Source organism: Eumetopias jubatus, unplaced genomic scaffold (genome assembly GCF_037043125.1).
Source record: "Eumetopias jubatus isolate StellerSeaLion01/CBP00866 unplaced genomic scaffold, mEumJub1_p1.0 scaffold_3, whole genome shotgun sequence".
Classification (NCBI taxonomy): domain Eukaryota; kingdom Metazoa; phylum Chordata; class Mammalia; order Carnivora; family Otariidae; genus Eumetopias; species Eumetopias jubatus.
In genome coordinates, this window is record NW_028274809.1 from 137,689,634 (window position 1) to 137,815,988 (window position 126,355).

At 39.4% G+C, this 126,355-nt stretch overlaps 1 protein-coding gene across 2 annotated transcripts; it reads left to right on the forward strand.

The window, feature by feature from the left end:
• Positions 1–46,859: 46,859 nt before the first annotated feature.
• HTR2A (5-hydroxytryptamine receptor 2A) lies at positions 46,860–102,277 on the forward strand. 2 transcript variants are annotated; one of them, XM_028107735.2, is made up of 4 exons: positions 46,860–47,258; positions 47,689–48,415; positions 51,254–51,454; positions 98,625–102,277. In XM_028107735.2, exons 2-4 carry the CDS (start codon positions 48,004–48,006, stop codon positions 99,422–99,424), a joined length of 1,413 nt encoding a protein of 470 aa, XP_027963536.1. In that variant the 5' UTR covers positions 46,860–47,258; positions 47,689–48,003; the 3' UTR covers positions 99,425–102,277. The 2 variants fall into 2 exon arrangements, with proteins under 2 accessions (XP_027963536.1, XP_087877967.1); XM_088021841.1 differs by lacking the exon at positions 47,689–48,415.
• The last annotated feature ends 24,078 nt before the right edge of the window (positions 102,278–126,355 follow it).

Below are 126,355 nucleotides of genomic sequence, written 5' to 3' on the forward strand. Positions count from 1 at the left end.
ATTTTTGCTGTATGGTGGTAGGATATAGATCTCTCCTCTAATTTACGAAGTAAAGGTACAAAGAAAGCACCTTCAGAAAAACTACCCAAGCATAGAGTACTATAGTTGTTTTGGGGAGAAGAGAGTAGTAGGAAAAAGTGCTAAGTCTCGCTGTAAGGTAGGAAAGCAGTGGAGATGGAACACATGGAGCCAGCTTCACCCAAGCTGTGTGAGGTCCTCCTATGGGTCGATAATCAAGTATCGGGCAGGTCAAAGACAGAGGAAGAACTCACAGGGCATGCCCCCATAAGATCAGACATGTGCTCAGAGCTGGCAGGGGCCACTGGCAGAGGTAGCTACGGAAAATCTGAGACCCTTTGGTTGTCAATGCAAACAAAGGAATGAACACATCCTGAGGAAAGTCAGAAGCCATTCCATCTATCTAACGATTGCTGCATAATGAACTATTCCCAAAACTCGGTGGCTTAAAACAACCCTTTTGTTCTCTCACAATTTTAGGAGTCAGGAATTTGAACAAGGCATCAGCTGGGCAATTCTGTACCAGGATAGTATCATCTTGGAGCACTCAGCTGTAATTAGCTGGTAACGGTCTGAATAAAAGGTCCAAAATGTACACACTCATGTGCCTGGGCCCTTCAGATGAAGGTGGCTGGAAGGCTGGGCTTGGCAGGGTCCCTGGACTTCTCCATGTAGTCTCAGAGCTACTCCAGAGTCCCTCCATCATGATAATGTACCACTGGTAAAGCCATGGCAGGCCAGCCCAAATTCAAGGAAAGTAGACCCACCTCCTAAAGAGCTTTTAAATCTGTTAAAGGAACAAGTTTAGTCCGCAGATAATTGTGTTTTCCAAGAAGTATGACTGAATATATATAACATATGCTACTCAGTCCATACTACCACCTAGCCACATGCACCTGTTTTTATAGAGGGGAGCTGCAGTGCAGAGAAGACATAAAAGAACTTCATCAGAGTGTTGTAGAAAACTGTGAAGACTGCTTAACCTGAATTGGGGTAGATTGCCTTGTCAATATTCAGATGTGGAAGAGGCCAGGAGCCACAAAGGCCCTGAGCCTGCCTTCTGTATCACAGCCTCAGAGAGGCTTCCACCACAGCCTGGGGAGAGGGCAAGGGAGGGTCAACTCACATGGCTGCCACATTCCCTCACACACGTAATGGGCTTGCCAACCCCAGGGCCTCAAAGAGAAGGGGCTGGAGTCCCAAAGTTTTGTGGGTGGAAAATGAGATAATACACTTCTATTCCTACTTTTGTGAGTCCCTTTTCCTCCCGGAGAACAGGGTGCCATTGATTCATCCCACTTACTTGTGATCTCTTGCTGAGAAGGCAGAAGGAAGGCTGGCCTTTACAGGGACTTGTACATACTGCATGAACAGGAATAAGCCATTTCTAGTGAATAATGACTTCCATATTTTGTCATTATTGCCAGTCCTTCCATTCAAGCTGCAGTAAAATGCAGAAATAGAGTTTCTTGTTCCAGTCAGATTTTTTTTATTTTCATGTCAATGTACCACAGTGGACTCCCAAGAAGAACGTGGGTATACTCACTAAGCAGACATAGCCTGCTTCCCTAATCCCACAGACTCAATTACTTTACGTACAACTCAGCGGCATGACCAAGATTGGGGCACTGTATGTCATGGCTACCAGCATGACAACCTAATTTATTCATTAGCAGTGGGTGTAAATAAAGATGCTCAACAATAAGATGTAGCCAACGTATTTCTCCATTCATTTCCTTTCTTAGAATATCCACCCCCATTCCATGCAGCAATGAAAATCCTATGTGACAACCAAAATATTTCTTTGATTAGCATGCTTTTTCAATAACCTCAGTACTCCTTAACATATGTAGTTCTGTTAACTGTGCCATATAGCATTAGGTAATGTTAGGACTTTTTCAGGTGCAACTTATAGAAGCTAATCAAACTGCCTTAAAGCAAAACAAGGAAATTGATTTAGGCGACTGGAAATTTCAAGGGAGGATACACTTCAAGCACAGATAGATCTAGAGGCTTGAAAGTTGTCATTCACACTATCCATCATTCCACAGAACTCTAATTCAGTCTCCTTGGATGCCATGTTCACTCCTAGACATAGCACAGTGATGAAGGAGATAGGCTCCCAAATAAGGCTAGTTAAGTCCTATGCTCACCGTAAAGGTCAGCAGGCCATAAAAATAGGCCTATCAGAACCCCAGGTTTGAGAGAACAGTTGCCTCACTGAAAGAGGGATGCTAGGCAGATGAAAGCAATACATGTCCATCTTACATGATCAATCTTGTGTTTGGTTAAACTTGAAATCAAGACTGGGGCGGGGGAACCTTGTAAAACTAATGGAACAGTTTAAAATATGAACATTCTATGCTATTCTGATCTACTCTTAGTTATGTTTTTATTATATTTTAATTCCACCTTATTCCCCTTTACATTTAATGCATAGTTCTCTCTTCCCTTAGCATTTCCAGGTCCCTTGCTATAGAATGAAACATGGCCCCCTTAAGCCCCATATTTTTCTCCAGCTCCCACACTATTTCTCTGCTCCTCTTTATGACAAAACTCAAGACCTATTACCTAGCTCTTCTTTTTACCTCTCACTTTATTCTCAATCTACCTCAATCAGACTTTCATTCCACTCACTTCCTCAAACCTTTAGTCAACAAAGTCATGAAATATTACCTCTTTAAGTCTTACAACCATTTATCAATCTTCTTTGTTCATTGCTCAGCAACATTCGACCGTCTGGGGATCTAGGAAGACTTCCGTCTTAGATTTCATGATATTTCTCTTTCCTTATTGTCCCCTTACTTCAGTGGATGCTCCCTCCGTTTCTTTTGCCAGCTATCCCTCTTCTTGACTTCTGCACGTTTACCTCACAGTTCAGCCCTTAGTCATCTTTTGTTCGTCTCTGTTTACTGTTAGGCAAGTTTTCCAATCCCATAGCTTCAAAGACTATGTAAAAGTTGCAGACATTCAAATTTATATTCCAGTCCTAATCCCAATTCCAGGCTCATATATCCAACTACTCATTTAGTATTTCAATTTGTGTGTCTATGGGACACTACAAATTTAACATTTGCTCTCCACCCCAAAATAGGTTTCTCCCATCTTTCACCTCTCAGTAAATGGTCACTCCATTGTATTGCTTAGGTAAAAAACCACCAGTTGTCCTTGACTCTTTTCTTTCTCTCCCACTCCACATTCAATCCATCAGCAAGTTCTGTTGGGTCTACCTTCATAATATATCCCCAACCCAATGGATATCTCATCACATTTACCAAAATCAGGTAGTCCAAACCTAGATTATTTTAACCACCTCCATCTGGACTTCCTTCTACATCTCCTGCTTCCTACAATTGTCTACCCAACTGCAAAACACACTTGAGTTCTAAAGTCTCAAGCTGCTTAACCATGATTTGCGCAGCCCTACATAATCTGAGAGTTGCCCATTTCTCCAATCTCCTTACCCATGTGCCTCTCACTTTCTCCACTGTTAGCGAAACTGGATGTTATGCTGTTCCTCAAATATCCCAAATCCATCTGAAAGGATGGATTCACATTTACTTTTCCATCTGCCTGGGGAGCCCTTATACCAATTCTCAGAGATGGATTCCCCCTGTTATTCAGATCTTAGCTATAATATAACCTCCTAAGATCTTAACAACCCTATCTAAAGTACTCCCCACCCCACCTCCCCATCTTCTTATACCGTGTCATTATCCTTGGCACTCGCCATTGCCTGGCCAAATATTATATATTAATTTGTATACACCGATCTATCTTCCCAAGTAGAATGGAATCTCTGTAAGGGAGAAATTAATTCCACTCTATTCACATCTATATACTCAGCATCTAAAGTACTGCCTGGAAAAGTGGTAGGCTAATAATAAATAATGAGGGAGGCAAATGCCAGAGGCTGTTTGAAAATGGGGGAAATGGTAACTGTCAGGGGAACTGGAACTGGAACGAGATTACAGAAAACATCTTTCTCTTCAATTAGAGAGTTTTTATTAGAGACAGAACATCACTAACCCAATTATGTTTGCAGGAATCTAAGTGATTTTTAAATACTGTTAAAAAGGTAACAACACTAAGAATGTCAAACTTCTGACAGGAAAATGACAGCTGAAATTTGTTAGGAATATGAAATGAACATCTTCTGAGTAGGTTATGATTAATAAATTGCATCTTAGAACTAATATGTTTAAGTAATGCATATGAAATTTGATAGTTTCCAGTTACCTTTGTAAATTCATGTTGTGCGGTATTTCTTCATTTAATATTAAAGGCTATTAATATCTATGCTTTATAATTTAAACTTTGTCTCAATCTAAAATATTCAGTCCATTTTCTTATAACCATTCACATTTAATTTGTTCACCTATACACAGTTTTCAGACTGCTTAAGTGTTGCTAAACTGGCCTCTTTTCTCACAAATATAACACAATTAAGGAAGAAAGTAATGGTTTCTAAAAATCTTAAGATTCTATACAATAACCATCTCCCAGAACATAAGCCTATTCATATTCCCTTTTCATAGGCTCTGCTTCCATCAACCTAACTGAGTAGGTATTAAGTCCATGGCAATGCTGCTCTCCCTTATAGATAAAGAGAGCAGAAGTGGGTAACTGGGCCATTCAGATGGTCTTTAATTCTGAGATGGTCTTCAAAATCCTCCAGCAAAAACTTCTGCTTCCAGGAATAAAGTAGAGACATATTTTCCCTATTCTTTCCACTGAGTAGAACTAAAAGTCCTAGATGTTTGTATGTAAAATGAACATAAAACAATTCTGAATGGTGGAAAGGAGGCAGAAAAGCTAGGGTCATATGAACCCAAGGAACACCACAATGGTGAATTCCTTGGGTTTACTTTTGGCCTCCTATATTCCAGACTAATTTCTAGAGAGGACAGAAACCTAGAAACACCAATAGAATTAGGCAAGAAAAACCTTAAAATCCCCTCTATATCTAAAGGATCAGGAAAGGGGCACCCTTGAAAGATCAATGATTTTTTAGTAATAGCCACTCTATTACAACCAAACATCAAAAAAAATTCAACTACAGTTACATCCAACAAAAGCAGAATGGAAAGCCTAGACTTCCACTCTTGCCAGACTGTACTGAGGCACCTAAAGGATCTACCCAAGCTGTTACTATTGAAGGCTGAGTAGGTTGACAAGACACTTATCTCTCCTGAACGATAAGCAGCCCTAACTCAATGTGAGTGGCAACTGCATGGAAAACTTAGACTTCTAATGCCCACATGGCAGTAACAAAGGCACTCCCCCTCCACTTCCTTATAAAAGCAGGTATCAAAGGAAGTCAGCTAAAACAGAAGATATAAATAAGATCCAGAGTCTCTTAAAATATCCAAAGTCAGATTTCAGTTGAAAAAAAAATTATACAAAGCAACAAGATCTAAAATTGAAAATAGATATCAACACCCAGATAATAGGTGTTTTAGAGATTTCTGACAATTATTTTCAAGTAACCATCATAAAAATACTCCAAGAAATAAACACAGTTGCAACAAATGAAACATAGCAAGTGTCAGCAAAGATATAAAGAACCCCATGAAAAAATTTTGTGAGTGAAAACTAAAATAATTTTAAAATCTGAATGGGTTCAATAGCAGAGTGGAGAGAATATGGGGGAAAAACAGAACAATAAAAATTAGCCAAACTGAACACAGAAATCTCTAACATTAAAGTCACAGGTTGGAAATGAGGAAAAGTCTCAAGTCAATAATCAAAACTCCAGGATGGAGGCAAGATGGCGGAGGAGTAGGAGACCTAGATTTCGTCTGGTCTCAGGAATTCAGCTGAATGGGGATCAAACCATTCTGAACACCTATGAACTCAACAGGAGATCGAAGAGGAGAGTAGCAACAACTCTCTGAACAGAGAAGCGACCACTTACTGGAAGGTAGGACGTGCGGAGAAGTGAATCCGAGGCGATATTCAGGAGGATAGACGGCGGGGGAGGGGGCCTCTGTCGGCCGCTTCTGGCAAGTGCTAGAGCCGCGGAGCACAAAATCGGACCTTTTAGAAGTTGGCTCCGCTGAGGGACGTCGCTGCAGTGGCTAAGCGGGGGGTGGAATCCTCCCGGGACAGTGTGGTCTCAGGACCCTTGGGGTCACAGAAAGACCGGGGGTGCCTGAGGGCGGCAGAGCTCCCAGGTATCGGAGCGGGGAAGCCAGCTGCAGAGACGGAGCCGAGGCGCGGGCTCTCAGCTCGGGGTTGCCATAAACTGTGATCCGCGGCCCAGTCGGGCCACTGCTCCTCCAGCAGGGACCCAACAAGCGGCAGAGCTGGGGAGACTCCCCTTCCTTCCCGGGGAGGAGCGGCGCAGGAGCGCACTGCAGGGATCTGCTGGATTTGGAGATTCCACACGGGGTCGGGTGCCAGAGATAGCAACACTCAGTTACAGGCCGGGTGAGCACGGAGTGCGGCCGGAGACCGGGGAGACGGGAGTGTCTGCTTTTCTCTGGGGGCGCACTGAGGAGCGGGGCTCCGAGTTCTCAGCTCCTCTGGGTGGAGATTGGGAGGCCACCATTTTCACCCTGGTCCTCCAAAGCTGTACCAAGAGCTTGCAGGGAACAAAAGCTCCTGAGAGCAAACCCGAGCAGCTTCCTTAGCCCGGACCGACAAGGGCAGGGCAATTCCGCCTCCGGCAAAGACATTTGGAAACCACGGCAACATGCCCCTCCCCCAGAAGATCAGCACGAACAGCCAGCAAGCCAAGACCAAGTTTACCGATCAAGGAGAACGGGAGAACTCCAGCGCTAGGGGAATACTGCACATAGAATTCATGGCTTTTTTTTTTACCATGATTCATTAGTTCATCAAAGTTAATTTTTGTTCACTGCTTTTTTATTTTTCTTTTTCCCTTTTTGAACCAACATCAATCCCTTTTTTTAAAAAAAACTTTTATTTTTCATTTTTAGAGTCATATTTTATCCCTTCATAGTATTTACCCTTATTTTTGGCATATATATATATATAAGTTGTTCTCTCTTTAAAATTTTGAGATACAGTTAATTCTAACAGATCAAAATATACCCTAAATCACTAGTGTATGGCTTTGTTCTAGTCTCCTGCCTGATCACATTCTCTCCCTTTTTCCTTTTTTCTTTCTTAAATCTTTCTTTTTTCAAACAACTTCTTATCTTATCAAGTCCTTTTATAAAACCTTTTATAATTTTCATCTTTGCAGTCATCTTCCATGCCTTCATTGTATCAACCCTTATTTTGTACATATATGTCTTTCTTCCTTTAAAATTTTAGGAGGCACTTTTTTCTAACAGACCAAAATACGCCCAAAATCTAGTGTGTGGCACTGATCTATGCACTAGCCTGATCATATTTGATCATATTCTGCTTTTTTTGTATTGTTCTGTTTTTGTTTTTATCTTTTTTTTTTTTCTTTCTTCTTTCTTTCTTTCCCTTTCTTTTCCCCTGGTTTCAGGTCTTTTCTGTATGTATACAGTATATTTGCTGGGGCGTTGTAAACCTGTTAGCATTTTGTTCTCTCATTCATCTATTCTCCTCTGGACAAAATGACAAGACGAAAAAAATCACCTCAGCAAAAAGAACAAGAGGTAGTACCGTCAGCCAGGGACCTACTCAATATGGACATTAGTACGATGTTGGACCTAGAGTTCAGAATCATGACTTTAAAGATACTAGCTGGGCTTGAAAAAAGCGTGGAAGTTATTAGAGAAACCCTTTCTGGAGAAATAAAAGAACTAAAATCTAACCAAGTCAAAATCAAAAAGGCTATTGATGAGGTACAATCAAAAATGGAGGCACTAAATGCTAGGATAAAGGAGGTAGAAGAGAGAATCAGTGATACAGAAGACCAAATGATGGAAAATAAAGAGGCTGAGAAAAAGAGAGAGAAACAACTACAGGATCACGAGGGCAGAATTCGAGAGATAAGTGATATGATAAGACAAAACAACATTAGAATAATTGGGATCCCAGAAGAAGGGGGCGGGGGCAGAAGATATATTGGAGCAAAAAATAGCAGAGAACTTCCCTAATGTGAGGAAGGAAACAGGCATCAAAATCCAGGAGGCACAGAGAACCCCTCTCAAAATCAATAATAGGTCAACACCCCAACATCTAATAGTAAAACTTACGAGTCTCAGAGACAAAGAGAAAATCCTGAAAGCAGCTCGGGAGAAGAGATATGTAACCTACAATGGTAGAAACATTAGATTGGCAACAGACCTATCCACAGAGACCTGGCAGGCCAGAAAGAACTGGCAAGATATCTTCAGAGCACTAAAGGAGAAACATATGCAGCCAAGAATACTATATCCAGCTAGGCTGTCATTGAAAATAGAAGGAGAGATAAAAAGCTTCCAGAACAAACAAAAACTAAAGGAATTTGCAAACACGAAACCAGCCCTCCAAGAAATATTGAAAGGGGTCCTCTAAGCAAAGAGAGAGCCAGAAGCAGCAAAGATCAGAAAGGAACACAGACAATATACAGTTAGCAGTCACCTTACAGGCAATACAATGGCACTAAATTCATACCTTTCAATAGTTACCCTGAATGTAAATGGGCTAAATGCCCCAATCAAAAGACACAGGCTATCAGATTGGATTAAAAAACAAGACCCATCCATATGCTGTCTGCAAGAGACTCATTTTAGATGCAAAGACACCCCCAGATTGAAAGTGAGGGGGTGGAAAACCATTTACCATGCTAATGGACACCAAAAGAAAGCTGGGGTGGCAATCCTTATATAAGACAAACTAGATTTTAAAACAAAGACTGTAATAAGAGATGAGGAAGGACACTATATCCTACTTAAAGGGTCTATCCAACAAGAAGATCTAACAATTGTAAATATCTATGCCCCGAACATGGGAGCAGCCAGTTATATAAGGCAATTAATAACAAAAGCAAAGAAACACATTGACAACAATACAATAATAGTGGGGGACTTTAACACCCCCCTGACTGAAATGGACAGATCATCTAAGCAAAAGATCAACAAGGAAATAAAGACTTTAAATGACACACTGGACCAAATGGACTTCACAGACATATTCAGAACATTCCATCCCAAAGCAACGGAATACACATTCTTCTCTAGTGCCCATGGAACATTCTCCAGAATTGATCACATCCTAGGTCACAAATCAGGTCTCAACCGGTACCAAAAGACTGGGATTATTCCCTGCTTATTTTCAGACCACAATGCTTTGAAACTAGAACTCAATCACAAGAGGAAAGTCAGAAAGAACTCAAATACATGGAGGCTAAAGAGCATCCTACTAAAGAATGAATGGGTCGACCAGGAAATTAAAGAAGAATTAAAAAAATTCATGGAAACCAATGAAAATGAAAACACAACTGTTCAAAATCTTTGGGATACAGCAAAGGCAGTCCTGAGAGGAAAGTATATAGCAATACAAGCCTTTCTCAAGAAACAAGAAAGGTCTCAAATACACAACCTAACCCTACACCTAAAGGAGCTGGAGAAAGAACAGCAAATAAAGCCTAAACCCAGCAGGAGAAGAGAAATCATAAAGATCAGAGCAGAAATCAATGAACTAGAAACCAAAAGAACAGTAGAACAGATCAACGAAAGTAGGAGCTGGTTCTTTGAAAGAATTAACAAGATTGATAAACCCCTGGGCAGACTGATCAAAAAGAAAAGAGAAATGACCCAAATCAACAAAATCATGAATGAAAGAGGAGAGATCACAACCAACACCAAAGAAATACAAACAATTATAAGAACATATTATGAGCAACTCTATGCCAGCAAATTAGATAACCTGGGAGAAATGGGTGCATTCCTAGAGATGTATCAACTACCAAAATTGAACCAGGAAGAAATAGAAAACCTGAACAGACCTATAACCACTAAGGAAATTGAAGCAGTCATCAAAAATCTCCCAAGAAACAAAAGCCCAGGGCCAGATGGCTTCCCAGGGGAATTCTATCAGACATTTCAAGAAGAATTAATACCTAGTCTCCTGAAACTGTCCCAAAAAATAGAAATGGAAGGGAAACTTCCAAACTCATTTTATGAGGCCAGCATTACCTTGATCCCAAAACCAGACAAAGACCCCATCAAAAAGGAGAATTACAGACCAATATCCTTGATGAACATGGATGCAAAAATTCTCACCAAAATACTAGCCAATAGGATCCAACAGTACATTAAAAGGATTATTCACCACGACCAAGTGGGATTTATCCCTGGGCTGCAAGGCTGGTTCAACATCCGCAAATCAACGTGATACAATACATTAACAAAAGAAAGAACAAGAATCATATGATCCTCTCAATAGATGCAGAAAAAGCATTTGACAAAGTACAGCATCCTTTCTTGATCAAAATTCTTCAGAGTATAGGGATAGAGGGTACATACCTCAATATCATAAAAGCCATCTATGAAAAACCTACAGCAAATATCATTCTCAATGGGGAAAAGCTGAGAGCTTTTCCCCTAAGGTCAGGAACGCAGCAGGGATGTCCACTCTCACCACTGCTATTCAACATAGTATTAGAAGTCCTAGCCACAGCAATCAGAAAACAAAAAGAAATCAAAGGCATCCAAATCGGCAAAGAGGAAGTCAAACTCTCACTCTTTGCAGATGATATGATACTGTATGTGGAAAACCCAAAAGACTCCACCCCAAAACTGCTAGAACTCATACAGGAATTCAGTAAAGTAGCAGGATATAAAATCAATGCACAGAAATCAGTGGCATTCCTATACACCAACAACAAGACAGAAGAGAGACAAATCAAGGAGTCGATCCCATTTACAATTGCACCCAAAACCATTAGATATCTAGGAATAAATTTAACCAAGGAGGCAAAGGATCTGTACTCAGAAAACTATAAAATACTCATGAAAGAAATTGAAGAAGACACAAAAAATGGAAAAACGTTCCATGCTCATGGACTGGGAGAACCAACATTGTGAAGATGTCAATGCTACCTAGAGCAATCTACACATTCAATGCAATCCCCATCAAAATACCATCCACTTTTTTCAAAGAAATGGAACAAATAATCCTAAAATTTGTATGGAACCAGAAGAGACCCCGAATAGCCAGAGGAATATTGAAAAAGAAAAGCAAAGCTGGAGACATCACAATTCCGGACTTCCAGCTCTATTACAAAGCTGTCGTCATCAAGACAGTATGGTACTGGCACAAAAACAGACACATAGATCAATGGAACAGAATGGAGAGCCCAGAAATGGACCCTCAACTCTATGGTCAACTCATCTTTGACAAAGGAGGAAAGAATGTCCAATGGAAAAAAGACAGTCTCTTCAACAAGTGGTGTTGGGAAAATTGGACAGCCACATGCAGAAGAATGAAACTGGACCATTTCCTTACACCACACACAAAAAATAGACTCCAAATGGTTGAAAGACCTAAACGTGAGACAGGAGTCCATCAAAATCCTAAAGGAGAACACAGGTAGCAACCTCTTCGACCTCAGCCGCAGCAACTTCTTCCTAGAAACATCGCCAAAGGCACGGGAAGCCAGGGCAAAAATGAACTATTGGGATTTCATCAAGATAAAAAGCTTTTGCACAGCAAAAGAAACAGTCCACAAAACCAAAAGACAACCGACAGAATGGGAGAAAATATTTGGAAATGACATATCAGATAAAGGGCTAGTATCCAAAATCTATAAAGAACTTACCAAAGTCAACACCCAAAGAACAAATAATCCAATCAAGAAATGGGCAGAAGACATGAACAGACATTTTTCCAAAGAAGACATCCAAATGGCCAACAGGCACATGAAAAAGTGCTCAACATCACTCGGCATCAGGGAAATCCAAATCAAAACCTCAATGAGATACCACCTCACACTAGTCAGAATGGCTAAAATTAACAAGTCAGGGAATGACAGATGTCGGCGGGGATGTGGAGAAAGGGGAACCCTCCTACACTTTTAGTGGGAATGCAAGCTGGTGCAACCCCTCTGGAAAACAGTATGGAGGTTCCTCAAACAGTTGAAATTAGAGCTACCATTCGATCCAGCAATTGCACTACTGGGTTTTTACCACAAAGATACAAATGTAGGGACCCGAAGGGGTACGTGCACCCCAATGTTTATAGCAGCAATGTCCACAATAGCCAAACTGTGGAAAGAGCCAAGATATCCATCAACAGATGAATGGATAAAGAAGAGGTGGTATATATACACAATGGAATATTATGCAGCCATCAAAAGGAATGAGATCTTGCCATTTGCAACGATGTGGATGGAACTGGAGGGTGTTATGCTTAGTGAAATAAGTCAATCAGAGAAAGACATGTATCATATGACCTCACTGATATGAGGAATTCTTAATCTCAGGAAACAAACTGAGTGTTACTGGAGTGGTTGGGGGTGGGAGGGATGGGGTGGCTGGGTGATAGACATTGGGGAGGGTATGTGCTACGGTGAGCGCTGTGAATTGTGCAAGACTGTTGAATCACAGATCTGTACTTCTGAAACAAATAACGCAACATATTTTAAGAAAAAAGAAAAAGAAGATAACAGGAGAGGAAGAATGAAGGGGAGTAAGTCAGAGGGGGAGAAGAACCATGAGAGATGATGGACTCTGAAAAACAAACTGAGGGTTCTAGAGGGGAGGAGGGTAGGGGGATGGGTTAGCCTGGTGATGGATATTGAGGAGGGCACGTTCTGCATGGAGCACTGGGTGTTATGAACAAACAATGAATCATGGAACACTGCATCAAAAACTAATGATGTAATATATGGTGATTAACATAATAAAAAATTAAAAAAAATAATCAAAACTCCCACCTTAAGGATCCAGAAAAAGAGCAAAAATAAACCACAAGGAACGAAGTAATGAAATATAGGGAATAATAAAAAAAAAATTGAACAGAAAAAAAATTAAGTAAAATCAATTAAAGAACTGATTCTTTGAAAAGAAAAAATTTCACAATCCTCCATTGAGATTGAAAAAAGAAAAAAGACACAAAATTACCAATATCAAGAAAAAAAAATCCAGGATATCATTAAAACCTTGCAAACATCAAAACAAATGTTCACTGTGAACAAGCTACACATGTAAATTTGACAATTTAGATGAAATGGACCAGTTAATTGAAAAATACAAACTATCATAACTCACCCAAAACAAAGTAGATAATAGTTAATAGGGCTTTAAAAATTAAGTCGGGGTTGCTGGCTCAGTCCATTAAGGGTTAGACTTTTTTTTAATTTAAGTTCAATTTAACCAACATAGTTACTACATTAGTTTCAGATGTTGAGTTCAGTTATTCAACAGTTGCATATAAGACCAAGTATTCATCATATCACATGCTCACCTTAGTACCCATCACCTAGTTACCCCATCCTCCCACCCACTTCCCCTCCAGCAACCCTCAGTTTGTTTCCTATAGTTAAGAGTCTCTCATGGTTTCTCTCCCAGTGAGACAAACTTGCCATTCAGGTTTCCCTCTCTTCCCCTATGATCCTCTGTGCTGTTTCTTATATTCCACATATGAGTGAAACCATATAATTGTCTTTGTTTGACTTATTTCGCTCAGCATAATACCCTCCAGTTCCATCCATATCAATGTAAATGGTAAGAATTCATCCTTTTTGATGGCTAAGTTTCCATTGTATATATATATACATCTTACTTTTTTATTAGCATATAATGTATATTTCAGGGGTACAGGTCTGTGATTCATCAATCTTACACAATTCACAGCACTCACCACAGCACATACCCTCCCAAATGTCCATGACCAAGCCACCCCATCCCTCCTACCCTGCTCCACTCCAGCAACCCTCAGTTTGTTTCCTGAGATTAAGAGTCTCTTATGGTTTGTCGCCCTCTCTGGTTTCATCTTGTTTCACCTTTCCCTCCCTTCCCCTCTGATCCTCTGTCTTGTTTCTTAAATTCCTCGTATCAGTGATATCATATGATACTTGTCTTTCTCCGATTCACTTATTTCGCTTAGCATAATACCCTCTAGTTCCATCCGTGTCATTGCAAATGGCAAGATTTCATTTTTGATGGCTATATGATATTCCTGTGTGCATGCACGTGCGCGCGCGCACACACACACAATCTTCTTTATCCGTTCATCTGTCAGTGGACATCTGGGCTCTTTCCATAGTTAGGCTCTTGTGGACATTGCTGCTATAAACTTTGGGGTGCAGGTACCCTTTTGGATCACTACATTTGTATCTTTGGGGTAAATACCCAGTAGTGCAATTGCTGGGCCCTAGGGTAGCTCTATTTTTAACTTCCTGAGGAACCTCCATACTGTTTTCCAGAGTGACTGCATCAGCTTCCATTCCCACCAACAGAGAGGTTCCCCTCTTTCTGCATCCTCACCAACATTTTTTTGTTGTCTCTTGACTTGTTAATTTTAGCCATTCTGACTACTGTGACATGGTATCTCATTGTGGTTTTGATTTGTATTTTCCTGATGCCGAGTGGTGTGGAGCATTTTTTCATATGTCTGTTGGCCATTTGTAGGTCTTCTTTGGAGAAATGTCTGTTCATGTCTTCTGCCCATTTCTTAACTGCGTTATTTGGGTTTTGGGTGTTGAGTTTGGGAAGTTCTTTATAGATCTTGCATACTAGCCCTTTATCTGCTATGTCATATTTCCTAGTATCTTCTCCCATTCCGTAGGTTGCCTTTTAAATTTTGATGACTGCTTTCTTTGCTGTGCAGCAGCTTATCTTGATGAAGTCCCAAAAGTTCATTTTTTATCTTGTTTCCCTTGCCTATAGAGATGTGTCTAGCAAGAAGTTGCTGTGGCCGAGATCACAGAGGTTGCTGCCTGTGTTCTCCTCTAGGATTTTGATGGATTCCTGTCTCACAGTGAGGTCTTTCATCCATTGAGTTTACCTTTGTGTGTGGTATAAGGAAATGGTCCAGTTTTCCCAACAACCATTTGTTGAAGAGACTTTTTTCCGTTGGACATTCTTTCCTGCTTTGTCAAAGAGTGGTTGACCATAGAGTTGAGGGTCAATTTCTGGGTTCTCTATTCTGTTCCATTGACCTGTGTGTCTGTTTTTGTGCAAGACAGTACCATGCTGTCTTGATCACTACAGTTTTGTCATATAACTTGAAGTCTGGAATTGTGATGCCACTAGCTTTGGTTTTCTTTTTCAACATTCCTCAGGCTATTTGGGGTCTTTTCTGGTTCCATACAAATTTTAGGATTATTTGTTCCAGCTCTGTGAAAAACGTCGATGGTATTTTGATAGGGATTGCATTGAATGTGTAGAATGATCTGGGTAGCATAGACATTTTAACAGTATTTGTTCTTCCAATCCATGAGCATGGAATGTTTTTCCCTTTCTTTGCATCTTCCTCAATTTCTTTCATGAGTGTTCTGTAGTTTTTAGAGTACAGATCCTTTACCTCTTTGGTTAGGTTTATTCTTAGGTATCTTATGGTTTGGGTACAATTGTAAACGGGATCAAGTCCTTAATTTCTCTTTCTTTTGTCTCATTATTAATGTATAGAAATGCAACTGATGCACAATTGCACTACTGGGTATTTACCCCAAAGATACAGATGTAGTGAAAAGAAGGAGCACATACACCCCAATGTTCATAGCATCAATGTCCACAATAGCCAAACTGTGGAAGGAACTGAAATGCCCTTAAACAAATGGATAAAGTTGTGGTTCATATATACAATGGAATATTACTCAGCCATCAGAAAGGATGAATACCTAACTTTTGCACTGACATGGATGGAACTAGAGGGGATTATGCTAAGTGAAATAAGTCAAGCAGAGAAAGACAAATATCATATGGTTTCACTCTTATGTGGAACATAAGGAACAATGTGGAGGACATTAGGAAAAGGAAGGGAAAAATGAAGGGGGGGGAAATCAGAGGGGGAGACGAACCATGAGGGACCATGGATGCTAGGAAACAAACAGGGTTTTAGAGGGGAGGGGGTAGGGATGGATGGGTTAGCCTGGTGATGGGTATTAAGGAGGGCACCTATTGCAATGAGCATTGAGTGTTATATGCAAATAATGAATCATGGAACACTACATCAATAACTAAGTACTACATGGTGACTAAGATAATAAAAAAATTAAAAAACAGAATGAAAACAAAAAGAAAGGCAACTGATTTCTGTGCATTGATTTTATATACTGTCACATTGCTGAATTCCTGTATAAGTTCTAGCAATTTTGGGGTGGTCTCTTCTGGGTTTTCCACATAAAGTATGTCATCTGCAAAGAGTAAGAGTTTGACTTCTTTGCCAATTTGAATGCCTTTTATTTCTTTTTGTTGTCTGATTGCTGAGACTAGGACTTCTAGTCCTATGTTGAACAATAATGGTGAGAGTGAACATCCTAGTCATGTTCATGACCTTCAGGGAAAAGCTCTTTTTTCCCCACTGAGAATGATATTCACTGTGGGCTTCTCATAGGCGGCTTTTATGATATTGAGGTAAGTTCCTTCTATCCCTACACTGTGAAGAGTTTTAATCAAGAAAGGATGCTGTATTTTGTCAAATGCTTTTTCTGCATCAATTGAGAGGACCATATGGTTCTTTTCCTTTCTTTTATTAATGATTAATGTGGTGTATCACATTGATTGATTTGTGGATGTTGAACCACCTTTGTAGCCCAAGAATAAATCCCACTTGGTCATGGTGAATAATCCTTTAAATGTACTGTTGCATCCTATTAGCTGGTATCTTAGTGAGAATTCTGGCATCCACATTCATCAGGAATATTGGTCTGTCATTTTCCTTTTTGGTGTGGTCTTTGTTTGGTGTAGGGATCAAGATAATGATGGCCTCATAAAAACAGTTTGGAAGTTTTCTTTCCATTCCTATTTTTTAAAACAGCTTAAGATTAGGTATTAATTCTTCTTTAAGTGTTTGGTAGAATTCCCCTGAGAAGCCATCTGGCCCTGGGCTCTTATTTGTTGGGAGATTTTTGATTACTGCTTAAATTTGCTTGCTGGCTATGGGTCTGTTTAGATTTTCCAGTTCTTCCTGTTTCAGTTTTGGTAGTTTAAACATCTCTAGGAATGCATCCATTTCTTCCAGATTGCCCAATTTGTTGCCATATAGTTGCTCATAGTATGTTCTTATAATTGTATTTCCTTAGTGTTGGTCATGATCTCTCCTTTTCATTCATGATTTTATTTGGGTCCTTTCTCTTTTCTTTTTGATAAGTCTGGCTAGAGGTTTGTCAATCCTATTAATTCTTTCAAAGAACCACCTCCTAGTTTCGCTGTTCTATTCTACTTTTCATTTGGTTTCTATTTCGTTGACATCTGATCTTTACTTCTCTTCTCCTGCTAGGCTTAGGCTTTATTTGCTGTTCTTCCTCCAGCATCTTTAGGTGTAGAGTTAGGTTGTGTAATTGAGACTTTTCCCCTTTCTTGAGAAAGGCTTGTATTGCTATGTACTTCCCTCTTAGGATGGCCTTTTCTGCATCCCAAATGTTTTGAACAGTTGTCTTTTCATTTGTTTCCATGAATTTTATTTAATTTTCTTTAATTTCTTTTAATTCTTCTTTAATTTCCTGGTTGATCCATTCATTCTTTAGTAGGATGTTCTTTAACATCCAAGTATTTGAGTTCCTTCCAAATTTCCTCTTGTGATTGAGTTCGTTTCAAATCATTGTGGTCTGAAATTATGTACAGAATAATCCCAATCTTTTGGTATACATTGAGACCTGACTTGTGACCAGTATGTGATGTATTCTGGTGAATGTTCCATGTGCACTTGAGAAGACTGTGTATTCTATTGCTTTGGGAAGGAATGCTCGGAATACACTGTGAAGTCCATCTGGTGCAGTGTGTCATTCAAAGCCCTTGTTTCCCTGTTGATCTTCTGCTTAGATGATCTGTCCATTGCTGTGAGTGGGGTGTTAAAGTCCCTTATTGTTGTATTAATGTTTAATTTTGTTATTAATTGGTTTATATAATTGGCTGCTACCAAGTTAGAATATTTACAACTGTTGATATTCTTGTTGGATAGACCCAGTAAGTATGATACAGTGTCCCTCTTCATCTCTTATTACAGTCTTTGGTTTAAAATTTGTCTGATGAAAGGATTGCTACCCTGGCTTTCTTTTGCTGTCCAATAGCATGATAAATTGCTCTCTACCCCCTCACTTTCAGTCTGCAGGTGTCTTTGGGTCTAAAATGAGTCTCTTGTAGACAGCATATGGATGGGTCCTGTTTTTTTTATTCAATCTGATACCCTGTATCTTTTGTTTGGAGCATTTAGCCCATTTACATTCAGAGTAACTACTGAAAGATATGAATTTAGTGCCATTGTATTACCTGTAAAGTCACTGTTTCTGTATATTTGTTCCTTTCAGGCCTATGTTACTTTTGGGCTCTCTCTTTGCTTAAAGGATCCCCTTTAATATTTCTTGCAGGGCTGGTTTAGTATCACAAATTCTATTAGTTTCTGTTTGTCCTGAAAGCTCTTTATATCTCTCCTTCTATTCTGAAGGACAACCTTGCTGGGTAAAGAATTCTTGGCCGCATATTTTTCTCATTTAGCATAAGGGTTTTAGACTCTTGATTTTGGCTGAGGTCATGAACTCAGGGTTGGGGGGACAGAGCTCCGTGTTGGGCTCTGCACCCAGTGGGAAGTCTGTTGGAGATTCTCTCTCTCCCTCTGCCCCTCCCCACTGGTGTGCACACGAGCACTCACTCGCACTCTCTCTCTCGTGCGCGCATGCTCACTCACACTCTAAATCTTATAAAGAACTAAGTTGAATTCTTAATTCTAAAGCTCCTCAAAAAGAAATCTCTAGCCCCAATTGGTTTCATTATGGAACTCTACCAAACACTGATTATATAATCTCTTTCAGACAAAATAGGATGAAAACACATCCCAATGTGTTTTATGCAACTATTACCCTGATACCAAAACAAACAGAAAAAATGAGAACTACAGACCAATATCCCTCATTTATTGAAAAATCCTTAACCGAACAATAAAATATATTTCAGCAGTAAAATAAGAATCCTATACCATGACCAAGTAGGGATTATTCCAGGAACGCAAAGCTGGTTTAAAATCTGAAGGAAAAAATCCTCTTCGTCCTCCTTATTATCAGGCTAGAGAAAGAAAATGAGAGCATGTCAACTGACACCAAGCCATTTAACAAAACTCAAAAAAAAAAAAAAAAGGTAATTGTGTGTGGGGGTGTGTGTGTTGGGGGTGGGACTTCAACTTGATAAAGACCATTTATTAAATACCTACTGCTAACATACTCCATGGTAAGAGACAGGAATAAAGCAAAGATGTCAACTTCCATCATACTAAATCAGTGTAGTGCTAGAAGTTCTACCTCGTGCAAAAAAAATGAAAATAAAAGACCTACAGATTGGGAAGGAAAAACGTTTGCCATTTGCAAAACATGATATCTATGCATGAACTCCTAGTATGTCTCCAAGAAACAGTCCTAGATGTAAGAATCAACTCTAGCAAGGTCAGAAGACATCAAGATGTAAAAATGGTTTTTCTATAAACTAGCAATAAAACACCAGAACTTAAAATGCAATGTTATTACAGTAACTTTTAAAAACCCAAAATATTTAGTTATGAAAACAAGCACAGGACTTGTATGTTGAAAACTACAAGAATCAAAGATCTAAACTGGAGAGACATACTATGATCATGGATTGGAAAATTCAACATATTAAAGATGTCAATTCTCTCTGAATTTACAAATTCAATTGTTTAACACAATTCCCATCAATTTCAGTAAGAATTTTAAAAATGTAAGTGAAGTTGTTAGAACAGTTAAATGGAAAGGCAAAAAATCTAGACGAGCTATAAATTTTTTGAGGAAGAATAAAGTGGGGAAAAAAATCAGTTTGCTCAATTTCAAGAATTACCTATCCACAGTAACTATTAACTGTGTGGTATTGGTAGAGAAACAGGCATATTGATAAAAGAATAAAGACCTCAGAAGTACTCCCACACAATTAAGCCCAAATTATTTTCAACAAATATACAAATACAATGCAATGGAGAAAAGGCACCCTTTTCAGTAGTACTAGAGCAACTGGTCATCTATAGACAGAAAAATGAATCTCCACTGAAAATCCCACGCCTTACACAAAAAGGAATCACAAATATGAAACTATAAAACTTTTAGGGAAAAAACCCTATCATCTTTGGGGTCTAAGGCTAGGTAAAGAGTTTTTTAGCTTGACACCAAAATAGCACCCCATGGAAGGAAAACTGTATAAATTGGATTTCATCAAAATTAAAAATTTTTTGTTTGTGAAAGATTTAAGAGGATGAAGAAACAGTATGGAATGGGAGAAAATGTTTTGCAAGGCACGTATGTGACAAAGGACCAGTTTGTAGAATACATAAAGAATCCTCAGAACTCAACGGTAAAATTAAAAAATTACAATTAAAATTTAAAAGCCCCACAACATTCAACTGGAAATAGGCAAAAGATATCTGCAGACATTTCACTGAGGATATACGGATGGCAAATAATCATTGGAAAATATATCCATTATCATGAAAAATTTGGAAGCTAAAAATTAAAACAATGAAATCACTACACACCTGTCAGGACTAAAAGAGTAGTGACAGCACCAAATGCTGTCAAGGATACTCAGAAACCCACCTACTCACACCTTTCTAGTGTCAATGTGAAATTTTATAGCTACTGTAAACATTAGTGTGGCACTTTAAGAATCTAAAAATGCAACCACCTTACAACCCAACAGTAGTGTTACCAGACATTTATCCCTTGGAAAATTATGCTTACCCTAATACTTGTATATCAATGTTTATAACTGATTTGAAATAGCAAAAAAGTGGAAACCACAGGTTCTTAAATAGGTAAATGAGTCAACTGTGGTACATCTATACCACAGAACACTATTCCACAATAAAATAGAACTACCGATATACATAAAATCCTGATATCTACAGAGAATTACCTGAGTTAGAAAAGCCATTTTTGGTACATTACATTCTGCATTTCATTTATACACCATTTCTGAAATAACTAAATTATAATGAGGAACAGATTAGTCGTCGTCAGGGGATAAGGAGAGTGGAGAGAGGAGAAATTGGGTGTAGCTCTAAAAGGGTAACACAAGGAATCCTTAGGGTGATGGAAGTGTTCTGTATCTTGACTGTGTCATTGTCAATATCCTGGTAATATTGTACTATTGTCTTGTAAAACATAACCGTTGGGGGGAAATGAGTAAGGTGTATATAGGATCTATTATTTCTAACAACCACATGTAAATCTACAATTTTCTCAAAATTAAGAATTAAAAAAAACAGCATGTCTATTGGGAGGTTGAGTTGAGAGAGGATTTAAATGGAGGCTGGGAGGCAATGTTGGACCAGGTAAAGTGGGAAAAGAAGTCTGCAGTAAGTGATTGGAGAATAAAGCAAACATGGCAGGTAAGAATGAGCAACTAGGAGAAAGGAGCCATCTAAATAGCTGCCTTGATTCCTCCTGACAGTTGAGTTCCTGGTTCCACTTTACTGGAAGGCATAGCAGCACTTCCCACCTTTGAGATGTGTAAGACAGGTAACCTTGTGTCTTTCCAGTTAAAGTTCCTTTGGGCTTAAGCTAGCGTGGATGGGTTCTATTACTTGCTGCCAAACAATTGCTAACAAGCCCTGTTCAAATTACCTCAATTCTCAAACAGAAATGTTAAATAAAAATAAGGATACATGGCAGATTTCCTTTTGTTTTGGTTGCACCAGGGCACTAAATTTTTAAGGCTAATATAGTGTGAAGTAGTGAGTGCCTGGAAATATTGATGTTACAAATACTGATAATTGTAAACATGCACCTGCCAAGATTAACTTATACTTAACTATACAACATCCTTTATGTCCCATTTTAGTGAGAAAGTTTCAAACTGTTTTTCCAGTAGTAAAACCAAGCTGTTCTAATCCTACCTCTTTCTCCTTAAATTAGCTCATGTTCAGCTTTTAAAACAAAGGAATGTTTAAGAGAAACAGCTGTAGGACATTTTCCAAGCTGGATAGTTTAAGTGGTAATCAACTTATACTACTGGGTTGTATGCACCATTAGTGAAACATAATTATGTTTATGTTCATTTTTATGCTTTTAATGCCCCCCCAATTAAGTGCAACAGGTGATTTAGATCCCTTCTTAGAAAGAATGATTCAATTAAGTAATCTTCTGAGAAGCATTTGTCTCAGATTTCTTTAAAATAGCAATTAACACTTTCATCTCCGAAAATTAACAGAATTAGGACAGTTAGCTGTAACTGTTTCAGAACATATTTATTATAATGATCACTCACCCAGCCATTTACCTATTTGACACAATTATGGTTCTCAGTACTACACAATGAGCTAGATCTACAGAACAAGGAGAGTTCCAAAGACCCTCACAGACCATGGGGAGACATGTGTAGTAAATCTGAATGGCAGGATATCTCACCATTTTAAGTAACCATATCCTGGTATGTGCAAAAAAAAAAAAAAAAATCAACAGTAATTAGTCCATCCAAAGTAAAACTAGGGAGTTCGTACTTTTGATTTTGTGTTTAAATCTCATCACATTATGAAATTGAACATAGAGCCTCAGAGGACCTATCTCATACGTTGTTGTGTGGCAAGGTGGAGCCTTTACAAAGTTATCAGAAACTTGTTTCTAAGAAGAATGAAAACCTCAAACCAAAAATCAACATTGTATTTTAGAAATTAGGTAATTTTGACCCTAAAAACCACTTCTGATAGGGACATACGAAGTAAAATGTGTTATGCCCACACAAGCTATGAATGTAAGGATGAAACTTCATTTTATCTCTGATAGTAAAAGAGGTCTTAGACTCCAGAAAATATACCTTCAGGCAGCTTGCCATATTTTTGACTCAGTAAATTACAAAAACATTATCCTTGTCATTTTCTGTGAATGAGACAAGCTTTTAGCTTGCTTTTTATGGGGAAATAGGATTACAATAAGGTGAATCATGGTGCCTGATTGTAAAATCTGAAGCACTTTCCTTACTTTAATCCCTTTTCGGAGCAAAACACTTATTAACAACTATCATAATTATAATCCTAATTGTTCGATTTATTGAGTGTCTGTTACATGCCAGGTACCATACTTAGTATTCTCCAGATGTTGCATTTAATCCTCACAACAATCTAAGGCATAACGACCTCATTTTAGAGTGGAAGAAATTGAGGCTCATAGTCATTTTGGCTAGCCTAAGGCTACAAACCAGACTACCATATTGCCCACAAAATCCAACACACTTCATGTATGCTTAGAAAAATGAAGACGATGGTTGCTTCTGGGATAGTTGATTCTCTGAACCCAAACAATGGTGGCTGAAAAGAATTTTTTTTATTTTATGTATCTACTGCTTTTTTTAAAAAACAAGGAGAATGGATTACTTTTATAATAAAAGCTATTGAATTCCTTGATCTGAAAACACCTGCTGTATGAAAACTTCAAATCCCTGGAGAGCTGAACACACAGCAGGCACTGAGTAAACACTAGATAGAATTGAAGTGGGTTAGATTATTCTTTTAAAAATGAAAGACACAGAAATTAAAGTATAAATGTATTTCTATCATTAACAAATTAACAGACTATATATGAATATAAACCCTTATTCTTTAGGTACCTTAACTATATTTTATACATTTAACATTGTTCTATCATAAATATGAATGATTCTCAACTTCTACTGCACAAGTGTATTTCCATGGCATTTGTTTTAATGAAGAAAATTTGGCTCTACTCCAGAGGACCTGAATCTAAATCTAAGGTAGAATTCAGGCATATGCATTATGAAAAATCTCCGGGTATTTGTTGAATGGACCTATGAGTGTGACTCCCCACTAAAATTCTTCTTCAAAACAGTAACTCAGCAATTCCTCCTCCTAGGCATATGCCCAACACAATACTGTTTACCAAAACACATGTAAGTAGGTAACAGCACAATTCATAACGGTCCCAAATTAGAAGGTAACCAAAAGCCTAGCGACAATAAAAAAGAGCTGTGGTCTATTCACACAATAGAATGCTATAAAGCAGTCAACAGCTACATGAAATAAGGATGGATGTCACAAAATGTTAATAGCCAGACACAAGAAATTACACACTGTGTATTCCACTAATATAAAATGCAAAACCTGATGAAACTCATTTTTGCTGTCAGAAGTCTAGAGAGCAGTTACTTTGGGGGGTGGGGAGAGACAGGGGAGAGTGACTGAAAGGGAGAATAAAGAGGATTTCTTCTATGCTGCTACTGTTCTGTTTCTCCATCTGGTCATATGGGTACATTCTGTTTAGGAAAATTAATCATTTGGTACACTATGATATGTGCACTTTGATATATTATACAGCATTATAATAAATCAAAAAGGTCCATAAAACAGCGTTTATTTGGTAGTTTGAAATTTAAGAACCAAGATATAATTTAAAATATACAAAGAAAATGTGATATCAGAGTAAATAATAGATAGGGGTTGAGCTCTCAAAAGAAACTGACCTAGGAGATTTAAATTCAGTCTCATCCCTGAACTTCCCAAGACCATCTGTGTGGCATATTATTTCACCTCTTGGAAAGTTGTTGCCAGGATTACATAACACTAACTAAAGCTTAATAGTTGGCACACAGTTCACAGTAAGCAATCACTTCTCTCCCTTTCCTGGATTTTAGAACAAAATTCATGTTTCACAACAAAGCAGGGGCACCTGGGTGGCTCAGTCGGTTAAGCACCTGCCTTTGGCCCAGGTCATGATCCCAGGGTCCCACGATCGAGGCCCGCTTCAGGCTGCCTACTTGGTGGGGAGTCTGCTTCTCCCTCTCCCTCTGCCTGCCGCTCCCCCTGCTTGTGCTTGCTCTCTGTCAAATAAAATCTTTAAAAAAAAAAAAAGTTATTATTCTTAAATGTAGTATCAATTCAGGAAAGAATACCAAGAAATGTTTAAACCTGTTCAGAAGTAGGTAATTCCAGAGCATTTTTAGATAATTCTAACTTTCCCCGACTGTCTGCGGTGGGAAAGGAAATGGTAGGTGACTAAGCTACCAGACAGACATCTCCAGCAACCATATTCATGTGGTGTGTAATGTGGTATCTGAAAAAACACTGGCTACGACAGTTTTCAACAACCAGGAGCTGTGATTCTAACTCAGTAGGATATCACTAAAATGCGTCATTGAAGGAGAAAATGATCAAATTCCAGCAGCCAAATTCAAACGCAGCAGAAAAAAAAAATGTATCTGGGTATTGAAGGATTTCTAGCTGAATGGCAGTCAGCACCAGCATGTTTCCATTTAAAAGGCAAATCATCAGATGCAGCAAAAAATTGGCTTATGGTTAGTCATAGCACATTGACCGAACATGTGCCGTGTATGGAGCCTCTGGCCTCACCATCCAGTTCTCATCCGGGCTACAGAGGAGTTTTGAAGAGGATTAAGAAGGGCAAAGGTTGATAACTAGGACAAATAAGCACAACTTAAAATTGACCAACAATATTTACACAAAGAAAAGAAAGGAGCAATTCAGCAATCTATGTTTGAATCGAAGGATCGAGGATTAAAGAGGAAAATTAGAAGTACATTGTCCACAAAATCAAACCCATTCATCATTTAACCCTACTGCATGTTTTTAGCACCTTATTGGTCCCTTTCTGCTTCCCCAGGCAAAAATGATGCCTCCCTCCCTGGCTTTACTTTGTTTTTAGAATAGTACAGTCAGGATATAATCACTGCAACTTCTGATTACAATAATGAAACCATGCTTAGAAATGGAGGAAGTAGAACGGAAGGCAAAGGAGTAGCTGGGTGAATAAAGTGGTTTTATATTCCACTATCATTCTTTCTATTACTTGGTCACTAGGGCCAACTGCAAATGGCTCTACAAGTCCTGAATCATGACCATCCCCAAAATAGATACTAACAAAATTGAGGGAGTTATGGCATGTTATACTACCATGAACTATTGATTTATTATATGACAGATTCCTGAATATCATAAAGGATGACTGAAGACAACAAATATAACTTTGCTCCTTACATTTAAATCTTTAAAAATCTAATTTTCTGCCCTCTCCCAAAAAGTGAATTGATGGCTCAAAAAAATGGGATCAGTCTTACGGCTAAGAAATACTTTAAAAGATCTGTTTACATGCCAAACTTTCACATGCTGTCTACTCAGATAGGAGATGAAAAATTTAAGTTTGATTTATTCTTAGAGTGACTGTAATGGAAAAAATAGAATTTGAGAATTATAAGGTGATAGAGAATTAGTTCTAAAGTAGAGGTCAGCAGTGTTATTTTTCTGTAAAAAGCCAGAAAAACACTTTAGAGTATGTAAGCCAAATGGTTTTTCACAACTACTCAACTGCATGAAAGAAGTCATAGCCTATGTATAAGAGAATGAGCATGGTCATTTTCTAATAAACCTTGATTAAAACAGGCAGGGGGCAGTATTTAGCCTGAGCGCCAGTGACAACCCCAGCTCTTAAGAATATTAAGATGTGGTTTCCACAGAGCAGGTGGGTAAGCACTAGGTGATGTATGGAAGTGCTGAATCCCTATACTGTACACCTGAAACTGATGTAACACTGCATGTCAACTAATGAGAATTAAAAAAAACTTAAAAAAGATATGGTAGAATAAGCAAACCACCCTTTTACTCAACCTGGCCATGGGTAGATAACATGACTGGCCAAAAGCTTGAGCATGCGTACTTTGGAAGATATTAAGTTCTTCAAGTCTCCTTACACAGAGAAAAATCAGAAGAACTTCTCGATGTCTAAACACACATTTCACCTGTTTTCATTAGCTTTGGAATTAAAGTATCAAAACAAAATAAATGAAATATAAGGCTTTGACACAATAGAATTGGTAGGAAAAGAAAATCTAGTCTGTGGCTGACTCAAACAGAATTCACCTAATGCAACAAAAAGATAATTCTAAAATACGTACTTAATAGAATTTTACCCCTTTGTCTTTTCAATGGCACTATTAAAAACTACAAGAATTATTTTTAAAAAAAATAGAAGCTCTCTACAGCCTATTGCAACCTTGAACTACTGTATGTGAAAATAGGCTGCCAATTTCAGGAGAAAAGTGGTGTGGGAAATGCCCAAAGAGGATGCCTGTGGCTACAGATCTCAAAGTTGGAAGCATCCACTTTCCCAGGAGATAGCCAACTATGACCAAGAAGCCCCTTTTTGTAATAAACAGGATAGAATAAGCATGTTGGTAACAGGCGCTTTCCTAAATCCATTTGGGATAGAGAAGGTAGGGCTGAATTAAAAAATCACTAAGTAGCAGCCTGTCAGTGAGGCACGGTGTCTACAGCAAATATTTACATCACTGTCCTACAGTATCCATCTCTAATGGCTGGAGAGAGGTAAAGCTGTAAATCTCATGCACAATGTATGATTAGGAGCTTGAGTGAACAAGATGGAAATTGCACTAGACCTATGAAGAAATTCCCTAAGAAAAGGGAAAGAATATAACGTGGGCAGGGGTAGAGGGGACAACTAGCAGACCAAGACTATTTGCTCCTCTCAAAAAATTTCCCTAGAGAAGATTAAAATATTGACTAAACATAGGTGACGGATGTCTAGATCTTAATAAAGCAAACATACATAAACAACAGCTTGATGCGGTGATTCTGAGATCTTGAGCAATCTCAGGTAAGTTAATAAGGACACCAGGAAGTACAGCAGGAGCTGACTCAGAGCAACACAAAATACAAAGTAGTTAAAGAAACATAGACCATATTGAAAATAGCAAAAACAGACACTGCTAAAACACCATAAAAAGACACAGAAGAGGTTAAGTGAATAAAATGAAATATTTTAAGATGTAATTCAAGAAAATTTCAAAGGATTCTTTGCCTCTTTGGTTAGATTTATTCCTAGGTATCTTATGGTTTTGGGTGCAATTGTAAATGGGATCGACTCCTTAATTTCTCTTTCTTCAGTCTTGTTGTTGGTGTATAGGAATGCCACTGATTTCTGTGCTTTGTTATATCCTGACACTTTGAGTTCTAGCAATTTTGGGGTGGAGTCTTTTGCTTTTTCCACAGAAAGTATATCATCTGCAAAGAGTGAGAGTTTGACTTCTTTGCCAGTTCGGATGCCTTTTATTTCCTTTTGGTGTCTGACTGTTGTGGCTAGGACTTCTAACACTATGTTGAACAGCAGTGGTGAGAGTGGACATCCCTGCCACGTTCCTGACCTTAGGGGGAAAGCTCTCAGGTTTTCCCCACTGAGAATGATATTCACTGTGGATTTTTCATAGATGGCTTTTATGATATTGAGGTATGTACCCTCTATCCCTATTCTCTGAAGAGTTTTAATCAAGAAAGGATGCTGTATTTTGTCAAACGCCTTTTCTGCATCTATTGAGAGGATCATATGGTTCTTCTATTAATGTGTTCTATCACATTGATTTGCAGATGTTGAACCAACCTTGCAGCCCAAGGATAAATCCCACTTGTGAGGGTTGCTGGAGTGGTAGGGGGTGGGAGGGATGGGGAGCTGGGTGATAGACATTGGGGAGGGTATGTCCTATGGTGAGCACTGTGAATTGTGTGAGAATGTTGAATCGCAGACCTGTACCTCTGAAACCAATAGTCATTATGTTAAAAAAAAAAAAAAAAGCAGAAAGGGAAAAATGAGGGGGGGTGGGAAGTGGAGCGGGGAGATGAACCATGAGAGACTATGGACTCCAAGAAACAAACTGAGGGTTCTAGAGGGGAGGGGGTGGGGAAATGGGTTAGCCTGGTGATGGGTATTAAAGAGGGCACGTACTGAATGGAGCACTGGGTGTTATATGAAAACAATGAATCATGGAACACATCAAAAACTAATGATGTAATGTATGGTGATTAACATAATAAAATAAATTTCAAAGGAATTCAAGAGGAATTTAATCTACACGTTAAAAAGGCACACTATGTTATACTATATGTTGGCTAATTTAAGTTAAAAAACTAAGGAAAAAGAAAGAACACACTATGTTCCAGGAAAAACTGACAAGAACCATCAATAGGAGTACCTTTCCAGGTAAGCTTACTGGACATCAAAAGCTTTAAAAAAAAAAAAAAAAGGAAAAAAAAAAAAAAGGCACCTGGGTAGCTCAATTGCTTAAGCGTCTGCCTTAGGCTCAGATCATGATCCTAGGGTCCTGAGGTCAAGTCCCGCATCAGGCTCTCTGTTCAGCAGGGAGTGTGCTTCTCCCTTTCCCTCTGCCCTCCCCCCCACTCATGCTCACACACCTGCACTCTCTCATAAAAATTTAAAAAGCTTAAAGAAAGGAACCAGAAGTCCTTTGAGCATTCGAACAGAAGGAATAAGACACTTAAAATGGTTAAAAAAAAAAAAAAGTTCACTGAACTCCTACTTCTACACATCTTCCACCAAAGATGGTAAGAACATACATGGTGTCCTCTTATTGGCAGTAGCCAAGACATGGAATAAGCCTCATTGTCCACTGATGGATAAATGGATTAAGAAAATGTGATATACACACAATGGAATACTATTCTGTCTTTAAGGAAATCCTGCCTTTTGGGATAGGTGGACCTGGAGGGCATGGTACTAAATAAAATCAGTCAGATATAAGACAAATTCTAGATGGTATTACTTATGTGAGGAATCTAAAATATTCAAATACAGAAGCAGAAAGTAGAATGATGGATGCCAGGAGCTGGGGGACCATAAGGGGAGGAAAAAAGGGAGGTGTTAACGGGTACAAACTTTCAGTTATGCAGAATAAGTCCTAGAGATCCACGATATGGCATAATGTCTATAGTTAATAGTATATTGCATACTTTAACATTTGCTGAGAGGGTAGATCTTATGTTAAGTACTCTTATTACAAAAAAAGAGGGCAGGAGGAAACTTGAATGTAATAGATATGTTTATGACATAAATTGTGTTTATAGCTTCATAGATGTGTACTTATCTCCAAAGTCATCAAGTTGTATATAATATGTACACTTTTATATGTCATTCATATCTGAATAAAGTGGTTAAAGAATTTATGTACAATATTCAAGAAAATGACAAGAATCTTTGACAAAATGTTACAGTATAAATACAGACATGTTTTTGAACTTTTAACACTCAGGGAATATAGTTCCATGAGTCCTTTTTGAAGAAACCACTAGAGAACAATTTTCAATCCACAAAGAGATAACCATACAACTATGGCAAAATAGATGTTGGTAAGCATTCACCCTGGACAGATGTGGGGATTATGGTCACAAAATATGATTTAACATTATAAGCCTCAGAAATTCTTAGAAATGATACTAACAAAACCAGAAGGAAAAGCAGAAAAAAAGCAAAAAAAAAAAGTTCAAAGTAATAAAAGCATGCTTATTTTATCTTCCTTTATAGGTTATTATTTAAAGCTCTTTAGTAAAGGTCTACACATATACTTAGAAGTCACAAGAGATGTAAAAAACCTTGATCACAGGCACAGATCTGCACATTCTGAGTGCTAAATTTTCACAATGCATTTAATAAGTATTTTCTAACAGACTTTGACTTTTATGGCAAATGATCTAGAGAAAGACATTTGATTTTTGTTGAGAAGTTATCTGGAACCAAATCACTAAAACAGTTAAAATTAACACTGATGGAAATGGTGAAAGCAGAGAAACTCAAACTAAGGAATAAAGATATTCCAAGTGAACACTGGGGTTTTTAGCAGTTACAAAGATTGTGGGTTCCAAAAATTGCTACATTTTTTAAGCCTTTAAAGTTTATATACCTAAATAAAAACAATTTCAAAACTACAATATTTCATAAATATTTATAAATTTCACTTAAATTTTTATTTAACAGTGAGGCACAAGTTTAACAACTAGTGGTTCATAAGATGTAAAAATATTAGAGCTAATTTAAAGAACCCTGTTTTGTTCAATTTTATCCTACATTTAGAAAGTTAATACCTATCCTCAAACTATTGCAAGGAAAGAAAAAGGAATGCTTCCAAGTTTATTCTACAGAGCATGACCCTGATACCAAAACCAAAGACACCATAAAAAAGAAAATTACAGATCAATCGTTCTGATCAGAGATGCAAAAACCTCATTAAAATATTAGCAAATCAAACTCAATCCATTAAAAAATCATTCAGCACAATCAAGTGTGATTTCCGAAATGCAAGCATAGTTTGATATCCACTAATCAAAAAGATAGATTAACAAAATGTAGGATAAAAATCGTATGATTTTAATAGATGCAGAAAAAGTATCTGACAAAGTTCAACATCTGTTCCTGATTTAAAGTCTCAAAGTGGTTTTAAAGAGAACCTATCTCAATATAACAAAAGCTATCTATGAGAAACAGCCAACATCTTAACAATGGTGAAAAACAGATCTTCTAAGACTGGCAACAAAACAAGGATGTCCACTCTTGCCACTTTTATTTAATACTGGAAGTCCTAACAAAAGCAGTCAGATGAGACAAAAGGCATCCAAATTATTAAGTAAAATTGCCCGTATTTGCAGATAATATGCTATATATCAAAAACTCTGAAGACTTCAGCGAATTAGAATAAATGCATTCAGTAAAGAGGCAGGATACGAAAATCAGTATACAAAAATCTGTGGTATTTCTATACATTAATAAACTGGCAGAGACCGAAATTAACGTCCCATTTTTAGCTGCATCAAGAAGAATACCTAGGAATAAATGTAACCAGTAGGCAAAAGAACTATATTCTGAAAACTAAGGCATGGATGCAAGAAATTGAAGATGAACACAAGTAAATGGGACTATAGGTCATGCTAATGAATTGGAACAATGTTAAAATATCCAGTTTAACTACCCAAAACAATCTACAGGTTCAATATAATCACTATCAAATGCCAATAGTATTTTTCACAGAACTGGAAAAATCCGACAGTTTGTATGGAACCACAGGACCTAAGGAGCCAAACCTATCTTGCAAAAAAAAAAAAAAAAAAAAGAACCAAGCTGAAGTTACCACACTCCCACATTTAAACTATACCACAAAGCAAGAGTAACCAAAACAGTACAGTACTGGCACACACTATGAAATGGACATATTCCTAGAAACCTACTATCCTCCAAAACATAATCAGGCAGAAACAGAAAATCTGAACAGCATAATTACTGGTAACAAAATTAAATCTGTAAATAAAAAACTACTAAAAAATAAATGTCCATGAATTCAAAGGTGATTTCTACAAAAAAATTTAAAGAAAAGTTACCTAGGGGCATGGGGCACCTGGCTGGCTCAGTCAGAAGAGGATATGACTCTTGATCTCAGAATCAGGAGTTTGAGCCCCATGTTGGGTATAGAGGTAAAGAAAACTTAAAAAAATAAAGAAGAGTTACCTATTCTCCTCAAACTATTCCAAAGCATATTCCTGATACCAAAACCAGACAAAGACACTACAAAACTACAGGCCAATATCCCTGATGAACATAGATGTAAAAAAAATCCTCAAAATATTAGCAAATCACATTCAACAATATATTAAAGGATCACTCACCGTGATCAAGTGGGATTTATTCCATGGATTCAAGCATGAATCCATATTCACAAATCAATGTCATACACCACATAAACAAAGGATAAAAATCATGATCTTAATAGATGCAGAAAAAGCATTTGATAAAATTCAACATTCATTTTTTTTTTTAGTAAGTTCTCAAGAAAGTGAGTTTAGAGTAAACCTACTTCAACATAATAAAGGTCATGCATGAAAAACCCCCAGCTATCAACATCCTCAGTGGGGAAAGGCAGCTTTTCCTCTTAGATCAGGAACAAGACAAGGATGTCCACTCTCACTTTTATTTAAGTTAGTACAGGCGTCCTAGCCACAGCATTCAGACAAGAAAATTAAGAGGCATCCAAACTGGTAAAGAAGTAAAACTTTTACTACTTGCAAACAATACTTTGTGTAGAAAAATCCCATGGATTCCACCAAAAAACTACTAGAATAAATAAACACATTAAAGTTGCAGGATACAAAATGAATACCCAGAAATTGGTCTCATTTCTTTACACTAATAACAAAATAGAAGAAAAATTAAAAGAACTGTGTTTATAATTGCACCAAGAATAGTATCTAGGAATAAACTCAACCAGGTGAAAGACCCTTACTATAAAAACCCTGAACCATTAAAAAATTGAGGATTACTCAAATAAAAACATATTCCATACTCATGGATTGGCAGAAGAATGTTGTTACAATGTCCATACTACCCAAAGCAATCTATCGATTCAAAGCAATACCTATCAAAATACCAATAGATTTTTTTTTTTACAAAACTGGGAAAGATTATACTAAAATTTGTATGGAACAAAATAGACTAAATAACCAAAATGATCTTAGGAACAAAGCTAGAGTTACTACAATCCCAGACAGACAATAGTAATAAAAACAGTACGGTATTGGCACAAAAACAGACATAGATCAGTGATACAGAATAGTCCATTTTGAAATAAATAAACCCACACTTACATTTTCAACTAATCTGTGACAAAGGCAGCATGAATATACATACCATGGGGAAAAGACAATCTGTTCAGTAAATGGTGTTCAGAAAACAGGACAGCTACATGTGAAAGAATGAAACTGAAGCACTTTAACGCCATAACAAAAATAAACTCAAAATGGATTAAAGACCTAAACATGACACCCGAAATCATGAAACTTCCAAAAACATAGGTAGTAAGTTTTCTGGTGTTGGCCATAGAAACATTTTCCTTAATAGGTCTCCTAAGGCAATAGAAACAAGAGCCAAAATCAACTACTGGGACCATATCAAAATCTAATGCTTTTGCACAGCAAAAGAAACCATCAACAAAAAGGCTACATATTGAAGTGAGATGATATTTGCAAATGATATAACCAATAAGGGACTAATATCCACAATATAAAGAACTTCCATAATTCAACACCAAAACAAAAATGTGATTAAAAACCGGGCAGAGGACATGAACAGGCATTTTACCAAAGAGGACATACAGATGGCCAACAGATACATGCAAAGCTCAACATTACTCATCAGCAGGGAAATGCAAATCATAACCACAATGAGGTATCATCTCACACCAGTCAGAATCGCTAGTATCTAAAAGACTTAGAAATAAATGTTGTTGAGGATGTGGGGAAAAAAAGGAACCCTCATCCACTGCTGGTGGGAATGTGAATTGGTACATCCACTGTAGAAGACAGTATGGAGTTTCCTCAAAAAACTAAAAATAGAAATACCTTATGATCCAATAATTCCACTAAGTATCTACCCAATGAAAATTAAAACACTAACTTAAAAAGATATAAATCCATATGTTTGCTGCAACATTATTTGCAATAGCCAAGTGTGGTATGTATATACAATGGAATAGTATGCTGCCATAAAAAAGGATGAGATTGTTCCATTTTTGACAGTGTGGATGGGCCTACAAAGTACAATGCAAAGTAAAAAGTCAGAGAAAGACATACCATTATTTTCATTCATATGTAGAATCTAAAATGATTTTTTTTAAAAAAAGGCAGAATCAGACTTATATATATATATATATATATATATATATATATACACACACATACAGAAAACTGATGGTTGGCAGACAGGCGGCGGGTGGGAGATAGACAAAATGGATAAAGGAGGGGGAGATACAGGCTTCCAGTTATGGAATAAGTCATGGAAATAAAAAACAAAGAATACATTCAATGATACTGTAATAGCATTGTATGGTCACAAATCTTAGCTACACTTGCTAATGCAGTATCATGTATAAACTTGTCAAAACACTATGTTGTACACCTGAAACTAATGTATTATAGGTCAACTATGCTTAAAAAAAAAAAAGCTTCAAAAGTGAAAAAAGCTATCTCATTCTATGAATGTGTCTTTTCCAAAAATTACTGAAATGCTTAGTAGCTGGGCCCTAGGGTAACTCCATTTTTAACATCTTGAGGAACATCCATACTATTTTCCAGAGTGACTGCATCAGCTTCCATTCCCACCAACAGCGTAAGAAGGTTTCCCTTTCTCCACATCCTTGACAACACTTGTGTTTCCTAACTTGTTAATTTTAGCCATCTGACTACTCTGATGTGGTATCTCATGGTGGTTTTGATTTGTATTGTCCTGATGCCAAGTGATGTGGAGCATTTTTTCATATGTCTGTTGGCCATTTGTAGGTCTTCTTTGGAGAAATGTCTGTTCATGTCTTCTGCCCATTTCTTGACTGCATTATTTGGTTTTTGGGTGTTGAGTTTAGGAAGTTCTTTATAGATCTTGGATACCAGCCCTTTATCTGCTATGTCATATTTCCTGGTATCTTCTCCCATTCCGTAGGTTGCCTTTTAAATTTTGATGACTGCTTTCTTTGCTGTGCAGCAGCTTTTTATCTTGATGAAGTCCCAAAAGTTCTTTTATCTTGTTTCCCTTGCCTATAGAGATGTGTCTAGCAAGAAGTTGCTGTGGCCGAGATCACAGAGGTTGCTGCCTGTGTTCTCCTCTAGGATTTTGATGGATTCCTGTCTCACATTGAGGTCTTTCATCTATTTTGAGTTTACCTTTGTGTGTGGTGTAAGGGTCCAATTTTCCCAACATCGTTTGTTGAAGAGACGGTCTTTTTTCCATTGGACATTCTTTCCTGCTTTGTCAAAGAGTGGTTGACCATGGAGTTGAGGGTCCATTTCTGGGTGCTCAATTCTGTTCCACTGACCTATGTGTCTGTTTTTGTGCTAGTACCACACTGTCTTGATGATTATAGCATTGTAATAGAGCTTGAAGTCCGGAATTGTGATGCCACCAGCTTTGGTTTTCTTATTCAACATTCCTCAGGCGATTCGCGGTCTTTCCTGGTTCCATGCATAAGGGGTACCTGCACCCAATGCTCATAGCTGCAATGTCCACAATAGCCAAACTGTGGAAAGAGCCCAGATGTCCACTGACGGATCAATGGATAAAGATGTGGTATATATGTACAACGAAATATTATTCAGCCATCAGAAAGGATGAATACTTTACATTTACATCGATGTGGATGGAACTGGAGGAGATTATGCTAAGTGAAATAAGTCAGAGAAAGACTATTATATGGTTTCATTCATATGTGGAATATAAGAAACAGTGCAGAGTATCATAAGGGAAGGGAGGGAAAACTGCATGGGAAGTCATCAGAGAGGGAGGAAAAACCAGGAGAGACTCTTAATTATAGGAAACAAACTGAGGGTTGCTGGAGAGGAGATGGGTAGAAGGATGGGGTAATTGGGTGATGGGCATTAAGGAGGGTACATGACAAGATGAGCATTGGGTGTTATACACAACCGATAAATTACTCAACACTACATCTGAAACTACTGATGTAGTTATGTTGGCTAATTGAATTTAAAGATGCCAAAATAAAATAAAAAATAAAAATTACTGAAATGCAATTATCCAATCTTCACTTTCACCTTTCTATTCTGAGAATTCACCTGCAATCCAGCAAACACACTGAGTATTTGGCCAAAGAATACAAAAATACTAATCCAAAGGGATACATGCACCCCAATGTTAATAGCAGCATTGTCTACAATAGCCAGATTATGGAAGTAGCTCAAGTGTCCATTGACTAATGAATGATTGCAATGGAATATTACTCAAGAATAAAATCTTGCCCTCTGCAACAACCTGGGTGGAGCTAGAGAGTGCTATGCCAAGTCAAATTAGTCAGAGAAAGACAAATATCATATGATTTCACTCATATGTGGAATTTAAGCAACAAAACAAATTAGCCAAGGGGCGTGAGGGAGGCGGGTAGGAAGAATCAAAGCAAGAAACAGTGTCTTAACTATAGAAAACAAACTGATAGTTATCAGAAGGGAGATGGGTGGGTGGATGGGTTAAATAGGTGATGGGGATTAAGGAGGGGACTTGTTGCGATGAGCACCAGGTGATCCCTGAAAGTGTTAACTCACTATATGGAACACCTGAAACTAATACTGCACTGTTGGGTAACTGGAATTTAACTGAGAGCTTAAAAATAAGAACAGCACAAAAAATAAAAGGGGCCTCATGAAAGTGAAAATTTGGCTTTTCTGATCTACAGTTTTACTCCTGAGGAAGCCAACACTTCCTATTCACATTGACTAATCTATGGTTATTGAACGCACTGAAATACAGGAGAACAAAGTATATGGTCTACCCATTTTATTCTTCAAAATTCAAGAAGGAGAAGAGCTCCAGTATGGGTCCAAACCAAGGGCACAATCAGGCCACAGTGCTAAAAGATACAGCCTTCACTGAAAGGAGGACATTAAAAATTTATACTCTGAGCAGTGAGCACTCATTTGCTTTTTTGATGCATTTCCTCTCATAGGCTTTTTTCATAGTAATTGTTCAGTAAAATTGGCCCAAAGGGTTTTTCTCCCTTGGAAATTACCTCAACTATAAGTCTCCCCATCCCCTACCACTCCCCTCTACAAGGGTTAAGTTGGAAATGGAGTGGGCACAGAGGAGAGGTCCAACAGCTATTAGGCATGACTCTGATCACACAAATAGAACCCTCACAACCCATTCTGGATCACTCCATACCCTAGTTAGGCACAAGTATATTTGCCAGGAATAATCCTCCAGCACATATCACAGACAGCTACCAGGGTGGCCGTATCCACAGTTGGTGCCAGAACAAAATTTGGAATCCTGCCTAAGTATCTCTGAGATACTTTTTACCCAATAGGCATCTGCAAAATTTTATGAGGTAATTCTTTGGGATCAGCAAATATATTTGCCTCAATTAGTTCTGTTTTTCTTTACCTTTTTTTTTTATTTTTTAAACATTTATCCATTTAAAGAAAGAGAGAAAGAGCACACACGAGTGGGGGGAGAGGCAGAGGAAGAAGGAGAGAAGCAGACTCCCTGCTGAGCGGGGAACCCCACACAGGCCAGTCCCACGACCCTGAGATCATGACCTGATCTGAAATCAAGAGTCTGATGCCCAACCAACTGAGCCACCCAAGTGCCCCTGTGCTTTTCTCCTAAAAGGTTATCCTCTCGCCCTATAGTCTAAGTAATGTATTTATTTATCTCAAGCCTAGGTCATGTCTGGTAATAAGTTAGGTATTTCAGGAAATATACCTGGTAAGAATTTACCAAGTGGCCTCCTTGTGACTTGAAACAAAGTCAATGCCCTTTGATGCACCTCAGTATGACTCAGGTACCACAGCCAATCAGACTAAAACACAGCAAAAAATAGGTAAATCAAGTAATACGTTCCACTAAGAGACTAGATAGTCTTTTTCCTAGTCTGAGCAGAAATCCTTATTTAGAAAGGGGTCCATTCCAAAGAGTCCCAATGAGGTGGTTAACCACATTGCCCTGATCTCTCTTTCCACAAGGATGGGCAGGTGGCAGGACCCAGACTGACCCAGTTCAAGGACTCCATTCTTCCAGCCACCTTGATTGGTTCAGAGACAGGCATGTGAACATCAGATTCAATCAGGGTCTTCGCTGCATTGTGATAAAGGGCTATCAGTTAAGTCCTTTTTCACATGCTTCAATAATGGAAAAAACAGCACTGTCAACAGCCATCATTCACAGCTACTTGAAGGAAGCCATCTGCAGTAAAAAGAAAACCAAGTCAGCCCAGAGGAAAGCTAATTCTAGAGACAGAAATACAGTCTGCATCTTTTTAGCCCCTAGATCTTGCCATGCTTGAAGTACCAGTTCTATTCCTGGACTTGTCAGTTACATGCGACTCTCCTTTTGACGCTTCTTTGACTTAGATGTATGCCACTTGCCAATAAGATCTTGAACGTTACAACTGCTATGCCTTAAAGGAACAAGCTATTTTTAAAAATCTCACCTTAAAGCCAGTGTATCCCAATCATGGTAAGGATATAAGATCATCCCTGGCTCTCTTCCTATGACCTTTAATCATTAATAATTACCTTGTCATAAACAACATACATAAGGCTCAGAAAACTTATAAAATCCAAAATAAACAAAAAATGACCATAACTCCTTGGCCCAGATTGTTGTGACCATTTTAATGTGTTTCCTTTCAATTTAAAAAAGACATACAGGTTCCTAAAGGTAAGATATTCCAGAGGGGTCTTCCTATCCTACTCTTAACATTAACATGTGAGTAGTTTGCCCCATAATGAAAGACTTTTCAAGTATATGACTCTCAAAAGCTTCTTATTAGTTCATTTGCTCTATTTTAAGAAAACCATCCCATTTACAATCATACCAAAAAGAGTAATACACCTTAGAATATGCTTAGCCAAAGAGGTGGAAGACCTATACTTTGAAAACTAAAACATTGATAACGAAATTGAAGAGGACACAAATGGAAAGATACTCTATGCAGATGGATAAGAAGAATGTTGTTAAAATGTCCATACTACCCAAAGCGATATACAGATTCAGTGCAATACCAACAGCTTTTTTCACAGAACTAGAATGTTAAAATTTGTATGGAATCATAGAAGACCCCAACTAGCCAAGCAATCTTAAGAACAAAGCTGGAAGTATCACAATTCCAGATTTCATGCTATACTACAAAGCTGTGGTAATAAAAACAGTATGGTACTGGCACAAAAAGTAGACACGTGAATCAACAGAATAGACACTCTAGAAATAAACCCATGCTTATGTGGTCAATCAATCTAGGACAAACGAGGCCAATGGGGAAAAGACTGTCTCTTCAATAAATGATACTGGGGAAACTGGACCAGTTTCTTACACCATACACAAAAATGAACTCAAAATGGATTTAAGACCTGAAACCAAACAACCTGAAAAAAATAGGTAGTAATCTCAGACATCAACCACAGAAATATTTTTCTAAAGGTCTCCTAAGGCAAGGGAAACAAAAGCAAAAATCAACTATTGGAACTACACCAAAATCAAAAGCTTTTGCAGAGTGAAGGAAAATAACAAAAGAGCAACAGAGTGGAATATATTTACAAATGACATATTTCACAAGGGGTTAATATGTAAAATATATCAAGAACTCCTCCGACTCAACACCAAAAAAGACAATCCAATTAAAAGTTGGGCAAAGTACCTGAATAGACCTTTTACCAGCGAAGATATACAGATAGCCAACAGACGTATGAAAAGATGCTCAACATAAATCATCAGGGAAATGTATATCCAAACCACAATGAGATATCACCACACACCAGTCAGTCAGAATGACTAGTATCCAAAATTCAAGACATAACAAGCGTTGGTGAGGAGGTGTAGAAAAAGGAACATTCGTGCACTGTTGTTGGGAATACAAATTGGTACAGCCACTCTGGAAAACAGTATGGAAGCTCAAGAAATTAAAAATAGGAATACTGTATGAGCCAGTAATTCCACTACTGGTTATCTACTCAAAAAATAATGCAAACACTGATTTGAGAAGATCTATACACCCCTCCATTTATTGCAGCATCAACCATAGCCAACAAATGGAAACAACTCAAGTATCCATCAATAGATGGGTAGTGTTACATATATACAAAGGAATATTACTCAGCCATAAAAAAATGAGATCTTGCATTTTCAACATGGGTGGACCTAAAGGTATAATGCTAAATCAAGTAAGTCAGAATAAGACAAATACCATAGGACTTCACTCGTATGTGAAACCTCAGAAACAAATACAAAAAGACTATTAAATACAGAGAACTGGTGGTTACCAGATGAGAAGTGGGTGGGAAGGGGGTTGGGTGAAACAGATAAAGGATATTAGGAGTACACTTATGATGAGCACTGGGTAACATATAGAGTTTTTAAATCCTTCTATTGTATACTGTATGTTTTACTTCAATGTAAATAAAAATTTTAAAAATGTTTTATTCCCTTGGCTGGCAAGACAACATATTCTGATTTTTCTCCTTCCTTGTCACCCCCACCCCAGTGTCCTTGGCAGGTTCTTTCTCATCTCCCTCACCTCTAAATGTTGAGGTATCTCCGGATTCAGTCCTCAGACTGCTTCTTACTCTCCTTCGATAGGATGAGATTTCTTAAAATATCTCATGACTTTCAATACCATCTATATACTCACAATATCCTAACTTATATCTGCAGCCTGGACCTTCCCATTCTCCTCTGGGTCTTACATTCCACTGTCTTACAAGCAGTTATTTGTTCTCTCTCCAGTTTAACGCACCCAAAACTGATCTGACATCTATCCAAAACTTGTATGCTAAATCCAGTGGACTCATCTATGCTTTCATCTTAATAGACCTCTCAATGTAGTAGACCACAGGCTTTTTCTTGAAATCACTTTTTTCTCTTGGGTTCTAGGACACCAGACTCTCTTAGTTGCCTTACCATTTCTCAAAGGAATTTTTTTGCTGAATCTTCTACCTCTTTCAAACCTTTAAAATCCATCCCTTCTCTTCAAATCAAGATCATTCCAGCAATTATCTTCTGCTTCTATTGCATTGTCCATTTCTCCCTTTCTTCTGGATCATTCCATCGCAAAACCATGTTATGATGTATCCTATCTTGAAAAGAAAAATCCTCCTTGCTTCTTATCCCATCAGTTATAACTCCATTTATGTTTTCCAAGAAAAATCCTCAAAGTAATTGTCTGTACTGTCTACACTTATTTCTTCCTATTGCTTTTTCTTTTATCTGTGTTGTTGTGCTCTTACTTCAACTGCGCCAGTTTTTATGTTATGTTAATCACCATACATCATTAGTTTTTGATGTAGTGTTCCATGATTGTTTGCGTATAACACCCAGTGCTCCATGCAGTACGTGCCGTCTTTAATACCCATCACCAGGCTAACCCACCCTCCCACCCCCCTCCCCTCTAGAACCCTCAGTTTGTTTTTCAGAGTCCATAGTCTCCCATGGTTCATCTCCCCCTCCGATTTCCACCCCTTCGTTCTAATCAAAGCCAAAAGCTTCCATTTTGACAAACATGATGGTCACTTCTCATTTCTCACACTCAGCTCATCAGGAGTGTTTGACAGTTGAGTACATTCCCCCCCTTCCCGTCTTTCTCTACCAGACTTCTGGGATACAATTGTGTCCCTCCTTACTCACTGGCTGCTCCTTCTCATTCTGCTTGAGTAGTTCCCTCTAGATTTCCCCAATCTCAAAATACTGGAGTACTCCAGGGCCCATTCCTCAAACCTCTTTTCCTTTCTCTATTTCCACTTACTCCCCCTAGATGATCTCACCCAGTTTCACACTTTAACAATACTCAAAAATAACAGACAACCTTTGAGTGCTATACTCCTGCCTTAATTCATGCACTTAGGTAGTTGGTGGTAGCAAGTGGGAGTACAGGGGTGTAGGGAGGAGGTATAAACTGTGATCAATGGCATGTTGGTGGTATATAAACTGAATACCCCATGAGAAGATTTAAAAGAAGAGAGTAGCTAATTCCAAGTAGTTGCTTCTTTCGGCACAAGTCAATGGTGTAAGAGAAGGCAGTTTAAAGCCTTGTTTTCCAGGCATGCAGCGATCAAGTAATCTGGTTTGTTTCAAACCTGAGAACTGGAACATCCAAAGGAAGGAATGGATTATTTATCATTCGGGAAATCTTCTATGAAAATTTGTTCTCATTCTCAGACTATTAGTAAGATTTGGACAGCATAAATCTCAGGGACATATTCTTAAAAAAGAACATGGAGTTTAAGAAATCCATGCAGGCATTTCAAAATAAAATCAGATATAGGACACTGAGCAGAGGTAAAGTTTGGCATGGTCTTAAAAAGAAACCTAAAAAGAACAGACTAAGGATCTAGTCCATGTTTCTTTGAACAAGAGAAAATAAATTATTTCCCAAATATCCAGGCCACATAATAGTTTTTCAGACTACAGTCCATAGAAAGTTTATGCACAGCAACATGGGTAAATCTAACATACTGTTGAGCAAAAGAAGCCAGAACCAAAATGAGTATATATTACATGCTTCCATTTAAATCAAGGTTAGACGAACATGAGAGAACTTTCACAAGTGATGGGTGGCTATCTTGATTTGGGAGACGGTTATACAGGTATTAGTTGTCAAAACTTGAACTATATACTTAATATCGTCACACTTTAAGTTGGGTTACATTTTACATTCATTAAATTAATAAAAGCGTCCTGAAATCAGTGTTCTAGGGCATAGATGGGGAGTGAGCAAGGTCAACAAATTTCTTCCCTGCACCATCTCTCACCACATTTAATATGTTAATATACACTGTAGATCTCTAAGAGGAGGCTATAGGATGCATTATGTTCCAGGCTTACTCGCTCAAGGAATTTCCTTCACACATATACTAGCATCTGTAACGTGCTAATGTTTCAGAAGCCACTAACTTTTAACTGGAAAAAAAAAATTAAGGGCTACAAATATTGCCACAGACATTAAAAAAAAAAAAATCAACACCTGATTTAAGCAATTCTCTTAAACTGTTTGCAAAACATATCCCTAAAGAAAGTCCAATTGGGTACTCAAGAAACTGTGCCCCAAATAACTTTCATTTTGGGGTTGTTGACCTTAAATTCCTTACGGAAGTAGATAGTAAAACCAGTTGTTTATTGAACTTCTAGTTTATGAGAAGAATGTATTCATCAACATACAATAATTTTGTTTTCTGTGAGACAATCAACTCATCCAGAGTGGCACTGAAGCATTAAAACACAGGTTTAAAAATATAGGCCTTAGGTTCCCCAGGAAGCCAACTCTGAGATAGACTTGTGTGTGGGAGATTGATTGCTGAGAACTCCAGATCAATACCTGCAGGGGAGTGAGGAAGGCAGGACTAGGGAGGGGGAGAAGATTAACTGTGATGCAGTCTCAACAAAGGCCTCGGCAGATCCCATGGAATCTCTGGTACCAGGAGGTCCTTCACCATTGTCCAGCCTTGAGGCAAGGAAGCCAGACTTTCGTATCCTCACAACAGACCACTTCTATTCAGGCTGCTCTAGAGGAGATGCTTGACTATGGGGAAGGTGGCCTCTTCGGCTGAGGGTAATTTTTCACAGTGAGAATCAGCTGAGAGCCATCAGTTATCAACACTTCCAGCTGCAGGGAAAATGAAGGTCTGTCCTGAAAGGGGGAGCTGAGCTACATACCAGTGTTCACTACAGCAGGAAATGCACATCCCTCTTCGAAACTCGAGTGTGTCTGACCTCCAAGAAACCATTCCTACCCAATCTAACTCCCATGCTGTTAACAGACAAGCTCTGTTTAACTATTAGTAGCCAGAGGTCTGATTTTTGAACATACTCCTTTGTCCTACAAATAATCTCCAATGGCTACTAACAAAATTATTTCACAGTATAAACCATACAGCAAGGAATTCATTGACTAGCTTTGCCATGATTGGAACCCTGGCTGTCCATGAAGACCTCAAGCCTGAGAACATCAGATTTCTCCAAGAAAAACACAGCAAGCCATAAAAATTTATCAAAAAGCCTTAATTTTCTAACAAAATTTTTACCCACATTTCCCTTTGCCCTCTTTAATAAAATTTGGTATCCCATTGCACAAAGTAATAAAAAAGGAAGTAGAGTTGTTTCTCCCTATGCTTTTTAATATAGGCTGTCAACTCATTTATTCTTTCAAAATGCATTTACTGAGGACCTCCCATTAGGAGATACCATGCTTGGTCTTGTAGGTAGAGAGAGGACAAAGAAGTCCACCGTCTAATACAGACAGACATGTAAGTTATCAGTCACACATCTCATTCAACAAACAGAACTAAGCACTATGTGTATTACCCTTAACAAGACAAATGTTGTCTTTGCCTACATGCAAGGCGAGACCTGACAGAATAGAAAGCTTCTGAAGGTACCATGGTCTTTGCCTACACTGGGGAAGGAGAGCCATGGAAAGTGGATATCTATAAACCAAGGATTAGCCTTTACAGAGCACTCACATTTACATATGCCTGGTACATTTCAACTCTCAATCAATCCTCTCATGTAGGTATTACCTTTGTTTACAGATAAGGAAACTAAGGCACACAGATGAAGCAGTTTAGTCAAGGTCACCCAGGTGGTGAGTGGCAGGAGTGGAATTCACAGGACTTACCTTCAGAATTGAGCCTTGACAACTGAGTAGAAATTTGCCAGATGGATACTAAGAGGGGGTGGTGAGAGCATTCCAGACACAGGGAACTACAAGTACAAATGCTTTAAAATTATCAACCTGCAAGTTCGTCTGCATGTAGGCTGCTTATAGAAGAAAACAGGAGTCTAGGCTGGGAAGTGAGAGCAGATACACAAAGTGAGGGACAAAGATAGGAGTTGTGTCCCATTCAAGGGAGGGGCTAAAGGAATGGAAGCACAAATTGATTACAGTGATGTCAATTTTGTTTTAATAACAGGATTTTTTAAAAAAGATTTTTATTTATTTATTTGACAGAGAGAGACAGCGAGAGAGGGAACACAAGAGAGGGAAAGCAGGCTTCCCGCCGAGGAGGGAGCCCGATGTGGGGCTCGGTCCCAGGACCCTGGGATCATGACCTGAGCCGAAGGCAGACGCTTAACGACCGAGCCACCCAGGAGCCCAACATCAAACAGGATTAATAAAAATGGCTAACATAAAGAGCATCTTATAAACATGTGGGTTTAAGTATTTATATGCATGACCCCATTTTAGTTTCACTACCACCTTGAGGGAGGTACTACTATTATTCCATTTACAAGAGAGAATACAGAGTCTTAAGGAAGACAGCTCAATTGTCCAGGGTTCTACTGCTGGACTTACAGAGCTGGGATTCAAAACTAAGGAGCTGTAATCCAGAGCCTGGGCTTTCAGCTGCCTGCTCAAGATGCACAGCAATCATATTCTCCTCCTACAAGAGATGGCACAAAGGGCAAATTCCCACGAGGGAGATGCTCTAGCCAGAAGACAGGTAAAATGTGGGCTGGAGGATAGGAAATGTGTGTACACGCAAGTGGCACTGGAGACTAAAATCTGGCAGCAACAACGAAGGCAGAGTCTCCGCTAACAGCCAGTTGTCTGAAGAGATGCTGAGTCCATCGACGGAGAGAATGGGTGGAGATAAGCACCAAGAAGCAGGCAGGGGGATGGGAGAAAGATGCAGAGGTCAAGGTTTTCTAGAGCACAGATGAAGGTCTCAGTAGGCAACTGAATTTTTAGGTCAAGAGCTGAGAAAAATCACCTAAGAAGGTACCGATTTGTCCAAAGACATATTGAAAGCACTCAAGTCACAGAACTTGTCTAGAGAGAATGTGAAGGTAAAGGAAACCCCCCACTCTTGAGGGACGAATCCTTTTTTCATCTAAAAATAAGGAGATTTAGTGTGTATACATATATACAACTTACGTATCTGCCACATAGCTGCGGTCTTTAGAAACCTGAGAAGGGTTTTGTTTTGTTTTTAAAGAAGGCAGGAGGTCTTTAAAATGCTCTCTGAAAAACTTCTCTTCCACATGTGAGGTTTTGAATTACTTCTAGGTAAGTTTATTTCTGGGGAAAATAAGTTAGTTGAACGGTGCGTGATTTTAATAAGTAAACTACTAATAGTTCCAGTACCACCCAGGAGGTGCTTGGCTACTCTGAGCCCAAGTCGCTGGCGTCAGTAACTGCACTTCAGGCATAAGCACTGTGTGGGCTCTGGGTGAAGTTCTGCATGCTTACAGTGCTCCCGGGATATGCCATTTCCTAGCCTTATTTATGTGCTCTCTTCACCCTAAGAACCTCACAGCACAGCTTACCTGCCTTATCCATCTGCATAAAAGGTGATTTCTAACGTAAGGAAACTTCCCAGTGTTAACGTGGCGGGGGGGGGGGGGGGGGGAGTGGAGAGAGAGAGAAACAAGGGTGAAAAAAATCCAGCCTTTTTGGTCCGCCCTCCCTGGCTGTTACTACCTTGCAGTTTATGACAGATAGAGGGAGGTCTGGGGAAGTGAAGGAGGCAGCCGGAGAGCCGGTCCATTCCCGTGGAAACCCCGAGTCCTTTAGCACAGGCAGCTAGCTCTCCCTACTTTCCTGAGGGATTTCTTTTGCGTGACTTGGAGAGGGGCTCATGAATGATTTCTAAACGTGTGCCTCGCTCAGGCAAGCCGCACAGGGAGGGAGTAACCCAGCCGAGTGGGGGCAGAGCCAGCAAACACAGACCGCGCAGGGCTGGAAGTGGCTCTACTCTTGCATGCAGTTTTTGAAGTCAGCAAAACAGAAATCAAATTACTCTATTATGCCTGTGGACGCTCGAGAAGGGGCTCTACCCTGGCTTAATTACCATGGGAGATGCAGCAAGTCACAGAACAGCAAAGTATGTCTAATGTGTGGACCCTGAAGACAAATGTAAGTTCTCATGCTGCTGTATTTCATTTCTGCGTTTTCTTTCTGGCTTGAAATCACGCTTGGCCAAAGCATTATCATTCTCAATGAGAATTTCTAGTGTGGAAAGTTGTCGGCTAATCTTTGCTTAAGACTTTTCTTCTTCTTTTATTAACTAAGCATAATGCAAATGGAAATTCCCGACAGCAACTATGGCAATTCAGCCTAGAGACTGAGAACTATAACCCCAAGTACACCCAATTACTATGGGATTAACACTGGATGTATTTTTAATTGACTTTCTTCACGTAGAATGCATACCACCCCACTGTTCTTGGATTGCATGCTGTTTTAATACCGCTGTAGCTAAACTAGTGTGATCAACATAACCAACAGAATGAGATAGAGCTCAATGAGATTCCTGGTAATTACAAAACTTTTCTTTTCTGGCCAGGATCACATTTTTCTCCCTGAATGCTCAAAACTCTGCAACTGCTATGTTGCAAAGTCCATTCTGTTTTTGACCTTGCTTTGAAGAAAAAAATGAAACTAAGCAAGACTCCACTAGCACCATGAAGGAAGGAGATACAAAGAGCCACTGCAGTTCAGCTCCCATTGTAATAATGAGAGAAAAAAGGCGACCAAAGGAGCTCAGCATGTATACCGGCTTCGGTGTGACCAAGCGTGGGGACAGAAAGATGGATGGCGAGCTGAGGCTATAACTTGTTAGTTTTTCTTTACTTCATCTGCTACAAGTTCCGGCTTAGAAATGGATATTCTTTTTGAGGAAAATGCTTCTTTGAGCTCAACTACAAACTCCTTAATGCAATTAAATGAGGACCCAAGGCTCTACATCAATGACTTTAACTCCGGAGAAGCTAACACGTCAGATGCATTTAACTGGACAGTGGACTCGGAAAATCGAACCAACCTTTCCTGTGAGGGCTGTCTCTCACCACCATGCTTCTCCTTACTTCATCTCCAGGAAAAAAACTGGTCTGCTTTGTTGACAGCTGTAGTGATTATTCTAACCATTGCTGGAAACATACTCGTCATCATGGCAGTGTCCCTAGAGAAAAAGCTGCAGAACGCCACCAACTATTTCCTGATGTCACTTGCCATAGCTGATATGCTGCTGGGTTTCCTTGTCATGCCCGTGTCCATGCTAACCATCCTGTATGGTGAGTGGCATTAGCCTCCCAGCTGCACCCCTATGTAATAGACAGCATGTGCATGTTATGAGCAGATGAGCTGGGGCTCAAGGGACAAACTAAACACAAGGGTTTATTTATAGACAAGGGTCTACCATGGTACACTAGTTAAATCTTAAAGTGAGCTTTCACATATTAAGAGATCAGACACCCTATTATCCTTGGAGAGTCTTGTGCTTTGAAAACACGTACATTTTATGTAGTCACTTTAAATGCCCCCCAATATAGTCACAAAGCAGTAATTCAGCTGTCATTCTGAATCCACTTGGTTTTTGCTTCTATATATTCCCAAATATTCCAGCCTTCAGGACAGAACACAGTTTCATCTTTGTCACAGTTTTCAGCACCTCTAACAGAGTGGTAAAACCTTCCCAATTACCTTGGAACATGTGCAGGGAAAACATTAGTGGTACAGTGGGTTTAATATTAAAATATGCAGATTCTGCCTTCAAATAAATGAATTACTGCAGTTTCAATTGTTCCCTACCCCAGAGAAGCTAATTTGGAAGTGTGCCTTTGAATTATACCCTCAACTCCTAAAAAATACATATACATCAACTTCTCCAGTCTTATTTGGAGAAGTAGAAAACAAATGGGAAGACATTAATCTCGCTTTCTTCAACAGTTTGAAAGAGTCAAACCCCTTAGCAAGTCAGCAAACACTGGGAGGGCTTCAGCGGGAAGCAGAATGTGATGCTCTTTTCAAATTATGAGTAAGACAGCTGGATTTCTTTTAAAAAGAATATTTAGACTGCTGACACAGGCACGTAGCAATCACCCAGAGCTTGCAATACATCATGATCTTTGTAAAAAGGGATTTTCTGGCCAAGCCTTACGGGCTAAAATTATATACATACATATACTACCCCAGCGCTGAGGGGTATGGAGGAAGGAAGGAGCTGGGCAATGAAGAAGAGGTGCCGGGATATGCCATTTCCTAGCCTTATTTATGTGCTCTGGGGTCGATACTGTTCCTTGCAAGGCCAACCTCCGTTTGACCACTCAAATGTCACACCAGGAAGATTTCATCAAATTTGCTCGTCATTTCCCAGACAGGCTGCAGAGGTTCTCGCTTCCTAAGACCCGACCCCCGCCTCAAAGGCAAACTCCGGGAGTGGTGCATGGCTCCCAGAGGTCCCATCAGGGAACCAAAACCACTGCCAGAGGCGGGGGTGACCCTAGTTGCAGGTGGGGAGCAGGCACCCTTGAGCTGGATTAAGAAGGTAGGACCGGGCCGCTGCCTCCCGCTCGGCGTGCAACGGCGCCCCCTGGCGGCGGCCGCTCCGCACGCAGCCAGTTGCAGCCAGAGCGGCAACTCTCCCTGGACTGGTCCTCTCTCACCCCGCAGGGTAAGGAAATGCCCCCTCCCTATCCCTGCTTCGGAAACCAGACTGTGGCCGACCTCGGCTGCCTCTTTGCAGAGAAAACTCCAAGGGCTAACATCAGTTTCGACCAGGCAGAGTGTGACTTCCCTCCAGGCACTGCAAAGGAAGAGGCTCTTGTTTTAGCTCGTGTTTATTTGGGGGGGGGGAACCCAAAGTGAAAGGCATTAAGTTAGGCTTGTATCCTGCACCCTTTACTTTCCTCAGTATAGGTGGTGCCATTTTGGTAGAGTATACTTGCAAATGTGGAATTTGTTCAGCTTTGTCAGTCTGGACTATTGTAAAGAAAAGGAGATCTTTATGATTGCCTTTTCCCTTGTACTCAGACGTAATATCGCTTATACAGTTACCAAAGCTAATTTGGGTTTATATAACGATTTGATCCCCTTTAAAACAAAAACAGGAACTTAGAATATGCATGAAGGGCCTCCTGCAGTGCTCCTCATTTGGGGATCATCAGGAGAGCTCTGGAACACTTTGTTTGGGGCCCACCTCCTCCTACCCTCCTGAGCACCAAGACCTAGAGAAAAAGCTCTCCGGCTGAGTCTCAAATGCAGCCAGGGCTGACAATCACTGCTGTGAGCAGCTGTTGCCAAAGTGTTATCCCTGGACCAGCAGCACCACCTGGAAACTTGTTAGAAATGGCAATTCTCCTGCCCCATTGCAGAGTCACAAAATCAGCACTTCCAGGTGGGGTCCAGCAGTACCCTTTTAAGACCCTACCTAGGAGACTCTAAGGCTTGCTAAAATTTGAGAACCACTGCCCTGAAACACAGGAAAAAATGCCATGCTTTTCTGCATATTTTCCCCAAAAACACACACACCCCAAATTTGAGTTGAACCCCTAAAGCAATTATCTTTCATTTTTCCAAAAAATATTCTCCATCTGGACTTGTTAATCATTTACTCATTCACACCAATAGCATTTATTGAGAGACCACTAAATGACATCACTGTGCAAGACTGAGCAGTTATAGTGATTAAGAGGTGGCCCGAACCTCAGGGAACCCAAAGGACGTTAAAGATGTGAACAAGGCAGTGTCCTATAAGAGGCGCTTTAATAGAGGAGCTCCAACGACATCAAGGCTTCTAACTCATTAAAAACAAAGAAAAAAGGTAGTTGTTAGGGGACACACAGCAAGAGAAACCCTGAAGACAACCCAGGTTTACTACAACACACTGGCATATAATTCCAGCCACAAGAAATTTCTAAACCCTGTGCTCATCAGCTAGTAGGATCTTATCGTTGTTCAGTACAATTGTTCTTAGGCTTTTTAAAATCTTGAAAATACCTGGTGTTGCCCTTTGCAACCTCCTGTACCTCCCCCCCACCGGCCCCCCAAATGGAAACACTTCTGGCAGGGTCGGTTCCACACACCATGGGAGGCCTGATATCCCTTATTAACGCTAACCTTCTGCATCCCAGGTTACCGGTGGCCTCTGCCTAGCAAGCTCTGTGCGGTCTGGATTTACCTGGACGTGCTCTTCTCCACGGCTTCCATCATGCACCTCTGTGCCATCTCACTAGACCGCTATGTTGCCATCCAGAACCCCATCCATCATAGCCGATTCAACTCCAGAACAAAGGCCTTTCTGAAAATAATTGCTGTTTGGACCATATCAGTGGGTAAGTGGGTACAGGATTTCAGGGGCTTATTTGAAATAACTGTTGATGACTTCCAAAGAGACTTGTTCTGTTTTGTTGCACAAAAACCTGACACCCTGACTCTATGGGGTTTTTGTTACTGTCCTCTCTAGGTTGTAATGTAGTAATTATCAGATTTGCTTTAGGAAGTATTAATGTCACTGGCTGACAGTGTAAGTTTGCACAGTTAAGAACATATGTACCTACAGAGCCAAAATTAGAAATAACTGTGCCATAGCCCCTTCCAAATGCTTTTTCCCCCCATCTCACACTTGCAAATTCACTACTCTAAATCTTGAGCTTCCCCAGAAACCCCCATTCAAGTTGATTTATCATCACTGGACTTGTTGCCAGTTTAAGATGGCAGATCCCCATGCTGGAGAATACACAGCTTCCGGAGGCTGGAGAAAGATACCAAGTGCTGTCACTCAGAGGCAGAAGGTGAGGACAGAGGAAGGTGGCAGGACTAGCTCAGGGGCAAGGCATTTCCACCTGCCCAGTGCCTCGGTAACTCCTCCTCCTGTTAGGTCGCCACACACCGGAGAGATTTCAACCCACTTCACTTGCTTTGATTACACATTCACCTCTCACCAGTATCGATCTCCTGTCACACACACACAACAGGCAGGAAAGCCCAGGTAATGGGAGCCAAAGGGGCAGCTCCCAGGTAGTTAAGTCAATGGCACCTGTTACCTCAGCAGGCTTGGTTTGTAACTAAAAATTCCCTGGGATTTGTTTTAAGGGTACAAAGCTTTTCAGGCAAGAACACTGCACCTGCTTATGGCCACATAGGTTCCAGCATCTGCTAACATGAGAGAGACTGTGGGATTTGATGGCAGGCTTGATACCAAAAACTTCTGAGTCTTTGTAATAAAAATCCAAGTTAATAGCAAACGCAATAGGATATTTTGTGTTTTTCAGTTCCTATTGCTTGCCTTGCTGCTAAAGATGTCCTCTGCAGAGTAGGTAACTCCATTTTATGGATGAGCAAACTGGGGTTCAAGTGAAATGACCTGCACAAGACCCCACAGCTAGGAAATAGGACAGTGCCAATTTTATGATGGAAATGTTAAATTACATTTGCAGGATTTTCAAAGTTTTGAAGGGTCTTACCTAGTTTCCGTTTTAAACTCCCTAGTACAGGTTGAGGTGGATAGAAGAGATTATGCTTATTTGATCAATTAGGGAACCAGAGCAGAGAGAGGTTTTGTGGCTTGCTGGATCAGCTCTCCAACTAGTGACAGGGCTAGGACTCCAAACTTCTGGCACCAAGCCATGCGCTTACTGCTGCATGACCACTTTCTTTAGGAAACCATTTTTGCTCCCCCCCCCCCCAAAAAAAAATGCAGCTTGTGGTTTCTGGGCCCATGCAATCTTAGACTTTTATTAGGAGCAAGAGAATGAAGGACTAGTGGCTCTCCATCCCAGCTGCACCTAAGAACCCCTGTAGAGCACTGTGATTTAATTGCTCCATGGTGGGGTGACTAAGGTGCAACCAGGGTTGAGGACCACTGAAACACACGTGATTAGCAAAGGTGGCCAATAATGCAAACAAAGCAAACCATGCTATAGTCAGGTTTATTCTAGTTTTACCCTTGTACACAGTCCCATTGGTGAGACAGACGCTGGGAGCATAACCCATCTTTTATCTTCTGCCATACTGACACCCCTTGCCCCATCCATCCTAGTAAAGCTCAATAGCACTAGGCTATTTCTGGGCTGTTTCGGAGCAAAGACAACCAACCCACGGTGTTTAAAGCATCTTACAGAAAATAAACTGTAGATAAGTTGCACAGGATGACATCACTCCATTCAGCTATCACTCCAGGAGACAGGCAGGCTGGAATGGTTGTGGGGGTGCTAGGAAGAGTTATCAGTTTGGCCATACTTACAGCATAGCTACTATGTGTGTAGTAAATATATCTAAGATGAGTAAGATCTGTATTTGGAGGCCTCCAACAATGTGGTGGAGGAAGGCAAATAAGGAAACAAAAGAGCTGAGGTTACATAGGCTCTATATCACACGTCTGAGATATAAGGCTGAGGAGATGGCAGTTGGGAAAGGTGTGTAAAAAAAAAAAAAAAAGTTCTAACCAAGAGCCTGAAGGTGCTTATCACAAACATTCTGAATTTTCTGCTAGTGTTTCCACTTGTTTTACATTTAGAGACAGACTGTATACACAAAATTCCATCTGGACTAACAGGTTCTATCAGTGAATACAACCTGAAAAGCATCTGTTGATCTATCAATAAATTGATGAAAAACTGATATTTTCTTGATAGAATGAATTTGAACTGCCCTTGCATTCCTGAAATAAATTCATAAACGAAATTGGTTTTGGAGGACTTTGTTGGTTTATCATTCTTACAAGGTTTTTTTTTTTTCCTTTTTAGCTGCATTAAATAAATTTGGGGCATTATTGTTTTTTTTCTTTGTGGTCTTCAAATATTTAAATAGGAATGTTCTTTAGAGATTATATAGAACTTAGTTCTAAAGTTCTCTCATCCTGGTACCTTTTTAAATGTTCTCTTATATTACAACTCTAAACTTTCTTCAGTGGTTTTTTACAATTTCTACCTCGTCTTGGGTTATAAGCTACGTAGAAAGTTGAAATCATCTTTTATATTGATTCTTCATTTTTAAATGCAATTCTTCTTGCCTTTACATCTACTTCATCTGATATTAGTATAGCCATGCCAGTTCTTTTGGTCATTTTCTGAATATATCTTATTCCAATGTCTTATTACTGTCACTTCTGGATTTAATATTTAAAGTATCTTGCTTATAAGCAGTTTAATCCAATCTATCTTTTAATTGGAATATTTACTCCATTTATATTTAATGGAGCCCATAGTATTTGGGTTTAAAATTACCCTGTTACTTATTTTTGTCCCATTTGTTCTATATTCTAGTTTCTACCCTTGCCTTCTTATGGCCTGATCAAGAATTCCTTGTTCCCCTTTATAAGCTTGTTATCCATTCTTTTAAATCCTTGATTTTTTTAACCTAATACAGTCTAAAAAATTTTATCATTTCTTAGGTAATGGAAAAACCTTGGAATATTTTAACTCCATTTATCCCTATCTTTCATGTTTTTTCCTATTGTCTAATTTTAAGTATCCTTTTAAAACCCATAGGACCTAAGCATTCTATTTCCCACATATTGACCCTTTGTTGCCTTCCATTGCTTTTGTCATTTCCATGATTCATAGTCCTTACTTCTGAATTTTAGAGTAACCATGTAGTTTTCTTTCAGCTTTATTCTAAACCTTTTTGCCTTCATTCTAAACATTTTTTTGCTCGATCTACAACTCAAGTTTTCAGGTTTTCTGGCCATTTAGAAGGGGCATTCCAAAGTTCTAGCATATAGAATTTTGTTTGATAATGAGAACTCAGCTGTCAGACTTAGCAGTGTCCCTTAGAAACCACCATCTCTTGCTACCCTTTACTGCTTTAGGATTTTTTTTCTTTGTATCTTAGCAATTTTACCATAAATGTGCCTAGATGTCTGTTAGCTTTGGGTTTGTCCTGCATGGTGTTTATATTCATTCTTTCATTTTTTTTTACTCAATGTCTTGTTCACTTAGCAACATTTTTGGCCATTATCTTTTCAAGTATTGCTCCTGCCACATTCTTTCTCCCCAACACATTTCTTGGACTCCAGTTTCACAGATGGTAGAAATGTTACCCATGGTTATGACTCAAATAACTTTTCTACATTTTTCATCTTTAAGTCTTTAGTCCAGGTAGTTTTACTCCTTTTTCTTCTGGATTATTAATTCTCTCACCAGCTACTCCAAATGTGCTGCTCAACAGATGTGTTGTAGCCTTAATAGGTCACTGTATTTCTAGTTTTAAAATTCCCATTTTATTGTATTTAGTTCTGAAATAATTCTCCATATTTTCATCTGTTTTCTTAAAGGTTAATCAGATATCTGGACAGCTAGCTGATTATCTGGAATATTCTATTTTCTGGAGTCTTTTTCCCTTGGACTGTTAGTATGCCTGGTAATTTTTTTTTTTATTCAATACCAGACACCATAAGAAAAAAAACTGTTAATATTCTTGTTCAGAGAGGTGTTCCTTAGCTTTAGCAGGCAATTGCAATTAAATCCCCTTAATCCAGCCAGGGATTGAGCTTATTTTAGGCTGGCTTTTCATAAGCACTGTTTTTTAGTTTATCCTTATACCTAGGGTATATTCCTTCATTTTCTCAAAAGAAAGCCTGAGGTGTTCTCCATTTTGAAGAACTCCAAACTCCCATCCCCTCAGCACTACAAGACTGCTACTGACTCTTCAGGGACTCAGCCTCTCAGTCTATCCCCCTAACAAACTGGTAAATGACCAATTGGGAAAAGGGGCTCCACTAATACCTTCTTTCCCTTCACTCCAGAATCTTAATTCCTGAAATCCTGGCTACCTTGGTAGCCCTAACTTCAATTTTTTCTCTAACCCCTGAGACAAGGTTTTGGGCCTTGCGTTCTGCCTTATTTGAAATTAGTATTACCATACCTCTTCCTCATTTGAAATTCCCCCTTGCATCTTTTCTCATCTCTCCATTTTTGTCATGCCTTTGTTCCTTTCATATTTTTAAGATTATTTTATTCAAGAAAGAGCATGAGAGAGAGAGAGCACAAGTTGGGTGGGAGAGAGGCAGAGGGAGAAGCAGACTCCCCACTGAGCAGGGAGCCCGATGTGGGGCTTGATCCCAGGATCATGACCTAAGCCAGTGGTAGACACTTAATGGACAGCCACCCAGGCACCCCCTATATTTAAACATTTTTAAAAACACAATTTTCCTACCTCTGCCTTTTGATAAATTCATCCTGCCTATATTACTATCACAAGTAACAAAAAATTTTATTCTTCCCTTCTATTTCATATTTTTTTATAACAGTTCATTTACCTTATTTCATGCATTTACTGACTTGTACAAGGTCATTTTTTCCTTAACCCCATCCCAATCAGTTTGAATTATTTGGCTTTTCCATTCCTTTTATTATTGCAGTCCCATCCCAAATAATTAAACTGATATTTCTATTAGAAGATCATAAATATTCAACTAGGTTGTATTATTTCCTCATTCACCGAGTCCCAGTTTAGACTTCTCCATAATTTTAAAATAACTTAATAGCTTTTTAAGTCAAAGAAATGCACAAACTATAAAGATTAGACATTGTTTACTACATGAGAAAAGGTTTTATGGCTAAAAAAAAAATCAATATAAGCAAAGTCAAAAGAAGGTTTCAGTGTGTATGAACAGACCAAGTGCTGATGTTCCTAACATACAAGGAGTACCATTTCAATAAATAGATAATTCAATGGGGAAAGAAACCTGAACATGAACAGAAACATGAAATGGACAATGCTGAAAAGTGGACAACAAATGGACTGGAAAATCCTTAGTTTAACAGTCATGGAAATGTAATTTAAGACAATGCATTACCATTTTTCATCTGATTGGCAAAATTAAAATAAGTGGAAACACCCAGGGTGATGCCCTATGTATGCTCTTATTTGTGTGAATATGATTTGTTCTTGGGCAGTGTAGCCAAAGTTGTTAAAATTTGACTTACCAATCCTACCTCAGACTATCTGCCTTACAGAAAAATAAAAGTAGATGTAAGGACATTTAACTCCGAAGTCTTGGAAAATAGCAGAAAAGATTGGATTATGGTTCACTGTATTGTTTTTATCCTAATTACAGAACATTTTATAGCTCTTAAGAATACTGAGGTGGGGTTATTGGATATTCAACGAGAAAAATGTCCATGATGTCAATGCAAAAATCAAGATTTCAGGGTGGTACGGATGGTCTGAGCCCATTCTAGTAAAACAGGAATAATTTATGTAAATATTAGCAGGAAGAATCTGAGGACTTCACATTTGTCAAGGGGAAATTAGAAAAAACAGATTGTTTTCTGCCTGTAGCCTTCTGTATAGTTTTGTCACAAATATTGTAAATGCATCATTCTTGATCATCATAACATCTGTGGTGTGGGAGAGAAGGCTTCATGGAGAAGGTGGGTGACCTTCCAAGTCTGCTAGGGTCTAATAAATGGCAACCTTGGGAACCACAGCCTAGATGACTCAAGTTTTCCTGCACTTGGTATTTCTGACATTTGCTGCTGCATCCCCCTGCTTACTGCTGCCAGCTTGGTCATTTTACTGTTGCCAAGGCTTTCATCCAATTCTAAGGAAAATGAACGTAATTTCAAATCAATTGCACTATTTGTGAGCTCTGAGCAAAGAACTGATGACAGAAAAGACTGACGCATTAGATTAAGAATGACCCTAGGATTTTCTGGATTTCATCCTTTCATAAACCCAATTCCCATGATCAGAGGTAACCGTGACTTCACAATATAAAAAAATGAGCACACACTTTCCTCACAGCGATTGCCTTGCTAACATCATGTAAGAAGAGAAAACACTTTATTCTCTACCTTTAGCTGGTAAAGCTACAGCTTAGAAAAAGAGAAAAGGACTATTGTTCACGTTGTCATAGGACAGGCAGACTCCAATTAAAATTTTTTCTTCCATTTCAGAAATATATTTGCAGCTCATGGAGTAATTTTTGAAGTATCACAAGTCCAGATAGCCTTGAGGGGGGAGGGAAAAAAAATTCTATCCCTGACTACTGTTCTCTACATTACCTCTACTTTTGTAATAGGATAAAAACAAGCTTTTTTCACATTTATTCAGAACCTTTGTCTTCACAAACGGACACCTTTGCATAAATCCTCAACTGAATGCTTAGGTCACCAGGTACAACTCTTGCCTTTAGGCACATCAGAAGTTTACTGTCTTAGTGCAGATTTATAAAGAAACTTTGAAGAACAGTGAAAATATCTCCATGTAGCTTTTTTTTTTTTTATAGAGGACTTTGAGCATCTTTGTCTATGAACAAATTTCCATTTTGTATAGTTGATTGGTCATAAATCTTGGTTATAAGCTAAATGTCTGAAGTCAGATTATCTGGCTTTGTCGCTCCTAAAGCTGTGTGACATAGGGCAAGTTACTAACCTCTCTGTACCTTAAGTTCCCGATGAATAAATTTTAGTAACAGTACCTAGGTCATGAGGTTTACTGATTGAGTAAATATGGGGTTTGTGTCATAAATGTTACAACATGTAAACTTTTCTGTAAGGTTCTTGGTTTCTTCCTAACAAATTAGCAGGATTAGCTTCTCGTCTGTTTTCACAATTTATCTAGGTATTCCCAATGTGTTACTAGTCATTTGACATTGGTGGGTTTTTCCACATGAATTTTTGTTTTTATATGATTTTTTTATGTATGTTCTTTTCTTTAGGTTTTCTGAATTTTGAATCATTACTGAGCTTGCCTTTCCCACTACAAAGTTAAAAAAATCTTCCATTACTTTTATAGGTTTATTATATATAGTCGTTGAACCACTTAGAATTTAACCTGTGATCTTATTCTTCCTACACAACTACTTATACCATTTCCCCACTGATTTGAAATGCCACTTTATCATAACCCAAGTTCCCATATATATTTGGGTTGATTTCTGGACTTGTTCTGTCGATCAGTTTACTCTTACCCAGAGTATACTTTCAGTTGAGAATATATAATGGCATTTATTACCTTAGATCAAGTCTCTCATTCTTAGACTTTTCATGACCATTTTCATGTGCTTTGAGTTTCAGAAATCAGCTTCTATCTAGTTCCTGAAAAATAAAATGGTTTTATTGAAACCCCATGTAGTTTTGTAAGTCAACTTTCTAGACCTTTTGCGTGGCATGCCTGTGTACTTTTTTGGTCTTTTCTATTTTTGTGTGTTTGTGAGCAGACTCATTCTATGTAGAACGAAGTGAATGTACATAAACAAAAACGAGATTTTAGCATTTAGAATTTTAAAAGTCACATGCAATTTAAGTCCAAGAAGAATAGTGAACTATGCTTATTTTTTCTATCATATCCTACCTTCTGAAAGAAATACTTGCAAAAATACAAAGCGAATCAGCTGAATAAAACGTGCTTAAATCCAGTGTTCTGTTGGCCTTCATGCCTGAGGGGATTCCCAGCTCCACTGCCTGAAAGAAAGCATATGGAGTCCTCCTGGGATTCTCTCCTCTGGGACCTGTCAGGTTTATGCCCAACTCCCTTATTGCCAGCAGTCAGCCAGCCTAGGAAGTGGAGTCCAGAGATTCATCAAGCAACCAGGACAGGAAACAAATGGGTTACCTCTTTTCCACTGCCGGGAGATCATAACATAGGCTAGCACCTAGCAGGACACAAAGGCAAACTTGAGGAATTAATCTAACTTTTCTCTTCCCTTGGTTTCTTGACTCATTCTCTCTCCTGGGTGAGGCAAAAATGGTCTTTTCTTTTTGCTCCCACCATATGGCACTGACCTATCCAGAAGGCTAGGAAGGAGCTCTGGGCACCATCTCAGTCTGCAGGTGAGTGGGCCAGTATCTAGGAGCAGGGATGCTAACAGCCACATGGAGATTGCAGTCCTTCCCAAGAGTATCATGGCACCAGGCAGCTGCTAAGTGGCCGGCCGTACTGTCACAGCCCTGAAACAAAGGCTCTGTAGAGCCACTACCCACTCAGCCCACCATCTCTTAGCATGCCATGGTCCTTTCCCCTTCTGCCCACAGGTGCAGAATATAGGCACTTCATACTTAGAAACATCATAGAGCAGCTATGCTTTTGGAGGACACATCCTTGGTTGTCCTTCAGCACACTTGCCCATGGGTTAGAGGCCATTTAATGGCCCATGTAGCTCGAAACCTGCCAGAGTGACAGCTGACTTCTTTCTGCATGGCAGACTCAGCCATAACTATGGGACAATATGCTCAATAAAACAGCACTTAGCATAAACTCTCTAGGGCTACTGGAAACTGGTGAGAAAAATTAAGTGATTTGGTGGTAAACAAGTGCTTCATGCCTTGTCACTCTGCTACTTTGGCACGCTTCATGGACTTTTTTGTTCTTTTGATCATTCTCTCAAGGAAAATGAGGAAGGAAAGGAGGGGCAGGACTGAGAACTTTGTTACTTCCAGATATTGAGAGCAGAGGATAGCATCCATATACTGCCCCTTCCTGCCCACGGGCTGTGCAAGTTATGGAGTCTTCCACTTTCTCCAGATCTAACTATCCCTTCTGGGCTAGAAGGTAGGAACCCTCAAGTCAGGGGCTGTGGTAGATCATCTGATAGGTTATCACCAGCACCCTTCATATCCTAGTACTCGTTCTTTCATTGGCCTAACAAAACCTCAACCCGGGATCACTCAGACCACCCCCCCTTACTGTGACTGCACCCACGTAACCAACAGCTGGAGAAGGTCTCATACTGAATCACATGGTGCCACCTCTCTCTGGTTTCCAACTTTGCCTGGCCCTTCGTTATGGTCCATCCTTTGGTCTGTCCCTAGTGCAACTTCAGTTTTTTCCTATTTCCTTTTCTCAACCTCAGACCTTCATCCTCCAATCAGAAGGCCTTATCCCGTTCCCCTCTATGAAAAGGCCATTCAAGTTAATTACCTTTTCCCTACTTTGCTTTCCAATTCTGCTTTCAACTTCCAGTTTCCAAACAGGCATGTCAGGACCATCCATGTTCTTCTGTACTTTGTCTCTACTTCCTGTCCTTCCCCGAAGTATCTTCAAAATCCTCCCCATCCATCTCTGATTTACGTTAACTCCCCTAATGATTCTACCCTTGCTTGCTGCATTTTGTCACATTGTTCACACCGCAAAGCACCATCCAGCTTTGGCTGCCCTTTTTACTGTTCAAGGTCACCAAAGCCTTTCTGCTTCCTAGTTAGATCTAGGAGACTCTAATGTACTCAAGTAATACAAGAGGACATTCTCAATGTGAGATCCAGCAGCTCAGACTACAGAGAATGCAAACTTGCCCTTCATCCCTCCTGCCTTTCCAGACCAGCATCCACAGTCTGTACTAACGCGAACCTCACCATTATCATTCAGTGCAGAGCACAAGCAGGAGAGGGGCAAGTGAGTCGTACCAAGCAAATCTCCCTCAGATTTCAGCCCTTTGGGAATGCCTCAGTTCCGTTTCACTTGGATATCCTTTGACTCAGTTTGCTCTTCAAACTTTTGCTGCAGCTTCTGTTTTGGCCCTTCAAGTCGTTTTTTTCTAAACTATCTGCTGTCCTCCATTTGTGAATTGCTAATAAGAGCACATTCTTTCCTTGGGTTGTTCTAGATGATTGTGACCAGTGCATTGTTTAATCAGTGAAAGGAATTTCAGGATCGTATACAGACATGTCTGGACATGGTCCTGATTCAAAAATATTTCTTTCCTTACCTACTGTCCTTTTATGTATTTAATGCTATGGATTGATCGCTTTCAATACGATCTCTTTTTCTGTTCCTTTATTAACTCCCAAATGAACCACTGAAGGTTTATACGAGGAACCATATTTACAGGCTACATCCAAATGGTTAAGACGTGACCGATTCCCACCACATTTAAGGAAACCACCCAGTTTACACGTTTGATATAGGAACTTTGGAAATCACCCAGGATATAGAAACCTCCAGTCTTTTTTCAGGGGTGCTTTTTACTTCTGATCCAGCAATTAACCCACCTGTGTTTTTTTTAAAGGTTGATCATTAAAATTTCATTTCATCCAATGAAAGATAACTCAAGCCTGTCTGGAAGAAAGTTGATCTTTTCTGTGGTCTTGTTTGGTCCACTGGTTGTGTCTTTGTTTTAGGCACTGGCTACTGAATCCCTGGTAAACGCCCATGATGTACCACAAACCATGTATCTGTGGTTCCTCTAATTCAGGGAAATGAGAGATTCCTCTTCTATCTCCCAGCACCTTCCTGTACAATTCTGCAAGCATTCTATCATGACTCCAGCCACTCTATTCCAGCATCACCATTCTTAGATGCAAATTCACCATCCATGGCCTGTCATTCTGGTTTAACCTACATGCTCCCCACATATACTTGAAGACACTATTTCTTTGGATTTCTCTCCTAAAGACATTTACCAAGGAATCAGACACCTAGGAGACAAAGTATGAGAGTATTTAGCCATACATAGGAGCTCAATTTTGCTGTTTGAATGAATCAAGTAAATGAATGAGAAAAGGAGGAAGACACGGAAGGAAGGGATAGGGAAATAAGGGGAGAGAAATAAGGTTTCTTGAGAGGCCCTTGTCGCTTTTCCCCTGACAGTAGGTCATCTTTAATATGTCCACCTATGCCCAGCTGTTTTATGTACAGGACCTCACTTGGCCAAGTACAGCAGATAAAGGTTTGCATACATATCTCCAGAGTAGCTTTTCAGTATCCAGATTTAATGTCTGTTTCCATAGAAACAGGTTTGGCAAGGCTGGTTCACAGAAGCTAAGAATGAGATACATTCCATGAGAATTTCACTAACTTCAGGCAAAAACTAAAAGTCACACTTTTGTCTTTTCAGTAACTTGGTGCTTTAAACTCAGGAGAGCGCCTTAAGTCAAGCAAGAAATATTTTCATTTTATTAATGAGGTTTCTTTTTCGACAGTTCACATTTCTCATAAAATTGAAAGCAGTTACAGAACAGTGTTAACAGAGAATGTTCCTCGGGGAAATGGCAAACTTTCAGATTCTGGTTAATAGTCTTCAGAACCACCCCCACCCAGCCCTTTCCTCAGTGAAAGGTCTTAGCCGCCACTTGTTCACCTGCCTATTTTGAGTGAGGTATTTTGTCGTTTAGCCAGACATTAAGAGTGTTAAAGAAAACTGAAAAACAAACAATAAGACTAAACTGTAATAGTGAAGTATTTCTCTAAGCATCCCTAGTAACCATCTTATCAGTTTCTGAAACCATGTGAAACAGACAAAAGTGATAACCAGCAACTGAAGACCATTTATTTCACCCTTGAATAAAAACTTGTCTGTGAAGGACTTTTCTGTAAGGAAACAATGGAAGCATAGTAAAAATTACTGTAAAATGCATATGCTTAGAGCCATTCTCAGATAATCTTATTCAATAGAAATGGAGAAGCCCAGGAATTGGTATACCTCAAGAAGCATTGCCTGAACTATCAGTTTAGAATTTAAATTTTTTTAACGTATATTCTCATGCACTGTATTTCATATTCAAGATTTCAGACTTGTACATTGCATGCACATGTATTTTTAAGGAACCATGTAAGCATTTCTACTAGAAGTACACAGCTGCTCAGCCATGCAGAACATACCAGGCTTTTAACTTAAGGGTAGGGAGGAGCCATGTCTTACTTGTCTGTGTTCTTCATCCTTAGTACAGGTGTTAAATAAATGTTTGCAAAACTGACCGGTAATGAGCCAATCCTGGTTTCTTCAATTTTCATTTCAAATTGGTCAAGGTAATAAAGTACCTTCTCACATAAAGGAATATCATGTTTGAAAGATATCACTGCCAATCAATAACCCTACCAGAATTAGAGAGGAAAAATACAAATAAGATGACCCAACTAATTTCCCTGGAGCTCTTTTGAAATAGTTTAGAAAGTCTTAAGTCTCACATGAGATTTATCTAGAATACCTAAAACTGTCAGCAAGCCTCTGAACAAAGATGCTTTTGTTCTAGTAGCAAAGAATTCTATTTCTAGGTCTCCATTCAACCTTCAAAATCATACTCAGAACAAGTTGGGTGTCAAAATATGGAGAAAAGCACTGAAACCTCCTACTGGCCTGACCTAAGTACAGCGTTATCTGCAATTCCTATCTGTTCACCTACCTGGAAAGTTTACCAACTCTTCATAGTTATTTTGAAATAGTTTATTCACCCAGGAACCATCCCTAAGTCCTAGACTCTATGGAAAGAGTAACACTAAATAGCCTATCTTCAGAATGATTTGCTTTTTCTTTTTCCATAGTGGTTGAAGACAGAGAAGACAGTTGATTTAGCAACCCAGTCAGTGGCTCAGCAGCCTGAAACAGGATAGAAATAGACCAGGTGAGAACCAACGAGTCAAAAGGTTTTTGTTGTTTGTTTTTTAACCCATCCCCAGTTGCAAGTAGAATTGGATAGACAACAATCATAAAAGCAGGTAGGGTCTTATGATTGATTTCCCTTTGTTTTTCAGGTCAGAATTGACCTGTTTAGTTTATGGGCTTTTAACAGATTTTTCACAAGGATAAAATAAGAAATCTGAATCAAATTGTTTTCATGGTTCTTTAGGAAGCTTTTTCCACATTAGTACCTGCTAGAAGCTAAAAGTCCAATTCCTCAAAGTTAATAATTCTCACAATGTAAAAGATCCTAAAAGTTGAAAGGGAGGAGAGAAGGAATGATGGGTTTGGTTAACTTAGTAGCAATAAACTAAACATTTTAAAGTGGTTTTGCAGCACCAAGCTCCTCTGTCCATAATACATTGCCATTCAGAGTTCAGCACCAGGTAAGAAGCTGCTCTAGCAAGAGCAGCAGTGTATTGAGACCCAGGCAGCCTGGGCCATCGTCCAGCTTTTATAGGCACATGGTCTGGGTCCATTTCCTCACGTGTGAAGTGAGAAGTTTGGGTTACTGAATTCTTAAGCTCATGGTCAACTCTACGGTCCTATAGTCTGTAAACTGAACCTTGAAGTCTTGGTCTTGAGAATATTTAGGGAGAGCCCAAGCAAAACTTAATGGGAATTTAACACCTCCAAACTACGTAGCTATACTTCATGTTAGACCAATTGAGATAAAATTCATCAGATTAAAATTGAGTATAACTGATATAGCTCCAAGATAAGATATAGCTCAAAACTCCAATTAATAGGTCACTATTAATAGAGACCCAAGGTATTGAGCCCAAGATCTTTCAAGAAGAGGAAAGATCATTAGCAATTTTAACACTAGAACTATTTTCATTTGTCTCCCACATAGAACATATTTTAGCAAATAGCCTACATACGATTCTATATCATACTTTAACTTGTAATGCATTTCTATTATTCCATTATAGGCTTTATTGTTAGGATTTTAATGGCTGCAATTTATTCCCTCATGTTGGTAAAGCATAATCTGTTAGCCATTCTCCCAATTCTGTTTCTAGTTTTGACTAGTAGTATATTCAAAACACTCACTTGGCATTTAGTAGCATGTTTATTCGGTCCTTACAGTCGGTTACATTTTAGTTTAGTCCTTTGTGTTTCACTTGCTTTTAATTTCCTCAGATATATTTATACTTCAGTCCAAATGATCCCTTTACTTTTCTCCTGTTTAAGGAAGTCTGACCATTTTAGAAGTTGCTTTTCTTTTTAAGAAGTCACAAGTGAAAGCAAGTACTTAAAAAAAATTGTGACAAAACAACCAATGTGCCATTTCACTATTAAGTATGTAGTTCAGTGGTATTACACTCAGAATCTTGCACAACCATAACCACTATTCCCAAACTTACCATCACAAGCAGAAACTGCATTAAGCAATTCTTTTCCATTCCCTCCTACCCCAACCCCTGTAACTGCTAATCTACTTTGCCTCTGTAAGTTGGTCTCTTACATTTCATAGAAGTGGAATTATACTTGTCCTTTCGGGTCTAGCTAACCTAACAGGTTTTCAAGGTTTATTACACTACATATAAAACTCTATTCCTTCTTATAGTTCAATAGTCTATTATAAGTACATTTGGTTTACTGATTTGTCTGATGGTAGACAGGAGTTGTTTCTACCTTTTGGCTCTTGTGAATACTACTATATTGAACGCTGGCATACAAGGATCTATTAGAGTCCCATTCTCAATTCTTGTATCAAGGAGTGGAATTAGATCATATTCCAGATTTACCTTTTCGAGTAACTGCTACATCGTCTTCCACAGTACCTATACCACTTTACATTTCCATCAGCAATGTAGAAGGGCTCCAGTTTCTCCACATCATCTGCCAAAGTGTTGTTTTTTTTTTTTTTTTTTTTTTAAGATTTGAGAGAGACTGAGACAGAGTACAAGCAGGAGAGGCAGAGAGGGAGAAGCAGACTCCCCACCGAGCTGGGAGCCTGATGTGGGGCTCGATCCCAGGACCTGAAAATCATGACCTGAGCTGAAAGCAGACGCTCAACCATCTGAGCCACCCAGGCGCCCCTACCCTTGCTTTTTACTGTAGCCATACTAGTAATGTGAAATGATATTTGTGGCTTTGATTTATAATTTCCTAATGACTGTTTTTTGACTTTTGTGTATCTTTGATGAAACTTCAAGTCCTCCATCCACTTTTTAATTGGTATGTTTATCCTTTCATTTAGGAATTCTTTACATGTTCTGGATATAAGCCTTTCAGAGAACATTTGCAAACATTTTCTCCTCATAGGTTGTCATTTTCTTGATAATCAAAATTAAACTTGTGCACAGAAGGACATTAAGTCCAATTTACCTTTTTCTTCTGTTGTGTGCACTTTTGGTTCCCTATTTCCAACACTTTTATTCCTTTAATCTAGCTTTCTTACTCCCTACATCTTAAGGTTTCTTTATCACAAGTTGTACTATTGTTACATAGTAATTTAATCAGTTATCAAAGATTAAAAGGATTTGTGAAAAATTGTTTTCCTGTCATTTAAAGTATTGAAATTCTGTGTGGCAATAATAGTGAATAACTTCCATTTTTAGAAATGGCACTATTTCAGTAGCCAGTAAATGTTGATGTGTTTATAAAGCACTTTTGGATGCTTCAAGGATGAAGAGCCACCCTAGGCTTCTTTGGGTAAGTGCCTGAAGATAATGAAAATGTAGTATAGAGGATAAAATAGGAACACAGTCAAATATAGGGAATTTAAAATACGCTACACCTGTGAGTGCACTCAAAAGAACAAGGTATGATAATTAAGCATTTGATGATGCTAATTCCTTCATCTAAAATGTAAAAGAATCCAATATTTTAGGCAGGTGTTAGGTAGTCTAATTCCTTCAGTGGGAGTCTGTTTTTGGTCATTTGGTGGATTCTTCCCAATACAGGATCTTCTGAAGAGATCTTTGTTCTTGGCCATGCATTCACCCTCAAAGACCTTGTACAAATGTTAAATCTCAATACCAAGTTGTCACGGCTTTGCCTTCTAGTTCATCTACAGATTGCATTTCCAGCCACACAGCAGCCTTCAGTAATTCCATTCAGCTTGACTCTCTGACCCAGTTCTGGCAGCTTTGCACATCCAAGGATGTGGAGCTTTCGGATTATGCAAATATTATGTGCTTCCTGAAGTCTGACCTCTCCACGGAGGGGACATCCCCATAGTTTTAGAGAAATGGAAAGAAAATGTTTGAAAATGGGAACAATGTCCCCTGATCATCTCTTACATTCATCATTTGTATTCTAAAGGTTTCCAATGGCCTAAGGAAAGCAGCTACTTAAGAACTGACCATCTCTTTGCAGTAGACTGAGACAATTAATCTAAGGCAAGGAACCTGAGCTTAAACCCAAGTCCTTCATGATGAGCAGCAAGCAAGCAGCCCCCTTGTTCCAGATGGAGAGGTTACCAGTCATCCAAGGCTGTTCACTATTCAAACATTCTCAAAAAGATACTCTAGCAGAGCAGCAACTCAGAGTTCTGTGGAGAATCATCTCAGTTTTATTATTTTCCCTCTTAAAATTTTAATTCCAGTGTAGTTAGCATAGTGTTATACTGTCTCCTCAGTTTTAAGCTATGTTGCACATGCATGTAGCAGGCTGTCATATGTTGATATAAAATGACAAGTGGTAAATGGTAAAACAAGAGATTAAGTGAAAAATGACAAGTTATCAGTCACAGGGAAGGGGACAAGATAGTGGGGAGTGGGGTTGCCTTCACTTTCTAGGATGAAGGCCAGTTAGTACCAACTTGTAAGGTAGATAAAGTATTTTAGATATAATCTATGCCAGATACTTCGTCCCCTCTAGATCTAACACATAGTAAGCATTTTCAGAGTAGCTGTTAATGTTAATTAGTTCCATGCAAGGGTTGTTTAGACTATATATGGAGACTAGTTGGTTAATATATAAAACTACATATAAAATATGTAAGAAACAAAAAAACTAGTTTTTCTTCTATGTCTGGACTCAAACCTACTTAGAAAGCTCCTCCCCAGACTGGAAGTGGGAACCAATGGAACACGTACCTTCAAGTCTTTGCTCAAATGTTCATTTCCTGGTGAGGCCTACCTAACTTCTCCCCCAACCCAGAGAAGTTTTCACATTCTGTCCTACTTCCCACCCATTCTACCCAGCTTATTACCTTCTATTGTGTACTTGTTTTATCTTCAGCTTATCCCACTGGAATATACGTCCCATGAGGGTAGGGGTTTGTAATCTAGTATACATGATGAATCTCCAGCCCCAAACAGTGTGTAACCACCCACAGCCAATGCTCAGGAAGTTTGTTATATATGAGAGAACTGAGGCCCAAAGAGATGAAGTATCTCAGCAGGATATCATAACAAGGTAGGACCGGCACACAGATGCAGGTCTTCTGACTCAGTTACCATTTCCATTGTATGTCACTTACTCTGCTAGCCTCCCCCTGCCCCAGGCCTCTAGGTACATGTATGCAAGCTCCACCTAGGAGCTGAGACTCCGCAGCAAAGGGAGGGACTGTGAGGTGAGGCAGAGCCTGAAGGATGGGTCAGCTCTCCAGGTAAACAGACCAGCTGACCCAACTGTATGCTTGGGTCAGCCTCCTGGGTTAATAACAGATGCATTGCTCTGAACTTTATAAAAGGTAAGCTTTCAGAAGTCTAATCTCTAAGTCAGGACTGCCCATAGGATTTTATATAGAATTTTAATCTACAAAGCAATTTCTAAAACTCTCCCAAGTGAATCCTCTTAGGATTCCCAGGCTGTGGGCAAGAGAGAGATAACAGAACTTGAAAATAATGAAGTATGTGAGAACAATAGCAAAAAGGCCTCATGAGAGGCTGGAAAGCCCAGAAAAGCTTACTTGGGTCTGATCATCCCTACATTCCCATCACTGCTAACTCGGAGGACTTTCACTCCAGTGTCTACATATCCTGCCGTCAGTGTCCTATACATAGGACTTATTTCCACTAACACAAGTCTGTGTGTATAGATCCACATATACTCTAAGTGACCCCAAGATTTCCCTTGAATCAAGTAGTTTCATAAAGCTATCCATCAAGTAGCCATCAGCAATGTGTGCTTTTTAAAACTAAGTTAAATAAAATGTACTTCCTTCACAGTGCTCACATTTTCAATGTTCAGTAGACATAGCAAAGGCTGTGTTGGCCAACACAGACCTAGGACATTTCCAATACAAAGTTCTACTGGACAGTGCCCTTCTAGATGTTAACTCATGTGATATAAGACCATTTACAGTCTACATCTCAATCTGGGAGAGCCGTAATGGTTTCATGTGGCAGTCTGTTGGCAGCCCCGGTGTTAGAATTTGTGCCTAACAGCTCTTCGACACTTGATTCTCATGAACTTAGAGCAATTGTTTTATCTTGTCCTATCCCGTGAGACTAGTTTTCTCCTCCATCAGATCATACTCACTGACCTTCAGTCTTCAACAGCTGAGCCTCTTCCCTCCCCACCTGCAATAGTTTTTTGTCAGCTAGCTGACAGTTCCTGGCCATGTGAGGCTTGGGACAACCTACTTTGCTATCCTCTCCTTTGATAGATCATAAAATTCTCAACGTCCAAATTAAAGTTACAGATTAGCTAGAAGGCCAGAAGATGGGAAAGGGTAGCAAAATGTTTTCTAAGTAAAAATAGGCTAGATTCAGAGGTAGGATAACTCGGAATTTGGCAGTCATGGTTAACCCACAGACCAGTCCCCTAACTTTTCTCAAAGTCTCCTTTGTTGTCATTTGTAGAAGTATTCACATCTGCTGGAGGCCTGGGGGAATATTTTAACAGCATGAAGTAGAACTACATCGATTTTAGATCCGGTTGAGAAATTAAAGCCAGATTCTCCCAACCCAGAAAAACTCTCCACAAAAGGTAACCAAGCGTTATTAAAGAAGCAGCGTGAGTCAGAACGTGCTCTGCATCACAGGCAACCTAGGAGTGCTGAAACCAGGAAATCTCACCCTTTTATATAGCCAGGCAGATACAGCCCATTACCTATGTGGTCTCAAGTCACTAGTCCTCAGGTTTAGAGGACTTACCAGCAATATTTGTCACATCAAGTCCATCCTAGACTTACCTGGTAATTGGGGTGACCATCTGTGTTAGCTTACTACTAGCTGTTTACAAATATAAATTTTTCATCTTTATGACCGAAGGTAGTTTTGCAACTCAGAGGGGGTTATCAGCCAAAGTCAGGGTCCTACCTTCCCACAGAACTTGGTAGATGTAGCAGCTCTTAATTACGTTTCCAAAGGATGGCTCCCTGGTCCTAATTCTAAGCCCTACAATAGACTTGTAAGACAACTCAAAACTCAACAAGGCAGAGGAAGAATTACAACTTTATAAAAGCAAACACCCTGAGAAAAAGGAGAGGGTAGCTCTCTCCCTTTTTCCTTATGACAATTAAGCCTTTTGATTTTCATTTGTATTTGCCCTGCAAATATCCATAAGCAATAGGTTATTTCAAATTTGTGTCACTTATAATGGAATCTTATCTAATTGTTGGGAAAGTAAATCTGGATTAAATCTAAAGTGCATATTAATTTTTTCTCTCATGTGCACGTAGTAAACTAGACCAAAGTAAACTGACCAAGGAGAAAGGTCAGTGAATGCAGGTCCTTGGGATCTTCTTCCATTCATTTGAAGAGCTGTATAATTAGTGATTTACAACAGAAAGGACCATGTACCTGAAAGCAGTCTAGACAACTAATATTTCTACAAATAACTTATTTGAAGTTATTTGTAGGAAGGTCATTTTGTAGATCAAATATATGAGAAATATTTGTACTATAGTGATATTCAAATGAAGTTGTATTCCATCAACCAAAGAACATAGTTTTTCTTGGATGGGTTGCGTTACAGGCCTTACTATAGGTCTTTGCCTCATTGTGTGATTTAAAAAATATGTAACAGTAATATACTCTCACCAGCTTTGTTGTAGTTTAGGCAAACTAAAACTACACCCTACTACATAGTAGTTGATTCTAGTACTTGATTAAAGTCAAGAGTCATAGCATCATTCACCTCAAGAACAGTCGCCTACGGTCCACATAGTCTAGGTTTCATGCTAAGATGTCTTAATGACCATCAAGTGGTCAGAACAGTACCAAGATTTTTATGTACTCATTACATATATGTACCTGTTAACCCCGTTAATTTGTAGTTGAACCCGGGAATGTTTAAACCAGAGGCTTGATGCATTATTTTAGGTATTCAGAATTCAGACGTGGGCGTTATCTAAGATCTTTTAGTAACTTTTCAATGGCTTTCCATTGTCCTTAGGAGGAGTTTGAAAGGAGTTCGTTAGGCTGAGATGCGAAGTCAGCCCTTCTGCCCCTAGACACCTGCCCATTTCTCTGCCCTCTTTATTCCATCTGTTCCTTAACACTCTTCAAGTCTGCCTAGACTTTCCCCGCTTGCTTAGGCTTCAGCGCTGAAGTATTTCCTACCCCACCCCTCACTTCACTTTCCACTCTTCCTTTAGGTCTTGACTGAGTGGTCTTACAACTAGAGCCGTTACCAGTTAGAGGAGACACAGAGTTAGTGGACCCAATATAAGTTATCTTAGGAGTTTGACAGAAGCCACTAACAACTTTACTTCCTATCCATGGTCAGCCAAATTCTCATTTTTCTTCCTATTTCTAGAGTTGCTCATTAGGGGGCCTCTAGGTCACTGAAAGTCACCTTTGATCTATCCCAAAGTGAATTCTACAGTATTTTCCAGCTAATTTTCCTTACTGTTTATATTTAATTAGACTTGATAGTAAAATATAGTTTATCTTCCCCAATACATTTATTTGGGTAGAACCAATCTTTTAGTGTTTACCTCTATACTGATTATAGTACTTAGAGTAGGCCCTTAATGATTTAAGTAATATACAAAATCCCTATCCCCCCCCCCCCCCCAGAGAGATGCTTGCTGGGCGTCTATTTCTTCCAAAGTGAGATGTTTAAACTGCTTGGTTCAAAACTATAGATGTATTGCCTATATGCCACGTAGTACTTTCAAAAGATACAGTAATTTCATTGTAATAGAGTCCAATCTGACAAGCAACTTACTTGTCCTCCTCTGGTTCTCTGCTGCATGCTTAGATAGAGGTCATTTAAGTCCACAGCTAATTTCTTATGTAAGAAACTAGGATCCCAGACCACTGACCCAGAAACTACAGGACAGGCAATAGCAAGACAATCTATTTGTCACAAAGGAGGCTGTCCCCATGCCCATCCAGTATTTATGATCTTCGGCTCTTTGGCAATATATAAGAGGCATAAAGACTGAAATTGATTTTAGTTGGGGGGAATTAGGGATCAGGGAAGTGGCAATAGCAATTAAACCAGAGAAGGAGCCTCCTCTTCAGAGGAGAGCAGGCAAAAAAAAAAAAAAAAAAAAATCAGCTCTTCTACCTCTTACAAGTGTTATCCCCCTCCCCACCCCCACCTTCAAATGCTAATATCCAGATAATCCTTTCTACCTGCTTCAATCCCCCTCCAGGATTTCTCTTTGGGTAAAGATTTTAGTAAACGCTAATGGGTTTGAAGTTACTACCCCTTCCAGAAATGTGTGCTTTTTAGGCAGAGTGCCAGAAGAAAAAAAAAAGATGCTTGATAGATACAATGAATCAATCAGATGGAAAAATTTTAGGATGGTAGGAGAGCTAATTAGAGAACAGGCTTTTCCAATGTCACCCAAACTATATCCTAGAAGCAGGTTCACTCCTCTGCCCCGAGCTGACGGGGCTGGGGTGGGGGAGCGGGGGGGGGGGGGGGGAGGAGGAGGGGGAACCCTGTCACTACTTCTTGTTGCTGGGGCCTGGGTCTGGAGGTAATAGAAATTTAATAATGGTCTGGGAGATGAGGGAAGGAAAATTTTTTACAATCTCGAAGTACATCAGTGAGAAGGAAGCTGCTTAGGAAAAAAACAAAATCTCATCCTTTTGTGCATCAGCCCAAGCTTCCAAGTTTCAGAAATGCTAACACTCAATAGGATTGGATTTATTCTCCTTTTCACTTCTAAGCTTTTCTCCATTTCCCTCTGAACCTGGTTGCTTTTTCATTCTTTCAGTTCAGTTTCCTATAAGCTGTTCGGAAATAAATAGGACCTTTTAAAAGGATAAATTCGTGTATTTCCCCCCAGTCAGCTTCCCATTCCTGCTTAGAACAAAAACATCTGGCAAGTCTAATTTTAAATAATCAACTTTTCTGATACAGTAATTAAGAGATATGGATCTGAATTTGCATTTATTTGTAGAAATTCTTCCTGCAAGCCACTCATTTTTCATCAAGCTCCCTGTGCTTTTCATTACTTCCTTCCTCAGCTCCTCCCTGTGTTCAACCTACCTAAGCAGCCCTATTTCACTCCAGGCTCATGCTCTGCAAATGTAAAACTATTAGCAAATGTTAATAGTAACCCATCAGACTTCATTATTTCAGTAATGGAATCTGTCAGTCAGCCACGGATGGCTGTTAATGACCACTTTGTGGATGAATAGGGGGTAACTTCAACAATATTCATTTTAAACAAATAAAATCTGTTCTGATTAAGAACTCATTCTGCCCAGTGGGAATCCAATTAAGCCAGCTTCTGGAGGAAGGTTCATTCGGGATCTCTCCACTTAGTCATAGAAACTTAGTTTGATTTCAATAAAGCTTTCCTCTTTGGAAGCAAAGTTTTGTCCTCCCTCCAAAAGAAAGGGTGACTGCTCTGCAATCCTTGCTTGCCACAAACTTCCCCATCTCAGACCCTAACAGGAACCCCTATAACACGGACGCACCCACTTACCAGTAGTATCTGACACTTTTCTTGAGTTTGTTCATGTTACCATTGGGGATCTCAAATTACGGAGGTTTCCATGTATCATATAGCCACATAAAGCAGATTCTGGCTTCAAATCAGAAGTGTAGCCAGGGGTGACAGTCAAAATATTTCACCCGCCCCTGGAACACAGACACCAAGACCCCATAGTGAGAATAACAAATATGTAAACAAAAAACATGACTGGAAGCTGCTGGAAGCGCTCTGAATGCACAGTACATAGTTCCCGTTGTTATGATACTATTTAGAGAAGGTATTCAAGGAAGGTTTTTCAGAACATTTCAGCGGAAACTTTAAAAATAGATCAGCCATATAACATCTTGAGGCATTGGACAAATTATTGAAAAGATTTCATTGCAGATATCTGGTTTGGGAAAGAAAGCAGCTCTGCCAATTCTAAGTCCTAGTATTGCCCCGGCCCACCACCAAGTGTTGAATACTGAGGTCTCTTTAGAAGAAAGTAATTTCACAGAGTGAATTCCTGCCCCTTAATACTGACAGAAAAAGGTCAAGTGACATCACAATTCTTCACTACCGACAGAAGTTAAAATTGCTGTTTCTTATAGTGAACACGACTTCTAATCCTTTAGGAACTCATGACTTTAGTAAGATGAAAAACTGAGGTTTATGGACCATTTATACTGCTTTTCTCAAAGCTACCCCTTGCCGTCACTCCCCTGGCGCTGTCCTTTTCAAGTGGCCCCCCAACAGCTGAGTCAGAACCCTGAACATCATTCTTGCCATCTCGCCTCCCAGAGCCCGCGGCTACATCTGTCATTTCCACTGCCTCGATATTGCCTGTATTCACGCCTCTTTCATCCCCTCTGCCTCAATTTGGGACCCCATCTTTGGACAGGAATAGTACTATGTTCTCTGAACTACTGTAACTTATTCCCATTTCTAGTACTCTTGCTAGTCCCTCGTTTAATTTTTTTTAAAAAAGATTTTATTTATGAGAGAGAGAGAGAGAGAGAGAGAGAGAGAGAGAGACAGAGAAGCAGGCTCCCCGCCTAGCAGGGAGCCCGATGCGGGGCTCGATCCCAGGACCCCGGGATCATGACCCAAGCCAAAGGCAGACACTCAACCATCTGAGCCACCCAGGCGCCCTCCCTTGTTTAATTTCTAAAGCACAAATATCAGGTCTCTCTTCCCCTGCCTACAACCTTATTAGTTCCTCCCTAGTCCTGTAGGCATAGGACAAGCAAGACCCAGTTATTCCCTGCCTTCCTCCTCCAGCTCAACCCTTCAATGCCACCTATAGTTCCTCATTGTCTTCTGGTCTCTTTCACCAACATGCTCCTTTCTGGAGGAGCTTCCCCTTCTTTATCACCAGACCACTACTATTCATCTTTCAAAAACTCAGCACAGTACTCCCTTCCTCCTGGAGTCCTCCCCCAACAGCTGTCTGAAGGACTCATCCTGGAGGAACCCCTGGCAACTTCCTTCGCCAGATCTCACAGATCTGTTTACCAAGCAGCTCTACTCAGATAACCCCGGTCTCACAAATTAATGTGTCCCACGCTAACTCACCACCTTTTCCTTAGAACTGGCCCTTCTCCCCGAGTTCCTGAGTTCTGTGAGGGGTATGACTCTACTAAGCTACAAAACCTTCAGTCTTCCTTTTCTCCCTAATACCCACACCCACTCAGAGTTCTACCAGTTCTGTTTTAGTAGCTCATGTGTCCCCCACTTCTCGGTCACCCCCACTGCCACCATTGTCCGTCACTTTTCTCGTTACTGCATCAGCCCCTTTACAGGTCTAATTCCCTGCTAATCCATTTTCCACACTGCCAGGCAACTCATCTGATCCTTTTCGTTCTCTGCCGAGGATCATTTAATGGCTGCCAGTTGCTCAGGATAAAATTAAAACTTCTCAAATGGCTCACAAGGCCCTTCGAAGTGCAGCTCTTGCATACCTCTCCAGGCTCCTTATTTCCTAGTGAGTTACTTCCAGTTCATATTGTGTTCTGTTTTGCCTCTAGGGAATTTGTCCAGTTTGAATAAACCCTTATTTTTGTGGTCTTAGCTTACGATCCTTTCCTGTAGAAAGCTTTCTTGATCAGTCCCCAAATCTAAGTCAACTCTCCTCCATAGTGTTCCTCACAGTACCTTGAGACAGTCATCATCCCTAGAACTTATTAACTTGAATTATTAATGCCTCTTACTAAACTGTAAACTTCATGTTTTGGCCAAGGATCCACCCTGCTTAGCATCATGCTTGACACTTAGTAGACATTCAGAAATTATTTGCAGGATGATTAATGATCTCTTTAACCTAAATTACAAGGATTTTAATAAGAAACTGATCCCTGAAGAGTACCTTGAGTATAGGCATAACAATCACCCTATTAGATTATTCTAGGTGTCCATTCATCCTTGTATTTTGTTCCTAAGAATTGAAGCCCACTGGGAAATTTATAGGCTTGAAATCTGAGACTTATTCATTTAAACGACTCCTATCCCATAAAGGTTATCCTTAACCAAGTTTCACATCCATTTAGAGGACTATTAAAAACTCCACTGCATTTTTTTAAACCTCTCGAGTTTCATAAGCTTGGATCACAGTCAATGTAACATCTCCTTACATTTTTACTTCCTACTTTGTTGGGGAAAAATATAGGTTAAGTAATTCAGCATACTGAGGCTTCACTGTCAAGTCAGGAAGTTGTACCTAGGTATGTGTTTTTATTTCAAGTCTTTTCTAAATCGCGTTGTTGATTACAAAGCCACAGGGGATTGCTGTTTTCGTTAATGAAAGATTTTGAGAGAGAAAACGCCTCAAATTGGCGACTCTTACAAAACAGGTAAGAAAGTATTAGCAGGAACAGACATGCCTGAGTCTTGTTCCTAACGCACTATCAGAACATCATTTCTCCTCAGAGAAACGTATAACTGGAGATGAAGCCGCACAAAAGACTGCTTTATTCCGAGGAGGATCTAATCTCATCTTAGCGGAGAATGAATGTATCAGCTAGGAAGGAGGTTTAAGTACAGGATGGTTTACTAACAGAAGCTGTAAGTACAGCTAGAGGAACAAAGACCATTTGCCCCAATGCTCAGGGCTGCTGAAGATTAGTAACTCTTAGAGACTCCACCTACTTCATAGCTTAAATAGGATTTAATGTGATATTAATCTATAATTATCAGAACTGATCTGGCTGAAAAGGTTATATTTTAGATATTCAAGTTAAGTGTGTGAGGTTACCTGTATTTTGGATCATTTTTTCCAGGTCTTAAAATTTTTGTAGGCTCTTCAGAATACCAAAATGTCCCCATCTACCCACCCACCTCAGACCTTCTCAGGGAGGTAAGGCTCTGGGGTCCTGTTCCTCACCCTCATCCCATTAGATTTTACCTGGCTACATGGAATAGATAGAAGCATCCCAAAAGCCTAAGTGAAAGCCAAAGAACTAGGTAGCCAGGATGTCCCCCGGTTGAGGTACCTCCTCTAGGCCCGACAAGGGAATAAATGAACGGGGGGGGGCGGGGAATCGAGAGACAGCCCCCACCAGCACTGAGATTTATAGGTCACAGGAAAGGCTCCCCCCATCCCCAAGAAAAGTCTTAAGTTGGATCATGTGAAACTGCCCTCTGAAGGTCAAAATGGTTAAATATCAGCCTTTTCACTTTTCAACCTAGCAATTCAATGCAGGTCTTTGAATTCAACCAACCCGTAGCATCCCTTCTCCTGACACTGAGGGAAATGCGGTGTTAGTTTCCTAGCGTTGCCATAACGAAATACTACAAACTAGGGGACTCAACTAACAAATTTATTGTCTCCGTTCTGGAGACTAGAAGACCAAAATAAAGGTGTTGGCAGGGTTAGTCCCTTTCAAGGGCTCTGAGAATCTATTGCATGCTTCTCTCCCAGCTTCTGCTGGTTTGCTGACAATCTTCTGCATTCCTTGAATTGATGGATTTCTGCCTTAATCTTCACATAGTTATCCTTGTGTGCTTGTCTCACCCTCCCCCCATTTCACCTCCTTTGTAAGGTCACCAGTCATAATGGATTAGGGCTCACCCTAATGATTTTACTTCCACTTGTGCATCTACAGAGACCCTATTTCCAAATGAGGTCACATTTCACAGGTACACATTCACAGGGATTAGAACCTTAACATCTTTTGGAGGACCACTATTCAACCCATAATGGGACAGGAGGGAATCTATTGTCTACTGGCCAAAGGCACAGATCAGTTTCAGCCTCAAGTATTACCAGATGTTAGTTGTATTACCCCATCTCCATACCACCAAGTTGTTAGGTAGACTAATAATCTCAGGGTAGATTCCACAGAGAGCTGAAGTCAGATAGGGCCAGACCTGGAATGGTGAGATTTTATTCTGATGTATTCTAATACAGACTCAAAAAACAACAAAACCACTACTTTAAGTCTAGACACAAAGTTGCAGCAGCTTCTACCTCAAAGCCAGTCCAAGCCTGAAGTGAGCTAAATTACATGAGCTTTATTATATGCCCCTCTTGTAGCATAACAAATCTAATAAGCTAACTTCTAACAAATTCTAATAAGCAATCCTAACAGAAGGAAGCACTAAGGTGTGGCTCATGGCCACTGAGGAACACCTGAGCCTGATATTTGTACCACCACCTATTAGACGGTTCTTTTATTCTGATGGCTGATCCCCTGGTCACACATCAGTTAATGTTTGTCCTATTCACACCAGAGGAGTTAAAAGTCCAGCTAATATCTAAGATTATCTCCTGAGAGCCCATTGCTGGTGTGTACTTTTCCATTTTATCCCATTTAATCCTCAAAAGAACTCAGGGATAAGTTTGTTTTGTTAGCTAAGAATCTAATCCCAGACTTGGCACTCTGTCCTATGTCTTCTCCAACACCCGCCTCAATTTGAGAATGTTCTGAAGCAAAGTACACATGGCTCTGACAACCAGGACACTTCAGGCTGACACTTCCCTTTAGTTCTCCAGGTTTAAAGGGTCTCCAGGTATTATGTAGGCAAACCAACTAGGACAGCCAGCTACCTCTTCTAAATCTAAGGTAAGTTGGTGAACTGGAGAACATAAGAGCTTTGAAAAACCTCTAAAAGAAGGTGATTGGACCCATACATGGCAGATACGTAGCCCAGATGGGAAAACCAGAGAGCCATAGGCAGGGTAGTTTGGGCAGGGGCTCACCTGCCTGGTGACCAAGCAGAGAAACAACAATGGTGGCCTAGCACCTCCTCCAGCTGGTTGGGTAACTTTAGCATAAGTCTAGAGCCACCTAGATAGAGCTCAGTCTTAGTGACACATTAGAATCACCTGTGTAGTTTTAAGACCTCCTTATACCCTAGGCCTCACCTGGGGCTCATAAAAATCAGACCATGGGTTTAGTCCAAGCATCAGTATTTTTAAAGCTCCCAGGTGGTTCCATCCTGCTCCATGGTCGAGAACCCCAGAATTAGGGCAGGTAGGGAGGGAAAGGAGCAGCCAGCTGCCTGGTCATATCTTTCTCTCCTGCTTCTCCAAGCCCAAGGGTTAGAGATCAGGAGCTAGAAAAGCAGCCCAGACAGGTGTCCATGGAGGTATCCAGGCAAGATGTGGGTAAGTGGGGGAGGTGTCTTTGAGCCCCCATTTTAATTCTAGAGGTTCTCTGCCCTAATTTCCATCTTCCTCCCCAGTCACAATCACCAGGAGGGGACAGGCTGCAACCCCTCCTCCCGATGCCCAGAATTGGTTATGTTAGCTTATATCCCCAAGGGAGCATTTACACACAAGGAAAAAAAAACCCTAGGCATAGGAAAACCAAGTTTCTGTAAAAGAAATAGAAGACGACCAACATTTACCCCACAATTCAGAAGCAACACACCATACAAAGGAACAAAATGAATAAGAAGAATGATACGGCAGTACTAGATACAAAGATAGGTTTAACCATAAGAATTTGCAAGACCTTTTGGGGGAAAAAAATGAAACCTTAAAATCATAGGACATAAATGACTTGTTGAAAAATACAATGTGTTTGTACTGGGATAACGTACCATTGTAAATTACAGGACTAAGATATTCATTCTCCCCTAAATTAACCCACAGTTTCAGTTCAAATGTCAGAAGGATTTGAGGAACTTGAAGTTATTGTAAAATGTTTATGGGAAAATAACCATTCATCACAGCCTCTTGAGCAAGGCAGAGGAAGGAACAGGGAAAAGCCAGGGCTCCCATCCCCCAGTCCAGGGCTTACTTTACCCCACTTGGCTATAGTTCTGAGTCGCATTTAAATAGCCTACATAAAACTGAAACGCAACGCCGTTTTCATTATGGAACGGTTATCTTGCTCACAGAAAGCTTTAAAAGTTAATACAGAGTCTGAAGGTCATCAAAACTCATCAAGTTTGTCCCTTTGAAGAATTCTCATGGCGAGGACCATTCCAAGGGCACAAGGACAAAAGCAGTGTCATTAAAAACAGTGGGAGCAGGGGAGTCCTCCATATAAGCAAACACGTTCACCCTAGGCTAGAGAGCCCCCCCCCCACCTCCAGGAGTATGCACACCTACAGCAACACCCAAGTATTGGAGCAGGAATGGGTCCAGACAACAAACATGTGTTTCCTTTTGTTGCTGTAAAAAACTACCACAAACTTAAACACTTTCTTTAGCTCAAAAAAAAAAAAAACCCACAAAATCATTACTCACAATTTTAGCTCAAGGTGTAAACTGGGTCTCACGAGGCCAAAATCAAGGTGTCAGCAAGTCCACTTTCCTTCTGGAGACGCTAAGGGAGAAGGCGTCCACTGTGAAGCTTCTAGAAGACACCTTCTGCTCTCGGCAGAGACTGAAGCGCTCTGACGTATATACCTCTCCTGTCTCCGCTTCCACTTTTAAGAACGCTTGTGATTAGACTGGGTCCACCTGGATAACCCAGGGGTCGCGCCCTATTTAAAGGTCAGCTATTTAGCCTTAATTCCCGTTTCCTGTGCAGTGTCCAGGAGACGGAGACTTCTGGGGGGGCGGTCATTATTCCCACCACAAAATGCATCAGGGTCAAATATTTAGTGGGCTGAAGTTGGTTAAACAGTGTCTTTGTTACTGTCACAAAACTTAGAAAAGTGAGGAGTGCTTCATGAGCAAGTACACAGTTTAATTAACTGGATCCGCAACCACCCCAGGTGCCCAAAATAAAGGAGGGCTTCTCCCCCAGTTAGCCTAAAACATATCCTTATAAGGTGAGGTGGAGAGCTGAATCAATTTTTCAGATGTTCCTATTTCCATCAGGTAGGTATTTTATGTGAAAGTATTCTTTTGGTCTGACTTATTCTAAGTGCTCCAGTTTTAACATGTGGATAGCCTGGCAAATTAACTTCTCCACAGGACGCTAAAGTTAATTAATTAATGTGTTTTGTGGAGTGTGTGTCTCTGTATGTGTGTGTTTTAACCTGAATACACAATTCATCAAGGAGCTAGTTCTGTATCACTTTCCTGCATTTTCCTTAAAACTATCTGGCTCATTAGATTTTTGACTGTGACTTTTGCTTCTTAATGTCTTTCAAAAATATAAATTGCTTCCATATTCTCAGGAAAGTACTATCCAGGGGAAGTGCAATTCTGAAACTGTGAAGCTGTATTTTTATTAGGACACACAACATAGCCTTTGTACACCCAGGCTTAGTGGCTCAGAATCGTTTTTCTATTACAAAGCATTAGGGGATTTCCTCTCCTGAAAAATTTACATAGTCACAATATAAATTTTCTATCCATTTTCAGGCGGTTCCTGCCCCACTCTTACCCCTGAAATCATCTAAAGGTTAAGTTGGAAGAAAAAACATTCAACATCAAAACAGGTGTGAGACACTAATCAGCTGGAACCCATGGAAAGAAAATAAGCATAGTAAGAAATCATGAAGGATTAAATGCTAACAAGTCTTATTCATTATGTCTCAAAAACATAGCATAAACTTCTGTAAAAAAATATAAACGGTTAAAATAGTAAATTTTACATTATGTTCGTTATACCACAATAAAAAGGGGAATTCAGACATCCCTTATAGGTACAAATTTCCATTTCTTTCAACATTTAGTGCATGTAAGCTCTCATAATTATTTTCTAAAACACCCAAAACAATAAGAGCACAAAAAAAGGTGAACACTTAGCAGATGCTTATTTTTTCAATATAAAGTATACAATTTTTATTAAAAATATCAATTATATAGGTGTAGGTATTTAACATGAGAGGAGACGGGGTGGGGGTGTTAGACTACCTGCAAGCTCACTAGTCAGCAATGGTGTGAGGCTTAGTAGATGTTTAAAAACATATCTCACAGATATAATATTAGTGAAAAGCCAAGCACAAAAGAATCCATACTGGTGATTCCACTGTATAGAGTTTAAAAGCAGATGAAGCTAACCTACCGTAGAGGTCAGAAGAGCAGTGACCTTCAGGCAGGAGAGAGGAGGAGTGCACAAGAAATGTCTCCAGGGCACCTGTGAGGTGCTGGTAATGCTGTGTGTGTCAGGTGCACGGATAGGCTCGCCTTCAGTAACTCACCCGGCTGTATCCTCTCGACTTACACACTTTTCTGTATGGATGTTATACTTCAATTAAGTTGTGTCTGCTTTAAAAAACTAGAGGAAATTATAATCTTTTAAATGTTAAAATTGTTAATATTACTGTAATATTAATGTAAAAATGTTAAATTAGAAAAAGAAACAAACCTGAGAGATGTGTATTAAAGGCTTACAGTACATGATGACTCCTTAACCGTGAGCTCCGAAGCAGCAGGTCCCATATCGTACCTCCTTCATGACTCAAGGCCATGACTGGCCTTTCCACGGAGAGCATCCCCACGAGCGTAAATGTGAAATTTATGCACAAACACAGGAAGAAGGAGACTTACACTCGTTGCACTCATCTTATCAGTAGGACACAACGTGGATGTCGGGATCCAGACCTGAGGCTGCAGAAACCAGGCCTGACTGACGTGTCTTGTTAAGCAGCAGATTCCCTGCAGGGAGGTAGTTTGACTACCCCCTGCCCCACCGCAAGCCTGTGTGCCTGATGGCTAAGCCGTCCCGAGGCCACAGAACAAAGCAGCACACAGACCATGGCGCCCGGCTGAATGTATCTTGGAAAACCTAGTTCCACCACTTACTGTGTGACCCGAGGCATGTTGCTTAATTTCTCTGTGTCTCAAGTTTTTCATCAGCAAATGAGGAGAATATAGTGTTGCTATATAGCAACAGTGTTGCTATGAGGATCAGGTAAGCTAATTTGTGTAAAGTACTTAGGACAATGCTTGGAACATAGGAAACCTCATACAAGTATTTGCTACCATTATCATTGTTATTGTTATTATTATTACTACCACCATTGCATAGTGTCCCTGATGTAGTTAGGTTATAAACATAAAGTATCATTATTAACTCCAGGATATTAGAGAAGGAGTAATATCTATAAAAAGCCCTCATGTTTAATAGCTTTATCTTTATCATCTAAAAAGACCTAATTTATTAGAATTTTTAGTGTCTCAAATGACCTATATTTGGGCAAACTCTTGCCCTTACCCCTATAACCAAGATAATGAAGAGGATTATGTCATAATTGTTCATAATTGAACAATAATAGTCATAATTGTTCTTTTTATGTCCCAAAGGCCTCTGAATTTATCTGTTCCTTTATTGCACAGATCCTTATTTAGCATTTAACATTTAAATACTATGTACCAGGCATAACTATCTTAGGAAAACTCCTTGCTTTTATAGAGTTCACATTCATGGAAAAAAACAGCAAACAAGCAAATAAATAGACCAACAAAAAATTTCATGTAGTGACAAATGCTATGGAGAAAACAAATCAGGGAAATGTGCTATAGAGTGACTCAGGTAGGGTGAGGAAGGGCTAATTTATGTTAGCTTCTCAGGAAGGGTCTCACTGGGGAGAGGGCATTAAAATTGATGCCAAATAATAAGAAGGAGCCAGCCAAGGGATCATCGGTGGAGGGCATGTTCCTGGTCATGGGATCCGCAAGTTCTAAGGCCCGAATGTGGAAACCAGCTTATGGGGTTGAAGGATCAGAAAGAAGTTAATGCAGCTCAAGAAATTCATCAAGAAGGGATGAGCGACAGGAGACAAGGAAGGAGAGGGAGGCATGGCCTTATAACCAAGGTAAGGAGTTTGGACATTGTTCTGAGTGCAGTAGGGGACCTCTGAGAGTTTTAAGCAGGGGCAGGGGTACATAGGTAAGAGTAGAAACAGTGAGAGCAGTAAGGAAGCTCTTGCGGTATTGGTGTGGAGTACAGAGACGGCTGTGGAGACGGAGAGAGGTGAACAGATTCGGGCACAAAATATATTTGCGAGGTAGAATTAATAGGATGTGGGTGAGTTTTTTGCAAGGAGAGAATAATGGAAAGAATGACTCCTGAATTTTTGAGCCGTGCCCCTGGATGGATGGTAGCACCATTAGCTAGATGGAGAAAGGATGGGAAATTGGCAGTTGGGAGGTGGTGGGGGGGACAGCATGCATTCCAGAGTTCTACTGTGGCCATGTAAGGTTAGGGGACATCCAAGCTGAGAGGCAAAGTAGGTAGCTAGATATTTATTTATTCCTTATTAAAGAGTTATTTGTGACCTTGAATAGCATACTTTTATTGAAGAGCTTCATGAACCTGGGGGTAGAGGTTTTATTTGTTTTCCATTCCCTATCTCTTGTTTCTATTCCTGTCTCCCACATATAAGATCTCACATAATGCTCAAGTGCATCTCCAGGCTCTTTACAAATAGGCACTCTTAATCCTTAAAGCCTAACAAAGTATTAGCTGTAAAATGAAAGCAATGAAAAAGCTGACTAAACACTGATGTAGTTGAAGGCCCCCTAGACTAGGGATCTGGAGGCCACGGTCCTAACACAAAGTGAGGTACAGAAGAAAACCAAAGAGTCCTACATCTGAATCCTAGCCCATTCATTCATTAAGGGAAAGACGTAGAGCCAATTATGGAATATCTTGAAACCTCAGTTTTCTCTACCTGAAAATTGGGATAATAATTCTTGCCCTATGGGTGCCTAGTGAGGATGAAGTTTGTTGACATCTGTGGAGGTTTCCACAGTGTCTGACACACGATGGACACCTGTAAAGAGGTGCAAATAGGACATCTGTAAATAGGATTCTTTCACTCTTTTTGCCAAAGAACCACTTTTTATCAGTGTAAACTTTCATAAAGCATTTAATACCTCTCTACCTTGGTTCATCAACTTTGAAAGGAAGCAGCTTCAGATGATCATTAAGCTCCGTGTTAAGTGTTGGAAAACAAAAACAACAACAAAAAGTGATCTTCTTGATAACAACCAGATAAACTTCCTAGTGAAAGCCGCTTTTTAACCTGATATCAGTGCATCTTTCTGCAAACTTCTTAGACCAGGGAAGACAGGGCATTCAGAAGCAGAAATTACACCAGAGAAATGTCTCTCCAATGTCACAAAAATGTTCTCCCCCAAATCACTAAAATTTCAGGATACAAATGCTTTGCAGAAGATGGAGTAAATGAAATCCCACTGAGTAGCGACTCTGGGATCACTCACTGCAAATACAGTCTGAGAGAAATCAAAACCCAAAGCTCTTCATCTCAGGCTTCCCTAAACTGGATGGGAAGTTTGGAGGTCTGGGCCAACCCGACTGATGAGCAATGAAAGGGATGGGAAAGTGGAATTGTAGAGAAACTTCTAGAATCCTAGCAGCTCAAAGAGAGGGTGGCTACAATAGGAGGGAGATCCTGAAGTTTAGTTCAGGTTAGAAAAATGAGTTGCTAGTTGGGGACTGTCTATGTCCCCTCCTCCACAGGCACTGTCAGAACAAGAGCTTATCCACCTTTGTGACAACAACATTGATCTAAATCCAAGGTGAGCACGTCTGAAAACCCAAGCTGAGAAAGACCTTGCTTGAGCACTGGACTTAGGAACCAAGTCAAAATTGTCTTTAAGCCTCTGGTGGAAATTGTGTCAGTCTATTAATACAGGGACAGTGACTCCAAGAGCAAAGCCAAGGTGAGAAGCCCGTAAGAGATATGAAAAAGAAGACCCAAAGAAACTTTATTTAAAGTTCCAAACCTGTGCCGAACTAAATGAATAATGAAAATTTTGTCTAGCCCAGAGATATGTCGTCTTTGGCTTGCACAGTGTGTAATTTTTTTAACTGAACTTGATTGTCCTTATACACTGTCCAGTTTACCAAGCACTATTCTCCCTATCATCTTATACCCCAGGACATAGCTCAGTTATACCATGCTAGCCCCATAAGCATTTCATAGATACCAGTATGTAACGTTCAGACTGATTCATTTTTAAGTATTAAATACTTGAACATGCTGACTGCAGAGATGACAGAGAAAGGGGACGATCACAGGAAAAAGATAAAAATAGGAAAAGGCCAGAAATTCTAGCATCGCCATCTTTGGAAGAGGCATCTCCCCAGCTCAGCCCAATTACAACAGCTACGAATCATGCCATACAAGGGCCAAGTTAAATGGGTGCCTGCCATATTTGTGGCTGCCTATCTCTTTCAACTAACCTTTCTATATTTGGGGAAATTCCCAAGAGGCCGAACTCAAATTCTAAGCCTCCCTTATAGCTAGGACATTGGCTTATAGCCTAGGTTCACCCAAATAGCAGTCCCCTGGCAAAACTGTTATGTGGAAAAGAGCAAAGCGAACGAATAGGGTGAGCAAACTGCCCCCATTGTTGCCAGCATGGAGGTGGCTGAAGTGTGAGGCTTCCGGCACATGCACAATTGAATCCCTGTTATAGAAGTGGCATTGGTGAGGCAGGAGCTTCTGTTGTTGTTTCCCCTGGTGCTCAGTGGACAAGGAAAACAGTGGAAATTTCCTCATCAAACCAGGTCTGGAATGCAATTTTACTCCTGGAATCTTAGCCTGGAGCCCAGCTCTGTCAAGAATTCTTTGAACTACTCAATATCATTTTATTAAACTCATTTTCTGTTAAATCAGCCCAAATCAGCTTCTATAACTTAAAACCAAAGTACCCTAACTGATAAAACAAGCGATGGCAGACGGGTCTTGGAGAACCTTTTATTGGGGGTACCTTGGGAGAAAGCCATTCACACTAATTTCTATGAAACCTAATACCTGTGAAAGAAGCCCCAGATTTTATGAGGCCATCCTTGTCCTCACAGAGGAAGTACACAGTAGAAATCTCTCTTTATTCTTGCTCTGTGAATCCTGCATGTACTTTCTAAAGCAATATCACATTACACGTATTACTCAGTACTCCTGGCAGTTGACTTAATTATTACCATCCACAGAAGAGGTCATTAAATTTTCACCATTTGCTAGTCAGTTATGGAAAGTTGCAGCGCTGAGTCCATTATCAACCATCTGGGAGATGGTCTTGCTCTGTAAGGCCTCTATGTTAAGTGATGAGTGGGTTCCATATTAACAGACCTCTACCCGAGCAAGCAAGGCACAGATTTTTAAGCTTAAACTGTAAGGATGACATCAAGCTGGTTTGGATTTCTGTTACAACCAAACAGGGGGCATTGGAGGTTTGAGCTATAGAAGGGATTTTTAGATTTTTAGATAGGATGAAGAACTCAGCACATTAAGGGAGGCTGTAGAATATTCCTATCTAAGATTTCCATCTGCCAGACAATACTGTATTTTACTACCAAAGGAATAAAAATTCCCATTGTCCATCATGATAATCTTTTAAAGGGAATACTATAATAATCGAATAATCCTCATTTAAAAGGTGAAAATTCTCACAGGGATTAAGTGGCTTGCTTAAAGGTCCTGGGGAATCCAAACTTGGGTTTTCTGATGTCAAGCTGATGGCTTTTTCTCCTACATCAGTGGCTTTCAAAGTGTGTTCCTGGGAGTTCTGGAGATAAATATATACGTATATATATATGCAATGTAATATTATTCAGCCATGAAAAAGAAGGAAGTCCTGTTATTTGTGACAACATGGATAGACTTTGAGGCCATTATGCTAAGTGAAATAAGTCAAGGAAAGACAAATACTGTATGACCTCAATTACGTATGGAATCTAAAAATATCAAACTCATAGAAACAGAGTAGAATGGTGGTTACCTGGGACTGAACAGTGGGGGAAATGGGGAAATGGACACAGGGTACAAACTTTCAGTTATAAGACAAATAAGTTCTGGGGATCTAAGGTATAGCATGGTAACAATAGTTAATAATACCATATTCTATATTTGAAAGTTGCTATGAGAGTAGAGCTCCAATATTTTCACCGTAACAATAACAACAAAATGGGAACTGTGTGAGGTGAAGGATGTGTTAACTGACCTTATTGTGACAAACATGTCTCAATGTTTAGGTGTATCATATCATCTTAAACTTATACAATGTTACATGTCAATTGTATCTTAATAAAGCTGGAAAGAAATAAGCTATTATCTTCCCTTTTCCCTTTCATCCTTTTATAAGATACAGTGGAGTTTAATGGAGGATATGTGATGTGTGATATAGCAGACTAAAACAGAAGCATCTATGAGAATCCAGCTGTCTATTAAGAAGCCAGACATTAAAAGAGACTTTCAAAACTAAAAGCCCCTCCTCACACTATTTGATTTGTTCTGGAAAATATAATTATTTTTCATAAAAATGTTATTTATGTTAATATGGAATGGGCTTATTAGCTATTTTTGATGAATTGATAAATTATTTTAAGTGTCCTCAGTTTTCATTTATAATAAACAAATATTTATAGGTATAACCCACAGAAACAAAGATTCTTTGGAGTCCTCAATCATTTTTTTAAGATTTATTTATTTATTTATTTGAGAGAGAGAGAGAGAGAGCGCTTAAGTGGGGGGGTAGAGGGGCAGGGAGAGGGACAAGCAGACTCTGCTGAGTGCAGAGCCCACATGGGTGCTCCATCCCAGGACCCAAGATCATGACCTCAGCCGAAATCAAGGGTCAGATGCTGGGGTGCATGGATGGCTCAGTTGGTTAAGCGTCTGCCTTCAGCTCAGGTCATGATCTCAGGGTCCTGGGATCAAGCCCCACATCTGTCTCCCTGCTCAGCGGGGAGCATGCTTCTCCTTCTGTCCTTCCCCACCTCTTGTGCTCACACTCTATGTGTCTCTCTCTCTCTCTCTCTCAAATAAATAAAATTTTTAAAAAAAAGAGTCAGATGCTCAACCGACTGAGCCACCAAGGTGCCCCTGGAGTCCTCGATCATTTTTAAATGTGTAAAGGAGACTTGAGACCAAAATATTTTAGAACTGCTATCCTGAATTAAGCTGCCTTTAAAAAAAACAACAACTCCAGGCTAACCACAGATTTACCTAGTTTATTTTTAACCAGCTGATGCAGGTGCTAAACCTAGTTTTTCTGCTTACATCTCTGTGCCATTTTTCTCCCCAGTGTTGTTTTGGATCGATGAGTTCATGAATGAGAGCAAAAAGTCTTGGATTGTAAAGCAGTGATTATAGACTCAAGTACCTTCTCCCTCTCAAATTCCTAAAGTACCTAGTTCACTGTATGTTCGATTAATATTTAATTAATGGATGAATGACTGAAGCTGATTGCTATCACACAGAGAGAACCTACTTGATGCCCCTGATAAATAACATGTGTGCTTGCCCCTGAGTTCACAGGTGCGTGCCAAACATGGCAGAACTCAGCCCCAGCAAGGCCAAGTGCAGTGCAGCCTGGAGGCCCAGCGATCATATACCTGTCTCCCCCATCCACAGCATGCCGCCATCCAGATTCTGTTTACCTACGAGACCCAAATCAGCAACCCTGTCTCCTCCACGACTCTTTCCTGGAGACAGTAACCCACCACGAGCATCACATTCTTACCTCATACATCAGTCTGTATCCACATCATCATCTATTTTACCTCTCAGTCTCATTCTATTCTGCACCACGGTCTTTGTAGAGTAGGTGCGTATATTTTGTTTTCCCTACAAGATCTTAGGCTTCGTGAAGGTTCTCAAAGGCCTTTTGTGGCACCCAAGAGTCTAGCATAGTGCTAAGGAAATGATAATCACTTTCATCTTAAAAGTTTACGAAAGAATTCAGACACATTACCTCACTGTGTTTTCACCAAAGCCCTATGTGTAAATTGGGAAGGCCTCAGTTTATTATCTCTACCTTACAGAGGGAGGCTTTAAAGTTAAGGAACCGGAGGTCTCCCAGCCAGTGACTGACAGAGTCAGGATGCGCCCCTGCGTCTTGGGATGACCCAGCCTGTGCTATTCACATTGTATCATGCTCCCGTTTCTCAATACATACTTATTTAATTTACCTGAAAAAAGAGCTTTGAGAAAAATAACAGTTCTAAATCCAGGTGATGAGTCAAAACATACAAGAATAAACCCAGGTCTCTTGATTCCCACGCAGGCACTTTGTTTTACAGCATTTTTCCCTCCTGCTTTTAGCTGTTAAGGTAGTCAGCTCCTGTGCTGGTTGATCTTATATGTAGTTCTCACAGCACACAAATTAGCATCACAATAATATCCATTTTCCTTCTGTCTGCCCTATGCGGCTAATCAGCAGCCACATTTACTGTGTTTTCCCAGCAAAAATGAAGGGAAACATTATAAAATAATTCAGTAAGTTCAAGCTGGGTCTATAAAATTGATTATAGTTCACATTTATCATGACTCCTTATCTTTGCTCCCCCCCCTTCTCAGTCACTTACTCATCAATCCCTCCAGAATTTACTAAGCCCCTAGGATGAGCAGAACTGCATCAGATGCTGGAGTGGCTTGCAAAAAGTAAAAGATATCCCTGCCATTAATGAGATTATCATCTCATGGGTGAAATGACACTCCTAGAGAAAAATTCTATGGTATTAGAAGTGTGAATTAGCACAGTATAAATTATTTATGGAGGCAATGAAGGAATATAGAGTAAAAAGGTTCTTATTACAGAGAGAACTTTAGGAAAGCTTCCAACAGAGGATGTCTTGAAAGAAAGATGTCATGAGCTATGTCTTCAATGTAGGATATGGTTTGGGAATATAACCTCTATCTGTAGCCCCCAAACCCAAATAATCATACAGTCAGAGCAAAAACAGTGTGCTTCCTATGCAAATGTAGCCACAAAATAAGGTTGCCTCAGTCCACCATGCCCAGCCAGCTGCCACCCCTAGGAACCTGCTACAGAGAAATTCTGGAGTCCCCACTGGTTGGTAGAGCATTTCAGGGAAGAGGATAGAATCAGAACTGGTCCAGGGCAAAATGGAGAAATGAGCCTGTACCTTCCAGCTACTATTTCCTGTGCACCTTCCCCCATGGGAAACCCAACATGCCACAGACACCACAGCCCTCTCCGACCTGCAACTCTGAGCTATGCTCTGTGTCTTCTCTCCTATGACTGCCTTCCTTTCCAAGGGCCGTGCCTTCCAAGGCTCCCCGGCTGTGCATCTCTGTACCACTTACAACTTGAGTTTGGATTAATAGTTAACCCACCGAAGTTTTACAGGTACAAAAAAAATGGGACCTCTCTCATTCTAACAGTGCGACATGGCAGTGTACCAAGCAAGCTACCGGGAAAAGACACATGTGGGAACAGGCAGACTTTGAGAGCTCCTCAGATCATGCTATGAGATTAACTGAAAAATCAAGCTACGTGTAACTCCATTCTCAATAATTCAAGAGATAGCCTAAAGAAGAGAGAAAACACCACATCACATGACTATGTCAAAAACTGAGAACACTGAATCACATTAAGACCAGATCACAAAGACCTTGGAGGATGGGCTCAGTAGTTGGTAATGGCTTGAGCATTAGGGACACTGTAGTTCTTCATTATGTAATATGATAAATGTGGTGCTTTGGGAAGGTGTGTGTAAGAGAGTCTAGGGGAAGGAGAACTGACAACCTGTAGGTCTGGATTATGTGGGTACCTGCTGCAAGCTAACTTTCCAGATACCATAACTGATTCTGCACACACACTCTAGGCCAGAGTCTCTGAAGTGAGATGTCACACGTGAGACTCATTCTCCAAGCTTTCAGGAAGAATCACCCTTTTAAAACAAATCGAAGAAAGGATGTGATCCTTTAAAGTTGAGGTTCAGTAATATGGGGCAGAGATGAATTTTTTCTTTTTATTTTTAAGATTTATTTATTTGAGGGGGGAGGGGCAGAGAGAGAGGGAGAGAAAGTATCTCAAGTAGACTCCCTGCTGAGCTGGGAGCCTAAGTCGAGGCTTGATCTCATGACCCTGAGATCATGACCTGAGCCGATGCTTAACCAACTGAGCCACCCGGCACCCTGGAATTTTTTTTTTATAATAAACCTCTGTTAGTGAGTATGTTGCTAAAAGAAACTTTTTCATTGTTGGCGAATAGTGTACTATCCACTTATTTAAAAAGAGTCAGTGGATGATAAGGTGAATTGAAGAATTTGAAAAGTTTCTCCATGACTTGTGATTCCAACAGCAAAATGAGGCTCTGATACTTTATCCATATGCCATCCTATCATTCAGATCCTATTTGGGCTCCGTAACATATTGACAGGGAAAAAAGATGGTCCATGGAAGTCAACTTGCCTAGGATGAAAGACATGAATGGGCTACCAGGTGTCACAGTGACAGGTGACAATCCATATCCTGCAAGTCAGAACTCAGCCCCTTTGCCTTTCAAGAATGCAAGATCATGATATGAAAGCACAACTTCTGGGCTACGAAACCAAAAGGAAAAGGAATGAGGGTCTGAAGAGCAAAATACCACCTTTCTAGGAATCTCTGGCAGGGCAGTTAGCTGGGCCACCAACTTCAGCAGTTCACAGCTGGTCATACTTCAGGGGGGCTCTGAGCATTTCTTCTGAGTATCATCTATTGCCTGGGACAGAACACAAGCTTTAAGCATTTTTGGAGATTTAGCCACAACAGTCAAAATACTGAAACAAGGATACGTGGCTTTATACAATAACCTTACTCAACACATTTTTTTTTTCAGATAACTCATGCCCAAGTTGAGGGAGGGGTAGAGGGGAAGTTTCTTTCCCTCTCCATCATTTCTCCACTTGGCTTTGCTGTGGGAAGTCAGCCTCAGTCTATTGGAAAGTAATAGATTTAACAAAGGCAAAGGGAGCAGCTATAAACTACTCAATTTAGTTTCATTTCAAAATAAAGACATTATTTATTTATTAGAGAGGGAGGATGGGGTGGGGGCAGAGGGGAGGAAGAGAGAATCTTAAGGAGGCTCCACACCCAGTGCAGAGCCAGATGCGGGGCTAGATCTCACGACCCTGAGATCATGACCTGAGTCAAAATCAAGAGTTGGACGCTTAACTGACTGAGCCACCCAGGTGCCCCTCAAAGTAAAGACATTTTTACTATGCGTTTAACCCTATACATCCCAGGTTCTCAGCACTAGTTGTGTATCGGTGTTACCCAGGTATTCTTTTGTTTGAATAACAGTGTTCATGTGGGGCCTGAGCATTAGCATTTTAAAAAAGTACTGATGTCAGAACCTCTGGGAATGGAGCCCATGCAATGTAATTTTTAAAAAGCACCCTAGGTGATACTAATATGCAGCTGAAGTTAAGAATAACTGCCACATAAAAAAGAAACTGGGGTTGATTATAAGGATTTTAGTTTTGGAATACCTGTCTGGCCTCAAAGAATAATGTCTCAACAGAGGAAATTTTGACTTTGAGATTAAAGAATGAAAAAAGAAAGAAAGTATCTAGGTGCAGAGAATCATCAGAGTGTGTGTGTGTGTGTGTGTGTGTGTGTGTGTGTGTGTGTTCTGTACATAGGGCATTGATATAACTTAGTGTTTATTAACTACCTTCAGGGCTGGAACATTTTTGCTAATCTGATGAAAACTCTGTCTCAAAAAAATGTACATATATGAAAATTCTGCAGATTTTAGGAATATCACAGACTTCCTAAAACCAATGTTAAGGACTTCTGGTATAGTCATAAACTTTTATAACTACTTTTATAAATAAGCAGGTAAAAAAAAAATTATCCATAAGAAATGAGAGACCTAAGTAGGAGTCGACTTTGCGCCCAAATGGCTGTGTGAACCTACATAAATTACCTAAGCTTGCTCCCCCACTCCCCAGCTTTTCCACCAAGTGAAATTTTTATCTACCCATAGGACAGTGTGGGTAATGTTTTTACAATTGTGTAAAAAAGGTCTAGAGTCAATGAATATATGTGAAAGTACTTCGAGAAGTTATGATTTATTATTAGAAATATCAAGAATTGGTCCAAGGGAAAAAAAAGAATTGATTTAAGAAGAAACATACAATTTCTTGAGTAACTGACATGTTTATCTAGCTCTCACTTTTATGGACATCTGCCTGTCAGAAGACCACAGATTATAAGGAATTTGGTAACTCTTGAGCTTTACACTTAGTATTAGAAGGATGAGTCCCAGCCCCAGTTCCCTATATACTCAATCTCTCTCTCCTCACAGTATGAAGACAATCCTGCAGCATTCACTCATGGTGCTTTCTGTCAAACTGCTAGTAAATCCATTCTAACATGAAAAAAATTCAGCATAAGTTAAAATACAAAGGAAAGATAGTAGTTCCAGAGGAAATGAAACCTATGAACCAAAATTCAGTCTTTTTCACAAGAGCCCTACAGTGTTTGTTCCTTTCCCCTCTACCTCCCACAAGACCCGAGGCCCTGGGGACTCCCACTGTCATGTTCCCTATCAGAGGACCACCACCTAGTAAGGCAACCTTCTTATTTTCCAAGGAGACACCTCAGAAGCACATACCAACCCGAGATACTAACGTGTGAAATTCTAGGATTGAGAATAAAGCATATCTTTCCCAGCCAGTGCTTCTGAGTGAAGGCTATTCACCAGACAGTGGTTAGATGTTAAGCAGGGGTACAGTAAGCAGAGCTACCCTGAAAGGAAGACACCAGCCCCAGCCTTCGTGTGCCTGGGTGTCAATGTTTCCCATTCATTTCATTGTCCAAGTCGTAATGAAAATGTGCATGGAGGCTCCAATACTGATAGTGAATCTTCACTGCTATTCACCACTCCTCAGAAAAATATATTAAGCAAAATGCAGAGTCACGTAGTTTAAGCTACTGTCTGTTTGTTCATAAAGGAAAATGCTTTATATGCAGAAATTTCAAGTGAGAGGAGATGTCAGGTCTCCAAAATCAGCTATTATCAAACAAAGCAGCCAGAAAATTAATGCACTGCAGATGGCTGTGACCGCAACCTTGGATATGAGCCAGCGTCTTCATCTCTCTTGGTAGGAGAGTGTTTTTGAACTGCTTCTTGTACCCACAAAGCTTCCCTAAATGTTCTAGTTCTCTGATGTAAAATTCTTTCCCCTCTTTTACAGAGTATTGCTCTGTCTAGTTCCTCTTTCCTATAAACCCTTGCCGACCCCTTACTAGGAGTGAGGCACTGAGAAAGAATGATATACAACAGTAGTCAGGACATTTTTGTTAAACGTAAGAAGGAATGGACCATTTAAAGAACAAATTAGTTTGATTCTTCTCCAAATCAAGGACCCGCTTTCAGACAGCCTGCTGTGCCTTCTTGCTGTATTCATTTTAAAGTGGCTCTTGAGGGGCGCCTGGGTGGCTCAGTCAGTTAAGCATCTGCCTTCAGCTCAGGTCATGATCCCAGGGTCCTGCGATCGAGTCCTGCATCGGGCTCCTTGCTCAGTGGGGAGCCTGTTTCTCCCTCTGCCTGCCGCTCCCCCTGCTTGTGCTCTCGCTCTCTGACAAATAAATAAATAAAATCTTAAAAAAAAATAAAATAAAGTGGCTCTTTATCCCTGGCAGCTAAAAGAGGGAATCTCTACTTCAGTAAGATGGCCGCATCATTGCTTTCTAACCCTGGCCACAGGAGTTGAGCCATTCTGGACAGGTGTGTGTGTGTGCGCGTGTGTGTGCTCTCCCAAACAAGGACACTCATCTGATTTCCAAATGATTGAAGAATTTGATGTTTTATATAATACTTTATTCTGGTTGAGAATAGCCACTTACATAAATCACTAAGTTGCAACAAATAGGGCAAAAGACTCTCAAGGTAGCAACTTCTTTCGCATTAAGAAAATGCACCCCCAAGAGTTAAATAACAATAATACACCTTTTTTCACAGTTATTTTATGTGTTATCATGAGTAATAGTAATGGCTGTAATTCATCACATTAGAAAAGCGATCAACAGTTCTAGCTGTACAAAATTAAAATTGATTGAGGCCCTCTGTCACCCTGGCAGAAGCTAATAATTACATCATTATTAAAATGTAGCCAATAGCCAAAACTTTTTAACTTCTTTGGTTTAAGACAAAATAGAATGAAATCAAGTTAATGTATTCAATTTGAATAATTCTGTGAGGAAGGCTACTCCCATGTTTATCTACCATTGGCAGAACAGCCCCTCTGGACTAAACTGCTTTGCATATTTGATTAATTTTATCCTCCCCACACCCATGGAGGCATGCTGGTGCCCACATCATAGGACAGATGAGGAACTGTGGGGATGAAGTAACCAGCCTGCTCAGCGGGGAGCCTGCTTCTCCCTCTGCCTGCTGCTTCCCCTGCTTGTGCTTGCTCTCCCACCCGTGTCAAATAAATAAATAAAATCTTTAAAAAATAAATATATAAAAAAGAATCAAAATTAAAGTTAAAAAATAAAAAATATATAATTGGTGAGTTACTTTAAATTCACACTAGAAAATCATATTTTCTAAAAATACCTTAAAATATGTGGAATTTTCTCTTAAATATAGAGTATTGATGGTAGGAGGTGGGTGGGGGATGGACTAGATAGGTAATGGGCGCCTGGGTGGCTCAGTTGGTGAAGCGACTGCCTTCGGCTCAGGTCATGATCCTGGAGTCCCGGGATCGAGTCCCACATCGGGCTCCCTGCTCGGCAGGGAGTCTGCTTCTCCCTCCGACCCTCTTCCCTCTCGTGCTCTCTATCTCTCATTCTCTCTCTCTCAAATAAATAAATAAAATCTTTAAAAAAATAGATAAGTAATGGGCATTAAGGAGGGCACTTGTTATGATGAGCACTGGGTGTTGTATGTAAGTGATGAATCACTGAATTCTACTCCTGAAACCAATATTGCACTGTATGTTAGCTAACTAGAATTTAAATTACAATTTAAAACAAAATTAATTACTTAATTAAATCTATGCAATTTTCATGATTGAATGTTAAATGGAACAGGAAGATCTAAATCTGCACAAAGAATACTGCATATATATATATGTATTTACATATGCATGTAAATGGAAGAAGAAACTACATAAAATGTAAATTAGAATTTCCCCTGGCTGGCAAGAATATATATTAGTATTCTTTATTCATTGTTACATTTTTCTATTTTTCAAATTTTCTGAAAAGAAAATGTGTTTACAATTTTAGGAAGGTATTTTTATAAACTATACTCAGGATAAAATGTTAGGAGACAAATAGTTATAAACTGTATATGAAATTCAATTATAAAATGTATATGAATGCTGTGTATGTGTGTTTATCTAAAATAAACAGCATCAGATTGTTAATGGTGATTATCTCTGGATGGTAGCATCATTGGTCATTTCTATTTTTGTGTGACTCTGTATTTTCTTCAATTAATAAGCGTAATGTTGTAATCAGAAAAAAATACAGCGTGAAGGGGCGCCTGGGTGGCTCAGTCCATTAAGCGTCTGCCTTTGGCTCAGGCCATGATCTCAAGGTCCTGGGATCGAGCCCTATATCGGGTCCCTCTCCCTCTGCCTCTCCCCAAGCTCGTGCTCTCTCTCGCTATCTCTATCACTATCTGTCTCTCTCTTTCAAATAAATAAATAAAATCTTTAAAAAATACAGCATGAAAAATTAAAACTAGATTTATTATACTTCTTTTTTTTTTAAGATTTATTTATTTACTTTAGAGAGAGACAGGGTGCATGAGCAGGGGTGAGGAGCAACGGGAGAGGGAGAGAGAGAGGGAAAGAAGCAGACTCCCTGTTGAGGATGGAGCTGGACAGGGGGCTCCATCTCACAACCCTGAGATCATGACCTGAGCCGAAACCAAGATTTGGACGCTTAACCAACTGAGCCACCCAGGTGCCCCCTGTAATTCTTTATAAGTAAAGGACTATCTCTATAGGGCAATATAACATACAAGTATAAGAAATCATATATTATATGTAGCTAATATATATTATATACATTTGTATGCATATTACAACTATATATAAGTAATATGTCACTACATATAACTATATATTAAATTTATATAACTACACAATATCTGTAAGTCTAAGAGAAATTTAAATTCTCACTGCAAGTATATACTGAGCTTTTAAACAATGTTGATATAGAACCCTTTGCACAGCCGCCATTACGTAGCAATGCTCCTCATGTAGACAATTCCTTAATAGTCATGTGTCATCTTCTGTCCAACTCCAGGTATATCTATGCCAATACCAGTCTTCGGCCTACAGGATGATTCCAAGGTCTTTAAGGAAGGGAGTTGCTTACTTGCAGACGATAATTTTGTCCTGATCGGCTCTTTCGTGTCATTCTTCATTCCCTTAACCATCATGGTGATCACCTACTTTCTAACTATCAAGTCACTCCAGAAAGAAGCTACTTTGTGTGTGAGTGATCTTGGCACCCGGGCCAAACTATCGTCTTTCAGCTTCCTCCCTCAGAGTTCCCTGTCTTCGGAAAAGCTCTTCCAGCGATCGATCCACAGGGAGCCAGGGTCCTATGGCAGGAGGACTATGCAGTCCATCAGCAATGAGCAAAAAGCTTGCAAGGTGCTGGGCATTGTCTTCTTTCTGTTTGTGGTGATGTGGTGCCCATTCTTCATCACGAACATAATGGCTGTCATCTGCAAAGAGTCCTGCAATGAGGATATCATCGGAGCCCTGCTCAACGTGTTCGTTTGGATCGGTTACCTCTCCTCAGCAGTCAACCCACTGGTATACACACTGTTCAACAAGACCTACAGGTCAGCCTTTTCCCGGTATATTCAGTGTCAGTACAAGGAAAATAAAAAACCATTGCAGTTAATTTTAGTGAACACTATACCGGCCTTGGCCTACAAATCTAGTCAACTCCAAATGGGACAAAAAAAGAATTCAAAGAAAGATGCCAAGAGCACAGATAATGACTACAGCATGGTGGCTCTAGGGAAACAACATTCAGAAGATGCTCCTACAGACATTATTAACACAGTGAATGAAAAGGTTAGCTGTGTGTGATAGACAAGTTGCCATAGCAACCACAGAGGGCACGCTCGGCAAATTTTCACCTATTCTGGGGAAAGAAAAGAAAATAGGGGGACTGGGAAAAAAATTAGGCCAGTCTAGTAGAACCAACAATAATATTTATATGCCTCATTTTATTCTGTCAATGAAAAAAAAAAAGCAGGGTTAAATGACACAAAATGTGCACTTCAAAAATGTTCTGACAGCATTTCAGCTGTGAGCTTTATGATACTTATTTTTAACATTGTAAATGATATGTCTTTACAATAATTAGCTTTTATTGTATGATTATAATGAGGCTATAAGTCTAAATTACTTTCTATTTCAAGTGGAAACCTTGCTACTCTGTTGTTGTTAATTGATGGCATGAGTTGGTTACCTATTGCTGTAAATAACAATAGCTACAAATAGTGAAAATTGGTTGACTATCATACAATGACCTCTTAAAGAAAAATCTTTAAAACTTACTATGCTACATATTTTGAACAACAAAAAAAGACACTAAGGAGAGTGTTATGAAATCTGTATTGCTAAGATAATTAAATGAAATACTTGACGACTTTTTCATTCCTGCTTTTTCATAGATGTCATTTGGAAATATTCACAAAGTTGCTGGCATTTGCTGCCTTTCAAGCTAATTCTTCTCAGAAGTGAAAAAGTTTTAAAATGTTATTTAATAACTACCGCTGCTTTCTCTTCTACTCTTTGTGCTTTATTCTGAATCTCCAATGTGGTCTTGTTTAGTGTTTGTTCTACTAGGTAAACTATCAAAAGGATAATTTAACATTACTAAATACGTTTCTAGAAATTGCTTCTCCTCAACAGCACCATAGCAGTGTTTGGTAACTCGCTCTTTGATGACTGCCCCGTGCATGCGCGCCTTTGAGCAGTAAGCAGTATTGATGTAACTGTGTCACGATTGAGGAATAAACTCAGGTTTTTTGCTACTGACAGCAGAACCTTAGGACGTCTCTGTAAAATGCAGGTGGCTTTCCTATTGGCCCCATTAGGTAAACTGATGCTTTCAGATCAGTCTATATTCTTTACTAAAACTGTTCAGCTTTGGCCTCACGATCATCTACTGGGTGTATACTATCTGTGAAGAAATGTCCTAGGTACTGAAGATATAAAAATTAAAAAAAGATCCCTGCCTTTAAAGAAAATGACCTAATTGGAATGGTCCTCGTCAAAAATATTAATTAACAGACATTTTGAGAATTGGTTCAAACTGTTTTCTTCTTATCTGGGTCAGAAAAAGGCTTGTTTTGACTCTGAGGGTAGTTTTCTCAGTAAGTTTCCCAATTGGTTGCCAATGAATACCCACCAAATGATCGAGGGGGGAATACTACAGGAGGTCAAAATTTGAAAGTAGTTTAGAAATACACACCTCGACTTAGACCCAACCTATCACAACCTATCACTAAAGTTTCAAGAAAATTTTGTTTTACTTCCCTAAAAACCTAATTTATTTGTTATTCACTGACACTGGACTCCCTAATAAAAAAGAGCAGTAATATAGTGTTTTGTAGAAAAGTTTGCTAAAGAGAGAAAGAGGTTAACAGCACTTAATTCACCTTGATATTACTCTAGATTAAATTATACATCCTTACTAAAATAGATGTTGGATGATATGTGGTTATAGAAGAAATACTGAAGTATTTCTATTAAATGAAAAGTAGTTTTTTGCTCTAAGCCATTTGAGAAAATATTATAGATTTGAAAACTAAAGGATGTGGGAGATGCCACTGTGGGATTTGGAAATGCTTTCAGGCTATCCAATTATATCCTTATAGATACATTGAAAGGTATGTATTTCAAAGCTAGAATTTACAGTAAACCACTTATATCAAGGCTGTGTTTTACCTGAACCACTTTAATGATAATACCATACTAACTTATAAAAATACAAATGTTAAAAAATCTCTGCTCCAATGTATTTTGCCATAGCTTATAACTCTGCACATTTCATAAAATATTAGACAAAAGATTAGATTCTACCCCATATACTCAATCCTGATCAGAATGAACATAAATACTGCCTGACAGATGTCTTCTGACTACATATATATTACAAATGTGTACGTTTTTTCTTTCCATAAATATCTATTCAAGTGTACATAGACAAACATGTATCTGTGTATATGTACAGACATGTTCTCATGCACTTTATTCGATATTTATATATTTATATGGAGAAAAAGCAAGAGTCATTAATGAAAACACTCAGTATATACACATGTTTGCATGTTTGTATCCTGTCAATTAAAATGTGAATTCACATTCTAACGTTTCTATGACCTTCCATTGCTGTCAAAGCAGATTAAAATGTAACAGAAGTATCAGCTCTTTAAATAAACTGGAAGTTCACCTAATTTTGTGGGAAGACTAACACAATTCTACGAGGGTGGTGAAAACAATGGTCCTTTATATAGTTGAGTGATCTTAAATAAACTGGTACCTTTGGACCCTTTTTCAGTCTGGGGACTTTCTGACTACTAAGGCTTTTAAAACACCCCCGCCCCGCCCCAATGAGACACAGTGCTTGAATGATTTATGGATCTGTGATTAAAAGACTCACTTCTAATCAATATTTTAAGTTGAACAGTAGATTCTTCTATATTTAAAGAAAGGAATTAAATGCCATGTAGTTAGGGAAACACTCAGTTTAGACGTACTTCATCTACTTGGCCACAGCGCCACCTCATGGTCATTTTTTAAAGTGCTACCGTAGCCAAATTGAACTAAGTTACTGTAGTGCTTTTGGCAAAGGGTGCTTCTCCCATTTGTGCATCAACAAAACATATTTATAAAGTGTTAAATTATTCTGTGCAATATATAATAAATAGAGTGAAGATCATTTTGTGTAGTGATTTTAATCAAGGTGATTCTAAAAGATTTCAAGAAAGAATGAATAATTATAAATAAAGTACACTCAAAAATCAACGTAATTTTGTGAGTTCATAGTTTTGTCTACTAAAGGGAATTACCCAAACCTTTCAGTCATCAAACTAGGAACTCTATGGATCATCCAGATATTTTGAGAGCACAAAGTCTGTGCTTCTGAGGTTCAGTGACTGAACCAGGATCTACCTGTTTGAGTTAGATTTATGATTGTGATCCAGGTTGCAGTTACCTGCAGCAGACAGATGCTCCACATTTGGTCACTATATCTGGTTCAACACAGCCTAGAAACATAGAGAACCACCACTGTACCCCCAGTGCATGCACACAGGTACTGATGGGTATGTGCGTACAGGTGTACCCCCAAGACAGGCACAGGTGCCTTCACACACACGCTACACACATTTTCACAGGAGATCATTTCAGGAATTGAAGTAAACCAAGAAAACACAGTATCATTGAATAAACTGGAAAGTTGCCCTGGCTCTTCATTTCACCTCTAAATGTAGAAAAAGTTTATGAAATAGGGACAGTAGGTATCTTTTCCAGGTGTTTATAGCTCCATGTGTTGAGTACCTACCATGTGCCAGGAATTAAGCTGGCTGCTTTGCTTGCTTTACCTAATGGAATCGTCACAGCAATCCTATAACATAGGTATTGCTATGTCTTATTTTTAATGCATAAAGAAACTGAGACTCAGGATAGTTAGTAATATGTCCAAGGTCACACAGCTGGAAAAAAAAAAGTGGCAAGTTCAAGGCTGGGGGAATCATCTGACTCTGAAGCATAAGTTCTTGTCCCTGTCCAATGTGGCATGGGGAAAAAAACACAGAATTCAGAACCAAAAGATGCAAGTTCCCATCTCAGCTTCCCTACATGCTGGTTATGTAACCTTGGACAAGTCACTTAATAACCCCGGGCCTCAATTTCACTGTCTCTAAAAATGATGGCACTAGTACCAAGGCTGACAGACAGCGTCACCTAAATGAGGTCATGGGCATTAAGGAGGACACGTGCTGTGATGAGCACTGGGTGTTATACATAACTAATGAATCATCGAATGCTACATCAAAAACTAATGATGTATTATACAGTGGCTAACTGAACATAATAAAAAATAAATTTAAAAATAAAAAGTAAATTTAAAAAAGAGAGAAAAAATGAGATCATGGCTATGGCCGTGCTTGATAACCTGTAAAGCACTATGTAAATGTAATAACTGTGTTGTTATTGAAAGAAAAAAACCCAGGGCCAGTATACATTATTAGCCATCAAAGCAAATTCCAGACAAAACTGTAAGATAGTCAATATTACTATTCAACAGCTTCTACTATCCTTTCTGTGAACATTCTCATTTTTAAAGACATTTTACTTCAGCTTTGTCCACACCATGATGCAGAGTTCCCTTCGCTGGTATTTTTTCCCGCTCACATCAAAACTTACCCATTCCATGACCTATCCTGTCGGGTTTCTCCTCTCTGCTAGAGCACTAATAAGTAATTCAAGTTGACAAACCACTGTCTATCAATGAGATCCCTTTAGTGGTCCACCATGATCATAATCCAAAAGTTAAAAACTTTAATGCCAAGAAGACCAGTTGAGAAAGAAATTTAGGGACAAGAAATATTCTCCTGGCATCCCTCAAATGACCCACAGAAAAACAAGTACCTTCAGAAACTTCATAATGTATATAAAACTTTATAATTTAACCTTAAATTTCAATCCACAATCATAATGATGATTTTGAAGAAAACATCTGTGATTTTTAAGATTTTATTCTAAACTGAGAACACTAATAATATTACTAGGCTTATCTCAAGTTTTATACTCAATGGACATTTGCCCCAGTAAATATGCAATAAGACAAAACTTTGTTAATTTTTATTATTTTTGCAGGTGGTTTGCAAAAAAAAAAAATGGTTTCCTTATTTTCCCTTAATGATATACACCCCAGTCTTCTTCCTTTTTGATATTTAATGACAGTATGTCCACCTGAGTCAACACATTATGGCAAGTTTTCACACCCAACTGGAGCCTCAGGATTTGATGTGACCTCATTGCCACAGAAGACTGAGGCAGGACAGAAGACTGAGGCAGGACACCTACGTCCAGTCTGCTACTACCGTCTGACCCTGAGCAAGTCAAAGCCTTTTTTCTTCAAGTCTATAATAAGGGACTGTAGTCAGTGATCTTTTCAAAATGTCTCTTCTGGGTCTATGCTTATCTCGATGCTAGAGAGTCCAGTCAAGTGTCTGATGAACCAAGACATGGCTTCATAAACAAAGAATATTTTGGAACAATTCTCACATTCTCTTAAATTCTTCAGATGCATTGCAAATAAATGACAGCTATAACTTTTATATGGGAATCTTAGAAGAAAAATCAAATTGTTATGGATCCAAAGAGCTTCTAATACAGGAGACCAAGTGTCAGATATCAACACAAATGATTCCTACTTTTGCATTTTTCTCACCATCAGCATCATTTTTGCACATTTTCTAGCTGGTACAAGATATCAGGTTATTCTTTTTACCAGCCCCCAGGTTCCCTAAAGAACAAGTGCTCTCACTATTCAAGTTCAATTTCCTTGAAAATTTAAAAGCTCAAAAAGATTGAGATATCATGGTGCAGCAAGGATCTCCTTTATTTAAAGCTAGATTTTTGCTGAAAGTGCACCAAGGTCACTTAAGTTTTTATTTATAGTTAAGAGTACAACATCTTTAAAGGTGTTTATTCTGGCTTCTAGAGAACAGCACAATTTGTACTTCCTGTCCTACATTTATTTCAGATATTGAAAGGTAATAATATGCCATTATTCAGATGATCTTGTCTTAGTTGGGGTGACCCCAAGTACAGAGCCAAGACAAGAACTTAAGTGCAGATCATTTATGTGGCGCATGATCCCAAGAAGCAGACAGAGTTAGGGAAGAGGTAAAGTCTATTTAAGGGTATGGTATTAAGGATACTACAGACAGTTAGGAGTCAATTCCATTAGCAGCAGCAACAGATGACTTGGAACTCTTCATTACAGCTGGAACTAAAATCAAAGGCGGGCCAAAAGCCCCTGGTTGAGAGCTTGCATGAATGTTTTACCCAGTCGGTGATTAACCATGGTCTCAAAAATCAATATGCGGGGTGCCTGGGTGCCTCAGTCGGTTAAGCGTCTGCCTCCCGCTCAGGTCATGATCTCAGGGTCCTGGGATCGAGCCCCACTTAGTGCTCCCTGTTCAGCCGGGAGTCTGCTTCTCCCTCTCCCTCTGCAGCTCCCCCTGCTTGGGCTCGCTCTCTCTCACTCCCTCTCTCTCTCTCTCAAATAAATAAATAAAATCTTTAAAAAATCAATATGCATCCTCAATAGAAAGTGGTGTTATTATGGTTAGTAACAATATTTAAATGAACATACATTCATATTGTACAATCACGTCTAAACTGATTACTAAAGGCCTAGGATCAGCAAACCCATTTCCTGGAGAATGAAAGTTGATAATTCCTTTCAGCTTTGCTAATAAGGTTCTGGTTAGCCATTATCGTTCCCACACGAGATGCAGAAGACCTAGAAAAGCTCTCCAACGTCCTAATATGTAAATGACAAATTCTCTGTATGAGTTCTACTTATTTAGCCTAAGTAATAGTTCTAGACTACTGAAATATAAGGAACAAAAAGAAACACATTCAATAAATTTAAGAGCTAGAGGAGCTTCAACATCATCTGATCCAAGCTTCTCATTTAGCAGAAATGGTGATAAAGAACCAGGGAAATGAGAGAAATTATGCAAGTTCACCTGGCCAAGCACATCAAAGCCAGCAACAGGATCCAGGCCTCACATCTTCCAAATTCTATTTTTCTCCTTTTATATGATCTAAAAAGGGCCCATTGGTCTATGGTTTGTATGGCTTATTTATTCATATAACCAAAAATATATTTAAATCAGGTTGAGAGACCAGCACTGCAAACTCATTTATTCTCTCCTTATGTTTGTTAGTGAGGGTCTACTACATGTATCTTATACCTCAGACATCGTTGAAGTGTGGGAAATCTCAAGAGGAAATTACTCCTTAAAAAATAATAAAAATAACATGTTTGGTGAGGAATTATCCTGTCCTCTTTACAAAATTTATGTTTACTTTGCTGAACCCACTGGCTTTGTCACAAATTGACCTAATTAATATGTGGATAACTTAACACACTTACTCAGTGATGCTTCTTAGGAGACTGCATCCAAAAGAAGCCCCCGAGGCAATGCCTGCTGATGTTTCCACAGCTGTAGACCCTAGTGAAAAGCAGATTCACGTGGGTCACTGGCAAAAGTGTTAAGAATATAGAATTTGGAAGTTAGTTTTAAAGCGGGAAAAATTAAAATTAGATATAATGTTCAATATCACTATCTCTAGGGTCTACTATCAATATTCTGCATTCTACAACACAGGTTCACATGGGGTATATAAAGAAGAATATCCAAGAGATGGAAATTGAGTCAACAGAGATAAGCAATCTAAGAAGAATTTTTTTAAGAGGAAAAAAATTAAAAAGAAATAAATTCAAAACTAATTTGCTCAGCATGTACACATTTAATAACATGTCTCTCTGGTACACTGAAAATGAGAAATATCTGTAAGTATTTAATTTCTAAAAATGAGATGGTGGGTCTTTTTCTGAATTAGCAGGAAATAGGAAATGTTAGTTATTCATGAGTGATTATGAGTTTGACAAATTTAATTAAACTAAACATATTCAAGACTGAAGAGCAAGAAGAGTGATTTGCATGAAAATGTCACGCTATTCTGAGCCTTTAGTTCACCAGAGAACTTGTCTTTGATAAATTCATCCCTATACTTGTCTACAGTAGAATGTGGATGCTCTGACTCACATTTGGTCCTCCATCTGTCCACCAGATAGACCTGACCAACAAGCACCACTCAAAAAGAATAAATCTTGTCAACCTTAGAATTATAATGATAATCATGAGGCAAGTACCATGTTATTAAATTTATGTTAAGCACAATAAATAAAACATTGAAACCATAGGTGCATTTAGGTAATATTCTACTTTAAGAAATTTGCTTAATGAATTTGAATTTGAAATACAAATTTAAGGGGCACCTGGGTGGCTCAGTCGGTTAAGCGTCCAACTCTTGGTTTCAACTCAGGTCATGATCTCAGGGTCGTGAGATGGAGCCTTGCGTCGGGCTCTGCAGGGAGTCTGCTGGAGGTTCTCTCCTTTCCCCTTCTCTCCTTTTCCTCCTTACTCCTCCCCCTGCTCACGCTCTCTCTTCTCTCTAAAAATAAATAAATCTTAAAAAAAAAAAGAAATACAAATTTGAACTTGCCAATGAATTTGAAAGACAAATTATTTCCCCCTTGGAGAAGAGTATTTTTTATTTGAATTCACTAATAACTTGTGTTGCTACTTGTTCTACTTGCTTCTAAGAATTCAGGTAAAGTACAGTTAGCAACTAGGAGGTAGATGATAATGTGCATATAAACATAAATTACAATGTCTTGATATTTTTTTGAAATAGTGAAATTAAACCCAGAACCACCCAATCTACCTTCCCTCTCAGTAAGAAGGAAAGCAGAAGGAGGAATGCAAAAGGAAGACACTGATGTTACTATTTATTGAGCAACTATTTTGTACTAAGGGCTTTCACATATGTAAGCACAGTAATATGTCTCTCTGTATCTCATTGTAACCAGTGAGGAACCTGTGTCTCAAAGGGAGATTTGCCCAATTTGCCTCAACTAAGGAATAGAACCAGAATTCAAGTTCAGATCTGTGTGACTGTTAAGTTTTTACCATTTCCTATTTCCACTACAACAAAAACCAGAAAACATCTACAAAGGGTCAAATAGCATATATTTTAGGTTTTGTGGACCATACGATCTGTCACAACCATTCAGCTCCGCTGCTGTAGTCTGAAAGCTGACATAGACAATAAGCAAACGAGAAGACGTGGCTGTCTCCCGTTAAAACTCTATTTACAAAAACAGGGGGCAGGACAGATTTGGCCCTTGGGCAATCACTAGCCATTTCTAGTCTACACTGTCCAGCGTCAGTAATAATTACAACAAAGACAACAACTAATAACATATTCTACCATCACAACTATTCATTTGAACCCTTATTGAATGCTAAGTATTGTGTTCCGTCCTTTAATACATCATTTCATTTAATTTTTACAGTATCAACACTACATTCTGTATATAGGAAAACTAAGGATTAAGGGACTTGCCCAAGCTCACATATAGTAAATGGTGGAGCTGGATTTTGAATCAACAACCATATTCTCAGCCACTTGCTCTGTTTCTTCCCTACCCCAGATATGTAAGAGCACATCTCCATTATGCCGGCATTATGTCCAAGACTGCCCAGCCTAAGTTAAATCAAAGAAAGAAGCTCAACAGAACTCTAACCTTGTTTAAGGGACAGCTCCTCCTAAATTCCCTAACCTACAGTGCAGAGCAGATTAGACGTTGCTGAATAAACATAATCTTAACCTGTAAGTATAGTTCATCATCGATATGATTAATTCTTACATAAAGGATCTTTCTTGATCTTAAAAGATACAGTCACCATATGTTGATTGCTGTCTCTTCTCTTGGCTCACCTTCATGCCCAGAAAAATGTACCTAACATTAATTTCCTCCTAATGAAGGCTAAAATGAATAAACCCTACCTCCTTCATACCAGTCGAATGATGCTCAAAAAGAAATTTCTGATGCTTCCTTTCTACTTCTTGCACTAATGAATTAAAGAATGAATTTGAACTGAGAAAAAAATACTATTTAAATTGAGTGTTAGACATACTGGTTTGTTGAAAAACCTCCTCAAGGTCCTTCAGAGAACATGGAGTTTATTGTCAGGAGACACATAGGAATGAGTAAGCAGTAATCACAAATGTCAAAGAGACCTCACAGAAGCCCAGAAAGACAAGCCCAGTTTCATACCAATTCTAGGGCCTGAGGTGACACAGGTACTACTAGATCTTCCACTTGATCATCCATGGTACCCAGCTACTCCCTCTCACCTGCCTCTCTCTGTGCCTCTTTCACTTTTCCTGTGCCTCCCACTTGGCTTCCTTCTAGCTTCTCTTTACTTGTAACACCCTCACTCATGGTCCGCCATGACCTCCCTCTACTTCATGGGTTTCCATCTTCTACACCTGCTACTACTTACTGGATCTTTGCTATACTCTTCTGTTCAGATTCCTAAAAGATGGTGATCAAGTTGGTCCAGATTCTCCCTATTTAGGCAGAGATTTTGTTCTGAGCCCCTCTTATAGTCCACTACCACCGTATGGCCAGATGTCATTCCCGATCCAATTAGCTGTGTGGTCTGTGCAGAATGCACACTCCAACTCCCACTGGATCCCTGAGAGAAGAAGAATTTTCACACAAGGGTTTAAGAAATGTCCAGCACTGTGTCTAGTCAGCACCTTACAGGAGAAGGTAAAGAATCTACGGACTTACTACTCTGGTAAGGAAAGCCATCTCTTTCAAATAGCACTCCCATTTCTCACCTTACATTTTTTCCCTTGTAATACAACTATTTCCAATTTCCCATCTGTTACCTCATCCATAAAAAAGAATAGTCACATTTTAAAGAGTGTTACCAAAAAGGGAGCCAGCCAATTTTCTTTTATGGGGCAATCTGTAAAACAGTCATTGCTAAATAATACAGAAGCTTAAATACAAAATCCAGGAAATACAATGGACAGGAGATGAGCCAAACTCAGTGAGGCTTTTCCAATACTTGCCCTGGGAACTGTGATGTGATGACCTCTACAAGCAACACAGTGTACTGTGATTAGAATAGCCATGCTACAATCTAAAGAAAATTAGATAATTCAGAAGGAAAAACCTGCCAAGCCTCAATAGAGGAGAAAATCATTATCATCCAATAATAGAGGAGAAAATCATTTAGTAGCTGATTTGGAAACATTTAGGTTATTGGGCTAACAAAGTCCTCCAACCATCTGACCCCCGATATTATGAAGACATACCTAGGAGAAGAAAGGCACAGAACGACACAAGTAGCCTGCAGCCCTCAGTAGGATGCCCAGTTTGTACCCGTGATCAGAGAAGAGCATGGATTCAATTATTTGTAAACCAGAACTCTAAGAAGAAATGAGGGAATTAACTATAGGATGTTAATAAAAATAAGTTGATAAAATATCTTCCCCTGCAATGCAGCAAGAATTATTTGAGTTATTCCATATTCCTTAGATTCACAATAACAACAAGTTACATCAGAGGGCTTGGAGGCTTTATTTTAGTGAATATTGTACTGATTCACAGTTCCTGGTTAGGCCACTACGGGAAGTTGTATTTTAAATCTAATGGTAAAAGATTTAGGAAAATGTTAGAAAGGACATGAGCTCAAGAGTTACATAGACAGATTCTGCCTCTACTATTCACTGGCTGTGTGAGAAAATACTGAACTTTTGTGAGCCTCATCTGTTAAATGGGGATGATAATATCTTGTGGAGTTATAAGAATTAGAGATAGATCATTGAACAGCATTGGACCTATTCTAGATGATGACTATTAACATTACCACCTAGAGAGGAAAGATGCAACTCTACTTGTTAGGAGGACCCACCTGACTGTCTCCTGCACAAAGGAGAACAAAAATGAAAGCAAAGGGACCTCTAGAGCTAACAAGTCACAGGCAGAAATTACACATGAGATCTGGCAAGCATCTCAACCTAATCTATCCCCATCTGGTTTTCACTTGGTGTTTATATAATAAGGTGAGTTATCAAGGAAAAAAGCAATCAGCTATTGTTCGGGGCTCTCTCACCAGTAGGGATTTAAAAAGAGTCAATCTCCTTTCCCTATCTCCATCTGTCTCTAAAGGTCTGAAGGTTCCCTCCCATGAGGGGGCTGGTGAATAGGCCTGTTTCAGACCCACCAAGGTCATGCCTACCAGAAGAAGAGAAGACAGAACTAATGCTTTAAACTGCAGGTGGGGATGATGGTCTGCACCACAGTTTCCCTGAGATTTGGAAAAGTACAGGTTGAACATTTCTACAAGTGAGAAAGAGCTGACCTCTACCCCATCCACAGCCCTGGGACTTGGTAAGGCTTCTGTTGGGCTGCCAGTGAATGGCAGAGAACAGAAAAGCAGATGCTTTGGCAAGGAGCTCCAGGCCTGATGCAGGCATCGAGGGCATAATCTTCCCCACCCTCCCTCCTCAGCACAGCCGTAGCCACAAGCATCTCCAAGTTTCTGGACTATGACCTTTGGATTCTTACAAAGTAAAGAATGGACTCCCTAGCAACAGTGACCAAAATGGACTTTTCTTCAACCTTGGGGGGGAGGGGGGGAAGATGGTGCAGGGAGAGGAACTCAGGCCCAAATTTATTTTTATTTAGAAAAATAAGTAATTTGGGTTTTTTGTTTTTTGTTTTTGTTTTTTTTTTTTTTGCTCTTGAGGCTCATTATATAAAGTAGCAATAAGAAGGAAGAATGAAGGAAAGTTCCATTTCCTTTTTCAAGTCTGCCCTTTGATGATATAATAGACTATTAGTCTTTTTTTTTTTAAGATTTTATTTATTTATTTGAGAGAGAGAGAGAATGAGAGATAGAAAGCACGAGAGGGAAGAGGGTCAGAGGGAGAAGCAGACTCCCTGCTGAGCAGGAAGCCTGATGTGGGACTCGATCCCGGGACTCCAGGATCATGACCTGAGCCGAAGGCAGAATAGACTATTAGTCTTGCCTGCCTGTGCAGAAAAAGGACTCATTCCATTCTCGTGAAGCCATCCCTGGGCAGAACAATCCTGTTCTAATAGAGGAATTCTTGTACCACTGGCTGACATTTTCTTGGCACTAGCTGTCCGGCAACCTCAGCTCTCCAAAATAGAGTTATGAAGAGAAATGAGTGAAAAGGGCCTCTAAGTAGCCAAAGTAACCTCCATCAAGGCCATCAACACAAGTCTGTTCTTTATTCCATAGAAAATGCCCTCAAACCCCAAAGCAGAGTCAGTCTATGTAAAAAGCAACATTATGTCCTCCACACCACACATAAACATCAGGATTGCTGTGAGGATCAGAAGATGAGGTGCTCTTGATGACTATTGTCTGGTTTCTTGTCACAAAACTGATTAGGAACTGAAGAGGGAAAAAGGCAGGAAATAGGATCTAAAGAACAGCTCATGTATGTGGCTCCATGGCCAAGGGGTAGGCAGTAAAACTGTAAAGTGGGTAGTAGAAGAAAATCACCTTAGGTCTAACAGTTTCTTTCTGCTACAAATCCTATGTGCTTCAAAGGCCCCCAAACAACAGTTTTCAGCTTCCAAAATCCCTGGCAAGTTGGCTTAAAGTGCAGATTTCACTTACGAGTACTCCTGGAATTCTCCTTGGGGCCATCTAGGGCCGCAGGAACCTGAAGTGTTTTGAGACCTTGGGTAATTTCTGTAACAGTAAGTCCTTGGACCACTTTTCAGAAACACTGAATGGAAGATATGACTGCACCCCTCGTAATTCATGCCTTTAAATAAGGTTTATTAAAAATGTACTGGGTCCCAAGCTGGATGCCAGGAATACAGAGATGATGGAGTCATGGTCTCTGCCCTCAGGATTCCCACAGCCTAGGTGGAGTTATAGACAGGGAGATAAAATCTGCAATAATGCCATCAGTACGGTGCTGGCACATATTTATACATATATCAGCCACACTGGCAACACACAGAGAACAAGAAATTCTACCTTGGCGGAGCTGAGAAGCTTTCACTGGTGAGGAGATGTTTGAATTGCATCATGAACAAGTGTGAATTCAACAAGTTGACCTGAGGGAAAGGCCTTTAAATCACAGATGAGCTCGGGGGTTGGAAAAGCGAGGACACTCAGTGAACTGGAAGTCTGACCTAGAGAGTGGAGGGAGAGAGGAACAGCAGATGAGGTAGAACTGGACAGGTAGGGGCCAGGTCAAAGAGAACCCTGAATTGCAAACTTCTCATGTGAGGACTCTCTCCTGTGGGCAGAGGGGAGCCATTGACAGAATTAGTGAAAAAATAACATGTAATCACATTTGTACCTTTGACCTTTCGGGTGCCGGTAGAGAGCTCACTATTGAAGGTGGAGGCATTGAAGGTGAAGGTGCTGACAGATTGAACTGTGTAAGCTTGAGCCTTATCTAAAGCAATTAAGTAGCAAGGGTGGAGAAGCCCAAAATTTGAAATGCGCTAATATAAAGAGTAAATTAGAGATGGGAGGACTATAGCATCAAGCCCGCCGGAACTATTATGCACCACACACACAGTCTTTAACTGTAAGCCCAAAATCCTTTATCCTCAATTCCAAAGCCAAAAAGCTCTAAAAGCTAAAAAATAATTCTTAATAACAGATGTGGCAGCAAAACCTGACCTGACCTAGAGTCATTTATGACAAAACCTGCCCTGACCTGATATGAGACTATGCATAATTTTTAGTTATTCCACTTAGTATGACTATTTGTAGGTTTGCCGCAGAAATATTAAAGGATATGATTCTGGGGAGCTGTTCTAGCTGCTGCTGGTGATGTTACAGAATGTGTGGTTCAGGGTCCAGATTTCCATTTTAAAATCAGAACAATCTGAATTCATGAACACATTTGGCCCCAAGAGTTTGGGGTAAAGGGTTGTGGTCCTATGAAACCAGAGCCAAAAGCCTGTCCTGGGGGCACCTGGGTGGCTCAGGCAGTTAAGCGTCTGCCTTCGGCTCAGGTCATGATCCCAGGGTCCTGGGATCAAGCCCCGCATCGGGCTCCTTGCTCAGCGGGGAGTCTGCTTCTCCCCCTCCCTCTGCCTGCTGCTCTCCCTGTTTGCGTTCTCTCTCTCTCTCTCTGTCAAATAAATAAATAAATAAATAAATAAATAAGCAAGCAAGCGAGCCTGTCCTGACCTAAAGCAGTCACAGCATCAGAGAGAAAAAGAGAGCAACAACACTTGGACATGAACGTGACGGAGAGAAAGAAATCCCATCTCTGGCTTGGGTCTAGGACAATAAAGACTATCACCATCCAGAATGAAGAAGAAGGAATCAAAAGATTAAGGAACACTTTATAGGAGTTCAGGAATCTTCCAATTCAAATTATTCATTTTCTAAAAGGTTGTTTAAATGGGTACATTACAAATAATCTGAACATCCATGTGTCTGGAATATCTCAAACCTCTTCAAACCTAGATTAATGAAATCAAAACAATAATTCCTTACATTGCTGTGTGCTTTAGAACTTACAGAGCACTGCCCTATAACTATGGCACTTAGCCATCTGAACAACCCCAAGGCATTTTTGTGTGCATGTACTCATAGACTTAGCTAAACTTTAATTTCAAAAAGAAAAGCAGTCAGTTTATTTTTGCATATGTAATGTTTCAAGACATATACTCAATATCAGAAAGGACTCTGGTATAGGGAAAGGTTTGATAATGTGGGGGAAAGGAATCTATAGAGCCACATGAAGTCTAATTAGTGTACTTCCATATCAGTGTGGAAAATGTTCAGATCCATACTGAATCCATCAAATAGTGCAGCATTATAGGACTGCTGTAGGAGAAAAAGAAAGCAGGCTGTACCTGTCTCCACTCAAGCATTCTATCACTATTTACTTTCAATCAGCAAATTTTTCTCCCTTCCAAAAAAAAAGTACGATAATCTATAATTGTACATCTACTAACCTCAATTGTATTTATATCTCAATCTCCTGAGTCAATAACAAATTTAGTTGTTCATTCTTGATTGCATTTTTCTTTATAATCCTATATTTACCCAATGGTTCCATGGCACTTTGCTGTGTCCTTGCCAACTGTAGATGCTAAATATTTGTCTCAATTAACGTACATGTCTGATAAAGCTCATGTTAAGACTACATACACATTGCCCAAATGAGGGGAAATGTGTCTTTGACAAAAGTTATCAGTAACTTTTTTTACTATTATGCAAGTAACATAAGACTATATTGTTGTTGTAAAAGATTCAAATATACAGCAGCACACAGCAAAATGAGAAGGTTCATTTAGGCTCTCCTACTTCATGCCACTGACAATAGTTTGATGTAAGTCATTCATTCTCCACACTCTCTCCTATGCTCCAAGAGTAGTTCAAATGGAGAACTCAATTGTTTTGCCTTTTAGGTTCTCATTCTCTCTCTCTCTTTCTCTCTCTCCTTCCCTCCGTCTCTCTGTCTCTCTCTCTCTCTCAGTATATTTAATATCTTCTCCATCAGGAACCTGTGTTGGCTCAGTCTTCAAAATATATCCATCACCCCACACTGTTACCCAGAAAGTTCTATACAATCTTATCTCTCTGAGCTCATCTTCCGTAACTCTCCTGGCTCTGCACAGCCACACTGGCTTCCCAGCTATTCTCAAATGTGTCAGATCTGGGGCCACTTAGGGTCTCCGGAATGAACACAATTCCACCAATACCTTAATTTTAGCCCTGGAGCCTCATTGTAGATGCCTGACCTCTAGAAAGGAGAAGGTAATAAATTTGTGTTGTTTAAGCCGCTAAATGTGTGAGGATTTGTTACATAAGTAATAGGAAACAAATACATAATCTGCCTTTCTTTTATAGTAGCCCCAGGCAAGCACCCCTTCTAGACACAAGTGGTAAAAGTACTTCCAACTCTGAAATTTTACTAACCTTCCAGTGAATGTGTGGATTGATTGCTTCTTTACTTATTTTCTTATGTATTTGTTTATGCTGGTATAATATATAGCAACTGGTAACATAGCCTATTTAGTAGACATAATGCATAGAAAAACAGACATTCAAATAGAGAAAGGGCAGAGATCTAAAACAAATTTTTTTTATTGATCCAGAAGTTACTGAAAATCTCCCATGGGCCAGACACCATAACCACGGCAGATACTGAGTCCCTGAGAGTACAAAGGACACTAATTCATTCAATGACTGAATTCATGACTATGGTTATTGATCATCTATCAGCCATCTAACAATTATTGGCCGATCATCTACTACTCAGTACTATACTGGATGCTGAGCAACACAAAGAAGTATCGGGATTCATGATTACGTATGACCAGACTAATAGACCAGAAATGACAAGTGAACAATGTCAGACACTATAGTTTGCATTAAATCATAAGGATAGCAGGTGGTCCATGTACATGGACCAGAGTGAGGACTGCATTCAGCAGGACCTAAAAGGAGGACTGGCAAGATTAGGGGGAGTGAAAAGGGGACATGAGGGCATCTTAGGCAGGAGAAACAGCAGGAGCAAAAGCCTGAAAGAGAAAAAGAGCACAGCAGAAATGAGGGAGAGTGAGGAAATGAGCTTGGCTAGAGCACAGGGTTTGATAGGAAGCCGTGGAAATAAAGCGGGACAGATGTGGCCCAACTTTTTAATTCTGAGCTTTAAAAGCCAGGCAGAGGCCTTTGGACTCAGTGTAATAAAAGTAGGGAGCTATGGCATGCATTTTCCCATATTACTTGGAAATCTCTCAAGCACCAAAAACAGTTGAAAGAATTGTACCTAAACATCCTATATGCATCATCTGGGTTCCACAATTCACCTGTTGATTCGTGTACTTTATGGTCTTCCACTGATCTTTACAGAAGGGAACTATTCTTCTTGTTCTGATCTCAGCTAAAATTTCGTCTCCTCAGAAGTCCTTCTCTGACCAATGTTTCTAAATTAGAGGCTTACTACTATATCCCTACTTACTCTCTGAATAGTACTTAATACTAACTGAAATTTTCTTATTTATTTATTTATTTACTTACTTACTTATTCATTTTTATTTTACTTTCTGGATCCTCCTTCTAGAATGTAAGTTTGATACGATCAAGAACCTTGCCTGGCTAGTTCACCATTGTATCCCAATAATAGTACCTGGTACATAAAATAAAGTAAATAAATACAGACAATGAATAAGTGACTGAAACAACCTCAAATTCTTTGGAATGACTCATTGCTAAAGTCATGGGTTACTTTTATTCCAGTTGTCTCATCTCCTGAAACAGCATTTTTGAGGAGGAAATTACTGTTTAATTAGCTAAAATCAGAATTGATTTTACACAGTTCATTAAATGTTTTATGAATTAACTCAGAAGAAAATTAACTCAGTAGAAAAATAAATGTATATGCATTATTTTTTTAAATAGTTTTTTTTTAAGATTTTATTTATTTATTTGAGAGAGAGAATGAGAGAGAGAGAGCATGAGAGGGGGGAGGGTCAGAGGGAGAAGCAGACTCCTCGCCAAGCAGGGAGCCCGATGCAGGACTCAATCCCGGGACTCCAGGATCATGACCCAAGCCGAAGGCAGTCGCCCAACCAACTGAGCCACCCAGGTGCCCCACAATAATGTTTAAAAAAGGGTGCCTGGGTGGCTCAGTCGGTCAAGCATCTGCCTTTGGCTCAAGTCATGATCCCAGGGTCCTGGAATCCAGTCCCATATGGGGCTCCTTGCTCAGTGGGAAGTCTGCTACTCCCTCTCCCTCTGCAACCCCCTACTCGTGCACTCTCTCTCTCTCAAATAAATAAACAAAATCTTTTAAAAATAATGTTTAAAAAATATAGAATCAGAGACATAAATTATTTCAGATGTCAATCTACAGTTGTTAGATCTATTATTGGTGTAAACGTAGTATGTTAAAATGTGCAAAACTCTTCTATAGCTAGTTCTGTGTTATAAAATAATCCATTAGATGTTTTATTAAAAATAGTTTACAAAAATAAAATCAGATTAGGCTTAAAATAAAGACTGTGATTACTCCCAAATTCCTAGTTTCTATTGCCAGGCACAGAAAGATGAATAGCAAAATAACTCACTCTAATTTTTAAACTGCTTCTAGGTCATACACAAAAACTAATACATATTTAGCCCAACCCTCAAATCATCTATATTACTAAAGATATAATTTTTATCAACTGATTTATAATTTGACCTTTCCTCTCCATCTTCTAAAAATGATTAAAAGTAGATTAATTGTAGTAAAAATTGAATGCTCCCAAACAAGAGAGAAAAATAAGAAACAAAAGAGGAGAAAAGAAAATTTATATTTTAAAAAATCTTGCTTAAAGTGAACAATGCTATAGTAATTGGATAGAACTTAGTTCTTTATTCTGATCATCCTAAAAACCAGGATGAAGAAGGAAGTACATAGGTTTCACCAATAGACAGAAGTATATTCGTTTATCGGGAAAAACAAACTTTTATCCAGATCCTTAGTGCCAAGAGAAATACTCATAGGAGATTTTGTAAGAGGGCATTGAACTGCTTTATAAATACTATATGGAGCTCTTTCAAATGTTACATGTTTTCAATTCCACCATCTATAAAAGAAAATAATGCCAAAGCATGGTTCTATCAATGCAGTCACCATGTAGGCAGGGAAATGCGGACAGGTGGTGCAATGCAGGTATTGAGTTGTCTATTTTCTTTAACACCTGGCGTGCATGAAAAAGAAGCTGCATTCGTTAAAACATCCCATTCCTAAGGAATTATAACTGGAGAGTTATTCCATGTGATTTCTGAGTTCACCCTGGGAATTTGTAGTAAATGTGCTTCAGGTTATATATCACAAAATGCAAAGTGTCCCACTGTTGGAGAACATTGCCTAATGAGAGGACGTGTTGATGGGATGTAAAGTGACATAAATGTTCTGTTATTTTGGCAATATGTACCAGGAGGCTTAAGAAGGGGAAAAAATTTTGACTTAGCAATTCTAGTTCTAGGACTGCGTCCTTAGGACATAATTAAGAAAGTGGGCAAAGGCTTACTTACTAAACACCCAAAAAATACAAGAGTGGTAAAATACCCTCTTACACTGTTGGTGGGAATGCAAGTCGGTACAGCCACTTTGGAAAACAGTGTGAAGGTTCCTCAAAAATTTAAAAATGAGCTACTCTATGACCCAGCAATTGCACTTCTGTGTATTTACCCCAAAGATACAGATGTAGTGAAAAGAAGGGCCATATGCACCCCACTATTCATAGCAGCAATGTCCGCAATAGCCAAACTGTGGAAAGAGCCGCGATGCCCTTCAGCAGATGAATGGATCAAGAAGATGTGGTCCATATATACCATGGAATATTACTCAGCCATCAGAAAGGATGAATACCCAACTTTTACATCAACATGGATGGGACTGGAGGAGACAATGCTAAGTGAAATAAGTCAAGCAGAGAAAGTCAATTATCATATGGTTTCACTTATTTGTGGAACATAAGGAATAGTATGGAGGACATTAGGAGAAGGAAGGGAAAAATGAGGAGGGGGGAAATCGGAGGGAGAGATGAACCATGAGAGACTATGGACTCTGAGAGACAAACAGGGTTTTAGAGGGGAGGGGGAGGGGGGATTGGTCAGCCCAGTGATGGGTATTAAGGAGGGCACGTACTGCATGGAGCCCTGGGTGTTATACAAAAACAATGGATCATGGATCACCGCATCAAAAACTAATGATGTATTGTATGGTGACTAACATAACATAATAAAATTTAAAAAAATAAAAATAAAAAAAGAGTGGTAAAATACATTATATGGAAAACTATTTATCCATTAAAAATTCCTTGGCAGAAAATTTTTTATCCTGGAAAAATGTTCAAATACAGGTTAATGTTAGGAAAATGGTAAGGAAGTAGTTTCTTTCCTATGATGGAGGGTGCGTAAATTTGGCAAAGCTTTATGGGAGAGATATTAGGTAGATTTATCAAAATTCTAAATGTGCATCCCCATGGAACAGCAGTTCAATTTATGGGAAATATGCCCTGCAGGAATCCTTATTGTGTGTTACAATTGTTATGTTGTTGTAATGAACAAAGTCATAAACGGCCTAAATGTTTTTGATAGGTGTGGTGGTTTTATCCACAAAGTCTCTGACACTTCTCCCATCAAGAGATGGGGGTCTATGTTGGAGCTCCTGAAATCTAGGAAGGCATGTGACTACTACGACCAAAAGAGTACAACAGAGGTGACACTAGGTCAAAAAAGGCTATGCAGCTTCTTCCTGGTTCTCTGGGGCATCCACCTTAAGGACTCTCAGCCACCGTGGAGAAAGTTTAACTATACTCCAGCAGCTGTACTGTGAGGAAGCTCAGACCACATGCAGAGGTAAGTGCTCTAGACAAGAGCCAGCAACAACCACCTGGCATGTGAGTGAAAATACCTACCAGTGATTCCATTCCCCAGTTACTGAGTTCGTCTGGCTGTTGGGTGTCCCCAGGTGAGGTCCCAAACATCATGTATCAGAGAAAAGTCATCTCCACTGTACTCTGTCTGAATTCCTAATCCAGTGAGCACACCAAAATGGTATTTCACATGACTAAGTTTTAGAGTAGTTGATTATGCAACATTGCTAATCAGAATGGTAAGACATTGGTTAAGTAAAATGTGGTACATCCATTGAATGAAACTCCAAACAGCTGTTAAAAAGTAATAGATGGTGTTGTTTTCAAAACAATACATAATATGACTCTAGTTTGTCTTGTATTTTTTAAATTTAGTTTCAACCTTACTGAGATATAATTGACAATTATGATCCAGTTCATGAAATAGAGGAATAAAGATAAACAAACATTGCATATGAGTCTTATGAACTTTCTAGAAAGCAATTTAGCAGTATATTTATTTCAAGAGCAGTAAAAATCCGAAACAGTTGACCCAATAATACCTTTTGTAGGAATGTATCTTTATTTTGTATTTTAAAACTTCATATGTAAATCTAAGAATTCTTCCTTAAAAAGGTCAACTAAAAAAAAAATCCCCTTTGAATGAAAGAATTAAGCAAAAAAGAGAAAGAACACAAACATTCAACACTAAAAAAGGGTGGAAGTTTGATAACCACAGGAGAGGAAATTTAAATTTTTTTAATGCTACAAAAAAATATATAAACTCTGGATAAATTAGACTGCCCTTCTGGAAAACATAAATTATCAAAGTTTTTAAAAAGGAATTTTAAAATCTAAATAATTACGTTAGAAGGTGAAAAAGATTTCACTGCTGCTTCCAAAAATTGTCAGGCACAAAAAGTTTTGCATGCAAGTGTGTTCAAATTTTAAATGAACAAAAGCTCTATCAGAGAAATTAAATCAAATTCTCTCTTAGCCAGTAGGATTACTGGTGATTTAATTTTCTTTTTCCACTATTCTATATTTTCTAAGGGTTCTACATTTTTAAATATCTTTTTCGATTATTAACATAATTAATATTATCTATAATAATACAACACAAATGTACTAAAAATTTGGACGAATCTAACAAATCATGAAAATGGGAATATGTAATTTTTTATGCAGCTTTGAAATCAGTGAAAGGCAAGGTGAAGGTGGTACTAATTTGGCTGGGGAGGCTGAGATCTTGAGAAATCCGTAAGAACAGAAATGCAGCCTGCTCCTCAGGCCAAAGCTCCTGGACCAGCAGATAGGCCCCCTTCTCAAAAAGACAGCGGTGTGTTTCCGTCGGCTATCACTGCAGTGCTCTCGGGGTGGAAGACTGGTGTTCCCGCCTCCAGAGCCCGACAATCAAGGGGCTTCCCCTGGGCTGTGGCTGCAAAAAACTGGGGCACTAGACTATGTAAAAGCTCCCCTCGGAAGATCCTGAGGCTGTGCAGTGTGGCAGAGGGAGAGCCCAACATGGCACCCACCAAGGAATGAAGAAAAGTCTAGAGAAAAAAAAAATCTTGGAAAATGGTGCCCGCGAGCAGCTCTAAGAGTATCCCCAAAAGGCCCCTGCCACTTCCAGGGAGGCTTTAAAATTAGCAAATGAGGGATGCCTGGGTGGCTCGGTGGTGGGACCAAACCCCATGACAGTTTCTGCGCTCAGCACAGACTCTGCTTGATATTCTCTCTCAGCCTCCCTTCTGCCTCCTCCAACCTTGCTCTCAGGTGTGCAGAGGCGCATGCACGCGCTTTCTTGCTCGCTCTCTCAAATAAATAAATAAAGTACATAAAATTAGCAGATGAATCTCTTTCACCTAAATTCTGGGTACTTTTCAAAAGCTGCTTCTGCTCTGGGCCCTGAGGCCTCTGAGTCTGTGGGAGCCCATTTAAAGACCAAAGAATCATCTGGCCCTAAACGTTCCTCAGTTCCCTTCTGGTCTCATGGCCTTGAGCCCTGTTAAGTTTTCAAAGCCAGATGTTTTGTGGGTTCCTTTCTCAGGTGCAGGTCTTAAAAGTTTGGGGTGCCTCTGGTGAGGTACAAACTCTACACCCCTCAGGGAGAAACTTCCAGTTCGTGGGATTCTTCCTGACCACGAGTCACTGTGGGAGGGAGGTTAAAGGGGAGATTGTGTCTCCGCCTCTCCTACCTGCTTCCATGTCTACATTTGCCCAAGTGAAGGAGTTCCTCAGCTGGTTTTCAGGTCTTTTTCGGAGGAAATTACTCCATATGTAATTGTAGACTCCCTATGTCCGTGGGAAGAAAGGAGTTCAGGATCTTCCTATGTCGCCATCTTGAACTGCTTTCTAGGACTTACTCTACAACAGGAAGTTTGTATCTTTTGATCCACTTCACCCTTTACCCGTTTGCCCACCCCCAACTGCATAACTCTGACAACTACCAGTCTGTTCTGTATATCTAGCTATGAGTTTGGGGTTATTATTAATTTTTAAGATTCTACATATAAGAGAGATCACATACATGTAAGTGAGACAGTTTGGGCCTTTCTCTGACTTCACTTTGCATAATGCCCTCAAGGTCCATCCATTTTGTCACAAATGGCAAGATTTCCTTCTTTTAATGGCTGATTAACCTTCCTTTATATACCACATTTCTTTATCCATTCATCCATTGATGGACACTTGTGTTGTTTTCATGCCTTAGCTGTTATAATACTATAATGAACACGGCGGGGGGGGGGGGGGGGGGCGGGTACATGGTGCAGGTATCTTTTCAAGTTAGTGTGTTTCCTTTGGATAAATACCCAGAAGTGGAATTGCTGTATCACATGGTAGTTCTATTTTTAACATTCTAAGGAACCTTCCTACTGTTTTCCACAGTGGCTGCACCAATTTACGTTCCCACCAACAGGGCATGAGGGTTCCTTTTTCTCCACCTTCTCACTAACACTTGTTATTCTTGTCTTTTTGATTCTAACCATTCTAACAGGTGTGAGGTGGTATCTCGTGGTTTTGATTTGCATTTCTCTGATAATTAGTGATGTTGAGCACCTTTTCATGTACCTGTTGGTCATCTGTATGTCACTCTTGATGTCTCTGAGACAAATAAGGAATAACAGATACTATGAATGTGTGGTGGAAAAGAAATACAGGCTTTAGGATGTAAGGAAGTTAAAAAACGACATTGGGAAATAAAAGGAAAAATAGTCTGTGAGATTTGACATTTGTCAATATGAGTATGGGAGTTAGATAATCTTTGCTGCGGTTCATCTGTACTTCATTCTACTGTACTCTGGTTAGAATTAAGATAACAAAGTCAAGAGGCGACACTGGCATAGGGCTACACATTTGCAGTACTGGGTTGAGTTTCCAGGCTTCAAAATCTGATCCTTAGTAATACACATTTAGAAACTCAATTTTACAAGGTGGGTATGACACTCAGAGATGACCAGTCTCTTAGAGAATGAATCACCCCAATTAGATTCTCCAGAGACTAATGCATTATAAACCTAATTCTGATTTATTAAATAATAATGAAGGCTATTCTTCTCTAAAATGTCACTAGATGAGAACAGAATCAAATAAAAGGAATTTTGAAAAATGTTTACCTAGCCCGGGGTTTCTCAAATAGGAAATCATTTGGCAATACCTAGAGACATTGTGGGGGTAAGGGGAGTCCCATTGTCATTTAGTGGGCAGAGGGCAGGGATGCTGTTAAGCATCCTACAATGCACAGGGTAGCTTCCCACAGCAAAGAATTATCTGGCCCTAAACGTCAATGGTGCCAAGGTTGAGAAACACTAATCAAGTCTGTGGAAAAGCCGTAAGAACACTTCTCAAGTAGCACAGTGCTGATGCCCAGTAGATTATACCATTCTTCACGTATGGTGCCTTTTCCAGGCTCTCTAAAAATCATCTCCTTTCCCAAAGACCTTAAGCAGAGTTGAGTTTTTCTCATTCATTAAATCTCTTTATTGACTCCCTAAGATTACATCCTATTTATTTTAGTTCAGCAGAGTCCTTAAATCTTCTCAGCCACACATTTGCAGATAATTTTTGTCTATTTCTTTAAGTAGTTAATATTCATCCATTTTTTATTACTAGTTTCATTATTAGAAATGTCAACCTTAATTTATGATTTCGGCTTACTTTGCTTCCATGCATATACATATATATGTATGAATATATATAAAATATTTCAAAGAAGAAACAGAAATTTACTGGATCTATTGTAATATTATTTATGCTGAGCAAAAGAAATTGTAGTTCTTGTTGTTATCATACTGTATTTGTAACACAAGAACCCTTTCATAAAGGACTACATGCTCACAGTTGTTAGGCTGGGCTGTACCCCACAACAATCATTTTATTAAATAAACACCCTTGAACTTTCTTCAAATATTTCCTATCAGTTCTAAATAACTTGCAAACCTGAGTATTCTGTTTTAGTTGTGAAACTCAGTTTGAAGAAAATTCCCTTTTCAGTGATTTATATTTAAAAAGTAATAGAAAGCAAAAAGAAATCTTCAATAGTTTCTCAGAATACACTTTTTATTTTGATTAGATAAACATTATTTTTGGACTGAGTCTCAATTGCTCCACAGGTCCACAGGTTCAGTCCACAGTTTAGGTCAGTCCACAGGTCATTATGGCAAAATGGGCATGGGCCTCAGGACAGAGTCTGGCATCCCTGTTTATAATGTCTGCTCCCATAGAGGTCATTTCACCTACGAATCCTTTCTGCAGGATCAGCCACATGATGTGCAGGGCTCAGTGCAGTAGGAAAATATGGGAACGCATTGTTAAAAAATTATTAACGATGTTAATAATTTAGGCACAGGAAATAATTACACTAAGCAGAGAATTAAACCAAGTTCAGGGTCCTTCTGAGATAAGGACCTTGTCCTATGGCTTGCACCCCCATGAAACTAGTCCTCCCTTTCAGATTGTTCATTTACACTCAGTCAGTCTAGCTGTTGGTTTAAAAAAAAAAAAACTTTTTTGTGATCACATTTAATTTCCTCAAAAGGCAAAGTACATACACAATCAGCTCAATTAAATCAAGTCAAAAAATAAAAAAAAATCAAGAGAAGATTTGCTGTAAGTTATCAACCAGCAACTATTAATTCAACTAAGTTATATTCAGAGAAGGGAAAAAAGGGAACATTGGTGGAGTGTGTCTCCTCCTATGTGTCTGGCACTGGAGATTTTTTTTTAAACATTTTATTTATTTATTTGACAGAGCACAAGCAGAGGGAGTGGCAGGCAGAGGCAGAGGGAGAAGCAGGCTCCCTGCTGAGCAGGGAGCCCGATTTTGGGGGGGGATGCGGGGCTCAACCCCAGGACCCCGGGATCATGACCTGAGCTGAAGGCAGTTACTTAACCAACTGAGCCACCCAGGCGTCCCTGGAACTGGAGATTTAAAACTGACACTTCATGCGGATGAGGGGGATGGGTGAAATAGGTGAAAGGGATTAAGAGTACACTTCTCTTAATGAGCACTGAGTAATATGTGGAACTGTTGGATCATACTGTCCGCCTGAAATTAATACAACACTATGTTAAGCACACTGGAACTAAAATAAAATAAAAAATAAAAATGGCCCTTGTTTAACTCCAGCTAAGTAGGTGAACTGGAAAGATTTAGGGGATGGGGGCTCCCAGACACGATAATATAATCTTGTTTTTAAAATAAGTTCAAAGACTACTTGGAAATCTTTTCCACCAGTTAAGTGGAAAAGTTAAAATCCTTTCCACCAGTTAAGTGGAAAAGTTAAAATCCTTTCCACCAGTCAAGGAAGAGTCTGGGTCCGCGGGGGTTGGCTGGTCCCTGACCAGGAAGCCCACAGCAGGAGCAGCAGGAGGAGGAAGCCCAGAGTATTGAGCCGAAAAGCGTTCGGTAAGGCAGGGTGGGACCGGGGGGCCCGAGCGACCGGGGCGGGGCGCAGGGGCGGGGC

Excerpts from the sequence above, each read along its gene's own strand:
- HTR2A (XM_028107735.2), top strand. The coding sequence starts at position 48,004 with ATGGATATTCTTTTTGAGGAAAATGCTTCTTTGAGCTCAACTACAAAC. Across the intron at positions 48,416-51,253 it reads CATGCTAACCATCCTGTATG|GTTACCGGTGGCCTCTGCCT; the intron begins GTGAGTGGCATT and ends TCTGCATCCCAG. Across the intron at positions 51,455-98,624 it reads TGTTTGGACCATATCAGTGG|GTATATCTATGCCAATACCA; the intron begins GTAAGTGGGTAC and ends GTCCAACTCCAG.